At 40.0% G+C, this 104,061-nt stretch overlaps 4 protein-coding genes across 18 annotated transcripts; 1 reads left to right on the top strand and 3 right to left on the bottom strand.

Moving 5' to 3' along the window:
* Window positions 1-2,192: 2,192 nt before the first annotated feature.
* LOC133406796 (sentrin-specific protease 5-like) lies at window positions 2,193-11,156 on the bottom strand. 2 transcript variants are annotated; one of them, XM_061684731.1, is made up of 10 exons: window positions 11,077-11,156; window positions 8,492-10,121; window positions 6,414-6,522; window positions 6,178-6,325; window positions 4,794-4,841; window positions 4,528-4,605; window positions 4,288-4,425; window positions 3,884-3,967; window positions 3,656-3,706; window positions 2,193-3,443 (listed from the first exon to the last, which is right to left on the bottom strand). In XM_061684731.1, exons 2-10 carry the CDS (start codon window positions 9,519-9,521, stop codon window positions 3,333-3,335), a joined length of 1,797 nt encoding a protein of 598 aa, XP_061540715.1. In that variant the 5' UTR covers window positions 9,522-10,121; window positions 11,077-11,156; the 3' UTR covers window positions 2,193-3,332. The 2 variants fall into 2 exon arrangements, with proteins under 2 accessions (XP_061540715.1, XP_061540716.1); XM_061684732.1 differs by lacking the exon at window positions 2,193-3,443 and having other exon boundaries at window positions 3,884-3,995.
* A 350-nt stretch (window positions 11,157-11,506) lies between these two features.
* On the bottom strand, window positions 11,507-51,116 carry anos1b (anosmin 1b). 13 transcript variants are annotated; one of them, XM_061684575.1, is made up of 17 exons: window positions 36,833-36,864; window positions 36,624-36,671; window positions 35,731-35,777; window positions 34,801-34,843; window positions 25,900-25,959; window positions 25,533-25,743; window positions 24,751-24,935; window positions 22,141-22,270; window positions 19,986-20,079; window positions 18,940-19,177; window positions 16,753-16,891; window positions 15,232-15,474; window positions 14,229-14,323; window positions 13,088-13,250; window positions 12,690-12,922; window positions 12,442-12,571; window positions 11,507-12,353 (listed from the first exon to the last, which is right to left on the bottom strand). In XM_061684575.1, exons 4-16 carry the CDS (start codon window positions 34,816-34,818, stop codon window positions 12,443-12,445), a joined length of 1,938 nt encoding a protein of 645 aa, XP_061540559.1. In that variant the 5' UTR covers window positions 34,819-34,843; window positions 35,731-35,777; window positions 36,624-36,671; window positions 36,833-36,864; the 3' UTR covers window positions 11,507-12,353; window position 12,442. The 13 variants fall into 13 exon arrangements, with proteins under 13 accessions (XP_061540559.1, XP_061540561.1, XP_061540557.1 ...); XM_061684577.1 differs by having other exon boundaries at window positions 25,533-25,740; XM_061684573.1 differs by lacking the exons at window positions 34,801-34,843; window positions 36,833-36,864 and adding an exon at window positions 50,810-50,830.
* A 6,927-nt stretch (window positions 51,117-58,043) lies between these two features.
* On the top strand, window positions 58,044-80,016 carry swt1 (SWT1 RNA endoribonuclease homolog). Its single transcript, XM_061683521.1, is given in 18 exon segments — window positions 58,044-58,380; window positions 58,525-58,582; window positions 58,818-58,882; window positions 59,036-60,026; window positions 60,107-60,236; window positions 60,582-60,683; window positions 60,880-61,071; window positions 61,942-62,035; window positions 62,639-62,874; window positions 63,642-63,688; window positions 63,690-63,776; window positions 63,968-64,106; window positions 67,161-67,300; window positions 67,390-67,520; window positions 69,016-69,162; window positions 71,478-71,544; window positions 71,648-71,715; window positions 79,356-80,016. Coding segments are annotated over 17 exon segments (2,790 nt in total). The 5' UTR covers window positions 58,044-58,380; window positions 58,525-58,528; the 3' UTR covers window positions 79,456-80,016.
* Window positions 80,017-80,779: 763 nt separating this feature from the next.
* ivns1abpa (influenza virus NS1A binding protein a) lies at window positions 80,780-92,792 on the bottom strand. Of its 2 annotated transcripts, XM_061683749.1 has the most exons (15): window positions 92,570-92,792; window positions 89,276-89,573; window positions 88,956-89,090; window positions 88,368-88,537; window positions 88,161-88,236; window positions 87,808-87,981; window positions 87,003-87,128; window positions 85,424-85,534; window positions 84,800-84,941; window positions 84,506-84,730; window positions 83,480-83,601; window positions 82,510-82,636; window positions 82,308-82,439; window positions 82,051-82,224; window positions 80,780-81,807 (listed from the first exon to the last, which is right to left on the bottom strand). In XM_061683749.1, exons 3-15 carry the CDS (start codon window positions 89,064-89,066, stop codon window positions 81,545-81,547), a joined length of 1,953 nt encoding a protein of 650 aa, XP_061539733.1. In that variant the 5' UTR covers window positions 89,067-89,090; window positions 89,276-89,573; window positions 92,570-92,792; the 3' UTR covers window positions 80,780-81,544. The 2 variants fall into 2 exon arrangements, with proteins under 2 accessions (XP_061539733.1, XP_061539734.1); XM_061683750.1 differs by lacking the exons at window positions 88,368-88,537; window positions 89,276-89,573; window positions 92,570-92,792 and having other exon boundaries at window positions 88,956-89,066.
* Window positions 92,793-104,061: the final 11,269 nt, after the last annotated feature.

Genomic DNA, 104,061 nt, shown 5'->3' with positions numbered 1-104,061 from the left:
CATCAAAAACTGGTCATAAAAAGAAAGTATAATTCCAGTACAGATGCACTTGGTACCAATTTATAAATTATATGCAGTTTTTCAGGCAATCTCTACAGACAGGAGTTCATTGGCATGCTATTTTTCTGGGTAGCCTACTACCACTTGTCCAAAAATGTCTTAATCCTTTTCTCCGCTGCTGTCTGTACCAAACTCAAATTATTTTTTTCTTTTCTCACTCTGGGTCTTTGAACATTCAGTTTCAATAAGATCTCGTGCTTTCATTGGGGTGCGTTGTAATAGACTAACAAGGAGCAGTGGACCTGGATGACTCATGTGACAGTATTATATAAGGTGGTAGTCAGTCTTTCAAACACACCTGGAGAAAATAATCATCCAGCGACAAGATGCAACAATTCTACTTTTGTGTGATTTCCACTTGGATGATGTCTTTCAGCACTAAAAAAAAAATAAATCAAAAAAATCTAGGTCACAGAACAAAGTTTTACCAGAGCCGCTGTCACAAAAAAAATGGACTTGGTAATTAAAAGTGCTGACTGCTGCTCACTTTTGTAAATACTGAAGGCAACCAATGTTCAGACACTGAAAAATAGCTGCAGTTTAGGCTCCACGCATTCTTGAGAATTACTGTTGCAGAGTCAAGATGAAAACCACACGCCTTCCTAAATCCCAGTACACACAAAACTAATCCCACAGATTTGAAACTGACTCCCCCACAGCAAAGGCCAGACTATCATATAGCTAGTCTAAAGATGAACCTATGGTACGAACTACTGCTACTACTACTCTTTGATACTCAGACCAAGAACACAACATCTTGGGGCAATTGAGCTAAAACCGATGCTTGGCATCAACCAGAAGAGACTTAATGGGCTAAAAGAGACAAAAGGGATGAAAAGAAATGACAGTAGCAATTTCAAGTGCAACATTTACCATTATTCCCATTCCCCCATGTGTTTATCTTATTATACCCCCACCCACCCACACTTTAAAGAAATAAAATACAAGAGCTTAGCAGCCCTTAAACCTGCCTGTGCAGAGCTGAATTTGATTTGGTGGGTAAGATAAAGTCCTTTAGCTATCGCTCTTATGTGTGCTTCTTCACCCGCGCATAATGGAGGAGCTTCGATTATATTCTTAAACCAATTAAATATGCTAGTTTCTTAGTCATAGCTAAGTAACTGTGTACAATATAAATATGTGTACCATAAAGAATAATACAAAGATTTTGGTTCTCTGACTTTTTTCGTGCACTACTCATTTTTGTTCAGATCCAAGACTACTGTGTAGAAGCAGTGGACTTGGACGAACCCTAACCCAGGGAATGCCATCAACGTCTGCACTGTTTAAGCCCACTTCTGTGATGGTGAAACATTCTGGGAATATATGATTATCATAACCCCTGTACACCTATACTTTTAAAGGTCATCTACTTCATAGGTTGATGTGATGTAAAATAGTGATGTCAATATTTTTAAATTTCTTTGCGTACTAGTTTGTTCAGCAGCCACAGGTCGAGAACAAACATCATGAGGTGTCTCTGGTCTGGATGAGTTCTTTTAGGGAAAACAACAAGTCTTCTCAAAGAGCTAATGCTCCTGATATAGAGCTACCTCTCCTGGTCGCAGTTTGTAGTGCAGTAAAATAAAAGGCTTGAGAAGAATGCTCAGAATTACTGCCCTCATAAAAATTACAATTGGAAACATGAATTGAGGATTGGAAACAATGTGGCCGACCGGAGTAGGTGCCAGGATATCGAAGAATGCCTGCGTGTGCAACATCTGAAAGCTATTACAATCCAGTTAATATGATACAATCATTTCAATACTGTGAATGTACTACAGTCTCTGGGCCGCAGACCAGTACCAGGCCAGGGGCCATTTAGTAAAAGCTTGACTCAGCATTAACACAATGCAGAAACCGAAATGATAATAGACACAAATAATTGCCTTTAAGCTCAGATGACTGATAAAATATTGGTTAAAAAAAAAAAAAAAAAAGAATTCACAAACTATGGTTGAGTATTTACCTGGAGGGTTTCACCTGGGGATTATAGGTTGTTATGAGTTCAAGTACAAGTAAAACAATCAATCCAGTCACTGCATGTTGTTGTCTCAATGTTACCTTATCAAAGACATATAAGAGCAATACAAAGAGAAAAACATCATGTTGGCAGCAGTCTTGGATTAAAAAAAAAAAACAGTAACGATTCCCTTGTGGCATTTAACCAAAGCAAGCATTTACAGTAGTTAAAGTACTATAAAGTCTAAATCCACGAGGGGATACAACAGCAAACGCAAGATGGAAAGGACGCTTGGGAACGAATAGACGGTCCACTTGTTTTTTCCAACAACAGGTAACTAAGAAAGTCTTTCTGTACCTGCATCAAAATGTCTTCTAATACAATGTCTGCTTGGCTAACACCTACAACTGTGGCCTTCACATCAGCAGCTTTATTTGCACATCTAACAATAATGAGAAAGTATATATTAGTTCAAATGGATGGACACACTTAAATGTTTTTCAAATCACGGTTTAACTAGTATAGCGAAACAATCTGGTAAATAATAGCATAATATGGTGGGAAAAAAATGGAATTTCAAGAAGAAATGATTTGGTGTCACGGGACAAAGACCTGATACTCAAAACAAAGTCAACTCTGTACCCTTGTTTTGCGCCATAACTAACATGAGCCATTAGCTTGTATGATACTAAATCACAGAGCAGAAAGCAAGAGTACACAGGTAGTACATTCGCTTGTTATTCTAAATTCTTCAAAGTATAAATTTTCAATATCCGTGCAAATATTAGCAGTCCAAAAAAGAGAAGCCAACTCACATCTTCAAGTTTTAGGTGAACAGTTGGTCCACTGAATCACACTTTTTCTCTTGATATACATCGTCAGATAACACGAACATATGATAACACAAACATATGAGGTGCTGCTGTCAAAGTCCTGCATAAAACACGCTCTTTAAGAATCATTATGTTTAAAATGGCCACTCTATTTGGTCGAAGCAGTTTGAGTGCCTGCATGTGTCCAAGGAAGACATCCCGCCTGTCCTCAAGAGTGGCCAGTTCAAATCAACTGGCCATGCTAAAAGCAAAAAGGCAACGTGAAGCATAGGAGTCCAGCATCAGTAGGAGGCCATGTCAGTAGTTCTTTCCTAGTCAACAAAGAAATCTGCTGCTCATTGGAAAGCAGATAGCCCAGTTGTTTGTGAACCTTATGGAACAGATGTTCAGTAAAATAAGATCTGTCTGACAAGCTTGCAGACCTGCATGTAAACAGGCAAGCAGTCTGTGATCTGAGGTGGCCATTGTTCAAACATTTAAGAGTTGAGTTGTCGGTCACACAGCTCCTTATAGATTCGTTTGCGAATGCGAGGCATGTCGTCCTGACTGAAGAGCAGAGGTTTCTTCACCGAGAGACATCGGCAATACTAGCAGATGCAGAAAGACAAGGAGACATAGTCAAATGACCTGTGTTCTCGAGTTAGGATGCCATATGGAAGCATTTAAGACATTGGACTCACATGCCTATTTTACATGTCAGTTCATCAGGACAGAAGACAGATGAAGGCAATGAAATTAACATGAAACACATACGGGAGAAGGCACAAGTTAAAATGGACCGATAAAAATAATGTCTCACCTCAAGGACAAAAACACCACAGTCACTGTCATTTTTCTGCTGAGGAATACCCTGAGGAATCAAGGAGTCCCAGTTACCACAAAAGAATATTAATGTGTATTTATTTTGATGCCCTACCCAATGTGGCACCCTATGATTAGATAAAATTGCATATGCCCCCATTGACAATTTACATATACTGTACTTATATATATATATATATATATATTATACAAATTAACTGGTTACCTTGTTGATCGCAATCTTCCAACCTTTCAGGAAATTAGTTTGTTTCTTCTCTTGAGCTTCTGACTGAAGGTACTTCATTATGTTCTAACAAAGGACCACACACACATTTTCTCTTAAACATAAACCATCCACAGCAGTCACAACAAGCACATTGTGAGGAATAACAACAGCAATGGATTGACAAAGTCATCCACCAACTTCATATTGTTGAATAAACACCAGCTCATGAGCAAAGGCTAGCTTGCCAGTGATGCCTAACTCCTAATGAACTGGCCAAAATATTCATGATCACAATCGCAAGAGTTGTATTTGAATGGGTTATGTTACAGAAACAACATCCATCTGCCTGTATGAAAGGTGAGAAATTATTTTGTTAATGGTGCAAAAGATATCACGTCACTCACATCTGCAGTGTGTCGGAAGACGATGCCTTGGCTGTCAAAGTAATTGATGGTCTTAGTTGCCATGTTCACAGTGACGAGAGACCAATGGATTTCCAAGTGGATGGGAATTAGCAGGAGCCACTTGGAGAACAAATCCACCTGAAATTATTTCACAAAATTAAAAACACATAAACATGGGAATATTAAATACCAAAAAATATTGACAGTGTTAGGATTAAACTAAATCATCAGTCTCCTTACTTTTTTGGTCCATCTCTTTACACCTTCGTAGCCCTTGGCATCCAACTGCTTGTGGAAGAAACTATTGAAAAAATGAACCTAGAAGGGGAAACAAAACCATTAAACTGAAATCAATAAGTATTGGTAACAGTATAGTATAATGTTGCGGCAATATCCTATTTGTTAATGATATTCTAATTATAATTTATTCATAATTAATACATTTTTAAAGTACAATTTGGACTCTTCTAAGCTTTGACTTCACATTTAAAGATATCACTACTTACATTATGCTGAGCTGCTTCCATAATCAAGTCTCCATACGTGTTGATAATCTAAACAAGATGAAACAAAAAGAAGTAGTGTAAAATATTATACAACTGTCTCTACGTAGTACAGTGAACTTCCGCACATTTGTGGTTCGGCATTTGCAAATTGCCATATTCGCTGAATTGTTTTTGGAACCTATTCTCCGGTATTCGCTGTGGCATCTTGGTGCCAAGAATGTATGTTGAAGTGAGTTGAGGATTTTAATTTGAACCTACTGTAAGTAGTGCATTGCCACCACCGCGTGGCCCCTACAGCCAAATACAACAATTTAAGGAGAGCATCAATTATTCGCTGATTTTCTCTATTTATGGCAGGGCTCGGTGACAATCCCTCGCAAATAGTGGGGGTACACTATGCATTATCACAGTGGCAGGACGGTACAATAAAATATTAATAATGACATCCCTCTGATGCTTTGGAATCTCTCTGCAGACTACGGCTCAGCCTAATTTTATTTTGGGTTAATCAGTCACTTTAAATGATTGTAAGTGTGTAGTGACTATTTAACATGGGTTTAAATGTGATTTGTCAGGTCTGTACACTGCCACATCCACAATTAAGAGGTTGTGCACCACATTACAGTATCATAGTTTCAATTTTAACTCTGCGTCTAAACAATTTAAGTTTGTTGTTTCTATTAAATTACACCGGTTATATCCACTATATGTATTTTAACAATATGATAACTTGGGGTAATGCAAACCAACCTACATGTGATCAGCACTTAATTCACAAGTCAGATGGGCTATACTGACAAAATGTCTGAAGTGTGCCATGTAGTCAAGGGAAAATGTGAACTAAGGACAGTGACATCATGCGATGGAACCATGATGGTGTATTGACAACATTGACACTGCATAACCACGTTGAGCCAGAATGTCATCCATTAACTTCAAGTTATATTTACTTGAGCTATAGTTGTACTGTACATCTGCTCTTTTCTGAGAGAATCAGAAAGCCTAGTTCCACCTCATATTATTTATTTCAAGACAGCGTTCCCAAGACATTAGCTGTTTTCCTATTATTTTGATGTCACCTGTTTTCCAGAAAACATGGTGTTAGCAGAGAGCTGCATAAAACGTTGTTGCCCCAGAGTAAGTCTCTCCACACAGGCTTACTACCTCTATGACTGAAAACCACACAGCAAAAGCATAGATTTGTGTGTGGCCTTCTGACCTGTGCATGGATGGATAATAAGTAGTGTTTACGGTAGCATTCCAGTCACAGATTATTGGTTAACAATACCAAAATATATAAGACAGAATAAATCTCTACTAAAATTCCCAACCCATTGCTTTTACAATATTAGCCATCTCAACGTACAGTTCCACTTTCCCTTACCTGGTCATTTATCCAGTTCTGTTCCTCCAGCGTGGCAAGATCCTCCAGGCTCAACGTATGCTTGTTATACATGACCATAAAGCCAGCAACAGGTGCAGAGGCTAGTGCTGCCTTATAGCGCGCCATCTCCTTTTGGATATTTAATCCCCTAAAACAAAATATTCATATATAAGCATTGCACATGATTGCATTAAACATATCAAACAAAACTGTATGCTGTTTGCACATGCACTAACGTGTTGCTGAAGTCGTTGCAGTTGCCGTTCGTCTTCAGGTATTCAAGGACATCTGTCTCACTGAGGGGAATGAAACTGCCATATTTTATGTAGAAGATCTCCAAAAACTCTAAAATTTTAAAGACAGCATTGTCACAACATTAGCGGTTTCCATTTATTGATCCGATTTGAGAGCGTGATGACTGATTCAATTCAATGCTTACAATTCAAATGCATGTGCACTTTTATAGTGAAGCAATCTACACAGATCTACCAATACCTGACTCACACTGACCATTGTTAGTGTTATATTTCTGTGAGGCTTTTTGTGAAAACACCACCACCACTTTAAAAAACTGACAACCTAATTTTATCAGTCAGCACAAAAAACGCCTAAACAGATTTGGGCATTGACAGCCAACTTTTTTTTTTTTTTTTTTTTTAACTTTGGGTTGGGAATGATGTCACCAAGGAGAAATATCAGACTGTTTTTAGTTTCATTTTTCTATAGATCACTTTTTTTTCAGCTAAAACTCCAATATTCAAAAACCACATCAAAACTACATTATTAAGGTAAATTACACTTCAGTTTTTCAGGTGGTTCACAGTACATACAGTGGTGAAAAGGTGTTTGCCCCCTTCATGAGTTCTTTTTTTTTTTTTTTTTTGCATGTTTGTCACGTAAATGTTCCAATCATCAAACAAATTTAAATATTAGTTAAAGACAACAAGTAAGCACAAAATGCAGTATTTAAATAAAGGATTTTATTATTAACGGAGAAAAAAAAATCCAAACCTACACACTGCTGTGTGAAAAAGTGATTGCCCCCCCCCTGTTAAAACATAATTTAACTGAGGTTTATCATACCTCAGTTCAATTTCTCTGGCCACACCCAGGCCTGATACTGCCACACTTGTTCTCGATCAAGAAATCACTTTAATAGGACCTGGCTGACAAAGTGAAGTAGACCAAACGATCCTGAAGAAAATAGACATCATGCCGACATCTAAAGAAATCCAAGAACAAAAGAGAAAGCAAGTAATTGAGATCTGTCAGTGTGGAAAAGGTTATAAAGCCATTTCTAAAGCTTTGGAACTCCAGTGAACCACAGTGAGAGCCATTATCCACAAACGGCGAAAACATAGAACAGTGCTGAACCTTCCCAGGAGCGGGCGGCCGACCAAAATTACCCCAAGAGCGCAGTGACGACTCATCCAAGAGGTCACAAAAGACCCCACAACAACATCCAAAGAACTGCAGGCCTCACTCGCCTCAGTTAAAGTCAGTGTTCATGACTCCACCATGAGACGCGGCAAAAATGGCCGCACGGCAGAGTTCCAAGATGAAAACCACTGCTGAGCAAAAATAACACTAAGGCTCACCCCAATTTTGCCACAAGACATCTTGATGATCCCCAAGACATTTGGGGAAAATACTATGTGGTCCTATTACATCTGGGGTAAAAGTAACACCGGATTTTGGAAAAAGAACAGGCCAACAGTAAAATATGGTGGTGGTAGTGAGATGGTCGAGGGATGTTTTGCTGCTTCAGAAACTGGAAGACTTAATGTGATACATGGAACCATGAATTCTGCTGTCTACCAAAAAAATCCTGAAGGAGAATGTCCAGCCACCTGTTCGTGACCTCGAGCTGAAACAAATGTGGGTTCTGCAGCACAACAATGATCCAAAACACACCGGCAAGTCTACCTCTGAATGGCTGAAGAAACACAAAAATGAAGACTTTGGAGTGCCCTAGTCAAAGTCCTGACCTGAATCCTATTGAGATGCTATGGCATGCTCAAAAACCCTCCAATGTGGTTGAATTACAACAATTCTGCAAAGATGAGTGGGCCAAAATTCCTATATAAATAAATGTGTTTGATTATGGGAAACATTTAAGTGTGAAAAACATGCAAAAAAACAAAAAATAAATAAATAAAAATCAGGACGGGGCAAACACTTTTTTCACATCACTGCATTCATATATTTGGTTTATTACTGTGGTTATCATTATGGACTTTAGAAGATTATAATTGTTTTAATTAAATATTGTATACCTAAACGAGAGGACTACTGCGTATGAACAAAATCTTACCATGGACCAGATTAATAAGTCTCTCCAGGCTATCATCACTTTGTGTGTCTCCTTCCATCTCTTGTACTTTTGTTTCTTCTGACATATTCTTAATAGGCTTTTCCTCTTTCTCCCAAGTTCCGGGGTGACAGTACAACATGTGGTCTCTTAGTGCGCAGCAGTACTGTGTACTGCATACTGAAATAGGAAAATGAGAAGAAACAATAGCTGGATTTGCGCTATCCGTTTCCATGGGTGTGGACCTGGGATTGTGGTCTGCGGGTGATATGGCATTCCCATTGGACAGAGTAGGTGACAGACCTATAGACAATGGGTCCGTTCTGTCACAATCGAGTACTACATCCATCTCTGAGTCGTGGTTCTGAGGACTTCCTGGCTTTGAAGGGGAGGCTGACTCTCCTGATGAGCCAAGTGTTCCATTTCTTGGTTCACTCATGCTACTTTTGTCCTCAAGTGTCTCGTTTTCAGGTTCTGTTTCAGACAAAATAACTGAATCTCCATTTTCCATCTGTGATGCATCCAATGTACAGTTCATATGCTCCTCATGCGACACCAACACTGACAGGGTTTGGGCATTTTTAGAATTGACAAGAACGGCATTTTCAACACCTTGTTTAAATCCAATTACCGTTTGCTGTTTCGAAGCAAACGTAGCTGGCGTTGTCATTTCTGGGAAACATATCTGACCGCTTTCCAAGACATCCCCATCCAGTAAAGAAACACAGACACGTGAAGGAGCTATTGACTCCGACGGTGGATTTGATACTTTCATACCCTTATGCATGTCATTTCCATCCTCCACTTCCGCCAACTCATCCTCTGTCAAGTCAAAGTCAATTATTCTCATGAGCTTGTCCCCGCTTTTCCGTTGTGGGGTGTCATGGATGTTTCTTCCAGTGCCTCTTCCTCTGCCTCGTCCCTTTCCCCTCCCTCTCCCTCTGCCTGGAGTTCTGACATCATGTCCCCTTCTCTTGGGGCCAGCAACAGTCACACGTCTTGGGAGTCCTCTTTCGGCCTGATGTGCGGCCATTAATTGTACCTTGAGTGGGGGTTGTTGACTGTGTAGAAGACCAGTCTGACGCTGGGCTTGAGTTAACTTGAGATGCTATTTTAGGGGTTATAACTGGTGACCCAGCTTTGTCATGCGATTGAGTAATGGGCTGGGAGACATCTGAAATGGAGGTAACATCTGAGGCCAGGAGTTTAGCTGGGATATGAGATGAGTCCTCATCAGAAGTGTCTCTTAGAGGCAGCACTGGAGGAGTTGCTGCTTTCTCAGGAGGTGCAGCCTCTGTTACATTAGGCGGAAGGGATGTTTTCATTGGGGAAGCAGAGTTGCTGTGAACCATGACGTCCTCCTCTGATAATTTAACCCCATCCCCAAGAGACCACTTCAAACACTGATCCCCTCTTCCTTTCTGCTCTTTTTATCCATGTGGTGGGGAACGTTCTTAGGTCTGTTACTTTTTTTTTTTTTTTTAAACTGGCCTCAAATCAAGAATAGTAGTTGTCCTCTGGCTTTCCCCACCTAATGTTACAGGTTATAGCAGTAGAAACTCGATGGTATTGAGTGTGGCTCAGTTGCAGTTATATATTATGACTGGGATCAGGATCAGTCCACCATCGAGTCCTAATAAGATAAAGATTAAAAAAAAAAAAAAAAAAAAGTTAAAAATGTGAACTAGACAAACAACAACTGTGCAATTGGCCCAGAGAGCCTAGAAACCTCAAATATAGACAACAAATGTCTAACGATAGAAGTACAGTTCTCAGTGCAATATAATGTAATGACACAATTACAATTACTAGTGAAATTTGTACCTTTGTGTGGTTATGCAGGAACTTGAAAATGACAATTAATTGATTCATTCATTCATTTGCCGTTCTACGTATCCTCACTAGGGTCGCGGGCGTGCTGGAGCCTATCCCAGCTATCTTCGGGCGAAAGGCGGGGTACACCCTAAACTGTTTGCCAGCCGACTGTTTGCCAGCCAATTGCAGGGCACATATAAACAAACAACCATTCGCACTCAAATTCACACCATGACAACTGATAATGAACTAAATTATATAATGTTCGTTGCATTCATCGATGCGAAGTATTGTACTTTGTTGAGTATGACAGATTTGTCATTTGGGGAATGTGAGAGCTGGATACTAAAGTGGGATTTACGAAAATACATCTACTTTACCACAAGACAACTGTATTGTAAGTCTAAAAAAACATTGTCATCATTTAATAATTTACCAACAGTGCCATACCCCGTCATAGCTCCTGCTAATCTAAAATCACTGGACAAACCATGAAGGACGTCAACCAAATTAAAAGTACCACGTAAAGGCGATTGTCCAATCTCTATATATTTGTCAGGATTCAGATTTCTGTACGCTTGCGCTAGTAAGTCGTTTTGTGGACTTTTAAAGTTAGTCGCTATCCTGAAGCTAACGGCGTTAGCTAGCTTCAGCCAAAACAGAGACGAGGCGTCGGAGGACAAAGAGGAAGTTTTGAGTTGGAAGTTCAAAATATTACTGTGCAAAGGTTAACGATTGATAACCCGCATAAAAGAAACATTCGTATACATTACCTTCTCGTTGGAATGGTGAGAGTTTTGCGTCATATTAATGTGAAGCTAAAAGCATCAAACTGGCGGCGCTCGTTGATCACGTCATTGTGTTAGTTAACTTCGGCTCTTTCCGGAGAGCCTCACGAACAAGCTTCGTCTGCCCCGGCAAGTATTCATCCACTCTCTGCGTTTGATTTGTTTCGGGTACTGCGGTACCAACATCCCCAAAACATGCGTGGTAGGTTAATTGAAGACTCTTAAATTTATTATTATTATTTTTCTTTCTCTTTCTTTCTTTCTCTTTCTTTCTTTCTTTCTCTCTCTCTCTCTCTCTCTCTCTCTCTCTCTCTCTCTCTCTCTCACACACACAGACATTACAATATTCTGTTGAAAAAAGTAGGATTTAAAAATTGTCACCACAGAAAAAGACCACAGACACAACACGTGGTAACTTAACATTTAATTACAAGAATAAAAACATGGAAACAATAAATACAACTATCAGATAAAGAGTAGATGGACCTATGCACAAAATTAACATCAATAAAATAGAATTTTAGAAATAAACATTAAAAAAAAAGGCAACATAAAGTGTATTTCAACATAATTCTCTTTCTTCCACAAGTACAGCAAAAACAGTGTGGAAAAGTCATGATGCATATAATTGCTGGAACACACCAACTATATATCAAACACAAATATTCATACACATTTCAGTACAAATGTTTAAAAATAAAAATTTCTGAAACAGAATATTTGAGTTTACTCCAGCAAAAAGAACCACATGAAAGATAGCATTGCAGTCCAACTGCAATAAACACAATCGATAGACATACATTTCTATTCGTACATAAGGTCAGTGCTAGAACATTTTCTAATTGGGATTCTTCATATCTAAATAATACATGACAAAACAGGTGTCCAACACCACTTTGCAGATGTCATTTGGCTCCAGTGACGTAGAGTATCCTATTAAATTGAATATTTAGCATATATATTCAGCTCAACAATGTGCTATATACCATACTGTGTACTCTATGTAGACTTGTTCACATTTCTTGTGAAAAGTATTGTAGCATGATCCATTTATGATTAAAAAAAAAAAAAAATCAACATTTATATTGGCTTACTCATGTCTGATGTTAAAATAAAGAGAGGGGCAAACAATCAGGACAAGAGGGAAAATGTTCATTTGCTACTTAATTTTACTACTTAAAATGAGTTGCATTTTGAAAGAAGGTTTGGAAGTATGTGTTGGTAAAGAGCCCAATAGTGGTGCAGTCTCGTAGCATTTGGACCTAAAAGAAAACATTGGGAGGGTTAAGAATTGTAGAAAAATAATATTTTGTTTTTAAACATATCATCATAAGGGGGGGGAGAAGATACCTCACAGTCCAGGGGTGTGAAAAGTCTTGAAGACTGCAGCGCCGTTGTTGCCTCCGGTAGTTAAAACCTTAAGCTGCACCTGGTAAACACTGTCACTCTGGAGACCATGAACTATCACTGCTCGCTGAGACTGAGAGGTAAGAAACATTGTAAACAATACAGCAATCAAAACTGGAAATGATGACACATGAGTAGTTGCATAAATAAATACTTCAGGCTGGATAAACAGTACATTGTTTCTGTCTCACCGGTGCGATTGTCTGTGTCTGAGAGATAAGCGTGTCCTCGTGGCCTTTTGCTCCCAAGGTTACACCTGACTGCAGTGTCCAAGTGAACTGGAACCCATGGACCTCTGCCAGGTCCAGTGCTTGTTGGGATAGCCTCCAGCGAAACACAGCCAGCAGTGTACCATTGGCTTGCTGAAAACCTGCTGTCAGACGCTCTGGGCGCAGTATCACCTTTCTGCCGGCTAGGGGGCGCTCTGACCAAAGGATATGAAACATTTCATTTCAAAACGATATACAGTGTTTGTTCTGATGCGCTAATAATGTGTGTCATACAACGTTTATAACATCTTGCAATATGATTTCACTCATCACAATGTTGATTATATATTTTAAAAAAAACATTCAGAATAAGATGGTACCTTTTATGCTGCAGGGCAATGCTTTGCCTCCTTTGATCCTGATGGAAGAGCAAGTTGGGGTAGTAACCCAGGCAACAGCTTCTGACTCAGGATCAGTCTTCATTGCCACAGCGACCCAGTACTTACATGCAAACAGTAGGCCTGTGATGGTGTAATGGGTACTCTGAAGGGAAAAGATATGGCCAGGTTTGTGAGAGAACCTGTGATTTAAAGTGACATATTACGTGTTTTTTCCCCTTTGGATACCTTGATGACGCAGGTGTCAAACTGGTGGCCTGGGGGCCAGATCCGGCCCACCACATCATTATATGTGGCCCACAAAAGCAAATCAAAATCTCTCATTGTGTTCTGGTGTAATACCATTGAGATGTTTACGGCGGCACGGTGGACTACCGATTAGTACATCTGCCTCACAGTTCTGCTCTTCTTGCCTGTGTGGAGTTTGCATGTTCTCCCCGTGTTTGCGCAGGTTTTCTCCGGGCACTCCGGTTTCCTCCCACATCCCAAAAACATGCATGGTAGGTTGATTGAAGACTCTCAATTGCCCATAGGTGTGAATGTGTGCGCGAATGGTTGTTTGTTTCTATGTGCCCTGCGATTGGCTGGTGAGCAGTTCAGGGTGTACCCCGCCTCTCGCCCGAAGATAGCTGGGATAGGCTATGTAAGTATTTTCATATTTTAAAAAAAAATATCTATTTTTAGCACTGATCTGTTTATCACCATCTTTACTAAACATTAAACCAAAGATGATCATTGCTGCATATTTCACCTATGCTCCCCTTTGTATCATTTTGCAGCTACTTTGTTTTGTGAATAAACATTATGTTTTATCTTGGTACTGAATGCATTCACACCACTTCGGGGTGCTAATTTCTCACCCCCCAATTGTTTGGTATCTACACTAATGACACATTTCAATAGAAGCAAAGAAATCATCTGAGGGAGAGATGATGACAAAGGTGAGGCTGGACAAAGTGATGATTTGGAGAGAGACATGGTTACACAAACACAGAAGATGGGGACATTACATTGGGAAAAATGAGTTATGGTGTTGAAACCCAATCTGTCACAGATTCACATTCACATATGTAACACCAAAACACCCACTCTGACACATCATTAATCAGCCAAAGGTATGTACCTGCACACTTGCCGAGCCCTCAGTGCCTGTAACATTAGCGCTGCAAGTATGTGGACGCCACCGCAACATGTATGGACCAGGTTGACGATTTCTGGCTGCAATAAAACAAGACAAAAGAAACATTGGGCGCTCGTACTGTGAGTGAGTAGACGCAAGACCAACATGTCAAAATCCTGTTTTTGTACATTCATTTTTATGTTGGCCAAAACTGACATGTTATCCTTTTTGTATCTCCTCTTACTGTCCAGCTGCCAAAATCTACAGGACAGACAGGAGACACTCTCCTGGGTTGTATTTCTCAAAGCTACATTTTGTCCTACGCTGATTACTTTAGATTATATCACAAGAGGAAGCCTGGAGGAACAACTCAGGGTTAAAATTCCTGCATTCCTACCATGCTTTCATTACAATAAAGAGCCATGTTTCATTTTCAGTCAATGTTCTTTTACAAACATGAGGAAGTTACTCATAGAGATGAGTAAAGCAGAATATTTTTGTCATAGAAAAGGATGTGAACCGTTTTACCTTCCATGTGCCTTACAACCTGCAAACTGAACTTGTTCACATAAACATAAAAAATACAAGAGTAGGTTTTTAGTTTTTAAGTTTAGGGAAATATTACATTTCAAATCTTAATTCTGAAGCTAAATATAACTTAATTAAATGAAACTTTTTTATTTTGTAAAATAACCTTGGGATTCTTCCAAAGAATATTAGGGAAACAATATCGTGGAAATGTTGGTAATATTACAGCTACTCTCATAAGGAGTTCTTTCTCGTACAATTACGACTTTAAGTCAGTTAAACAAGTTGTCAGGATCAAATGAAAATTTAGCAATTAATAAAGTTCTACAGACTTATTATTCTACAGACTAAATTGCTACAAACATCTGTTGGGGATTGTTTGTTAAATCAATCACTTTTATTTGCAACACAGTGGAGGAAAAGGATGATTATGCCATTACAATGTTCTCAGTTGTGGTGTGTTTCTAGATCAACCCACCGTGGTTAGACCTCTTCCAGAACACCTTGACCTGCAGCTGACCACTATGGTAATGGGGGGCGGCAACCTCCAGGCGAAGGTCACCAGGGATGACAGGGTCAAGAGGGGATTCAGGGTGAGGAAAAGAAGACGAAAGGGGGAGGTCGGGAGAGGATGAGAGGGAAGGAAACAAGGACAGCGATGGGGATGACGAGGAAACCGCAGAGGGGAGCTCATTGGAGAAGTCTTCTCCTTTGGTAAAATCTAATTGAGAGGGAATGGAAAAAAAAATATGTTTTTAAAAAGTTTAACTGACTCATTTAAACTACTTTTAATAAAAGGGGAAAACATTTGAGTATCCAATTGATTCAGATAATAGAGAGATGCTCCTTTTGAATGTGTTTCATCAGCCACAGTACAGTTGATTCGTTCTCAAGCAAGTATTGTTCTTTTAGTGGAGTTCTGATAAAACAACAATACAACACATATAGTTGTATCATACACGGGATTTATGATTATATTGTGCTGTGACCCTTGCAAAGTAGTGCTGAAAGTACAAAGCTAGACTTCATTATTTTTCATTCAAAGACACGAATTGGCTTCACCGGACCTTTCAGCCTCATCAACAAATGCCATATACAATATGGTTACGTTTTGTAAGATACATTCTGACACGTTCCATATGAAATTGGTGCTCTGTGGCTGGATAATTGCGCTGCAGCTGGCATATAACCCTGTGCTGCGTTGACCAATACGTTGCCTATAAATGCCTTTGTTGCCTGGGCGACTATTAACTTGCCATTTTCCACACTCTGCATGTGCCAGTGAGTTAAGAAACATGGAGGGAACCCGAATGTGCCGACAAATTCATCTGATATACCATAAACTCAATTATGTATGACTCAGTTTAGAAATGTGTAAAGTCCTGTGAACCTCATCGACGCCAATAATTAATAGCATGTAACAAGTTATTAAATGTTAAATCTCAGCTCAGTCTTGTCGTGTTTTCTTGCAAAATATGGCATATTACTTCTTTTACTGTACTGTATTCGTACAATCCAGTACTGTATGTTAGGATTAGTCTTGCTTTTTGAATTCTTTAGTCTCGCTGCGGGTCAACTTGTTTCACTCTGTCATGTTTTCGACAGTTAGACATGATCTTCTCAATTTCCTTCCTTCCTTCCTTCTTTCCTTCCTTCCTTCCTTCCTTCTTTCCTTCCTTCCTTCCTTCCTTCCTATGTTATTATTTGTTCTTGTGGCAAATAATATCATTCCTCTTTGTGTTCTAGGCACCATTCGTACGCTCATAACATATTTTGTTTTTATGAACCAGGAAGCAGCATGCTAACACCCATAAATAAGTAGCCCACATTTTGGGCCACTTTTGTATACAGATTGGCGTTGGTGAGTATCATTCTACTTATATTTGTAAAGGCAGTATTTTTGAGACAGCACTGATAAGGGATTTTATTGTACCATGCTATAATGCATCTTTCAGGGCAAATCAGACATGTAAGTAAGAGGATGTTTTATGTAATTTACCTTTATAGGAGACTGTAGAAAAGACAATGTGGGCTCTTGGGCTCTTCAGTCTCTTCTGATCCCAGTGGGCTACTGACTGTACAGACAGGAAGTAGGAAGTATCAGGGAGAAGACCCTGTAGCCACAGCTCACACTGCACCTATAACAACATAAAAATGGAAAAGTGATTTTTTTTTTTTTTTTAAACTGAATTTCACAGTTAGGTCTGTTCCAATGTTTTTTCAGGTTCCTGACTGGTGTCCTGCGGAGGTCTGTGGCTACAAAAACCACCACAGACAATGCCATTGTTATATTCATTATCCTTACTGCCTTCATATTCTTGAATATTCTCTTCCTCCTCACACGGTGAAAGATGCGTGTAACGCTCCCTTTTGACTGACAGGCAAGACCTGTTCTGTATTAGACTGCTGTTTGACTGACAGCTCATTACTGACTCTTAGTCAATCAAATCTGTCTGCCTGTGTGGATTTGAACCAGCCACAGTAAAGAGATGCTTAGACGATAACATATTTGCATTTCTGTGTGTGCGTGTGTGTGTGTGTGTGTGTGTGTGTGTGCAAGACAAAATGATACAGACCTGAGTTAAAAGCAGTTCCCTGGTGACTAGCAGAGAAAACGAGGTTGAAGTATTTCGAGGGCGACCAAGATAGACAAAACATATGGCCTGTACAGCTATGTGTGTTAGGGTGTGTGTGTGTGTGTGTGTGTGTGTGTGTGTGTGTGTGTGTGTGTGCGTGCGTGTATATGTGACACTCAGAAAGAAAAGCCTCGATTTCTATTTTAGTGTTTAATGTCAGAGGATATTATATGAAAGAAACCAATGTATATTCATAAACACTAATTCTGCAGAGGTTTTCATGTTTGAGGAAGCTTCCTTCAGTTTCCTTTCATATATCGTTTTTATTGTCGTAGCTCCCACATCTTGCATGAAATTCTAGTTGACATAAAAATTAGTTTCATTATCTTTCGTGCTTGGCACTATAATTACCAGTAGGCCTATATTACATATTGTTCGTTGCTGCTGTTCTTGGTGCTACCTGCTGTGATGCTGATGTCTCTTTGTGTGTCTAGTAAATGTAGCTACAAATAATAATAAACAAAAACACTTGTTAAGAGGTCTCATTTAAATTCCGGGCCTCTCAGTCAAGCAGAACAGAGGACCTGATCCAAGATAAATGGCTTCAATGGGCTCAGTCTGGGATCGCCATCACTACTTAGGATAGCTAACTCCAAATGAGTAAACTTGCATTAAAAGCTGGAAACCCTGATGTTTATGTTCTTTATTTTTCTTTTTTTTCTTTTTCTCTTGAAGTGAATGTCCACATAGTGGGTCACCTCTGCATATTTCACAAGACCTCAGCAAATCTCAAAAGCACAGTCAGCATCTACATGATTAACTAAGAAAGGTGTTTCGCTTTTTCTCTGGCTTTGATTTGCTATGTTCCCAAGCATAAGAAGTAATTTTCCTCTTCATGTTCACTACTACATCTGTCACTTGTCATCAAAATCAAGGGTTAGTCAACAATTTATTGTTTTTATGTTTTAATATTAGGGGTGGTTAACTTCTATTTTTTTTAACTGTTAAACCGATTAATTATGCTCAACACATTTGAGGTCTACCAGTATCACAGAATGACGATGGTGTTAAGTTTTGACTTGAGGGATGTTTTTCGACCAGATTTTTGTCTTTTTTGCTTTAAATTGTACAACCTTTGGAGCCTTCGACTTGGAGGTCACGCTGTACTGTGATTCTTATCATCTTAATAGTTCAGTGGAGATGCCCTCATTCTTTTCTTAACAATTGCAATTAATATTATTTACAGTATGTATCTGTAACATCTGTAACTATGTTGCATGTTGTTAATTGTTTATCTTGGTGCTGTACTTTACACTAAACATATCAGCATAAACATTTTCAGGTTATACAACAAAATAAAGATAAAAGATTGAGAAGTACATTGTACATGAAGAAACTCTATTCTAGGCCTCCAATTCTTTTAAATGTCTGACCTTGTCCTAAAGCCACGGTCCTTTTCAAGTAGTTTTTCACGAGCAAACAAATTCGTCATTAAAAAAAAAGAAGAAAAACGAATGTATGTAATCAGATTAACACTGCTTCCTCTGCCCCTCCCGTCTAGCACTGCATAATCTAATAATTGTGAATAAAGGTAGGACACGTTTCCTTACCCCCTGAGTCACTCTGCTGTTGCTTCCTTTTTTACTCTGCTGCTGTGCATGTGGCTCTGTAAGCTGGGCCTGCATGTTGTTATGCAATTCATGTGTGTTTGCATGCTCTGAGTGTGTGTGCTTTCGTGTCCTATGTTGAGGCATCCAGGTGACCCTGTAATTGTGGACTGGGAGGTCTCCCTCCTGAGGGGGGTCCCAGCGTATTAGGACAGTTACAGTGATCCCACTTCCTCCTGACCTACGGAGAGAGGTCAATATGTCAAAACACATCATAGCATAAAAGTATTCAACAAGAAAATGCAGTATTTGACTAAAAAAGAACGCAATCCTTTTATTAGTCCTGAAGATTTTTAGGACGCATTGACATCTCTCCAGCAACCAGTTTCCATACTGGTCTTGAACCCATCACCTTCCTGAAGCCAAATCCTTAAACAAAAGGTTACTATCACCCTCACTGTATGGTTTAGGAAAAGAAAAGTTTCAGTTTCAGCATTTCAGTGAACACGTCACAAAGGGAAATAAATGTGATGCCCAGTTTTGAAGAATGCGACTGATTATCATAATTGACTTATTTTCCTTTTTCCTTGGGGTTGTGTTTTGTGTCTCTGTTGCTTTTTTTCTGTTGTGGTTCTGAATAGTGTCCTAGTCTCTGCATTTTCATTCTATGGTGTTTGTTTTATGGTATGCTCGCGGTTTGGAATGTGGTGGTTGTGTGGTTATGGCCTGTTTTTGTTGATCAAAAATAAAATAGAACAACATTTTGACGTAACTGATGTTGCAATAAATTCACTCTATTGGTTTTTCAACTGATTTCATTGTGGCTTTTGTAACCTTCTTTTGACCCTCAATCACGGTCTGTGCAGTGGCAGCTCAAAATGTTTGCAAGTTTATTTTGAAGGGAAACTACTTTATGGAATGGGTCTGTTATTAAACTGTTACTGAAGATTAGATTTGAATATAATTGATGATCTAATGCACAGAAATGATACTTATCAACAATTCCAGCAAGGAAAATAACAATTCATGCAATTTTGTTTACGCAATACCTTTCTATGAACTGAGATCCTGCTTGTGAAGTCATCCCCATCAGAGTCTGGTTGCTCACTCGAATATTTAGTGGCGGTTCTGGAGGTGACGGGTCTGCAGCGAGATAGAAAGAGAAAGGCACTGCTATTCAAACTTTCTTTACATTTCACTTAATGCTTTATCTGGCCATGCACAGTGCCAACAAGACATAAAACATGTTTAGCATTAATCAACAATACGAAACAATCTGTAGTATTAAAAGCTTCAACATCTCTAGACTCCAGCCCCTGCCATGACCCTGAGCAGGATAAACGGAGGGGAAAAGGCTAATTTCTTCTTGGTCTCATTGCAGTCAATGAGCCAATTAGATTAATAGCATCAAAGGTGAGCAATACTGGAGAAGCATGACAATAACGTTTTCAGTAGCTACCAAAACCAAGTCCACGTTTGCCTCTAAGAAGAAATCCTTAGGTCGCTGCTCTTTCAAAACAGAGTCTGTCTCTCGTTAGTACCTCATAGGGTGTCCTGTGTTTGATTACAACTACAAAAAGTATCTGATTAGAATTACATCCCCCGTGGCAGGCCTCCCACTGGCCAGAGACTTAGCCTGGTTGGCACTGGTCTTTATGCACAGACCAAAGTTTAATATTAGAATTGATGGACTTGGTCTGTTTCTGTGTGCATGCATAGAATATGTTTAGCTGTTTCTCAAAGCCCTGTGTTTCATATTTCTGCCTCAGTCAGATGGGTTTTAATTCAGTATTTTATTAGATGAAAACATCAGGATGAGTTCTGCAACCAACATTCTATGAAGATTACCAAAATGATGACCAAAAAGGCAACTGGTGAGGTCCCATTAGAAGACCCAAAACACAAGAGGAACCGGTCTGACATCTGCTAGCTTCCTGATTTGTAACCCCTGACCTTTAGCCCCTGACTAATCAGTCTAATGAACTAGAACCACAAGACTCTGACTGCTATCAGATGGCATTTGGAATGTCTGTGTCTTTCACCTTTAACCCAGAACCCCAATATAACACACATACATATGCATGCACAAAATTAGTATGAAGCTGACAGATCAACAGTCAAGGGATATTTTCTTAAGCCAAGGGAAACAACTGAAGCACTATTCTTGCTCTGAGTAAATGTAAAAAAAACATAGAGGTTATGTAACAATGTATATTTGTCATGCACAAATATAAGCAAAATGGTAGATTTTCTCAACTCAGGTTTTCAGTAACGAAATAAATGTGATAAGAAAAGATTTAAAAAATAAACATCTTAGGGGTAGTCCCATTGTTTTCATTAAAACAGGTAGATTCTTACCACTGTCTCCAGTTATTATGCTAAGGAGCCTCTCGGGTATGAAAGACAGATGTGAGAACAGTGTCAATATTGTCATTTGAGTTGCTGCAAAAAAGCAAATAAAACATTTTTCCGAACATGTTGACAAAGGGGAAAATGATCCGCAAGGAGAATTTCATGCAAGAATTCCAATTTTGTGTTTATGCTGCGACTGAAAATTATCCCCCAGAATCAGTGTGAACAGATAAAGAGTTAGAGGTCCAACTAACCTGAAGTCCTCCATCCATCCATCCATCCATCCATCCATCCATCCATTTTCTTTCACCGCTTATCTTCACTAGGGTCGCGAGCTGCTGGAGCCTATCCCAGCTATCTTCGGGCGGGAGGCGGGGTACATCCTGAACCGGTCGCCAGCCAATCGCAGGGCACACAACAAACAACCATTCACGCTCACATTCACACCTGCGGGCAATTTAGAGTCTTCAATCAAGCTAGCCTGAAGTTAAATGCAGCTAATTATGGTACAAACCCAATTAGACCAAAGAAAAACTGAGTCTGATGAATATTATGCATACCGGATATGTGTGTGTTGTGTCCTTAATAAAGTCCCAGATTGTTTTAACCTCCTACATTTTAATTCAAGGAGTGAGAGAGAAGAGGCAATGAGAGGGAACAAAAATGTTCATAAGTTCCTGACTTGTCCTCAGATAGGAATAATATCCTTCATACATTTGCAAAAATGGTGAAGGGCTAGCTGTGTTCCTCAGTATTTAAGACACAACATAAAGATTCACTGTCAGGTCAGTACGGCACAGCTCAACGCTCTCTGTGTTAAATACTTGAGCGTCTCCAGTGTGCAAGTCTGACCTTTACTGGAGATGTGGTGCTTGCTTGGTGTGGTGAAGCCCCTGCTGCCTTGACTGTTTACTGCCGCCACTCTGAACTGATACCAACGCTGAGGTCTCAGATCTGACAGTAGTGCATCCTCAGAAAGGGTCTAAAAATACAAACACATCAAATATATGAACAATGACATGCAAGGTTCCTTGTCTGTGTAATAATGGCTCCCTATGACAAGCGTAATGGAGGACTTAATGTTACCCTCTCAGTAAGAATGTGTAGCAAGGTAAAACAATGTTCCCACATAGCATGCATTTACAGTTTACATTGAAATCAGCATAATTTATTGTTTAATAACATTATAAACTTATTTAGTAACCCTAATTTGATCTGAATGCATTAATTAGACTCAGTTCAGTGAAAATGTACATTCATTGTTAGTCGTCTGCTCAAAACCATTCATAATCTTGGGTTTTAGCAACATCACGTTTGGGCTAATCACCAACCCCCCCCCCCAGTTACTGTGCCCCTCCCCCCCAAATTAGTTGAATCCCCCCTCCCACCGCCCACTGCAATGTAACCATACAAAGTGTTGAGTGAGCTGACTGCTTTCAAATTTAGCTTAGCATCTGGAACCTCCACGGCAATATGCGAGAAACGTATTTTCAGACCACAAGCGCACAATGCTCCATAAAATAAAAGGCCCAGTTGGTCTACCTGGCGTTTGAATGGCGTGACCTGAAAATGCACAAGCAAGTGGAAGCGCTGTGGATGCCGACACTGAATGCGTAATCCTTCTAAGGCTAAGACACGCGCCGTGGAAGACTTGTTTTATAACGCTAAAAGGAAGTAATTTATGGTGAGAACATTGGCACATATTCCATAATTCTGGACTTAAAAATGATGTCTGCAGAAAACAATGTATGGGCTGAAATATGTGCCAGCAGGAACTGCATTTGAATCATTTATATTTGAATTGAAATTACGACACTGGAATAATTGTGTTTAAAAAATTAATTTGAAAAACATAATAAGCGCCTTTTGATCTCTTTCTGACCATATGATGCATTCCACAAACGTTAAGGAAAGGAAGGTTAAGGAAAGGTCAAAATACTGTAGCTGGTTAGAAGATTTGGCTTTCATAGAAATTCCCCCCAAAATAGACTCAGTAGTAATTTAAGGCTTGTTTTCTGATTAAATACTCTATTTAATTTTCAGCCAGATTTTGGCCCGCCCACATTTTGGAGACGTCAGCCAGTCACAGCCTGACACGTAGATGGCAGGAGGGGAGAACATTTCCTCTTTGAACTTCTGTGTATTCTGCATACAGGCAATTTTTGCCTGGATTAAAAGTCTAGATGTTTTCTGTTGAATTAACAATAATGAGTGAAAACAGTAATTGTGAAAGATGTTGGAAGGTTTGTTGAAAAAAATAGAGGAAAGAAGATAGCCACGCCATGCCACATAAAATAATTCTTGCAAATTAATTTCATCAGACAGTATGTCACCCTAATTTTGTATTGATTGCAACACAAATGCCTCCCTATTTAAGCCCACATACGCCTCTGAAAATATCAGAAAAATTCGCCTGGTATTTATGATTTTATGGACACGTTTCCATATCAGCCACGTCGATCATCCCACACAAGGAAGTGCTTTGCAGATCATTTCCGCATACAGTATATACACGGCTTTCTTCATCTTAATTTTGTATTAACAGAACGTTGTGACATAGCAAGTTTTTCAAAATGACTAGCATACAACAAATATACGTGCTTAATAGATTAGTTTTGGCTTGTTTAATGAAAAAGAGTCAAAGAATGTCCAAGTGGACCTTGCATCCGTCTATTTTTATGCATGCAGCAATCGGAGGAAAACGTCTGGACACCCCAATCATACACAAAATATTAGCATTCACAATCATACTTGAAGGCAATTCAGAGTCTTGAAATCAGTTCACCGAGCAAGTATGTTTTGAAATGTGGGAGGAAGCTCGAGTACCCCAAGAAAACTCACACAATTCAAACCCAGAACATCTCTACTGTGACGTCCTAACTACTCCATCACTATGTAGCCCTTGCTAATGAACTGCTGTATATGAAAGTAAAGTGGAATGAAGACAAGCAATATTAATAAAAACACAGATTTGTCAAATTAATGGTTCAAATTGTCAAAGATTCAGATGCGGTGTGCAATAGCTGGCTTAGTGACACAAAGGCAAACACACAGACACGAGCCGTCATCTATTTAAGTCCATAATGAATGTTCAGTCATTCAGAGTCCATCGGTGGAACGATTGTGGCTACCAGTGGTTCCTTTTTAAGCTCTGCTTATTTACCTAACCTCACACAGGCACACACATGTGGATGGATACACAGTACACACTCACTCACCCATACATTCACACGAACAGTTTACCCTGGCAAAGTGTCAGGCAGGCTGGGGAAAAGGTTTAGACAGCGAGGCAGTAGACTGATGAGGTGGAAACTGTCTATCATCTCCAGAGTGAATTATGACGTTAAGATATGTTGCACAACCTTTCGAGGTTGTTAAACTGTTAAAAGGCAAAATCTTCGCCAATATCAAATCCTCAAAGGCAGGCCCGGGCTGAGAAATGAGAGTCTGGTCGTTATTTACCATGGCAACAGTGATCCATGGGGACGCATTATCTTCACTGGGGTGAATGCCCGTGTTCCAGCGTGACTGGAGCACGTAAACGACCGGCTCTATGCTGACATTGAACTTCGACACCCACATCACTTTTACCTGACCCACCGGGTCCTCCACAAAGCTCATATCTCTGCGGGGTTTCAGAGGAACACCTGCAAAAGAAAGAGAACACTTTTGATTTGTAATCATTCGCACAACTCCAATTTGTAATTCAGACAGTAAGTAATGTTTTAATGATCCATTTCTTCAGGCAGTGCTAATACTGTTTGCATTCATCACTAGAAAAGTGTCATTGCTATCGCGCCGAAACGTCTTAAACATTTGTCGGCATACAAGCACAATTTTCACAATTACACTACAGTACATTAAATTCCAAAGAAATTTGGATATAAAAATAAAGTACCTGCCAGATAATGCATGTTTACAACACCAGCAGATCTGAGAGTAATTAAAGCATTTGACCGTATTAAATGGGATTTTCAATCAAATTTAAATTGCAGCCAATTGGACAATGTGGATAAAATTTTAATTGAACCTGATTTGCTATTACAGCTTCTGAACTTGTGTACTAATATTAAAATCATGATTGATAAATTAATTATCAAATCAAGAGTATGATACGATATTCATAGTTTAATTAATTTCATTGTTTTATTTTACCCATTGGGGGGAAAAAAACATAAAAACGTGATTTTTAATTAACAAACGTGACTGGACAAGAGCAAGAAAATCAATTAAGCGGGGGTTACCTTTGTAAAGATTGGCTGGTGTTTGACATGTGTGTCCACATCCATTGAAGCAACACTTCCTGGGGGAAGGACAATGTTGGTCTAGTGAGCAGCTTTCCACACAGGCGGCTGCAAATCCAGTCGCACGTTGCGGTGGAGGGCAGTCACCCTGTCTGGATGACCTCAGAGATGTCAGAAAGTCGCTGCTGGTCACACACTCTGTCTGCTTCTGCTGAGAGCAAGAGGCACATAGTTTTTTTACCCACAAATAAATACAAAAACACTAACTCTCAGACATGTAGACATACACACACACACACACACACACACAGGTGCGCACGCACACATTCAAGGACACAACCAGACACATGAGCACACACTATTTTACCTCACAGGACTTCAGAGAAAGCATCTTGGTTTCCCAAAGCCCTTTGCATGGTTGAAGACACTTAATGTGAAAAAAGAAAACGAATTAGAATTTGTATTTTTTTATCTTTTTTTTTTTAACAAATGATCAAAAATGTAATTTCTATTAACCTTTAAAGTTGCTATAGTACTGTGTGAGAAAGGAAATTCAAAACTACAAATGGAGTATAAAATGAAATAAAATGTTGATTCTCGTCCCACTATGGACAAGAAGCAAAAGAAGATAAAGGAGATCGTATTTTTCTACGGCTCACACAACACACAAGAGGTTGACAGAACTGATGAATGATGGCTCTTTGCAAATCACAACCAGACACCATATAAAAATGAAGGTTTCGGCCCCAACCTCCATCCCCTCCTTCTCTATTTCTCTGTCTGTCTGTCTGTCCGTCTCCCTCGGCTACCCAGCGTTTCTGGCTTTAATTATTTCTGGCTTTCCTTCCATCACACTGATTTAAGGAGAACAAACAGAGCAAAAGGCCATAAGAGTCAACTTTAAACAAATAAATGGCCACTTCTTGATAGAGATGGCTTTACCAACAACTTCAGCTGTTTTAAATAAGCTGGTCATTTTTCCAATGACAACTGCACGCCATTGGGGTTTATCATTATTACAGTTGAGCAGTGGATTAGAGACATGAGTACGATGCCAAAATTGGGCTTCAAGAAGCATCAACAAAGCCAGTTCAAACCACATGTGCTTGAGTTCTTAACTAGTGGGATATAAGCGTTGGTGACAGCATGAAGCCTGATAGCTGCTTAGCATTTGGTTCATTTGATTTAACTCATGGGAGAAAATGTTTGGTTTCACTTAAAGCATATATGTCTACCTGAGGCCCGGGGGCCAAATTTGGCCCAGGATGTAATTATATTTGGCCTGCAAGACCATATCAAATGTGTATTAGAGCTGGCCCGCCAGTATATAGCACATGCGCCACTAATCTTAAAAAAAAACAGAATGCTTTGCTAGTGTGTTGGCCCATCAGTCGAGACCGGCGAGTGCCCCTTCCCTTTCTGTTGCAGTCGTTAGCAACTATGCTACCAGACTCCTCGAGCAAATTTACACTTCTCCTTCCCAAAAATGGCCAAATGAAAGATGGAAAACAGTTAACTTCCAAGACAGGTGGGAGGCAGATTGTCTGTTCACTAAAGTAAGAGACAGACCCATTTGTCGTGTGCAGAGCAACGTGGCTGTAGCAAAGAATGTAACATACAACACCAATTCCAATTAAGTTAGGACGTTGTGTTAAACATAAATAAAAACAGAATACAATGATTTGCAAATCATGTTCAACCTATATTTAATTGAATACACTCCAAAGACAAGATACTTAATGTTCAAACTGATCAACTTTATTGTTTTTAGCAAATCATTAACTTAGAATTTTATGGCTGCAACACATTCCACAAAAGCTGGAACAGGTGGCAAAAAAGACTAAGAAAGTTGAGGAATGCTCATCAAACACCTGTTTGGAACATCCCACAGGTGAATGGGCTAATTGGGAACAGGTGGGTGCCACGATTGGGTATAAAAGGAGCTTCCCTGAATTGCTCAGTCATTCACAAGCAAAGATGGGGCGAGGTTCACCTCTTTGTGAACAAGTGCGTGAGAAAATAGTCGAACAGTTTAAGGACAATGTTCCTCAACATACAATTGCAAAGAATCTACGATCCATAATATCATCAAAAGGTGCAGAGAATCTGGAGAAATCTCTGTATGTAAGCGGCAAGGCCGAAAGCCAACATTGAATGCCCGTGACCTTCGATCCCTCAGGCGGCACTGCATCAAAAAACGACAACAATGTGTAAAGGATATCACCACATGGGCTCAGGAACACTTCAGAAAACCAAGGTCAGCAAATACAGTTCGGCGCTACATCTGTAAGTGCAACTTGAAACCCGACTATGCAAAGCAAAAGCCTTTTATCAACAACACCCAGAAACGCCGCTGGCTTCTCTGGGCCCGAGCTCATCTAAGATGGACTGATGTAAAGTGGAAAAGTGTTCTGTGGTCCGACAAGTCCACATTTCAAATTGTTTTTGGAAATTGTGGACGTCGTGTCCTCCGGGCCAAAGAGGAAAAGAACTATCTGGACTATTATGGACGTAAAGTTCAAAAGCCAGAATCTGTGATGGTATGGGGCTGTGTTAGTGCCAATGGCATGGGTAACTTACACATCTGTGAAGGCAACATTAAAGCTGAAAGGTACATACAGGTTTTGGAGAAACATGCTGCCATCCAAGCAACGTCTTTTTCATGGACGCCCCTGCTTTTTTCAGCAAGACAATGCCAAACTACATTCTGCACGTGTTACAACAGCGTGGCTTCGTAGTAAAAGAGTGCGGGTACTAGACTGGCCTGCCTGCAGTCCAGACCTGTCTCCCATTGAAAAGGTGTGGCGCATTATGAAGCATAAAATACGACAACGGAGACCCCAGACTGTAGAACAGCTGAAGCTGTACATCCAGCAAGAATGTGAAGGAATTCCACCAACAAAGCTTCAACAAATAGTGTCCTCCGTTCCCAAACGTTTATTGAATGTTGTTAAAAGAAAAGCTGATGTAACACAGTGGTAAACATGACCCTGTCCCAGCATTTTTGGAACGTGTTGCAGCCATAAAATTTGAAGGGAATGATTATTTGCTAAAAACAAAAAAGTTTATCAGTTTGAACATTACATATCTAATCTTTATAGTGTATTCTATTAAATATAGGTTGAACATGATTTGCAAATCATTGTATTCTGTTTTTATTTATGTTTAACACAACGTCCCAACTTCATTGGAATTGGAGTTGTAATTGAATTAATGTTTTTTTAATGCACTTTATCAACTCCTAAGCAAGGACTGTTAATAGTTTAAAGTTTGGATTTTTATTGAAGGACATTCTTATTTTTTGGGGTTGTTTTGTTGTTGGCCTTTGAAAAAAGATTTACATCAGATTTACAGATGGCTGGCAACCAGTTCAGGGTGTACCCTGCCTCATGCCCGATGATAGCTGGGATAGGCTCCAGCACTCCCTTGTGAGGATAAGCGGATCAGAAAACGGATGGATGGATAATATTAAAGTTTTGTTGTTGTTTTGTTGTAGTTTGTTGTGATATGATCAACTTTAACACTACATTTCTGGAGAGAAGGGAAACATGCACACCGCAGTGATTTTTCATTAGATATTGAGTTTGGCCCGTGATGTTGTCCCAATTTTTAATTTTGGCCCACCGTGAATTTGAGTTTGACACCCCTGACTTAAAGCATCAAATTTTTTTTCCAGTTTGAAAAGAATAGCTTGGTGTTTAATGTTTAAAATACATGTTTAAAAACAAACAGTGCTGAAAGGTTAAATGCAAATGTATCGAACTTAGAAAAGTTAAATACAACTGAACTTTACTTGATTTTTCACATACCACTAGAGGGAGCCTATGTATCCCTATTCACGGCCAGGCCCGATTTCTTTCCCCTGTGAATAGCGGGGTCCACTGTACTTCTCTTGCTGTGTGTGTAACAAATACACACTACACACAGACACATGCATCCAAACCCGGACTTTGCATCCAAACCCGGACTCTCACTCTTTCTTTTGCCGCCACTTGGATTAGATACAGACATGTTTTGATTTGTCATTTACTCCCTTTTATCCGTCGCTCCCTCACCATTATTTCATTCTCCTCAATCCCTATGCCTTTTTTGTTTTTTGTGTTTCCTGTCTTCACCCCATCTCTCCATTTTCTTCCTCCTCCTTCTCCTCTTCCTTCTCCTCCTCCTCTCTCTCTTTCATCATCTCGTCCGCATAATCTCTCTGCTTCTCCAGTCTCAAATGTTTAACCTCCTTCTGTCTCATTTGAGACCAAAACCTCAAAACACAGAGGTTTTTGATTGGACCCAAACTAGTTTAGGAGTTGTATTTGGATTAAATGGTTTACAATGTTAAAACAGTTGTTTTTTTTTTTTTATGCTTTAGAGTGGATTGGAATGGATCGTGACCGGAGGTGGGTAGTAACGCAATACATTTACTCCGTTGCATTTACTCAAGTAACATTTTCCATAAACTGTACTTGTCAGAGTACTTTAAATGCACCATACTTTTTACTTTTACTTGAGTATTTACAGTGAGGCAAAAAAGTATTTAGTCACCCACCAATTGTGCAAATTCTCCCACTTAAAAAGTTGAGAAAGGCCTGTAATTTTCATCATAGGTATACCTCACCTATGACACACAAAATGAGAAGAATAAAAAATCCAGAAAATTACATTGATTTTTAATGAATTAATTGGTAAATTCCTTGGTAACATAAGTATTTGGTCACCTACAAACAAGTAAGATTTCTGGCTCTCACAGACCAGTAACTTCTTCTTTAAGAGGCTCCTCTGTCCTCCACTCGTTATCTGTATTAATGGCACCTGTTTGAACTCGTTATCAGTATAAAAGACACCTGTCCACAACTTCAAACAGTTACACTCCAAACTCCACTATGGCCGAGACCAAAGAGCTGTCAAAGGACACCAGAAACAAAATTATAGACCTGCACCTGATTTGGAAGGCTGAATCGGCAATATGTAAGTAGCTTGGTGTGAAGAAATTAACTGTGGAAGCAATTATTAGAACACGGAAGACATACAAGACCACTGTTAATCTCCCTTGATCTGGGGATCCACGCAAGATCTCACCCCGTGGGGTCAAAATGATCACAAGAACGGTGAGCAAAAATCCCAGAACCACACGGGAGGACCTAATGAATGACCTGCAGAGAGCTGGGACCAAAGTAACAAAGGCTACCATCAGTAACACACTACACCGCCAGGGACTCAAATCCTGCAGTGGCAGACGTGTCCCCCTGCTTAAGCCAGTACATGTCCATCTGAAGTTTGCTAGGGAGCATTTGAATGATCCAGAAGAGGATTTGGAGAATGCCATATGGTCAGATTAAACCAAAATAGAACTTTTTGGTAAAAACTCAACTTGTCGTGTTTGGAGGAGAAAGAATGCTGAGTTGCATCCAAAGAACACCATGCCTACTGTGAAGCATGGAGGTGAAAACATCATGCTTTGGGGCTGTTTTTCTGCAAAGGGACCGGCACGACTGATCCGTGTAAAGGAAAGAATAAATGGGCCCATGTATCGTGAGATTTTGAGTGAAAACCTCCTTCTTTCATTGAAGAGGGCATTGAAGATGAAACGTGGCTGGGTCTTTCAGCATGACAATGATCCCAAAGACACAGCTGAAGGAGTGGGTCTATAAGACGCATTTCAAGTTCCTGGAGTGGCCTAGCCAGTCTCCAGATCTCAACCCCATAGAAAATCTTTGGAGGGAGTCGAAAGCCTGTGTTGCCCAGCGACAGCCCCAAAACATCACTGCTCTAGTGACCAGTCCAGTGTGTAGTACCGCCTTTTGACCGAGAGAAGTCAGGATATGCTCCAGCTTGCTGCAAAGCTGAACATGATGAGTTGTATAGCTGATGGATAGATGAATGTTGGTCATTGAAATGTGTCATATATAGTAATGTGTAATAATTTGATAATAATGGATAGTAAATTCTGTTCACACTTGCAATTTGTTATTCTGGTCCATACTAAAGTGAAGAACATATTGTTCACACTGGTATCAGTAACATTGGACCAAATGTTGCTCAGTAAAAAGCAAATGGATAAAGTCAAAGCTCATTTAGACAGTGTTTGTGGTGTATTGTGTGATAAAAGTGAAACTTCCAAAACTATAATGCTGTTTGTTGAAATATGCTACGAGATGGTGCTTCTGAAAAGTATACTGAAAGTCATTTAATAAAAAAATACATATATAAGAATGGTTGATTTATTGCCAGAGGGGAAATTAAAGTTTCCCTCAGATGTACAGTATATATTGCATTCTGTGTATTAAAGCACACAAAGAACCAGACCACACACATGCAAGGAAAGACAGAAGAGTGATTGGGCACGCAAGTACTATGGCCCTCCTGAACTGGGTGTGGGGGTTTTGTGCCTTGCTCAAGGGCTCTTTTTTCAGTCAGAATTCATGCTTGTTTATTTTTTTATTTTGTGTCCATTTTAGGTGTTAAAACTGTATCATTTGCTGGTGTGTTCAGTGAGCTGTTCAAGGACCTGCACTATTTAGTTTTTATAGTGATATCATTTTATATCATCCTCTGTAGCACCTGTGCTTTGTTTTAATGAAAAAAAAAGTTGAGATACAGCTCTGCGAAAAAAACACTAGAGAATGAGATAAACCATCATAGAACTCTGAATGAAGTGCTTTAACTTGAAACACAATACTTTCATTTACATCCCAGTATCACAATCTTCAAAGTGCGGCACAGTCTTCTTCTACAATGTTTGGAAAGAGGAGACACCTAACGTTAATGCATTAAGGTTAAGCCACTTTTGGCATGTTCACAGAATAGACCTCACACTCTCAAATGTCACTAGCGAACTGTAAATCACTAGTACATTCACTTGTATTTATTTGAGCGAGTCTGAGAGACTCTTTTGGCCTTGAACGCAACATGAAGACTTGAGGTCAGAGGTTAGAGATGTTGCAGTTGAACAAAGCAACACACTGTAGCAGCCGAGATTAATGACTGCGTATACAATACTTCTGAATGCTGGTATAGTTTGCATATGGGTATCAGTAAAATAATTAATCACAGGAGCTGATACAGACACACGCACACAACACCTTGTCTCACTGCCCTCCACTGACTACTCCTGCTGTTTTATAGCCTCACCTGCCACGATAGGGGGATGACAGCCACACTCAGCAAAAGGGAATGGAGGAAATGGGAGAGGGTGGAGTGGAGTGGAGGGAGATGTGGTTTCAGCTTGGAAGAAAGCAGAAAGGACTGTCAGTTGAAAAGGAGAGAGGAGATGAAAGACAAACAGTGCAACAGGTCCACAGGAAAGCTGGCAGAGAGGTAGAGTGAGACAAAGATGGCCACTGACCACGTGTTCCCTTTCCATCAACTGTGTGGGGGCCATGTAAGAAAATGGTTCAGAGCTTTTGAAACCGTACTGAGACCATCTCTTGCAGAACGTTTCGGACTGGTTGATTTGGTCCACAGCAGAGGTTGAGTAGAGTAGCCAAAAGTTGCACTCAAGTTTGAGCACTATTACTTTAGAAAAATATGACTCAAGTCAAAGTCAAAAATGGCCCTCCAAATAATTACTTTAAATACTACTGAATGGAGAAAAAAACTACTCAAGTGCTCAGTAACTGCATGGCGTGTAATTTCTTATTTATATATATTTTTTAATCAGCATGAACATAAAATGGAAAAAAATACATAAACAGGATTGTGCAACTTCAGATATTGTCCAGCAATATGTTGTCACCCATCAGAGGTCGCCACACCAATGATTTATTTTTATACAGTTCTTATGCCGGATGTCTTGAAGCAACCCACCAATTTTTTAAGGCTTTGGACCAGCAGTGGCCGGGTATTGGTATTGGAGCACTGACCTGAATTTAAACCTGAACGGTCTTCAATAAAGGCAGCAGCATGTACCATTACACTATGACTGTGGTGGCCTTTAAATACGCACTGTTTACTTTGAACAGACTCACTTATCTTTTAAGAACTTCTTAAACGGTAAGGACAGAATATGGGAAATTGCCTTGTGCTTTGTGTATAAAAGAAATATAGTAGGTGAAATAATAACTTACGGTTGCAGGCTTGATACCCGCTGACCAAAATATGGACTTGAGACTGATAGTGAGTCCACGTCCTGAGCACTACACTCTTGATTTATGAAGTGTCATGGGGTTCATGGCACTGAGATGAGGAGAAACCAGGGCTCCACATATGGCCGGCTCCATTCTTTAATGCGGCCCGCTGAGCATTTACATGATCAAGAATTCTCTTTTATTTGTTGCATTAATTTAACTGTTTAAGGCCTAATCGACGCCTTTATTATTTGGTTGTATTTATATCTGACTGGTTAGGTTTTTTTAATTGCTTTTAATAGTCAATTAAAAGGCTATTTCCTTCCACCCCATAATATATCAGATTTTTAAACCATATTGTTAGTTGTGTTAGAATTCAAACAGTCTAAAGCATGCTAAATGCTTTGAACTTCACATCAGTGTTATAGTACACATTATTATTATTATTATTCTTATTATTATTATTGGTATTATTATTGGTATTATTATTATTATTATTATTATATATACTCCAGCATGCCCACGTTATATTCAACTCCAGTTTAGTGCTCCTTTTCATCGCCTAATCAACATTTCACTGTAATGACAATAAAGTTCTATCGTAATATGCATATGACAACAACAAAAAATGCCTGATATATTATACACGCATAGTAGACATGTATCTATTAGGCTTTTCCTTTTTACACTTTAAATTATAATAGTTACATCATTTAAAATGGTCATATTTTAAATTGGTTGATATGTTATCTTATAAATTAGAGACTATGTTAAAAACAACGCCATATGATTTGTTTTGTAAGTGTACATAAATTGCCAATGGAGGGAGGTGGTGCCATATAAAATCTTGCTTAGGGCGCAACATTAGCTAGGGCCAGGTTTGATCCAACTTCTTTATTCGTGGACATCCCACTACCTCACAGCTGGTACACATTATTATTTTGTAATTGTATGTGTGAGAGCTGTATGTGTGTGAGAGGACAGTGATAAAGTGTGTGTGTGTGGGGGCAGAAAAGATTAATCTGAGTGAGGGCTGGAGTTTATGCTTGGTGAGTGAGTGAGTGAGTTTTCCATGGATTTGCTGGTGATGCGACACAAAGCATATGTGTTCATGTAACACTTGTCCGGCGTGTGTCTTTGATATAGAAAGTCTGTGAATTGATGTAACTGAAGGACAGATAAAACATGACAGCACATGAGACCCATCTTACCAATATCAGCTGTGTCATTATTGCTCCCCCTTGTTCCCTTATTCTGTAAAATGGAAAACAACCTTTGTAATATGAGCTATTTATGTTCCTGAGTTATAACTAATGCCCTTGTATTTGACATTTTGTAGATAAGGATCTGATACAAATGTTTCATAATGTGGTAAAAATATATGGTCAACTTCCGGGACAGCCATCTCCAAGATCCTGGAGTGTGTGGAATGTTTTGTAAGTTCATCCAAAAGAACATATGTGAAGTCAAAGGTCCCTGATTTCTGTTGTACTTCATCCCAAAAGTGCTTTGACGAAGGTCATTTTTTTCCCCACACCAAACCATGTTTGCATAATCATTAGTTTTAGTTTAGGGACAGACAAAGTTTTATTGATTGTTAAGAATCCATTCAATTGTGATTGTTGATGACTATCTAGCTACTGTATGGTAACTCTCCCATGCAGCATTGATCTACTTATTACTGGCATTGAACCAGAGTACAGAACAATATGAGACAGATGACCCTATTCTTTAAAAAATACTATTAAAAAACAAAAAAATTTCTAAGAAGTGACTGTCCATTTTCCCCATGGTCAATGGAAATGTAGTCAAATGCCTATCCATAGGTTTCACAGTAGAAAACAAATTGTGCGTGTTTGTGTTTTTGCAAATACAGTATGAGCATTTGACTTTAGCCGGTACAACTTCCTTGGAACAATGCATGTTATGTTCAGTGTGTATTAAAAAGCATCTGGTTGAGTATAGTTCTAACATATCTGCCAAAAGTCTTTATGAGATCTTCAAAAAGAATTAAAATGATTGACACTAAGGCATAACGTGGTTTGAATACTACAGTAACAGCCCTGAAATGGATTTTATTTATATTTGTGAAAAGGTACAAAAATCACATTGTGTTGTAGAGTGTTTTTCTGCTGACATACCTGCATCTTCATCAAATGGAAAGTCATCATCAAGCAAATCATCATACCTGATGATAAAGACTCATTAAAAGTGGTCCTAAATGAAATGGCATCCGTTGGTGGTATAATAGCTACAGTATAATAAATTCCCATGGAGACCTACTTTAGTGCTGTCTATTGTTGGACCATCCAGGGTGTGTTGTGTGCAGTGTTTGTACAGACTTGGTAACTAATGCAACCACTGAGTTGTCATGTGGCCCAGTAGATCATATCTGAGAGCAGATACTGCACCCGACATTGGTTTCTGTTGGTTTTTGGTCATAAAACTGTCCACAAAAATGTTTTATGGCTGCATTCTACCTGATATAAATACTGTGTGTGAGATTTAACCCAATGCGATGTTTTGTACAGTCCGGTATCCCCCACGAGGAGTTGACCTGTTTACCTCCATATTTATTTTGAGATTTACATCACACTGCATTGGAAGGGGAGGGGGGGGCGGGTTGTCCAATGATGCAGATTTGTAGCAAAGAATGGAAAATGACAAAAATGAAATATGACTTTCAGCTGGGAAAAAGTGATATAAAACCTGATGAACCTGAATAGAAGCGCATCTGCTGGAATACTTTTCAAAGGATCGTACGCTGGTTAAGCAACATTAAACGTAGAGAGAGTTCACAAACACTAAAAGAAGCATTATTTCATCTATTCAAGTATTCTAACGTTATGATGAAAGTATGCATTATTTACACATCTTAGTAAAGTGCCCCAACAACACAAGTGTTGCTCAGACACCAAATAACAGAGCAACCTTGGAAGATTATCAGATATAAACCCAACCAACATGTTGCGTGACTACAATTAAGTTCACTGAGGTTAGTTCAATGTTGTAGTTAAACAGTGTGTGTACTTACCTGGGCACAACGTCTGTGGTTCTCACACCAAACGAGAACTCGGTCAGTCTAAGGGAAGAAGACAAAAGCAATTTAAAGAGATAAAAAGCGATGAAAAAGACCCTTCATGTAATCTTCTGTAGTTGGCAAAGAAAAGGTCAGTGCTAAAAGTTGCTTTTCACTAAGCTAAAATGACAATTGATCATGTGTCATTTATGCTTGTCTCTCACCATTTACACAATCACGGGTCACACATTCTGTCTATGTAATTTACAGGTAGAAAGAAAGCAAAATAGTGCTGCTAAAAGAGAACATTACATAACCTGACCCATTACGCAGACAGACACACTAAACTGTTATGCTCTGAGTACAAAATAAACAAACGGCTGAAGACACTGTATGTGGTCAAACACTGTCACTAGGTAGGAGTTATCCTTATGTATGTGTGTGTACAGTTGTTGCATGGTGAGTGAAGTCAGCCATAAATGTGGCTGCCACACCATTATTACAACTACTGTGACAGATGGTGGCACAAATACTTAACCTATAACAAAATAAAAACTAGTCGACTTGGACCACAATAATAAGAACAGTGCTATGAAAACATATTTATGCTGTGATACTGCATACACAAATAATTTGAAACTAGTGGATCATGCCCACATTCTAACATTAAATCTGTTGCTAAATTTGAATGTTTTTAAAAGGTTGGGGATTTATTCACGTCTTCTTAATTAAACATATTTTTTTATAATGACCAGCAGGCGGAGACACCACTTGATACAAAAAGGATGACAGCTTGCAAAAAAATAATTAGTTTATTATTTGTTTAATTAACTTTTACACTGATGCTTTCCTTTTAGGTTAAAATAAAATGCTTCGTCACCATAATTGTGTGAAGCCTCCATCCAGGATCAAAATAACTACGCCATCATAGCACCATGTGCACATATTGTATTGTGAACCTGTCTGTTGCCATGTGCTTGACAAAGAGAAAGAGAGAGAGAGAGAGAGAGAGAGAGAGAGAGAGAGAAAGAGAGAGAGAGAGACAGAGAGACCTTTTAATGCCGACAAAGCCTTCTCCTGAATGAGCTGTATTTAGCCACAAACTGGCACATCACTTAGAACACACGCGCACACACGCACGCACTTCTGTTTTTCTCCTTCAATAAGCAGTCATTGTGACTCTGGTGTAAAGGGTTAAAGTTGGGTGTCAAAGGTCGGGGGTTAGGGTTTAAGTGGCTTTAATGGCAACAAAGAGAATGTTAACACTCAAATGAGATGCAACTTTGAGTTTGGAGTTAGGGTTGACTTGAATGTGCACAGATGGAGACGCCTTTAAGTCCTCTGGTGTTACGAGAAGAGAGATGGCCACTACTTGTGGCAGGTGCAAACAAATTAAGAGATTTTTTTAGAAACTGCTTGTTGGACAGTGATAAAGACTTCTTAAATATGTGCTTCAAACGGACCGCTTCACTCATTCTATTTACGTTTCAAAACTCAAAACTCACATTTGGGAAATACTATTTAAATAACATTGTGGGGACATATCTGTGTCTCACCTTCAGGACTGAATAATATTGGTGGTGTGAATATGACTGACAATAATCTGTATTAGTTCACAGAGATAATGGAGATGGATAAAGCTGCTTCCTATGAGGGTGCAGCGAGAAACAGCAACGTAAAGATGAACACTCAAAAGATTGAATTAATAACATCTGTTTGGAAGGGTGATGGAGAAATTAAAAGATGGTATCACTCGGGAAACAGGTCAAAATGTTTTGCTTTCCATACATTTTCTGCTTTGTCCGTTCACTGTCAAACTGGACTAAGTTCACTGTTGACAGCCCACACTGATCTGATGTGACTACCATGCAAAATTGGTGAAAATTTCAGAAGTAGCAGTATGTACAGGACCATTTTGCTTTTGTAAATTGTCGGTGGCCGACTGGTTAGAGCGTCAGCCTCACAGTTCTGAGGACCCGGGTTCAAACCCCGGCCCCGCCTGTGTGGAGTTTGCATGTTCTCCCCGTGCCTGCGTGGGTTTTCTCCGGGCACTCCGGTTTCCTCCCACATCCCAAAAACATGCATTAATTGGAGACTCTAAATTGCCCATAGGCATGACTGTGAGTGTGAAAGTTTGTTTGTTTCTATGTGCCCTGCGATTGGCTGGCAACCAGTTCAGGGTGTACCCCGCCTCCTGCCCGATGACAGCTGGGATAGGCTCCAGCACGCCCGCGACCTGAGTGAGGAGAAGCGGCTCAGAAAATGGATGGATGGAAATTGAGCCCCTGCTTTGAAGTGATATACTTTGCCAAATGGATTTGAGTCTGAAGAAGAAGAAAAGAGTTTACAATGTATTTAACAAACCATTAACCATTTTCAGGTGCAGATAAAAGCCTGGTCATCTGGCAGATATTAAATTTGACGTTTTTTTTTTTTTTATCTGAAATGTTATCTTTACACCAATGAACATAAACCAGCAGACACTACAATAACTAGATTGATTTCATGGCTTTTTGATACACATTCCCCAATGGTGTATGTGAATGTGTCACCTGCATTCATGATAACATTCCTCCATAATGTAGCTACATTATCATCCCATTGTAATCCTTCAACTGATGGTGTAGTGGTACACTCGCCTGACTTTGGTGCAGGCAGCGTGGGTTCAGTTCCCAGTCAGTGACGGTGTGAGTGTGAGTGCGACTGGTTGTCCGTGTCTATATGTGCCCTGCGACTAACTGGCGACCAGTTCAGGGTGTAGTCCGCCTTTCGCCCGAAGTCAGCTGGGATAGGCCCCAGCGTCCCGCGACCCTAACCAGGATAAGCGGTGTGGAAAATGGATGGATGGATGGATGGATGAATGGATGGATGTAATCCTTCAAAAGTGAGTTTGTGATGGAACAATACAACTCACTGCTTTTAGTGCTTTTGGCTTCAATTTCAAATTCCTTTCATTTCAAAGAATGCCATTGTAGTGGTGCCAGAAGAATGTACTCAGCCTTGTATTAAGGAAACTTTTAAACTATGCTTAGATCTGCACAATGGTATTCTATCACTCAAATGCTCTGTGATGCTCAATCAGGATGGCATGAACACTTTGGTTTAATCTGCCACTGTCTCCTTATTTTTGGAGTGATCTAAGACAAACATCATACTGAAGTCCATTTCTTCCTGACTGTTCCTGATCCAAATACAAAACTGTGACCCAATTTATCTGCCACTCTCTCTGCCTTTAGTGTACTTTATACCCCCATGATGTCTCATTCCAGCCTCACATTAACATCATCTCCTCAAAAAAATAAAATAAAATCGAAACAAAAAAAAAAGGCCATCGTGCTTGAGAGCTGTCATGATCAAATACTGTTGATGTTCCAGTGAAAGAGCTGAAGACAATGAAGAGGAGGGATAGACAGCTCCAGATTTTAAGGAGGCAATATAAAACATCCATTCGGTTAATCTTTTTAGCAAACTTTTTTCTCTCTCTTACTCATGATTGATATACCCTGCTTTGTGGCTGCCTTTTTTCTTTCCCTATCCAACACACACAGTAATAAATACACAAATCAAATCTCTTTTTGATCTTGATGTCTTAGCCAACTTAACCCCAACAACTCGAGAAAACAGTTGCCAAACAACTGTTTTCAGCAAAACAACTTTCAGCAAAACAACTATTTGTTGGAGGACTTTTAGTCTGGATTTAGTGTTCATCATAGTACTGAGTAGGGCTATGCACGAATTGGTGGTGACTCGAATCGGCATTTGAGTCTGCTGTAAAACACGAAAGCTGAATCAGAATTTTTGGATTCGAATCACAACGAATCAAAGAATAACATACTATTTACTTTATTCTCTCGAGAGCTGCAATGCTGTCACACTGCATTTACTTAAAAAAATACATAACATTTTCCGATTTTGGCCTTTTTTATGGCCGACACCATTTCTTCGTTTCTGCGCATGTACACATTGTAAATCCACAGAGATCGCCTCATAAAATTTGTTTAGAAAAAAAAAATAATAATAAAAAACTGGATCTCTGCAGAAGGAAACGTCCATTAACCCGGCCCCAAGGTGTTGCATTGATATTCATGGCACCGCCACAAATAAAGCCGAAAAGGAGCCATCGCCGGTTGACGGCCACCGCGTCAGAATGAATGGGAGAAGGTTTATCCAAAACAGCGTGGGAGATAGGCAGTCAGCTAGGTAGCTCTGGCTAGCTAGCCCTAGGAAGAAGCTGGTCCAAGGCAGGCGCGATTTGTGCCACCGACCGGCGCAAAACCCAGTGAGGGACCCCGGTTAAACAAGCCATTTTAAAGTAAGAAAATAATAAATAATAAGTAACTAAATAAAAACATTTTTCCAGAGGGAGACGTAACAAAATTGGATTTTTAATTTGTTGGACTATTATTTCAGAATAGTGCAAGGAGTAACAATTCGGTACTTATTTGGAAGTCTTTCATTTCTGTCAATAAGAATAATGAATGGGGATTTAGAGGGTGGGGGGGGGGGGGGGGGGGGGGGCTGAAACAACAGTTTTACTTCACTTCTATCTCAACCAAACCGGTCGAGGCAGACGGCAACCCCACACTGAGTCTTAGGTCTGTTTGAGGTTTCTTCCTAAGTGTGAGTTTTCTTTGTCTTCATCACTTAGTGCTTGCCCATTTCGGGGTTCAATTAGTCTCTTGATGTGTGAGGAGTGTGGTTCTAGACATGATCCATACTTAAAGTAGCTTCAGACAACTTCGGTTGTGAATTGGTGCTATACAAATAATATTCAATTTAATTGAAAATTGCATGAAAGCCGATAAACAGTGGTGTATTTTCTTTTGGAACCTGTGAGAGCTAATCCATGCAGTGTGTGTCCGATAAAGTGTTCAAAGTGGGGCTTTACATGGTCTCATCGTGTGTGTTTTTTGACAACAGTGTTTTTATGTCTTAATGATCAACATTATAGATAATCTAGATTAAGTAATGTGTATTTGTCTAAAATGGATACATATATATTCACATAGAGAGGTATGCATAGAATGTTGTGTGTAATGTGCGATTTTAATCATAAAGCTACAGATTGATTTACACTGCTCCGACTGTTAACACAGTGCATTAGGGTGCATCACACCATGAGTCCGTGGTCTGACGTGCCGCAGCAGCAAAGCGGCAATACCGAAAGCACAGACGGGGAAAGGCTCCACCACCGCCCACTTCTTCATCCTTCCCATAACCACACTGCAACAAAATATGTGGATCAAGGATCGGCCAGCTCCACAGCCACCTTAGGAACCACAAATGAGATGACCACCATGAGAGGACAGTCCTACTCAAACCCGAGTGACCGCCGAAGAAGTAGGTCAATATTATAGATAATCTACATCAAGAAATGTATATTCATCTAAATTGATGCATACATATTCACATAGAGAGGTATGCATAGAATGTTGTATGTGATGTGTTATTTTAATCATAAAGCTAAAGACTCATGTACACTACTCCTACTTCTACGCAGAATGGTAGTCCACAGCAGAGTTAATCATAGATGTGCCATAACATAACGACATGGCCACCCATAACTACTGGAAAAACTGAGAATTGCTCACGTCATAGTGTCACATTTCCTTAACCAAAATGAAAAACTCAACAAAGAAATCCCACAATGACACCACGACACCAAAATTTAAGTACAAACAAACACTCATCAGGGCTCTGGGTGTCTGGAGATGTGGTAATATAGAACTGTCGTAATATTGTGCTATGGTAAAGAGAGTGCCCTTCCTCAAGGTGTCGACTTTGTCAAGTTATTGGGGGCTTTATGCCCCTAGTAGGGTCCCCCAGGGCAAAAAGGTTCTAGGTGTGGGACAAGAGAAACAGAATATCAGAGTACCCACACTTATTGGAGTCCTTGAACGGTGTGCTGGAGAGCACTCCTGCAGAGCTGGGGATTCCGTCTTTGTCTCAGGGGACTTCACTGGTATCGTGGCCAATGACGGAAAGACCTGGAAGGGCGGGATTGGGAGAAACGCCACCCCCGATCTGAACCCAAGCAGAGGCTACTGTTTGAATCAATTCGACAGGGAGCAAAATCAAACAGAATTCAGACTGCTCAAGCATGACCAGACAATTAACAGTTTTAGAACTAGAGCAGTACTTACTGTCAAACATGTAAGCCAACAACATGTCAGCATTCACTTTTTAAGAGTAAGCGAGCATGCCAAAATGTTTCGGTAAGTTCTGTCTAGGTAGAGAAGGCTGCAATCGTCATTTGATCAAGTATGTACAATCTGAATGGCAAAGAGACAAGGCTAAATGATGATACTAAAGAGCCTAAAGTCATCTGACAAGCCAGGAGTCAGGCGAGGTACAGTGCTGATTTTTTTGGTCCAGATTTATAAAACAATCCGTTTTACAACTAAGCGCATTTCCATTTAACGTTATGCTCATAAAATAAAATGAGTGAATGTTAAACAATGCTTAATAATGAAACAATGCTTAATGTATAAGCCTTCACTCCAAAATATACCTGGACTGTAAATCATTTTGTGTAATAAAATGGGAAATGGGAATAAAATATAATGCCAGGACTCTAACCAGTGATGATCCCACAGCAGGGGTTACCAACATGGTGCACCCTGGCACCAGGTTGCCCCCAAAGACCACGTGAGGATCCCGTGGGGCTGTTCTAAATATAGCACACCAGTGATAGGGCATTGTGATTTCTTAGGAATGTTGTAAAAGTGATCATTTGAAAATGTAAACAGAATTATCGAAATAAACTGTTTCCAACCTTTACTAAACATTGTTGAGAAATCATACAATCATCAGTGTCTTCACATATAAATGAAATACAATTAATTATTCATCCATCCATTTTCTGAGCCGCTTCTCCTCACTAGGGTCGCGGGCGTGCTGGAGCCTATCCCAGCTGTCATTGGGCAGGAGGCGGGGTACACCCTGAACTGGTTGCCAGCCAATCGCAGGGCACATACAAACAAACAACCATTCGCACTCACAGTCATGCCTACGGGCAATTTAGAGTCTCCAATTAATGCATGTTTTTGGGATGTGGGAGGAAACCGAAGTGCCCGCAGAAAACCCACGCAGGCACGGGGAGAACATGCAGTTCTGAGGACCCGGGCTCAATCCCGGGTCCTCAGAACTGTGAGGCTGATGCTCTAACCAGTCGCCCACCGTGCCGCCATAATTAATTATTAATAATATTTAAATAAAGGTAATTTAGAGAATGTGTTATTTCAGAAGTGTGTATCAAATATCAAATTGGTAGTCATTTGAATTAATTAGTACCCAAGAAGTAGTTCTTAATTTCGAATCCGTGGGTGACGCCTGAAAGATCTCATAGAGGCATTTCTCTATGGGCCAGTGACCCAACGGTCCACAAGAACCGACTCCATGAACAGAAACACTTACAATAAAGGACTTCCTTACTTATCTGATGGTTATGTGTGCCCACATTAAAGTTGTTTAAGTGTAACAACCTCATAGAAACAGCAGGAAATCATTGACACATAAAAAAACACAGAGGGTGCACACTTAAATATGTGCACGTTCATCATGCACATGTACAACTGTGGACATGCGTCAGTGTTTGAAACAAGACTGAGGAATAAATCACTTGGACCAGATGTGTCAATAAAATGCGTGTCAAGGAAAGTAAGGGTGCATGGCGGTGTTGCGGTTACTGTTTGTGGTGAGGTGCAGTAAAAAGTCTATTTAACTCTGCTAATCAGTCCCAGATGACCAGAGACAAACACCACCAAGCCGTGTGTGAGTGTACAAATAGTTGTGACTGTATCATGACTAACTTCCCCTCACCAGAACTCACGTTCTTCCCAAAAAGCTCAAGTTGAGGTCCAACCTTTCCCGACAGAATCCCCTAATTACTCTATATGCGTGTGTACTTTGGTGCTTGGGTTTTTGTTTTCATGACAAGCTTTAAGTACCTGACTTGAGGATCACAAAGTTGCAAGTTTTAGACTTGCTATTGACTCAAAAAGCAGAGCCACTACAAGCAATGAAAAAACAAAACTGGGTATGTACAGGATGCCAGCTAGCTTCCAGAGCATTGCTTCCAAAGAACAGAAGAAAATGGAGGCAGTTAAACAATAATTGGTGGGCAGCATTCCCATCTAGGCAATGATGCATATTTAAGTATTAATGATGCATGGGTAAGTGTGTATATACAGTATTTCTATTAAATATGAATGTCACAGATATTGTAAACAGAATTTTCCCTTTGGGGGGTTATTTTTGACGAGCCCCGCGAAGATACAATTTGTTCCAGGTCGACCTCCAATTTGTTCCTTCCAATTTCTCAACTGCTTGTTCGTTGTTTATTTTTTATTATTTCATTTTAACTTTTGTTATTATTCTTTGTTGTACACCAAAGAACCAGACCACATATACAGGTATGCAATGGTGATGTGCCCCTGAGGTTCGTGCCTACCTCAACTGTAGTCAGGATGCAAACTAGCATCTCTGTTTATTTTTGTTCGGGCTCGATCTGGTTCAAAATATAATAATAATAATAATATATATATGTTTTAAATTATTATTATTATCACCCCAGTGAGGATAACTGGTACGGTAAATGGATGGATAATAACAATAATAATAATAATAATAATAATAATAATAACAGCACCATGCTTTTGTTATTAGCACATCTGCCTCACAGTTCTCCTTGTGCATGCGTGGGTTTTCTCCAAGTACTCCGACTTCCCCCCACATTCCAAAAATCATGTTAGGTTAATGTAAGACTCTGAATTGTCCATTGGTGTGAAATGTCCATCCATCCATCCATCCATCCATCCATTTTCTGAGCCGCTTCTCCTCACAAGGGTCGCGAGCGTGCTGGAGCCTATTCCAGCTGTCATCGGGCAGGAGGCGGGGTACGCCCTGAAATGGTTGCCAGCCAAACGCAGGTGTGAAATGTCAATAGTCTATATGTGCCTTGTGATTAGCTGGAGAGCAGTCCTTAAGAGGACAAGCTGTATAGAAAATAGACGGATATTAATATTCAAATTAAACTCAAACTAAAAATAATATTAAAATTAAACTAAAACTAAAATTTGCTCATTAAGATATAAATATTCATGTTTTACGTGGGTCCTCAGCCAATCGTAGCACTGTACTATGTATTCTTCTTCTCTTTTCACATTCTTTTTCCTGAACACATGACTTGAGGAGTCTGTTCTTTCTCTTGGAATACATATGTCACAAAAAAGCCACAAAAAGCCAGTGAAAAAGAAAAACACGGCCAGTTAATCCTTAATGCTTGCTCAACTAAGATCTTGCTCGATATGCTGATGTCTCACACGACAATTAAGACTCTGGAATTGACTGGAAGCCACATTAATAGTTAGGGCTGGCCGATATGGCCTTTAAATATAATCCCAGATTTTTTTCCCCAAATCCGATTTCCAATTTCAATTGATTTTTCCAATGACATTATTCGAAACTTGGAGAAAGCGACCCTTTAAACACAACCCTTAATACATTTTAACAAAACATTTTAAATGTTTGACAATTTGACATCAACACATTAACAAAAAGATTCCCTTTGGGAATAATATATAACCACAAAACTGTCACTGAATAAAACATGACTAAAAGGTGCTGCTTCCGAACAAAATTAACCTTTGACACTGAAAATGTAAACCAAATCCTTTATGCAGTATACTGCACTCCAGGTAAATACCAGGTAGGTTGCCTCGTTTTACTAAACATTTTTTGACAAGGAAAATAAGGAGGTTTTGGTCATGCCCTGTTCTTATCTGTCATGTTACTATATCACCCCTACACTGAGACCCCCTCTCTAATGGGGCACATAGGGATAGAGAGGTATTTCTAGGCTATATTATCCATCTGTAGAAAGTTTATTCCATGTTTCTGTAATGTTTGGTGAACTTCCGGAGGCTCTTATTGGGTAATCACACCAGCGGAAGTCGTTGGGTAAAATGTGATAGACTCTGATTTGATTGAAATAAACCTTGGTGAAATGTGCAATGCATTTAGATAAGTCATAGTACAGATTGTATGTAACAGATGCTTCCATCATTCAAATGGATCAGTCTGTGGATAAATGACTTGACGCCTATTTGTTTTGACACTGTTCAGTGTCGATGGACTCCAGTATTGCCTTCCTTCATTTATCAAATGTGAAAAAATTCATCCCATGTTGTCTTTTTCTGAGCGGGTGTTGTCCCTTACGTGCTACACGCTTTACATACTTTGCAGCAGACTGCTTGCATTGTCTGTCAAATGACTGACAAAAAGGTGCCTCTCAAGTAAACTAGCTCCTCTTTGTTCGCCGCAATGTCATCAGTGCAAACAGTGTGCGTCAGCAGGCTATGGAAGAGGGGGGAAATCAATTTATTTGGTTTTATGAAAATATCAATGTGACCCCCCCCCCCCCCCCCAAAAAAAAATATATCTATTTATCTATTAAATCAATAAACCACCCAGCCCCATTTATCGTTATTGAATTCCAAATTGTACAACCTTAGGGACAGTCAACATCAGAAGTTCCACTGTACTGTCTTGGAATGTCTTATCCAGGTTTCAGGTGACAGTCACCCCCACATCAGCAAAAGATTTCTCTGTTCTTCCCTCATTCAACCGATCAAATGACAAAGAGGCCTCTGCTGCAGAAGAAGGCAGCTGCTTCTTCATTTACAGTAGGTGAACGGAGCAAAAATCAACTTGCCGTTGTGTGATAGTTTCACTTCGTTACGTCTTGAAACGATAAAACTGGCGTGGCAGTTGACTGACTTAATGGCTCCTAGTTGAGAAAGCAGTGTGCCATCATTGCAGTGTTGTACATAGTCCATCAATGAATTCAACTAAGAAGCATGAGACCAATACTGGAGGACTTTTAGCATTGTGTGTCCGTGTCCTCTTCTTCTGACTCTCATTTACAAGAAGAAGAGCAGTTTAAAGCACCACGATCATATTGATCATATTTCATATTTATCATCTATTACTGTGAGGTCATAATGACAATTTTAACACATATGATAAAAAGCTTTTTTTTTTTTTTTTTTTTTTTTTTTTTTAATACTGCAAACTCATGCCAGGCTATCTCCACCTCTTCCAACCACTACGGGGCCAGGGAAGCGCACCAAGTTTGAGCAAAGCACGGCGCGCTCACACTAATCAAACAACCCAGACAGGAGTCAAACGTGTCCAAGTGTTGTATGATTTGCCATGTGTTAGTGTTTTTTCCATTACCTGCCTGTTCTACTGATCAATCAATTGACTGCAGTATGTCTAGTCTTTACGGACTGTAGGCCTACCATTGCAGTTGGTAACCCAATGGAGAGGTTCCAAAAAGAGATATGGTTCTGATCAGTTAGTGTGGTACTGGAACTAACTGAAACGGAAGTATAGACTTTCTCTTGACATTTCAATGGATAGCAAGCTAGCGCTAAATAGACTGACAGATAAACAGAAGCTGTCTGTTGATGTCTACCTGTCTGTGGCTCCATCTCTATCGCTAGCCTGTCTTCGTGCCTGACTGAGATTGAATCAGTGCAACCTGACCTTACGGTTGTCTCTGGTCTTTTTCAGACTGACTGGTTGGTGGAATGACCTCTGGTCCGATTACCTACTCCAGACAAACTTGCACAGACGGACACACATCTTGGTATACACGAATGCACTCTGTTAAAACAGGCGGTGCATTCACTCATACTGGCTCTCGGCCTTGACTCGACCCATCCAGCCATCAGCACCACAGGCCTGTGAGTGTTTCACACAGTCTAATCCACAGTACTGCATCTGCAAAAAGATCCAACTATGCAGACAAGGTTGATGTTTTTTTGTAAGAGTTATAGTTTACATCAAGGCAGAATTTGGAATTATGACAACATGCCAACATACACTGTATATGTGTGCAGACAAAAGGGCTAAAATTAAGTTATGACAACATACTAGAAAAAGTATTGGAAAACCCAGAGACGCGGCCGAAAGAGAGGTGCCGGGATTTAGATTCTATTGGCTAGACTCTAGCCGCATACACTTAAGGGAGCCACAAACACAGGGTTCACCGACATGAAGCCAGAGGAAGAATGTGTGTTTGAGTCAGTGTGTGGTGACGGAGGAGGATGAGAAAAACTCAATTTTCTCCTGCTATTGTTAGAGTTTCTGGTGATGCTATCAAAATTCTTCTTCTTTCAAATGTTATATTCATTCAATTAATTAATTCTTTCAGTCAGAATTTCCCACTAATCAATCACTCTATCATTTGGTGTTCTATTAAAGCTTCAGGGAGTGATGCTGCTCACCAGGTTGTTGCTTCCTCATTTGATAAAAGTTTGAGCTTCTTTCTACTTTTGTCCAAACTAAACATCTGGAAGTCACACATTCAAGTACCTCATTGCTCTTCATTGCTTACCTGCCTGCCAACCGGTATACAAACATAGATGGAAATTATGATGTCGCTAAGGCAGAAATGAAAATTAGATTTTGCAAAGGGCCGTGCCTGAAACCACACCCTAATTCCCTCAATCACTACTTGCTGTATAACACACACTAAGTCATTTACTCAGTAGTGAGGATTATGTTGGGACTGCACACATCGATGGATCATAATTTACACGTTATCTAGTCATCACCCTCAGATGTGGAGTGCTGAATTTAATATATAATTAACGTGTTACTCAAACGTCATATATCTTTGTGATTACAGTTAATAAAGCAGCACTGTATCGCCCTTGCTAACATGTGAAATATGGCTCAGCACTGGGGGATTTTGTGTATGACATGAGCATCACGTTATTTCCATGGTGGAATATTTGAGGGCAGTGGATGGATAAATGCACACACTCAGAACTCAGACACCCAAGTAAAATGGCAGAGGATAAATACAGAGTATAGAAAACGTGGCATGATTTCACACAGCAGTGGACAGTTTGCTGCACAACGCACCGCAGGGTTTAGTTGACAAACTGTAAACAAAGTCCTGGAAGCCTTGGTGCATTGTGTTAGCTGCAGAATCTTGCAGACAAAGTGAAGAAATCCTGGTGGTGAAAAAAACATTATGGCCATTAGCTAAATAAGGCAAACAAACTCAGAGACTCTTCATGACCAGTCTGTTTCATTTTGGACATCTGACTACTGCCCTCCACTTCATAAACTTCACCAAATGTTCCTGTTGTCACACCTCCATTCCAGAGACCCCAGCACACACACACACACACACACACACTCACATCTTACTGGAAGAAAGTCATCTAGGGGCCACTCTCATTACCCACGGCACAGGTGGCGAGAGTTTATTCTGAATGGAGGAGGACCAGACCGAACCGTGGTTTTCTACGTCAACATGTGCCCCCATCCCACCATTAGAGCCATTGGGGCTGAACTTTGTGGTTAATGACTTTCCCACCCAGTACACACCATGCACATGTTGAAGCTGTTAACGATAAGTGGCTTTTCAAACTTTGGTAACGTCCTAATGTCCCTGGTAATCTTAACATTCCACACAACAGAGGTTGCAGTATGGGACAGCAATTTGAGAGAGATGACTCATTTTGTCAACTACAAACTAAAATAAAAATAACAATTCAAATACACCTGTAAGTATTGGTAATGGTCAACAACTATGTGAGATGAAAATTAAAACAAGCCAGTCGAAACCACTTTAGAAACAAATAACTGAATTAAGATGCCAGAATTACTCAGGTTATTCAGCTGTAAAGGCAATACGGTATTCATATAAAAAAAAATATATATATATTATTAAGCAATATTCCAACCAGCAATTGTGAATTTTACAATTGACCATGTCCGTGCGTCACCACGGCTTCCATCAGTGTCAACAGTTTGTGTATATTGTGCTCAACTTGAGTTCTCAGAATTGGGTTACTGCGTCGACAAAAAATGTTAGGTAAATTATTCACAATATTATAGAAATGCTCAGTTTTGATGATATATCACAGAAGTATGCATTTCAGAATATAATTGTTTTTGTTTTTGTAGTTTTCATGGATGCACAATTGTATTGCATGACACCGATGGGGAGTTTGGATTACCTTGTATAGCAACAGGACGGGGATAAAATATTAGCAACAACAACTCTCAGTCATGCTGCTCTTTACCATATATATATATATTATACATAATGTGACATCCACAATGTCAATCAAACAGACGACATACTCTAGATAGATAGATATTGCTCATCGACTGACCTGGATGTGTCTGAATGCAGCAGTAATCTGAGTCATGTGCAAGGTGAGACACCTGGAGGTGCATCTGGCGCTGTTCATCTGCTCCTCAACATCCTCCTGCTCCGCTGAACTCCGGCGAGCACGCGTCACCGCGAGGACCACGCACAGGACCGCCAAAACGGCCCCGCGAGCTGACATGACACCGGTCCGGGGGAAATACGACTTGGACTGATTATCCTATTACGTCTGTAGTCCGCTTGTCCAGCTCGTCTAAGTCCCGTTATGTCTCGGGGTCCTCGGTGGTAACGTGAACGTTCGTGCCTGCCAGTAGTGCCAGCAAGCAGCGAGGGAGTGAAGCGGCTCTTCGCGGAGTGGTCACGCCTACCACAGAGGCAAGTGCAGCCTCGGGGGTTTGACGTTTACTGTGACTTTAAGGCACACCTGTACTGGAAAAACCCAGAAAAACGAAGTTTCTGTGGAAACATCTCTTACATATGAGAACTTTGGGAAAGAGTCCATTGTCAGCCTTATGTCAAGATGGGTTCCAATATGGTGCCCTCGCATGTCACTGTCAAGACTTTCTTTCCAGGGCTTTGGGTATACTCCAGTAACTGCTGCATTTACGTTGCACCTACTGTGGGCTGACCCATTAATGGACTATGCCAGGGGGGTCCAAGTAATGGCCCGGCGGCCATTTGGGGCCGCTTTTTATGCCGCCTGCTTGACAAAAAAAAAAAAAAACTCAATATACAATTTGATATGCTCCACAGTCAATAATTGCATTCTGACAGGAAGGCTCAGATTCAAACCACAAACCTCAAAACTGTGAGGCAGACGTCTTAACCATTAGGCCACCGTGCTACTCATTTTCTAAATTAGAGATTAAAAAGTAGGATTTCAAATGAGCAAAGTCAATTGAACACACTGTTTGTTTTTGTTTTTGCTTACATGATGCACTGTACAGTATAACTAAATTATAATCCATCCATCAATACAACAATTTTTATGCCGCTTGTCCTAGTCGGGTTCACAGGTGAGTTGGAGTTTATCCCACTGGGCTTTCGTCAACAGGACTAATTGCCAGCCAATCACAGATGAGTTATAATGATGCACAGATAAAATAATGTGTAAGATGTAACCGATGATATGTGACAATGTAGACGTGCGGTACAAGAGCAAAAAGAGATTCCTTGTAGGTTGTACATCAAATAAATGCAGTTTTTTACTTGCAAACAATGACAACAACTGCAGAGAAGTGAGACTTGAACTTGAAAGAGAATGATCACATGCTCACATTTGCATTTAGGCACCTACATTACACATGCTGTGGCTCCCTTGTGCAATGCAGATCTCCAGGCTTCAAGTTAGCATCTCATTTTTTTATACAGTCAGCGACTCTTTTTTATAATACATTTTATTTTCACTTACCATAATAAATACCCAATTTTATACTGGAAAACAATTTCATTCCTAATATATATGGGTCCAAGTAGTAACTTGTGAAAATAAGCAGCAGGCTGTTGAGGGAGCACAAAATCAGTGTTGCTGGCATGGGATAAAACATCACAAGAGACCATTCAAGATAGAAACAGCCAATTCTTTCACATTGGCAGGCTGTTGTTCCAGGCTTATTAACACTTTTCCTGTGGTGGACGAAATATTCTGGTCATTGACTTTAACAACGCTCATAATAATTCTGTCTTGGTCCCTTGGACTGTTAGGTTAATGTTATATGAGGTACTATTAGTCTGAAGCATCAGTGAGTCGCTGCCCGGTAAGCTACTTTGAAGTACTTTTTTTTTTTTTTTTTTTTTTAGGGATGAGCCGGGGGGGTTATATCCAGGGCCAGTATATAAATCCGAGGGATTTCAAAATGATTGATAAACTATCGAAAAAAACTCTTTTCATTTTTCCCCCTTACCATTCAATATTTATGAAAATGAAACCGTGTAAATCATTTTGTTGGATGAAGCATGATTTGCTGGACACAGCGGGACACTATACACTGCTTTTTCTATGACACAGAAAAAAATAAAAATAAACATATTTTGCATACCACCACCATTATTCATGATTTAGTATATTATCCTTTGTGTTTTCAAATGCTGCTAATGATCACGTTAATGTGTCTAAGAATGTACCATCTTAAATTTACAAGTAAGAGACTTAACCATCTCGCATGAATCTTTTGAAATGTAATAAAGTTCAAGTAAATATACTGTACCTCAAAATCACTTTACTATAATTAGATAAACATGAACATTGTCAGATTTTTTTTTTTTTGAAAGTGTGTTTGTCTCCTTTCAAATACAAGTGGCGTTAGCACTCACAAGGAAAGTGTTTATCATAAGTTGCCCCTGAAATGTATGTAAAATATGTGAATACCTCTCTGACCTTGTCATAATGGGGCATTATTGTCATTATATGGTAAGCATTTTGACACCTTTAGATGATAGATGGATTGTGCAGATGGATGTAGCACTCTGGCCCATGGATTGATGTGTCATGCATGTCATTGATTTATGTCTTCTCCCTATCCCTACTGGGACCCAGGCAGTCCAAATCTTAAAATGATATGCAGCTACACATACAGTAGTTGATCATTATCCAAATACTCAAAGGATTATTGTCATATTTTGCTTTAATGGTACTTAGATTTCTGACTAAACCATTAGTGGCACAAAGACCCTTCCCCACACATACTTACAACATTACATACACACACATGGGCTTGTGATCATTCGCATACACGCAACTGAAGCATTTGCTGTCTGTCCAAGTTTGCTCGTTGATTGAAGCCAAATGTTGTTGAATTAACTTGAAAGACGGCAATGTTTCAACAAAAGTGCAAGACAACAAGGACGGACAGACACCAGGACAGGACCATACAGATGGTTGGCAGATTAGCAGCTTTAAAGCATACATTTTTTTACATTTTTAATATCTACTATTACTATTCAATTTAAAACAGTAAGGATGTGAAGAAAGACTTAACTGTGCATCATTTGTATTTTAACTCACTCAGAAAATAAAATAATACAGACGATATTAATGCAAAATGACAGCCTTCCAAACTGAGATGTGTAACCCAAGTCTTATTTTCCCAACGGGCATGTTCAGAGGCCAAATCCTCCTCAATCTAATCTTCTCACTATGAAGGCACAGTGGCTTTAAATAAAAATGTTTGGGTCAAAACAGGAGGTCATGGAAGGATCACGACATAGACTCTATCTGCACATATGTCTTCGAAGCTTTGAAGACAGATAAATCTCCAACCATAACAAATTTCACTTGATTGCCAGGTTCAATGCTGTCAAGCGCACACAGAAAAAAGTGTTGCTATCGTCCCCAACTATAGTATAAGACCAATCAGAAGGTCAAATTGAATCCAATGGCAAATTGAGGCGCAAACATGAAGTTAACAAAACAGTGGATAAATAAAGCTTTGATAACATAACACAAGTAGATATTGATGCACACTGTGATGTCATCCAAAATATATATATTTAATTTTCTGACTCATTTAAACATGGGCTTAAACTGAAAAAGTGATTTCAGAACCTCGTTCATTCCACTTTATTCCAAAATACCTGTGCAATCAATCCACTTGTCTGGGGGACTAGGGACTACCACAAAGAGGATTCGTTGGTTGGACTCTGCCACATGGAGTTGTACGGCGCTGGCTCATAGTGAGACCCTGACTTGGGGACTGAAAGGTCAGCGTCTTCAATAAACCTACCTTGCATGTTTTTGGAATGTGCGAGGAAACCGGAGTACCCATGCAGGCACGGGGAGAACATGCAAACTCCACAGAGTAAGGCCAGAGCCCGGATTACTCATGACCTTGAACTATGAGGCAGAAGTGCTAACCACTCAAACTTGCAGTGGCTATGTAAAACCTAAAAACCTGTAGAAAGAGTCCATGAAGTTTGTAAAGTCTTGAGAGTTCCGTATTGTATTCTGTTAAATACGGAACATCATGTGACCAAACCCGGAAACAGGTTATCTGACTTATTGGGTCTGCTGTGCTAACAAGCATGACTATGGTTTGATTACATAATTGTTTGAAGTCGAACTTGCTAAAATGTATTTTTCATGCTTGGATGGTGTCTTTGGTCAAAAGGTAAATAGATTTGTCATTTGTTTACAGTGCAATGAAAAAGTATTGGCCCCTTATCAAGCTTTTATATTTTTACATAGTTTCCCCACTTTAATGTTTAAGATCAAGCAAAAGCAAATATAAGACAAAGATATTCCAAGTAAATAATGGTGTGGTAATGCTATGGCATGACCTTAAAAAGGCCGTTCATGGTTGCAAACCCTCCATCGTTACTAAATTAAAACAATTCTGCAAGAAAGAGTGGGCTAAAATATTTACACAAAGAGGTGAAAAACTCATTTCCAGTTATGAGAAAATGCTTGCTCTCAGTTGTTGCTGCGGAAGGTGGCCCAACCAGTTATCAGGTTTAGGGGGCCATTACTTTTTCACACAGGGCCAAGTATCTTTGAATAGCTTTTTTTTTTCGCTTGATAAATAAAATCGCCATTTAAAAACTGCAATTTATGATTACTTGGGTGATCTTCGACAATTTGTTTTTATCTTAAACATTAAAGCGGGAAAATTGGAAAAAAAAATAAGAATTTGAAAAGGGGGCCAATACTTTTTCATGGCACTGTATACAAATATGATATGATATATGTGAACACGAATGAAGGCTAAACATCAAATATTGAAATCTGTGGTGTCTCTGTGGTATATTGTGTTTAAAAAAGACATAGTAGCATTATAGCATCTACGGTTGCGTTGTAATGGCCCCCTTTGCCATTCACCCAAACTGGGAGGAAGTGCTTCGACCCGTTTTGCCGAACGCGGAAGTAGGTTGCGCAAATACCGGATTAGAGAGTGGCCAAGCAATTCAGTCACATGATTGTGTCTACGGACACGTGCAAGTGAATGGACACCGTTACGAATGCACAATAAAGGTCAGGAGTGTCCTAAAGTTGCTGTGCAGGCACAATGAGGATGAAGGACTCAGCCCCCTGAAGGGCAAGCCAAGGGGCCCATTCGGGGACAACCACTTACGGCAGGGGACTCAGGATGGTCTGACATCCCCACCGGGGCGCCTCAACCAGCCACCAAGAGGAGAAGGCATCAACCCACCGGCTTCGAAAATAGAACCACGTGGAAGTCGACCAGCATGGCCTGTTTCAACATTGGAGGTTTCACTGTACTATACTGTGAGCAATATTTTACCTCCAATGCACAGGAAGAAGTAGAAGACAGACATGACCTCTGTCTTCAAGGTCTTCAGGGTCTTAGTGTCTACTGGAGGACAACAAAACTGCTTCATCTGCAAAGAGTAGAGATGATCCTGAGGTCCTTAAACTGGACACTCTAGTCGTAGTGGCTTTGCCATGAAATTCTGTCAGACAGTATCAAGTTCACAACACTCACTTGGAATATGTTCAAAAGAATACACAACTCTTGCTACGGCTGTATGGGAGTCGTAAAATTGTGAAGCAGCAGCTGGATTCGCTAAAGTACAGGTATACAATCTCACAAATCAATCTTGCCAAACTTCAAAACTGAAACAAGTGTGGAGAGGAAAGAGCAGGTCAACTGTTTCGTGGCCAGGAGGCAGCATTGTTCCTCCCAGGGCAGAGGTTCAACAATGGACCAGGCATCCTTTCAAGCAAGCACCCTGTCATAATCTTTCACCAGGTGTGGAGCTGTGTAATCCTCCTGTACTTGGATGGGATTATGTAACACTAACATGAGTCATTGATCTCTTGCCTGAAAGTGTTCATGTACCATATATCTTGATGTCCAAACCTGGTGGTTAAAATGGCAGGTCCACGCGTAGCCGAGGTTTCCAAAGGCAAAGTTTGAATTGGGTTCAGATCAGGCACGCCAGATGTTTCAATGAGCCTCTTCTAGGTATTGACATCCTTGAGGACATTCAAGTCCCCCAACAGGATTGTGCAGTGAACTATGAATTTCAAAACAAAAGTTATCCAAGAACATGAAATGAGACATTTCAAAAATTTTTGTTGTAATTGTTTGTGTACAAACAATTCAATTTTGTATTTATCTGAATATGATGATTGCCTCTATTGCTGCCAACAACTATGCTGCGGTTGTGTAATGACTGTTTTGATTTATCTCTATAAAAAGATGGAGTTTCATCACAGATGTCGCTTCTTGACTATAGTCACTGCAAACCACATTATCACTCCTTATGAACTACAAAACAGTTAGAGTGTTTCCTATTTGAAACATGCCACTGATCTAATTCAGAATGTGTTGTCTATAGCCCTGTTACATGTAATTGTTTATGTCACAAGCTCTTTTATGTATTTGCATTCCAAGAGCAAAGCTATTGAAGTGGTCTTAGTTAATCCCCAACAGCTGGAACAATGCAGTCCCATATGTTAACCATCAAACATCCCTATGTCACTTCCAAAGTCCTCAATCAAGCTGCTTTTCGGGTTTTGTTTCATCAACCTGTGGTCCGTCACGTTATTACACTGTGGTTGGGTCCAAGATGCAACTTGGGGCGCAAGAACACTGTAACTCAGTGGAGTTACAGTGTCACTATGTGGCACGGAAGGGTCATTGCAAGATAGCCATTGTTTTTCCACATCAGTTATTTTACTACTGTGGAAACTCCAACATTTGAAACGTACATATATGGTGTACATGTAACGTTGACATTCATACTGCAGTCCAAAACATGCAGGATAATGAATCGGAAAATGGATTGATAGATATTACTGATGGTTGTCGTTGTAATGGTTAGTGTCAATAAAAACAATTTGGTCATATTTTGGATATTAGGAAAATAATGAAGACGGGTGGCAAGAAAACGTACATGAGACTATGATTGAGAATGTCCAGAAATGTCGATGTTTAGAGAAAAAGGTGAGAATGACTTGAGAAAACAATGCAAAAGTGAAAACATTTTGTGATTTCTTTTCCCCCGGGCCTGGTGTCCCAAATGTCTCAAATCTCCCACTAACCTTCAGCTGTTTACTCCCCTCTGGTCGCCTCCCCAGCCATATGTGCCTGTGTGCTCACCAAGCAAGGGACGCTTAGGTTTTCTTGAATTGCAGGTTTAAATTGGAAACAGTGGATCAATAACTCGGTGCAATTTGGTCGTTTACCTGTGCTTCTCCCCTATAGCCGATAGAGGCAGTAGTGTGTGGCATCAGCCCGAGCGAGATCAACAACACAAAAAGTCGCAATAGAAGAAGACGAGGCATCAGCTGATTTGGTATGTCAGTTGTGCAGTTCTGACAAATTTTGGACACATTCATTCTACCAAGTAAAACGTGTTTTATCCTCAGTGTTTAATCTACACTGACAGTTTACATCTACAAAGAAGGCAATAACGCTCGTTCGTCTGCGATGTTTCACTGACAAAGGCTAGCATAAGAAAAGCGACCAACTTTTAAACGCTTACTATGGCCAGCCACCTACGGACAAAGCAACAATAGGTACACGCTACAATCCGAAGAAAACCAGCCAGTCCAATTGTTACTAATATGTTAACTCGCTGTGGAAAGGAATATCAACCAAGGTGGTAGTTATGGTAAGCATTTAACGTGAAAGACAACGCTGTAGCTAAAACCCATTACTGTTACCATACAGCTGTAGTACAGTCTGACCCAAGTGTGTACAGTACTTTCATTTTGGACTGACTTGATAGTGTCTGATCTTGAAATTATATCTGCAGAAATATGTCTGAAAGCTCAAGAAAAAGGAAGCACAAGAGGTCCTCCAAAGAAGAGGAAGTAAGACAGAATTAACACTTTATTATATGTATAAGTTGTATCCTCTTGTTAGAATGCATTTTACAGTAATAACTTGACTGTAACGTGATGAACAGTTGATGGATTAAATAATGAACAACTAAGGCATGCACAAGCAAACTAGGTATAGATTTTGACAGCAAGATCGTGGTTTTGGCAAAAGAAATTTCCACCTTGTGTTGTTGAGATGTGATACTATGCTTTTCTCTTATTTCAGACATCCAAAGATCAACAAAAGGGTGAGCGATCCAAGAGGAGGCCCAATGAAAACCAACACTCTAGGTTAGATACAAGTATTGTAGTGTATTGCACTTTTAATGACAAATGAGTAGCAATATTGATATGAACGAAACTAGTTGATTCATTTTTATTTATTTTTTTCAAATAATGACTAACCTTCTCATTAAATTTCTTCTTCCACTTAAAAAAAAACAGAGAGCATGCTTCTCCTCCTGTCGAAAAGGAGAAGCGCCAAATCAAAAAGGCTGTATACAAACTCCGTAGGCCTACTGGAGAAGAAACAGACAGGAGACAGGTCTCTCAGACAAATGTGGCCTATTCAAAGACAAAAAGAACCTCTGCTTCGACCCACAATGATTACCCTCATAAAGTGGAGCCTAATATTGCAAGGAAAGATAAGGTTGACAGTGGGAGTAAAATAAAGGAAAGGAGACCGTCAAGATCCCAGGACATTAGGAATTCAGACACAGCTCATCGTAGAGAAGAAAGAGGTTCTAAATGTAGTTCAGATAAAAAGTCTTGTCACATGAGCGCACTTAGATTAAAGAAGAAGCGAACAAGTCCCGGTAGTATTTCAGAAGAGCAAAGGAAACGATGCCGGGATTTGCTGGAGAGTAAATGCAAAGATATAGAAATACAGAAGACTCGAAACGAGAGCAAAACAATAGAGACCAAAGAAAAAAGCCAGACCTCTCCTCACTCCAAGGACTCTATAAGGGACAAGCAAACAGAGTTAGTCAAAGAGACAAGTCAGGAGTTGTTGGTAAAAGAAAAAGAAAGCTTAGATACAAAAACATCCACAGATTTCACCAGACAACAGTTTTCTATTTCAACCGAGCCCAAAGTCTCCTTTAAAATTGCTAAGTCGTCATATGCTCGGCCCAAAATAGCCTCTCCTCCGCGACCTGTACATTCCAACTTCAAGATACCAAAGAGGGTTAAGCCAAGGCTCGCGGAGACAAACACAGGTGAGAGGAGTGACGTTACTTCTACAAGCGGGACAGGCACATGTTCGACTGAGCACACTGTCTCTGAGGCCGCAACAAGCAGCTTTAAACAGCCTCATAGCTGTGTGGACGTTTCTCGGAGTTTTTTAAAATCATTTGAAAAAAATGATGAGACTCCATCTTTGTCAAGTATCCCCCCCACTACAAGTGATGCCATCGCAGCGCCGACAAGTGACCAGGTGAGATATGACATGAAAATTGTGTATTAAATAGCATTGAAAGTTGACTGTTTTTGCTGCCAAAATATGCTTGACTCGAGATGCAAGTGGCAGAAGAGCTTCACCTTGCCCGGTCTGAGAGGAGACTAGAGGTGGATGTAATGCAGAGCTATGGAGAGCTCACCTGTATGGACATAGACACCCCAGAAGAGAGCGCTACATATTCTCTATGTAAGTTCAATCATTTTGTGCGGAATGCCGACACGGATTAAAGGTCATGCCTTGGCACTGTCGAATGAAATGTGAGGTTTACACTCACAGATCTTTCCAATGGTTATCCATAAGCCATCCATGAACAATAAAGGATGTAATGCTCAGTTTTACATGACATGTTGCATTTAAACAGTATTTTGTTATTATGGTTGCAGTTTGCAGCGGTTTAGCACTTACTTGTGTCTTGTGAATGTAGTTATGATGGCGTTTGCTGAAAAAAATTATGACTTTTAATACAATTTAATAGGGATGGGAAACATTTTAATCTGTCATTTCACCTCAGGAACTTTTTACATTTTTCAGGCAAACAGCCTGCTCAGCAAAATGTAATCCTTGTTCTGGACACCAACATTCTTCTCAGTCACTTGGATTATGTGAAAAAGATGCAATATCATGGCCTTGGAGGTGATTTTCATACTTAAAAAATATATTTACAGGGAAAAAGTACATTATGTCACATGTATTTGGTTATAAAAAGACCCTGTGACTGAGGTTGGAAACGTAATCAAAACAATTTTGATCGTATTGAGTTAACTTCTGAGTTAACTTGCATAATATGTTGCTATCTCACACACTTTATCCATGTTTTATGCATTTGTAGCTTTGGGTTTGCCAATTGTCCTGATCCCTTGGGTGGTCCTCCAGGAGCTGGATTCTCTAAAAAAGGGGAAAGGCCTCACAGATTCTGTGGCTCATCTGGCCTGTCCCGCCATTTCCTACATTTACAACTCTCTGAAAAAGCGAGAACGACAACTTTGGGGGCAGTCAATGCAGCAGGCCGCTGAAAGTAACAGTGAGTGTGCAGTTAAATCCCTCGCATTTCTTATTTCATATGCAATTGTGCTGGTGTGTGTCAATTACATATTTAGTATGTATGAGTTCACATTCCAATATTGAAGGGCAGCTTGGTGGGTATGTGGTTAGCATGTCTTTCTCACAATTGTGAAGTTTGGGGTTTGAATCTAGGCTCCGACCTTCCACGTGGAATTTGGATTTTCTCCTCGTGCTTGAGTAGGTTTTCTGCGGGTAATGTTTGGCTACCTTTTCACTTTCGCAAAACATGTGTTTTAGATTAATTGAAGACTGTAAATTAAGTGTGAGTGTGAATGTTTCTTTGTCTATATGTGCCCTGTGGTTGGCTGGTGACCAGTGCAGGATGTACGCCACCTCTCTCCCGAAATCACCTAGGATAGGCTTCAACTCCCACGCGACTCTAATGAAAATGGATGGATGGAATGTTGAAGTGATTTTCTGCTAATCTAGAATATTATTTCAAGATAGATATTCGTTTTTAAGAAGAGGTCTTTGACATTATAAAATGTGGTTATTACAATGTCATTTATTACATTACTCTACACTCACAATGTATACAATAATCCTGTACTTTGCTTGACTGTATTCCCCTTTATGTCCAGCAGGTGGTAATAGTACTCTTTTGATTTTCTGTAATTGATTAGCATAGCTTTTACCAACAATAATAACTCAAAAACAAAACATTCATGTTGTGCTTCCCTCTCCCACCCTCACCCTCATTTGTCCATTGACCCACTCTTGAGCTGTGTTGCAAATGGCTTTATCATTTGTCTTTTATGTGCTCGATTTGATTTCCTAAGGTGCTAGGTTTCTCGTTCTCTCCCCTTTCATTCTGTGTCTGTGCCTTCAGTTAGTCTGATGGCTGAGAATAATGATGACAAAGTGCTGCAATGCTGCCTACAGTATCAGAGTTTGTACCCAGGCTGTGTTCTCATCCTGTGCACGTGAGTCCCCCCCCGCCCCCCAGATATATCACTTCTGCATTAGCCCATGTCTACTGCAAATAATACACATGCATGTGACTTTGAGTAGCTTCATGTGGATTGTGCCAGTTAGGGTGAATGAAAGGCCAGACAGGATCACTGAGAAAGAATAGAGTGAGAAATAACATGTCTAAGCATGTTTTTGGTTGTGATAGGCTCAGCCTTTGACTTATTGTTTGCCCTTTACTGCTACTGTTTCCCTCTTTTGATACTGACAGTGTAGTTCTAACCAAGGATAATTCAATTGGACTGACAAGTCCAAATTGTCAATGTCAAAACTCTAAGTAAAATATACTATAGTTCAACATTAAAACATGCTTTTTGCTTTCTTGTATAATTGGTGACACGGTCACGCTATGACACTAAATATAAATTTAGTCGGTGCCCTGATAGCTTGATTTAGCACATAACAAGGACCGAGGAATCTGGAAGGCCAAACCCAAAGTTCCGGGACACTGGTCTTGTGAGATTGTTAACGTTTTGCAAAAAAGTAGTCAATCATGATGCCAATTTGAACACTTTTACACTTTAACATTCTCTTACCACTTTATTTTTTCACTGTAGGAATGATAAAAATCTATGCAGTAAGTCTGTCCTTAGTGGGGTTAAGGCTTTGAGCAAGATTGACTTGGAAGCAGAGGTTGAGAGCTCAAGACACAACCTTAACCCCCTACAAAGCACTGTCCTCCAGAGACTTCCCCAAATGGACTCACCAATGTCCTCTCCGAGGCCAGGAAGGAGCTGTACACCAGTGGCACCTCGTACTCAAGAACGTCTGTCTTTATCTCTCCCAGAGGAAGGTGAGACAGCATCCCTCATCAAAAACAAGAAGTTACTTGGAGTTCTCTGTCACGGGACGGTGGCAACAGCACATACCAGTGATGCACATTCCATGTCCACAGCCTGTTCTTGGGCTTGACTGGTTTGATTGCATAACCAATTATCTCTATCTCCATCCATGAAATGCTCTGGCGAAAAATATAGCACAAATAATGGCCACATTTTCTAGTAGAGTGCTAATTCAACGTGCTGTGTTTGAATTTATACAACTAATCATTCATGCTGGAATTAAAATTTTGATTTCATCCAACAATTCTTCTAAATCTGTAGGAATACTTTGGGGAAGGTCCCTTGTCAGTTCCAGGATAAAGTAAGGGCCATCATGGCAAATTCGAATTAGTTTGGTGTGTAAAAACATAAAACCTTAACACCCATCAAACACATTTGGGATAAACTCAAACAGAGCTCTCGTACAACATATATGACCTCATAAATGTTCTTCTGGATAAATAAACAATAATTCCCAGAGACACACTTCAAAGTGTTCCCAGAGGAGTGGTGGCTGTTTTTGTTTGCTTATAGGTAGGTTTTACTGTATAGTGAAAAACAGAAGGACAACTTAATGTATTCCTATATTCTAAGGTTCTTAATGGCCAATTTAGTGTAAGTTCAGTCATTTCTGTCATGTTAGCATGTAAGTACATGCATGTAGAGATTAGCTTCTGTTCTCGCGACTGTTTGCAAGTCTTGTGCTTTCACGCATGTTGACATGTGCATCCAATTCCAGATCACAGAAGTCCCACAGTGGAAGAGGAGAAAATAAATAGATGTGTCTTCTGAGCTTGAAGACTGCCTGCAGGAGGTACTGTCCAATGTGCTTGAGATGGAGATGAAAGCTTCTTATGATGACTTGTGGCAAGAGGTATGATTGATTTATATATATGAAACGTATAGAGCGTTTTACTTTCCAGGGGAACACGTTGGGTTACATGAGACATTTGAATGAGTGGTTAAGTGTCTTCTCAACGTTAAATTACAGATGTGGTTTTGTTTCACACAAATGTGCAAGAATGTGTTCGAACGGGATTTTGTGAACATTTTGTCTTTCAATAGATCGTCTACTTAAAGCCACCCTGGAATCTTCTTGACATTCTCCATTGTTTGAAAAAGCACTGGAGAGCAGTATTTGGCTTCATTGTCCCACGATCTTTGCTGCAAACAGTTTTAAATCTTATTGACTTCTTTAAACGAGGTAAGTACACAGTAAGTGGATAGGGTGGAAGAACTATTTTATTCAGGCTCCTACTTGTAAATTTCAAGGATTCGACGAGTTTAATTGTCATACCAACCCACATTTACACATAATATGGCACAAAATTACGGTAGATACCCAAGGCCCCAGATTAGACCAATGAGTCGTATGACTTGTGAAATATAAATAGAATAGAAAATAAGATGAATAAATAAATAATGTATAGTAAATAGTTTAAGAGATACAGTATTTCCTCTTTTTTATATTGTAGTCCTTTACAGAGATATTCGGGATGAATATTATTATTATTATTTTATTTTTTTTTGCATGCTCTCCCTGTGCTTGGGTATGTTTCATTCGGGTGCTCTGGCTTCCTCCCATTTTCTAACAACATGCATGTTAGGTTTGTTGAAGATTCTACTAGCTGGGCATGTCAGTGTATATCGTTGTTTGTCTTTACAGTATGTGTGATTGACTGGTGACCAGTCCAGATGTACCCACCTTTCGCCCAAAGTAAGCTTGGATAGGTTCAGGCCCATAGTCAGTAGCCCCGTAGCCCTAATGAGGACACGCATAGAAAATGGATAGCTGGATGGATATGGATCTATTATCTAAATAATCAAGCGCTGTTCAGGAAAAACAGTAATATGAGAAGCAGTGGATCATTTGATCAGGTAATGAATCTGGTTAGACATTTTGCTCTTTTGTCATGTCACTCAGAATTGTGGACGTATGGGTGATGCAGTCATTTTTTAATTCATTCATTTTAATTGTGAATACTGTAATATATCCATCCATTTTCTGAGCTGCTTCTCCTCACTAGGGTCGTGGGCGTGCTGGAGCCTATCCCAGCTGTCATCGGGCAGGAGGCGGGGTACACCCTGAATTGGTTTTCCAGCCAATCGCAGGGCACATACAAACAAACACCCATTCCCACTCACAGTCACACCTACGGGCAATTTTAGAGTCTCCAATTAATGCAGGTCTTTGGGATGTGGGAGGAAACCGGAGTGCCCGGAGAAAACCCACGCAGGCACGGGGAGATCATGCAAACTCCACACAGGCGGGGCTGGGGATTGAACCCGGGTCCTCAGAACTGTGAGGCTGACGCTCTAACCAGTCGCCCACCGTGCCGCCTACTGTAATATAATTTGTGAAAATGAATTATTATTCATTTAACTAACAATCGACTATATGTGTTTGGAAAATAATGGCGAACAGTGGACAAAAATAATGCAGTGTTCCTCTTTTTTTTTTTTTTTTTTTTTTTAAAAGCACATCCTAACCTCTGGGATCAGAGGTTGATCAGCTGCGAAAGTTGACAAAATAATCTTTTGGGGTTTTGGAAGAGTATATTTTCAGAGTCCTGAATAAGCTGAGTCGTTTATTATTGATCTTGCAAAATTCTTAAAATTGTCGCAATGACTCTACCTGTTTAAATGCAAACGCTCACGAGTTCCAAATAGCTGACTGGGTTCTGACAGAACAAAAGATAAGACTGAGTCATCCCCTGCTGAAAAGCCTCAATCCGCTGAGGAATGACGTTTGCAGCACTGCACTGCACCAGAACTCCCCGGAACAACAGACAGAATTAGGTCACCTTCTAAAACAGGACAAGCTAATATGTGTCAGTACTATACTGCTGAGTCACCTTTTGCACTGCCTCTTCATCTAGCTCTCAATCCCTTTACTGTATCTAATTAAATTACCCTTAGTCACGAGGCGTGGACAGAGAGCATCAGCCACTAATTCTCTGTGGCTGTGCATCTGGGTGTAGTTGTGTACCTCACCACAAGCCACAATAGTTTTTCATTCCCCACCAAGAATGTTAATATGTTGTTTGGCGTGTCCTTGATCCACAAGCACTATTGTGGACTTAAATGCAGCCTGGCTGTGTGCCACTAAGGTCTAAAAGAGAGAGGTATGATGGAGAAGGTATAGAAAAGCAACTGCTTTAATGGCAAAATGCAGCATATAATTCTCTGTCTTACCTGTGAAGGCTGAATGGTGTAAGAGGATGACAAAGGAACATTATAGGGCTCTTGTTTGATTCAAATAGGGTGAAGTTGCGCTCATATTAAGCACAGCATTTAGAAGCAGTCATTTGAGAGACACTGTCAGAGGGGTATTAATTTAACAAATAATCCTTTTGACTGCTGTAGAATGTCTCATGTAGCTACATAATGTAATGTTGGGAACATGTCAGTATATTTTGAATTGTATTTCGGTAGGTCTCACTACTATAGTCACAGTTTTGAAAGTATGACACATTTGTGCTGACAGTGTAAGGGGTATGTCGGAAAGTTCCAGGACCCGTGTCACAAAAGATGTATTTCAAAACCCAAACTGCAATTTTTAATGATGATCAACCAGCACGTCTACAAAGAGATCATGTGGCGTTTGCTTCATTCATTGCGTGAGAAGAGGTGAGAGTTGTGGCAGGACAACCCATGGCTGCTTCACCATGCATGACAAGGCGCCTGCAGCCCTCAATAAGCTGAGCCTCCGACAATTCCTGGTCGAGAAGAACATTGCCATGCAGGAGCAACTTCCCTACTCTCCCAACCAGTTGTGTATTGTTTTCCTCTTTCCAAGCTCAATGGGATCATCAAGGGGACCCACTTTAAAGACGGGGACAAGCTCAAAATGGCTGTGATGATGGCACTGTGGAGGATCCTGGAAGCATTAAGGCATGGCTGAGAAGGCTGGGAAAGTGTTTGAAACTCCAGGGGGATTCCTGGAACCTTTCTGACGCACCTCATAGTTATTAGGCCTTTAAAACTGATTTGCTATGGGAAAATGTACTGCAACAAGCTACATAATGACGTTTACCCAGGAGAGCGCACTAAGTGCACAGTATCTGGTTGCTCATCTTCCACAATTGTAGTAATAAGCAAATCCTCCATTTGTTGTTCCTGCTCCATTATTATTTGACATAACTGCAGGCCAAATTGTGTATTTTATGACACATACACCACGCAGAATGACATGATGGTTGCCTAAATGTGGATGACAACACCTTAAAGGCATTAATGTGTTGCTATGTTCTCCCAGATCAATCAAGGGACCGTAGTTCTACACTGATGACTATCCAAGAAGCAAAGGAGTTTGTTAGGGAATTTGCCAAAAGGTCAATCCACGTTCCTCAGGCACTGACCACAATGGACAACATCGTCCACAAGCTACAACCTCAGGTCTGCTTAATGCACAAAGTGTTGTGGATTGTTCTATCCTCTTTGCTAACCAGTAAACAAGCTCTCCCAATTGAAATTTTCTCACCTAGCCTCAATCAGATGTCTGTGATGTTGTAATGAACGAGGATGATGAAGCCAAACAACTTCCTTCCTCTCATGTCCCTCACCATGAAGTCTGGGCCATGTTTGAGAACATCTGGTGTAAAGTCTGTGAGATAAGGTGAACATAGTAGCAGATGTATAGATTTTAATGCACAGGCTTCACAATTCCGATGAATAGTTATACAAAATAATATAAGAGTAACTATAAATGTAAGTATTTAATATGCATTGTTTTATCTGTTCATTTGTTGGCATTTTTCAATGTACAGTTTATACTTAACAGTTCTGGGAAGAAAACAAAATCTAATCTGTTACATGTATGTCGGGTCTGAGGGTCAAATGTTTAAAATGCCACATATGGCCTGCTCTGTTCGTTAATCCGATCCACCGATTATATATACATATTATCAAGAGACCTTTTAATGTTTTTTTGCATAAACTTTTTTTTTCCTACAATTGATTCAATAAATCTATTTATTCACGTTTTCTATATTCTTTATTGCTTTATCTTAAAAATGGTAGTTGGTTTATTGTACGGTAAATATATTTTAAAAATTAATGCCAATTTAGTCAATTTGATGTGGCTGGCGACCAGTTCAGGGTGTACCCCGCCTCCTGGTCGAAGTCAGCTGAGATAGGCGCCAACAAACCCGCAACCCTAGTGAGGATAAGCGGCTCAGAAAATCCATCCTTCCATTTTCTGAGCCGCTTATCCTCACAAGGGTCGCGGGAGTGCTGGAGCCAATCCTAGCGGTCATCGGGCAGGAGGCGGGGTACACCCTGAACTGGTTGCCAGTCAATCGCAGTGGATGAATAATACCAATTTATAAAAGAAAGTATTTTACATATCGCTGCCATCGGGCAGAATCCTTGCATCTGCGAAACCATCTCTTTTCAGGAAAACAAACAAAAAAAGGCATGTTTTTTTGAACCATTAACATTGCATCGTCAAAGAGAGCAAGCCATTTTTAACACTTCCGATTGGCCAAAAATGTGTAAACATAAAAGACTCGCATGCAGACTGACCAGTAGTATAGATTTAAGGAAAAAAATGAAACTGATCAAATTTGGATATAGGATGTTTTGTACATGTAACATTTGTGTTATTGTATTATACAATTAATTAAATTATGTTTGAATTTAATTAAATTATGAAGAAAATTAAAAATAAGAATGAATTATTAATAAAGTTATTATTTTTATTTTTAAAAAAACAATGTTGCACAGCAGTTGACAGTGTGGATGAGGATATGGATGAATGCAACAAAACCTGACAGTCCTCTTTTGCCACATTTTGTCATGGTTCGAATGGCAAGCTACGGTGTATGGTAGCCTTTTCGTCGCATTGTACTGGCATCCGTTGTGCACCGGGGGCCAAACCGTAGTGTGCCTTGAGCCCATTCACCCCACGTCCCATAAAGGACACAGTAAGCAAACCTGGCAAGACTTGAATACGGAGAAAAAAAAATAGCCAAAATCCAATGCCTTGTCTCGATCAAACAGTGCTGCAGTGGCCACTGGGAACAAAGTGTAATCGCTGTTTTAAAACCGCAATGAATGATTGGATGAAATTTGTCCGATACTGCATGTCTCCTTTTCTGTCGTTATTCCAGCTTGGAAGTGTTCAAAGCTCTGGCCTTTGATCCTCACACCAGACTGAGTGCCTTGCCTGTAGGAGGTCCTGCTCCACCACGGGATGCCGTGGTCTGTCTGAGCCAAATGTCCTCCATGGTCTCACAGCTGCTCCAAGCCTTCATCAGGTATTTCCGCCTACTTGCCTCGCTGTCCCAGTCCACATTCTGCCTCTCTATACATTATATTCAGTGTATATGAAAATATACACACCCGTTCAAATGCCAGCTTTTTGTGATGGAAAAAAATTAGACCAGGATAAATTATTTCAAAATGTTTTCCACCATTAATGTGAACTACAGCCTGTACAATTTCATTAAAAAATGAATCATTTCAACAATAAACAACTGCGATAATGTGGTTGCAGAAGTGTGCACATACTCTAAAAACTGGGGGTGTGGTTGTTCCGAATTAACCAATGACATTCAAACTCATGTTAAATGGGAGTTAGCACACAATTGACACCATTTAAAGTGTCTCCGAGTAACCCAAAATAAAGTTCAGATGTTCTAGTAGGCTTGTCAATATTTTTTTTTTTTTTTTGCTTTTTACCAGAAGCCTAAAGGTTTTGTGCTAACACAAAGTGGTATTTGTCACGGTTTGTAATTCCCTCCACCTTGACTAAGGCCCCAGTTCCAGCTGAAGAAAAACAGCCGCTTATGACCAAAAGTGTAACCTTAGTTTCATCAGACCATCACACATTTCCATATATACATTTGGGGGATTTTAGGTGTGTTCAATGGTATATTTAATGCCCTGGAAACTATTTTTGTACCGTTTTCCGGACTGTTACGGGCCACCATGAGCCAAGTTGTGGTGGCCCGGTCGGAACTTGGACTGGCCCTCTATACTCATGATATAATATGTTAAGTGATTGTTTTAGTGATTGTTTCGTATTTCATTATTTCTGTCATGAAAATAAATGGCATTTGAAAAGCAGTGTGTATATTTTTCTATTCACTGCAAGTCGTTGTGAGACTTTCTCAAACCTCAGTCTTGGAAAAAACTAAAGACAAATATTTGCATGGAAGAGACAAAAGCCATTCTCATATCTTCACAGGTGTTATTTTCTTCAGCTGTGGGCCTGTCCTCATTTGTTTTTGCTTGTTTCTGTCTTATACACTCTTCCACAGCATACAGACCTTTCATTTTGAATACATTATAATCAGCTCGACCTTCGAGCTCAGCTTATCACCTTTCCCATGATCCAGCAATACTCTTCAACATTGTTGAGCTACTTGTTCAGCTTTACTGCGGTTATCTGCATCTCTTCTATCAGGCCTTGACAACATGGGCTTGTGACTTTGTTTAGAGCCTGTTTTTAAACTGTCTGCTTCACAGAATCCAAATGCACCATCAAAGTTATCAGAACGTCATAAACCACTTAAAAAAAACACTTAATACAAAGGTAAAGATCATAATAATACTAGCGGTATACATACAAACGATCAGAGTTCATCGACACACTGGAAGATTGAATACATCCTGAATAAATAGTATGAGGAGAGCATTTGTTTGCAGTCAATCTCAGCCCGTTGAACTGTCATTTCCTGTTGGCATTCTGCAGATTTGAACATTAGCAGACTTTTTATGATTTGTTCTTCATACACCACCTCAATGGATTTGAGTAAAAAAATTCAAACGACTTTTTTTTTCTTCCCAGAGATATGTCATTTTGTGGAGATGCCGTAAATAATGAGACGAGAACTTGTCATGTCCGTTTACTCTCCACATAGACTGAGTGTTTTCACATCAAAGATACACGAGACTGGGCCCCCTGGTGAATAATGTCTTCCTCGTGTGTGTCACCACAATTTACCTTTCAGGAATTAGCCATTTTATGCAGAGTGCCCCCTATTTCAGGGGCTTAAAAGTGTTTGGGCATTTCACTCATAAACCCAGTGTGGAACCTTTCCTTGGTAATTCAAGACATCTAGAAATGCCTCCCCCCAAAAAAAGCAATAATAATAATGGAATCAGAATATTTGGATAGAAGAAACCAGTGTCCAAGAGAAGAGTTTGGTAAAGGAAAGTAATAGCTCAGTTCCAAAGTGGAGGTACTGTATCTGTGGTGGAGGCAGTGTTAGGATACTTTTTTAAAAATGCTAATACTTCAAATTCAACTAATGACTATTTTCAGCACTTTAAAGCCTATAAAATGTCCTCAAACTCTTCTGTGTAAGAATTTTTAACAGTGCATTAGAAATGTTTATTTTTCAAAAAAATACACTTATCATTGATAGGTTTGTTAAAAAAAAACAAAAAAAAAAACTTGCCAAATATGCTCTAACAATTGATAACTGGAAAAGTATGTACAGTTTATACTTTACAGTTGACTATTTAGGAAAATCTGAGAAAAATATAATTTGCATAATAATTTGGAACACAGTTTGTGTCTTCCATATATGACTTTCATATTTTTATTTCATTTTATTCTTTTTAGTGTTCTGTCCTCTTCTCCTGGTTTGCAAGAAGTGCAGGTGCTTCTCAGCACGATCAAATCCAATAAGGTCAGTGCTTATTTGTGCTATCTTCTATTCAGACATTAGTTGTCTTAATTTAGTCAAGCTTAAGTTTTCAATTGAGTGTTAATACTTATGCACTGTGCTTCAGATGGTTGATGTTAATTCCAGACTGGCGGATACGGACCTACTCAGTTGTTTCTCACAGGAAGACTATAGGTAGGACACAAGCACCTAAAGTCCTCAACATAATTGAAAAAAAAAAAAAGTAAGCTTTTAATTTCTCAGTGAAACAATAAAAATTTTCATAATGTAAAGCGTTCAGGGTGTACCCTGCCTCTCGCCCAGAGTCAGCTGGCATAGGCTCCAGCACGCCCGCGACCCTAGTGAGGATAAGCGGTATGGAAAAATAAATGAATGTTTTCTTGAATGTGTTGGGTGAGTGAGTTGTTTATAGGATGGAAGTGCCAGTGCCACCTTTCACATAATCCCAGAATTATATATTGACCCTTTTTTGTATTTCTGCCTACATTCTTCAACCTTCTTTTAATGAAGGGGACCAACTGTGCCACTAAAATAAGAATCTTTAGAAAATGTAAGCGCCAACAATCATGCAGGTCTTACCACTTGTACACCAAAAGTACATTTTAACACATTAAATTTGCCTTCGCCTTAATTAGAAGCGTCAATCACTTCTGCTTTTATCAGAAGCCCACTGTCATGTTTCTGTTGCTCCAAGTCCTGACAGGTTCAGTATGTGTGCCGTTTGTGTTCGACCTGTTGCTCATCTTAAAAATCACTTATGGATACTTACTGACAGTTCTGACTCTTAAAACGGTTTAACTATCAGAGCTTTTGTCATCATAAATCCACATGTTCAGAAAGCATTTGATGCATAGATTAAATAGGGTCCTAAAATTTATTAACTGTATAGTCGCAAAAACTTCTTCGACCTTTGCTCTCTCTTTTTTGTAGCACATATTTAGAAAGTGCGAGATCTCCTCGGATATCCTCGTCTGACAAACATTATCCTCCTTAATCTAAATATTGTAGTTTTTTGTTTGTATTTAGTTTTCTTCTGCTTATCATCTTAAATAACCTTCCGTTCACCTACAGTGCAGTGAAAAACTATTGGCCCTTTCTTATATTCTTGCAGTTTCCCCACTAAAGTTTAAGATCATCCAACAAATGTAAATATCAGACAAATATAACCCAAGTGAACCTAAAATGCTGTTTTTAATTTTCATTTACTAAGGGGGGAAAAAAACAATTCAGTTACATGGCCATGTCAAAAAGTATTTACCCCTTTTGTTAAATCATGAATTAATTATGGCTAATCAATATTTTTTATTAATTTTCACTGATCACACCCAAGCCTGATTACTTCCAGACCTGTTCAATCAAGAAAACACTTTAACAGAATCTGTCCTGTCAGACAAAAGATCTAAAAAAGCTGCAACAAAATGATATAACCCAAAGAAATTCCAGAACATTCAAGAAACAAAGTAATTGACATCAGTTTGGAAAGAGCTAGAAAAGCCATTTCTAAAGCTTTAGGGTTCCAGTGAACCATAGGGACAGGTATTATCTTCACATGGACAAAACATGGAACAGTGGTGGACCGTCCCAGGAGTGGCCGGCCGACCAAAGATTACACCAAGAGAATAGCAATGACTCATCCAGGAGGCAACAAAAGACTACAGGACAACTAAAGAACTGCAGGTCACCATTGCCTCAGTTAAGGTCAGTGTTCGTGACACAGCAATAAGGAAGAGACTGGGCAAAAATGGCATCCATGGCACAGTTCCAAGGCGCAAACCACTGCTGACCAAAAAGAACGTAAAGGCGCGTCTTACTTTTGCAAAAAAAAAAAAAAAAACATCTGAATGATTCCTAAGACTTTTGGGAGAATATTATATGGACTGACAAGATGAAAGTTGAGCTTTTTGGAAGGTGTGTGTCTCGTTACATCTGGCGTAAATGTGGCACAGCACAACCAACAGTCAAACATGGTGGTGGTAGTCTAATGGTCTTGGGCTGCTTTGCTCCTTAAGGACCTGGTTAACTTGCTGTGATCGATAGAACCATAAATTCTGCTCTTTAACAGAAAATCCTGAAGGAGAATGTTCAGCCCTCAGTTTGAGACTTCAAGCTGAAGGTCACTTGGGCTCTGCAGCAGGATAACAATCCAAAACACAACTCCGGTTTCCTCCCACATTCCAAAAACATGTATGGTAGGTTAATTGACGACTAAGAAATTGCCCGTAGGTCTGAATGTGAGTGTAAAGGGTTGTTTGTTTATATGTGCCCTGCGATTGGCTGGCGACCAGAAGATAGCTGGGATAGGCTCGAGCACGCCCGCGGTACAGAAAATGGATGGATGGACAGTGCCCAACGGCCCGTCCTCTACACAAAAACAAATCATCTGTCCTGCTCATCATCACATGGTTGAGCAGCTGAATTGCAGCTTTTTGTGTGACTGCAGGTTGAACCTAGCAGCTGCCATGGAAGCAAGCCAGAGTTCTATTTGTTTCCCCACCTTTCCTGTCCTCCCTTCGTGTCCTCCCTTAAAGTCTGGTTCTGATTATTTCATAAGAGCACAAGATTTAAACTTTTCACTTTCATTCATGCTATCTCCATTGTTAATATTTTATTTTAAAATCACACATACCAATATTTTTACACAATTAATTAAGTGTGCACTGAGGTTTTTAAGCAGTCAAATGTCTGTAGAGCCAAAATGTATCTAAAGGTTCATTCAGTTTTACACATTTACCCAACACGTCATTGCTTCTGTCAGCTCAAATTCACACAGTAGTTAACGCATTTCTGATTGAAGCTTTTACTTTGTGAGCACATCAACACAGATGTTAAATATTTGACTTCTGCTGTGATGCCATCAGTAGAGTGAGAATCCTCGCAGCTGTATTCACTTTGCTCACCTTATTTGACTGCATAATATGTGACATTATAATTACCATTTCAGGACTCTTATTTTAATAATAAGCTGGCGCAAATGATACAGTAAATACAAATATAAAAACAATCAGAAAAGAAAAGAAAATTATATTCAAATATTCAAAGGGTCTCTCACACTGATGCAGCACAACAACAACAATAACCCTGCTATTAAATGAATTCCACGTTATCATTGTAAAAGCACAATTCTTTTTGATCGAGCACTTTGCGTGTATCCGATTCAATTGTCAATGGGTACCTAATGAAATGTAAAGTCTGCATTAGATGTGTGCTGAGCAAGCCTCATATCACTGCTACCTGTTCATGTGCAGTGCAGTGTTAGCATCATTATTTTACTTTCGTAACATTCCCTACACAGTCTTAGGTATTAGTCCAACAACCTTAAAGAGCTGTTTGAGTATGAACATTATAAGAACAGTTTTTGGTAAAATGTATGCTGTATGAAGAAAATCACAGTGCCTTTTGTAAATTGGCTTTGTTAGAACCAGGACAAATGGAGAAAGCTGGACGTCATTAGTTTTTCATCTCAAAACAAATGATGGTAAACTAAATATTTTGTGACAACATTTTCAACGCAAAACCCTCCAGTGAACTCCAAACCCTTTGTGTGTGTGTGTGTGTGTGTGTGTCTGTATCTCTATCTGTGTGTTTGTCCCCGTGTGTTTGAATGACTGTGACACTTACTTGTGTTGAGAATGATGTAACATTTATTTCATGATCCCTCTCGCATTTGGAGAACCGGATTCTAAAAATTGGGCCAGTTCCCTAAACCAACTGTAGCGAATAATTAACCTCACATGATGAAACAATCGAGTCATGTTGAGTTGACAAGTGGAAGAAGGCTAAATAAATTCACGATGAAAACGGTGTGAACAGCCAACACGTGGTGTGTCCTCCTCCTCTCCCTGAACACACCATCGTGTTCCCTCATTGCATCTGCTGGTTGGCAGCCTTTGCCAAGGATGTCCTGCAGTCAGTGTGATCTTTTATTCCAGCTCTTTTGTCTTATGGCAGAAGGGCGCTAATGTCTACCGTCACATAGAATTCTTTCACGAATGACTTCCCATTCAGTGTTACCGTACAGGGGTTTTCCCCCTTTCAACCCAAACACAATTAGAGCACTAGCAGCGGACGTGGGTGATTTCATCAACTTTTGTGAACAGGAAAACAGCTCTGTCTAGCGGAGCTGTTTGTTTTATTCCATGTATTCCTTTGTAGAGTATGCTTATGTTTAACTCAAACAGTAGTTATGTTGAAATTTAAATATATAATTTTTTGTTTTTGTTGGTTTTATTGACATTATTTGTCAGGATTTTCTAATTATTTCATTTATTTTATTCAGTTGTAGTATATTCTGATTTTAAGGTTAAACTTTATGTAACCCATTGGTTAATAATAAATGGGTCATTTTTGCTCATACCTACTGTTGCTGACCATCGTTTTCTGTTTGAGTAATATCACGTGATTGAATCCGGCCAATACGCAAGGCTGTAATATCGGTATGGTATAAGAACTGAAAACGTTGTATCGGGACATCGGGAAATAGACAGCTTTTCCTATACATTTATCATTCTTTTGTATGCTGCTCTATATCATAGACTATAATAGCAGGGTTGTCGAAGGGGGCGAACTACTAAAATCAGATCACACTTAACATAATAATACAGAATATAGTTTTCCTTTGTTTAAAAGCAAAACAAGCATATTAATAAAATCTTTAGCATTAATGAAATTTTTTTTTTTTCATCATTTTACAAAACAACCTCAGATTTCTTCATCAATTACCATTCTATTTTCTACATGAGCATAATAATTCTCAAAATCATCCTTAGTCCCCACCACCACAATGTCTTATGTATTTTTTCACTTTCAATTTCAACCTGGAGGCCAAATTGTACTCCCGAGTAGCATGTTTGGCATCCCTGATATAGAGCAATTTAATATTCTCACCTGGGCAACTCCAGAGTGGAAGAGAGTCCAACCCCTCTCAAGAGGACCGGTACCAGAGCCCAAGCTGTGTGTGGATGCGAGTCCGACTACATCTAGTCGGAACTTCTCGACCTCACACACCAGCTCGGGCTCCTTCCCTGCCAGAGAGGTGACATTCCACGTCCCTGTAGCCGGGGATCGGATCGCCAAGGTCCCTGCCTTTGGCCACCGCCCAGCTCGCATTGCACCCGACCCCTGTGGCCCCTCCCACAGGTGGTGAGCCCATGGGAAGGGGGACCCACGTTATCCTGTCGGGCTCTGCCCCAGACAACTTAGCTCCTAGGATCATTGGGACACACAAACCCCTCCACCGCGATAAGGTGACGGCTTCCAGGAGGGGACTGTATTGATGAATAAATAAAAATGGGTTCTGGGAAAAAGGGCACTTATCTCACCCAGGGCAAAAAAGCTTATGTTGGAGCACCGCTATGGGTCTTCATAAACCAGGAACCCCTATACCTTAGTTGTCAAACTCAAGGACAGGGGCCCACAATTGGCCCACCACTTCATTTTATGTGGCCAAGCCCGTGAAAGTAAATCATTTGTGTCAACTTCCATGACTCTTGCTAAAATATGTACCAAATTTCAATTCATCCATGCATCCATCCATTTTCCGTACCGCTTATCCTCACTAGGGTCACGGACGTGCTGGAGCCTATCACAGCTACATTCGCGTGAAAGGCGAGGTACACCCTGAACTGGTCGCCAGCCAATCGCAGGCCACATAAACAAACAACCATTCGCACTCGCATTCACACCTATGGCCAATTTGTTAGTTTGTTACTGGTTTTATCTTCATTTAGTGAAAAGCATACGCTATTGAGTTGAAGTCATGGAAGTGTCAATATATTGGTCTTGAAAAAGTCAAAAATTTGTTTTATAGTATATTTATGGTTGCTATTCCTCCACACTGCGACACGTGAAAACGCATGGCTTAGCGTCATCTGAGGAAATTGGTGGCAATGTAAAATCCCACTTGACCTAACCTATGAACGTCTATATAAAGCGGCTGAAATACGTATTTAACATGTCACCATTTTTCTCATATATATTTCCAATGGTGCTATTGGCATGAAAATGTCACCAGATGTTGGGAACAACCCAAGAAATCCATGCATACAAAGAAAGTAGAACAAACTGTTTTCCTTGTGGCAACAGTACCTGCTAATTCCAGGTCTTTTTGAAGCTCTCCACAGGTGGTCCTTGGCTCTTGGACAGCTGTTCTGATTATTCTTCACACTCTTATGTCAAAAATCTTCAGAGGAACACCTAATCAAGGCAAATTTATGGTGGTATGATTGGCTTTCCACTTACGTATTGTGGCCCCAACCGTGTTCCCTGGAATGTTCAGAAGCTTAAATATGCGCCTGTCATCAATGCCATCGTTATGTTTTGCAACAATTACTTTGCGATGGTCTTGTGACAGCCCTTTGCTCTTACCAATCATTAGATGTGTCTTGACTCACACCTTGGCAATGAGACCTTTTTGTAGGCCATCAATTAGGACTGAACCAGCTGATATTCGTTTGCACTCACAAGAGGCTGGATTGCTGTTTGATTATTGATAGAGTTTACGTGATTTACATGGCTTTTTGCACCTCCCTTTCTTCATGTGTTCAGTACTTTTTCCCTGTGTCATTTCACATTTCACAACTCTAAATTGGCCATAGGTGTGAATGTCAGTGCAAATGGTTGTTTGTTTATACGTGCTCTGCGATTGGCTGGTGACCAGTTCAGGGTGTACCCCGTCTCTCGCATGAAGATAGCTGGGATAGGCTCCAGCACGCCCGTGACCTGTGTGATGATGACCGGTATGGAAGATGAATGAATGAATGAATCTAAAAGAGGAAACCAATAGGTCGTTCATTATTAAGTGAAATGTCTCATTTTCTCTTGTGTATTCACGATTGCTCTTTAACCAAAAACAAATGTGTATCTTAGCCGATTACGTGATTATTCTATAGAATTGTCCGTAGGACACTCGATTACTAATTGCAGCACTTCTGGAGCCACATTCTCATTTGCACAGGTCTGTTTAATATAATTTCAGAAATAAAGTGAAAAAAAGTAAGTCATAGGATGTTGTGTAATTTTTTTCATTGAATACCTGAAAGCGTACTATCAATCTGTTTTAAAGGAGAAAAACTAAGCGCACCCCCCTTGACAATCGGCTTTGCAGGTGTAAAAACTTTGATCAGCCCACTAGTGTTCTTATAAAGGTTCAATACACTTAATTAAATTTGTTTTGAGAAATGAATATGGATTTTAAATATATTTAATATTATATATATAAAATATATAAGTATATTCATCCATCCATTTTCTGAACTGCTCATCCTCATTAGGGTCACGGGTGTGCTGGCACCTATCTCAGCTGACTCCCGGTACACCCTGAACAACCATTTGTACTCACATTCAAACGTACGGACAATTTAGAGTTTTAAATTAACTTACCATGCATGTTTTTGGAATGTTGGAGGAAACCAGACTAAGTATATAGTATGTTATAATTACTTAAAACTCAAAGTGTAGGACTTGCGACTTGACTCGGGACTTGCTTGTCTTGACTTGGGACTTGACTCGGGACGACTTGCCTGTCTCAACTTGGGACTTGACTCGGGACTTGCTTGTCTTGACTTAGGACTTGACTCGGACTTGAGTGTAAAGACTTGAGACTTGCAAAGCAATGACTTGGTCCACCTCTGGGTATAAGTGTTCTTTTGATTCTGTTGATATTGTGAAATCTATTATCTATTTGAGTTCTTATTGCCAGTTACTATGAAAATGAGTTAAGGAAAATACACGGTATGTAGGCCCATTTAGCTCATAGAAATTGCATTCCCAAGTGGATGTCTCTCTTTCTTCTGTTTTTAATTATTTTGTGTCCTTAGAGAGAAGCTAGGACTTGGTGTCAAACAGCTGACAGAGCTAAAGGAGGCACTGGACCACTGTGTTCAGACCACGGATCAACATGTCACTCTAAACCTGTAGTGGTCCCCAGAGCAGTGAGACCAGGTTTGGGTCACAGCTCAGGTTTGACTGACATCACTAGTGCTCATATCACAGTCTATCTCTGAAAGTTAACACCATGCTAAATCCTGTCAGTGCTTCGTGTGTTTACATTGGGCTGAAAAAGTGATACAAAAGTGAGTTCGTTTCATAGCCATCATTGTTTTGTCCAGCAGATATTGAGTACAGAACACTCCAGCTTATAGCAACTAATCTGCAACAGGTTTGGTTGTCCATGCTCCCCATCCACGACTTAAAGGCCTGTTTTATTGTTCATATTAGTTGTTTCATAAAATGCAATTATAGTCTTATTTGTTTCTTCAATTGTGGTCCAAAATGTAGTTTGGTTTATTTATTATTTTGTATTTTCCTGGACCGTACGGATTTTTTAACATATCCAAAAGATTTTGTTTATAAATAATTCTCAAACTACATATTTCTTTGTAAAAGGTAAACCTTTTGATAATGCTGCTGTTGCACATCAACTGTTGCTTAACGCAACAGTATTTAGCTGTATGATAAAAAAAATAAAATGGTTTGTCAAGTGTTTTTATTTTTATTCCCTACCCCAGCATATTCTGAATGTACAGTGTGTTGTTCATATATGGAAGGGATGATAGTCTCTAGCAATGTATTACACTTGTCATTGGCCACTTGGTGAGGGCTGTGCCATGTTAGATTGCTATATAAAATGACTAAATGCTGTCAACCGTAGTCTTAGCTTTCATGAAATCTTTCATCTGTCACTCACTTTGTAGAGCACACATGATCCATGCTAAGGGTGCATGTGTCTTGAGTGGTGTCTACAGTATAAAGGATTAGTGTGCAATGGGGTAATTTGTGGTGGGGGAAAACTCAACTGGCTGCATGGTTGCAAGGTCAATATTGAGTCAACAGCGTTAGCACAGTTCAACACCACTGCCAAGTATAATGTATAGTATTGTGAATTGTGGAATAGTGACGTCAAGTTACACAAGGTCAGGCAGCTGGAATCTGGTATGTCCAGTTATTCTGTTGAAGTCCCATTAGTTTAATCCCTTCACTCGAGCAGGACACGCATGGTTTAGCATGGTCTGAGGAAATTGGTGGTAATGTCAGACCCTTACCTGACCTATGAACGAGAAGACCATAGTACAGACAGCCAATTCATGTCACCATGCTGGTTGAGGCTAGCAGCTCCTGGTTAAATTGGGGATTAATATTAATGGGACACTGGTAGGTCAGACCCACATTGACCCTTTGTTCGCTGCCGCTTCTATTTCATGAGTCCCCATTTGTGCTCAAGTAAATGTAACGATCACAAAAATTCAATTGAAATGATTTATTAAGAAATATTACAAATGTGACAGTCTTGATTCTTAACTCTCCTTCCAGAAAAATCTGTCATTGCTTGACACAAACACCAAAGCAAACATGTTTTCAGTAACTGCAGCCACTTACATTATAAAACAAAAACTAATGTTTAGTGAGAAGCCTGGCTGTGCATGTGACCCGAGCACAGAAAAGGTTAACTCAAACTGGCACTGGTTGATGACTAGCTGTCTGCTACTATTTTTGAGAAATCTAGTGTATAAAAAATATAAAAAGGCCATTCAAGATTCCAAACACAAACCAGATTGTTTAAAATGAGAAACTAGGTTTTAAATCATAAGGCTCCATATCATCCACTTTAGTATGTGAGGAAAATGACAAACAAAACTTCCAATTCTCATCACACTTGCACTTTTTGAGTGACCAGTAGTCACGCAAAAAGAAAAAAAAAAAAGTTTCAAGTCTTAAAGAGAAAAAGAAAAGCACTAGGTGTGTAATAAATGTTGGCATATGACAAACAATATGTACAGCACGTAGAACAATGTACGCATTATGAAAAGGCTTCATTCGTGTTGCTTTGGGCAACAAGCCCCACCCCGCATAATAAGACAGTCTTCACTGAAGACCCCTCGACCAGGATCCACCTTCCCCTCCCACCCAAACATCCACTCAACACACACACACACACACACACACAGGATATCACGAAACACGATTATGTCACTTTAAGCCTGTTAGTTTGAAAAAGGGTATAGCGCTGTCACTCCGAAAATGGGAAGAGGACCTTGATGCAGTCGCTCCACTTGTCCGCCTCAGGGTTGTACACCTCCATTGTGTTCAGGAAGTCATTCCCGTCGAAGCCACCCACGGCGTAGATCGTGTCGCCCAGCATGACCACGCCCGCATTGCTGCGGGATGTGGTCATGCTGCCTAGCATTCGCCACTCATTTCGAGCCGGGTCGTAGACCTCCACACAGCGGAGCGCGTGGGAGCCGTCGAAGCCGCCGACGACAAAAAGTTTGCCTGGACAGCACAATGTGGATTACTGAGCATAATTTTTACTTTTTTTTTTTTTTTTAACAGTATACAGGCAGGTCAATTTAGAGTACCGCGCCTTCAGGGTGGCTCTGACGTCTACAAGGAGAGACCCAGCAAAAGTAAGAGCAAGAACAAAGGGCAGAAAGGGTCCACCCCACTGAGCGTTCACAACAATACCATGAACATTTGGGAAAAGGTTGAGGAGCCCCACTTGAGCTGTGAACTTACCGGCATAGACGGCCACACCGGCCCCCCTGCGGGCCACATTCATGGGTGCTATTAGGCTCCAGGTGTTGTTCTCAGGGTTGTAGCGTTCCACGGTGTTCAGGCAGTTCCAGGACTCGGCCCCTCCAATCACGTACATAAAGCCATCCAACTCGCACAACGCAGCCTGGTGCCGCCCTGAAAACCAAGCACCAAGTTATTAAGCCTGGACTACCACCAAAGACCGTCGCAATTGGAGCACAAGCTGCGATAACACGTACTGATGTTGAGGGGGGCACAGCTTGACCAGGTTTTGGTGACTGGGTCAAAGGCATCACAGTTCTTCAGTCCTTTTTGCCCACAGGGGTCTGACCCTCCCACAACGTAGAGTTTGTTGTTCAAGGAGCAGACGCCTTCAGAGAGCACAGGTGAGCCAGCAGTCGAGGTGATTCCTAAGAATGAATTCATGCGAGCCACGCCCACCTGCATTGCAGCGGTTTGTCCTGAGCTCGGGCACCTGAGCCCACTCGTCGGCGAGTGGATCGTACATCTCCCCACAGCTCAGCTCATCGGAATGTCCGTTTGAACCGCCGATCACATAGAGCTGTCCCTGTGGGGTACATATAACTGTTACGAGGTTCCCTACTAATAGTTGTCAACAGTATTAAGTTTCAAATTTACAATAATTAATACTGGATTAAGTGTAATGTGCTTGGCTTTGTGCGCAGTTGCTTTAAGGTTGAGCGAGAGTAAGGGGGGCTTGCGGTGCTCGGTTACCTAGGAGAGTGATGCGTTGCATGGAAGCAAAAAAAGAGGTGGCTCAACAGAGAAAATCACAACCAGAGTCTGTCTCAACTCATTCCTGTACTGGAGGCAAAATGGGAGAATTAGCCCTGAATCAGGAGCAGAAAGAGCTCCCAGACATTGGAGCCTCAAGGAAGACTTACCTTTGAAAATCTACTTTTATTGTTGGGTTTGGAATTTCCCCAAAAATTTATATCGTATTGCAGACATTCAAAATAAAATATGTTGATGTTTTCAGAGCGTGTATTATTAATTCAAAATAATTACCACCAACTTGCATACAAATTCTGGTCGCATCACTGTCATAAACCACTGTACTGGTTTTATTTTGATGGGTTTCTACTTCCTGTTGGCACTCTCAGCTGGCATTGGGTAACTTTTTGTTTTGTCAACTAAAGGACTTCATATATTCTGTCACATGGTGTGATGTTTGGCAAGGAGCAGTGAGTAAAGATGACCGCTATATTAGCTTCTTACGCAAGCCATTAACCGGCTAGCTACCTATAAAGGAAGTGTTAACATGACCGTTTGCCTATATTTCATTTTAGTGTGTCCATGATAGTTTTGGTCATGGTGGCTTTATATACGTGTTATTTCATCTCCATTGACAACTGGATAATATGTTATTAGGAGATAAAAAGCAGCATACCATCAGCACAGCCATTTGGAAACGAGCCCTTGGAGTTCGCATGGGCGCTATGAAGGTCCAGCGGTCCTCTTTGGGGTCGTAACACTCTACAGTCCTCAGACATTCCTCTCGGTTGTAGCCGCCTGTACGAGGTCAAAAAAAACAGTCAACCCTTTTGTACAGTGGAACTTCTATCATTCATTTACTTTAAGGCTTGGAAAAACTGGAGTAAGACCAACATTTTCTGGGAAAATGACAACGTGGTCATGTGGTGAGCTGTCGACTGCATGTGTTTTTACATTTACAAGATTTTTTGCAACATTTTGACAGCGGTAAGAAGAATGTGAAAAGAATCATCCACGGGAATGTACCGTGAGAACATTCTAAGCAGAAGACTGTCAGACTATTTGTAGTCACGTGGCTGCCTGAGCACAAGTGTTTCTTCGGTTCAATGAAGTAAAAGCTGTTGTTATAGGGAGTTCTGTTTACGAGGTTCCCTACTAAGTTTTTGAGGTTACGAACCTGGTTTATTTTGATGGGTTTCGACTTCCTGTTTGTGTCGTCTGTGTGCATTGTTGCTGGTCTGATTGGACTCTCAGCTGGTGTTGGGCAACTTTTTGTTTTGTCACCTAACGGACTTTGGCTATTCTGTCACACATTGTGATGCTTGGCAAGGAGCAGTGAGTAAAGATTAACACTATGTCTGCTTCTTACGCAAGCTACTAATTGAAAGGAAAGTGTTAACATGACTGTGTTGCTTTCATTTTAATTCACACTGTACCCCTCCTGACTTGTCATTCAAGTTATGACTGTTGAGAGTAGTTTGTTTCCAACATGTTAACTATTTATACTGAAGGTATTTAATGTGAACATGTTACACATTGCATCATTAATAAAGGTTTTTTATGGTGGAGACAGCTTTGACCGTTTTACTAGAAATGGAATTTATTCTCAAAAGGAAAATTATTTGAAATCAAAAGAAGAACAGATTTTGGTCAAACTTCAAGGTTCCACTGCCAACAGGATCGAGTTAATTTTTGTACCAACCTGCTGCGATGAGCCTGGAGTTGAGGGCTGCGGTGCCCAGGCCAGAGCGAGCGTAACGCATGGGTGACAGCAGGTGCTCCTCCAGCTCCTCGGGGTGGGCCTCAAAGCTGAGACTCTTCAGCAGGCAAGGAGTCGCAGAGGGAGAGGTCTGGGGGCTGCTGCGGCCGTGCAAGAAGATCACACACAACACACCGTCCAGCACAGCCAGACACAGGTAGGTGTTGTCTGAGGGAAACATGTTGTTAGCGACAACAAGAGTAAAGAGGAGTGCACAGTACTGTTAACTATGCTTACTTGTAGTCTTCTCAGAGGCAATATACTTCCACTCTCTCCTCGTGGTTTGTTTGGGGGCATTTGCTGCTTGGTTGGAGGGTGAAAGGCTTCCTGAGGAACTGCAGCTCATCGGTCTCTGGGTGCTCTCTCGTACCGGCTTCTTCTGCAAGAGCATAGCGCAGCTACAGAAGCCAAGCCCGCTCCACACACACGCACGCACCACAGGCCAACTGATGGCCAGCTCCAGCTAATCACACTTTAGCCTTCTCTTCATCAAGTTGGGTCTATTGTGGACACAAATAACCTCACAGCCGATCTAACATCTACAACGCTACGTAGCAGTCAAATCAAAGAGTCCAGTCTTCAGATGAACCACAACTGAAACTACACAAAAAGGTGAGAGACCCTCACGGCCAACAACGAGCAAAATTGTTTAATGTAAACTCAGACAGGCATTTATCAGCCACACTAAGTTGTTACATGGTGACCCAAAAAAAAGTTAAATGAACTAGACCTTCCACCCAGGCACAGGCCGTGTGGTATTTGCATGGCCAGGCATAAGATAAAATAAACACTGCAGAGTGTCTATTTTTTTTTTGTGCAAGAGAGCTCATCGCAGTGAAGTTGGGCACACTTGTTGAGTACCTGCACAAACTGAAGGTGGTCCTCCTCGCCACCAAACACCTCAGTGTGCCCCTCAATCATCAGCCCTCCATCCACCAACTTGTGATCAGGTGAGTAGTACAGCATTTGCACCTGGAAGACAAACAGGAACAACACACCCATGTGGCTGTCTCCATTGTAACACAGTAGACCCCGGCATAAAGGGGATTATAAGAGGAAAGCGGAGAGGGACAAAGTCCTTGAAATAGAGTTTCTTGGCTGAGGAGTTTCCTTAAAAGACACACACGACATCCACTGAATAATGGCTTCAAGAAGATGCAGTCCGGCAAGGGTTCTTCTCCTTAATTGCATCTAAAAACAAAGAGGGATCGAGTGAAGAGCGATGCGCTCTAGTCAGCAAAATCTTCTGTGAAGAATGAAGAATAGGAGGGGTTGGATATGTACCCTCACGTTCCAGTCTGCTGCTTGGAAACTGCTCCTCTTGAAGAAGCTGCTCATTGTGATAGCAGCCACAATAGGCAGTCAAACGCGTGGCAAAACATTGGTGGCCTAATGGTTTGCTGTCATTATCAATGGCATCTCAAAGGAAGTGTGTGTGTGTGTGTGTGTGTGTGTGTGTGTGTGTATATATATATATATATATATATATATATATATATATATATATATATATATATATATATGAAATACTGGAAATCTGCATGCTTTTTTTTGTTTGTTTTGCAGTTGCAACACTCAAAAGCCAATGTCAGATACTCTAGCAAAAAAAAAAAATGTAATGGAAAAATTGGTGAGGGATTGAAAAATGTTTTATCTGTGAGGGCTAATGTTCTGTAGCCAAATGGAGTTCTCTTCAACAGGATGCCTATTTGTGGTGTACAATTTGAATCGTTGGCCAATATCATCTTATATTTTTTCTTATATTACAGTAACAAATCTATTGGTTCGTCTATAGTGAGAATGCATGTGTGCAATAGGCATGGGCAGATGGGAGCACAGTGTTGCTTGGCTGCAAAGAGAGGCGGCTAAGGCAGTAGTGTTCCCCTCTCCTGTCTCTGACTCATTACCCTGGTGGATCAGTCGCAGCTCCTCAGTCTGGTCCCTTGCTGCTGCAAATAAACCTACAGGAGAGATAAATCAACGGGGAGGAGTGCCTATTAGTTCTGGAGCAAAAAAACATGCACCTCTTCAGATAGTCAAGTGGCAGTAAAACAGATGAATCAAGGGTCAAACCTTCAAGAATCTTTTCTCTGCGTTTCACAGCAGAAGAGCACTGTAATACTTAAATGGGGTCATAAGAAAATCAACCACAACCCAAAGGAGAAGAGCGAAAACAAACAAAACAAAAAAAACAAGAGCAAATAGGGGCTCTTTTGGTCTCACCTCTAATTTGTGGCATGGTTCAGGAATAGTTTCTTACTGCAAAAACCTCAACAAATCAGAGGGAAAGAACAATCCTGACATAGCAGCATGACAACAGCATGCTAACTCTATTTGAGCCCCCTTAATGACTTCTTAATGTCAAAAACAGGAGGAGTCAGAAGGGGGAGGGACAGGATGACAATCGCTCAGAGTTCAAAGGGCACACCGTGGTACTGACCTCCTCCATGAGTTGTTCCAGTTGCTCTCCATTCTCCCAGAGGCTACGCTGCACCCAGTTTAGCACCTTTGCGTAAAGCTTGCCATTGCTGGGCAGAGTCAGGTTGTCTTCTAGCATTACTTCCAACTTTGAACAAACAGTGAAAGTGGAGTTTAGTTCTCACAGTGGAGGGAAAAGGCAATTCCAACTCAGTCATCATAATGTGCTCATGGCCAAGTTACATTTTTCTAATAGGCCTTAAAACAAATAGTAGCCCTCTGAATTGTGAGGTTAACTAAAAACATAGAAAGGCAAGCTTGTGTTTAAAAGTACATTTTAAAGTCAGGTCACTGTTTTAAGTGTACTATCACAAGAAGGTATCACACAGTAACCTGCCAATGCAAATCCCTTTGTTGCAACATGTTCTGTCACCTGCCACAAATCTATTCACAGGAGGGCTTTACCTGTAGAAGGTGCAACATCATACATTATAATCTAGTTAAAAGTCAAACCAGTATACAGTAAATACAGAGCTTATCCATTGTTAGTCCAAGTAACACACTGCTGCTACCAAATAGTGTAAGAATGCAGCAGCGACAGTTGACAAGAATAAAACCATCAGAAATAGAGATCAGTCACTGAGCATGTATATTTGACCAGCTCGGTTGTAGCTGCTTAAGACGGCCATAAAAGTCCCTCTTGTGGTGCGGCCTCACTCCATGATTACATACGCCCTAAATATCTACAACTCCCTGTCAACACTTACAACTAATAAAGAACAATTGTCACAAAGACAACATGCATGTTTAGACAAATTATATTTCACCTTGAGGCGGGGAAGTTTGAGGAAGTCATCCTGTTCAGAAACCTCAACTAGATGGTCTTGGATGTAGGCATCCACTTTGGTCAAAACTCTGGCATCCGCCATTGAGCTGGCAAAGTTGCGAAAAGAAATGGCATTCTGCGAATCCATCTTAGACAACAGGTAGTCACCGCAAATCTGAGAAGTTGCAGAGGTGGAAATACAATGACAAATTCAATACTAAAATAGTTTCATATGATATGGCATTCCTATCATACAATGGCAAATTCAATACTATAATAGTTTCATATGGAATTCCTTAATTAGCTTTAGCTAAAGTTACACAAGCATCTAACAGTATTTCATAGCAAACAAACCTGCTTGACTCGCTCCATCTTGAACCTTTTGGCAGCAGTGTAAACATCCTTGACCAACTCCTTATCTGCCTTAAGCCTGGGATACAGAAAAAAAGTTTTATAGAGTACCTGTAAGTAAACAATATTTTATTACTGTACTCTAATTCGCATGTGAGGAAATCTTATCTCAATTTAAAGTCAAACAAAAAGTCAGTAACAGCTATTTACTGGGCAGTGTAGGCATAGTTGAGCAAGATCTCCACAGCCTCTGGGTCCAAGTCCTCAAAGGTGACATGAGACACTCCATGAGGTTCAATGTCACTGTTGAAGATCTCAAACAAGTATGGACTGCAGCAAGCCAGCACAGCACGATGGGCCATCAACTCATGGCCACATACCTGTCAAAAAAATTGTTTGGAAACATTTCTAAGTATTTTCTTACAAGGTGCACTAAATGTTAAAAGAGACTGAGACGCATGTAAACTCTCACATTCTGTTCAATATGCAAATTAATCACATGATATGAAGGCTACTTTCAACATACTGGAATTTTGGACCGTACCACTACCAGGGCACATTTTATTTTGTTTTTGGAGAAGGTGGATTACTATTTTTCTGGGTCCATCAAAGATTTATTGTGTAGTTATGTTACATCTGGATTTGAACACAGATGAAAAGCTAATTCTTAAAAGGAAAGGAGGAGGATACAAGGTCATTTGTAAGCCCTTCACTACTCATTTCTTATGATTCACAGAGTGACTCAGTGGCGCATTTGCCCGTGTGAGAGGGTGGTGTGGGTTTGCATTGAGGTCATACCTGCAGTCTAACATCGCAGAATTGACCACTCTTTCTCAAGGCGTTCATTTTGGCCACAGTGGAATCCAGGAAACTCTCGTCCTCAAAGATCAGATAACCATTCGGAATCATTTTGGCTGAATTTGGTTGGTCTGCCTGATGAAAAGTACAAATAAGTAAGTAAATGCTGCTCTTCTAGTGTAGATATCAATATTATTGGTCGTTTAAAATTAAACAAATACACACCATGAGTGTCATCCTTAATCAGACAATGTTAAAGCCTTTTAATATTGCTGACCAGAGACGACTAGGTGTCTGTAATTGTGCAGTCATAGTCTTACCTAATAGAGAATAAATCAAATTCAGGGAAGCGGCACTACAAGAGTAGAACAGGAACTGAAGGTAGGCAACAGGCAAAGAAGACAAGAGATTCCAGGGAGACTCCGGTCTTCTTCACTCAAGGAGCGGGATGGGAAAGTTGTCAGAAGAAATGCCAGTTGACAACACAGGTGGCAGCACAAGGGAGAGGGAGGGCTTCCACCCCAGCAAACTATCAGGCTTGAAGCGACTGTAATCAAGTCCTCGTGAACCCGTTGGCTATAGAGTTGTACTTATTCTGTGTTGGTCATGCATTATAACCTGGAGGAGAAAAAGAGAAAAAAAAAAAGGATTATAAACATTTTACAGTTCATGCCCTGTCATCAAGCAAATCTCCAAAATCCCTTAAGAAAAACATTAAGGAACGATGCTTCTCTCGCTGCATCTCACAGATCAGAAACAAAAGCTTGACTCAGACATCTTTACCTGCTGACTGATCCAACCAAGGCATTGCACTTATAAACTCTCTCTAAGTCACAATATTAGCAGTCGTCTCGCGACAGGCAAGTAAGTAATTCCACCTCAACACAAGTTCCTTGGCTGTTCCACTTTATAGGAACTAGACTTTACACCGGTCTGATCGGTATCGGCCAACAACAAACAAATGTAACAAAAACGTGGAAACATTAATTACTGTACTTGTACTTCCAGCCATCTAATAGAAGACCATTCATTTGTTTTGTCTGTCATTATGCCTCACTGGCATAAATAGATGAACAAGGATACATTTATTGTAGATATAATTTGAGCAATACACAGTAAATGAACAAGTCATTTAAATAGACACATTGCTCCATCTTGTGATCAGATCAGTTTTTTTAAACTCGCTGATCGACCCCAAAAATCCTGATCATGTAAACCCTAATTGTAAAATGATTAAATGTTTTTAGATTCATCAGTTGTCTGATAAAATATACAAATGCAGAACTCCTGATAGCCATGGTTAGTACATTAAGAAACCAATTCAGTAAAAGCATCTAAAAATATAGTTCAACACAGAAAATGTACTGAAATCCAACAACCAGCTTTATCCAAAATCAGACTACGCAGTGTGCAGGACTACAAACAGGAGAAAACAGCCCAGAAAAAAATGCATTAAGTGGAAAAAAGTGTACTGGGACATGATTATTAGAACATCAGATACCAAGCAAAGAGGAAATGCAGCGAAAATAAAATCCCATGAAATTGCTTGGATTTGGCACACCTGCTAAATAGAGGGGAAGAAAAATAAGTCAACATTTTCACAGGGGAAACCCATCCATCACGGCGTATACTTCGGCACACCATCGTCTTTTTGCAATCCAGTACATCGAATGTAGAGCAAAATTGGCACTGAAAGCTATGACTCTCCCAGTTTGCTTGTAGACGGTGGGAACACTGACCCACTTCTGACTGATTATGCAACTGCTCTTAGTGAATGGTGTTAGGTGCACTCCATCTGCTGCCTTGCTACCCTCCATCTGCTGCCTTGCTACCCTCGTCCCTCCAACCATCAAGTAGCCCCCCCATGCTTTGCCAGCAAAGCCCCACCCACAGCTACTTGGTTAAGTTAGCATTGTACCGCATTGCCACTGAAAAAAGGGTTATTTAAATTGTTAAACCTTGTGCAATGTTTGAATGAAGTAAGATTGGTTGGGGGGGGGGTTAAATAAAAAATAAAAAAATTGCTGCCCAGGAAGTTTTTACTTTTTGTCTTCATGGGAAGTAGTCAAGATTGCGCTGACTGTGACAAGAAAAATATTGACATTGGTGAACCTAACGACCAAAATATGTTAGTAACTGGAATGATAATGAGAATTTACTTCTGAGGTGTGTGTCAGACATTCTTTCACAGGAGTAGCTTCATGAGGTGTGTGACTGACTACCGGGGGAGGGGGAAGCGTAGGGAAGATGGGGGGAGTGGAGCCCTGAGAGCAAGTCAATGTTTCCATGCAACTAGTTGAGTACTTAAGTGCACATCTGACATTAAACTCGTTAGAGCCCCCTCCAGTGGAGGGGGAAAATCTACTGCAAGACATGTAGCACAGTTCTCAGTTTTGTACGCACTGCATCAATTTAACTCGAGTAAGAAATGTGAAGGAGGGCATTCATCTCGGATGCGTAAAATAATAATACACATTTTAAGAACACACCAATACTCGTCTAACTGGCCAGTAGGGACCCCTTCCAACAGCAAAATTGGATTATTTGATTTCTTATTTTAATAGGTTGATTGGAATAATACTTGGTTAAGATTATTTATAGCATTTCCATTTTTTGATGCCCTGGAATAATACTTGGTTAAGATTATTTATAGCATTTCCATTTTTTGATGCCATCCTGCAGCTGTCCAACCATATGATAGAAACATTATTTATTTAAATGCGAAATCATCTAGGTTATTTGAGAATTAGAGCAATTAGAATGATCTAAGTAGCCACCAGTTTCCGTTACGGATTACAAGCACAGCAGGACGGAATTAACGAAGGGAAGCCTCCACTAGAGGCTGGCTGACGGTAGGTTAATATTTAACCAACAACTCATCACATACAGTATTGTATAACTTTGTTGTTGTTTGTTTTTTCAAATAATGAGACTATGTTGATATCGCTAAACCGTGGCTAGCCTCGCTACACGTTTTAGCCACAATGGCCTTGGTCTGCCTTCCCCTCTACTCGACGGGAACGTGCGGGGCCGAGAACGCTTGGCGCTGTGCCACACATACATCCCGCCACTGCAAAAGCGGTTAGAGCAAGAGCAGTCTTGAAAACAAAACGGTGAAACATCCATCTTTAATAGCGCGCAAAGAATGCGATGGATGCTCTTGCTAGCAGTCCTTGCTAGCTACAACGGCAACCACGCGCGCGAGCCAACAAGAGTTCCATTTTGAGGCAGACAACGACGCATTATTAGACCCTTTGTCCGTTCTCGGCGCCATAAAATTCTCGACCGGCGAGGTAGGACAAATAAACGTTTATTTAGTGTGCGACATTGTCGGCGGCGGCAGGAAAAAATTAAAAATTTCCATTTCCAGCAGTCTTCGCCTTGTCGAGCTGAAGACATTTCCATCCATTACCGGGTGGTAGCCATTGCCAGTGGAGAAACCACACACCATTTTAAAAATTTCTCCACACATTTAACAGCAAACCCCCACACTGGCGCCTCAGTAGTAAAGGTGTGTGCGTGTGTGTATATATATATATATGTGTATATATATATATATATATATATATATGTATATGTATATATATATATATATATATTTGTTTTAATCTTACCTGAGGCGTTTGACAGCAGACGATATTAGACATATTTAATAAGAATTGAAGAGTTGGTCGGTTGTGTCTGAAGACAAGTGCAGGGCGGCTTCAGGTGCTGCTTGTCCGGCTGGGTGTTGCTTCGTCCTTTAGCAGCAGTACGTCCGCTCACTTTCTCTCCATTCACTCTGCTTGTGACGCGCAACCAGGCGCGCTCCCGACTAAACTACGCACGAGTCCCACCGTCTGTGACGTCAAAAAGAGGCGTGTTTCTTCAGCACATCCCTGGCGCTGAAGTGATGCAATATACGACGGATGACAAAGCCTGCAATTACGGGCAGCCTTGCAACGTATGATGGGGAACAAACACGTATTTTCTGTGCTACAGTCCGAGGCACGTACCATACGTGGGGGAAAAGTAGCTATTCATCAACAATATACAAATACGCAATCATGAAAATACAAATATTTCTATTTTAAATTACAAACAACAAACTTGTACTTATCTATTGAGGTGCAATACAAGAGCTGTAGGCCTATAAGTAATTCTTCCTGAAAAGATATTTCTCACTTTTCATTGGCATTATCATGAAGGGGCATCATTATGGGAGCGTTCGCGAAACGCCATCGCGATGTAATTCTGGCGCATGCGCATTAACATTGGTTGGTAGGAGTCCCATTCACTTTCATATAATGTTGGCTAAGAAACCTTTCGTGGCGTTTTTATCGCAGTATGCAAGTTTGGTCCGTTGATGTCAAGCAAAGATAAGCAGCAAAGCTTCTGTACAATAGCAGCAACCAGAATTTGCCTTAAATACGAAGTTAAACACAAATGTGTGCCAAATTCGTCCACCTGGCCTGACTGAGGGGATATATTTGATCGACAAGTTTTCATTTCGGCCTACGCAAAAGATTTAATAAAAGTCTACAAGTCTCTTGACGCATAGAAGTGTAAGTGTCAATCATTCAGTTGTTGATTGGAAAATGTTCAGACGGCAAAACATCTCCATACGTGCGGGGTATTTGCATATTTTAAGGCTCAAATCCATTTGTAATATGTATACGATAGTATGCCTACTTAAGAGGTAAAAAAAATCACCAAAAGTAACGGTGGCATTGAGTATTTAAGAGTGAGATGTAAGTTATAATCTAATGTGAGATTTATCTTTTGTTTGTTTGTGCCAAATATCATTAAATATGGACAATATATCTAATATCATAATCCTTTATTGCAAAACAAGTTATTACAAAGTTAAGTGTCTATATAAAGTGCCGAAAGCAAAAATGGTCGGTCAGTATGTTTCCAGTTGTGTCAGGTAATGTGGCTGCAGGTAAGCTTTAAATGAGCTTCATGTGTCTTTGGGATGCCGTAAAAGCTCTAAGAATCCTTTGTTTACAATCTGTATGTGCAGCCCATAATGCAACACGACACTATTTAATTAAAGGAAATAAGTGTGAATAACCTGATAACTCGTGCACTGCTATTAACTTCCATCGGCTTTCTGCCAACCGAGACACCGCCTGAACATTTGGTGACGACACGGCGAACGCTCCCATAGCATTACTTTTTATTTTATGGTTACACCGGTATAACATTGCGCTGCATATACTAAGAGGGGTTTCAGATAGATAGCTAGAACTTTGCATATTATGGACACACCTCTAAGCGTGGTCTAGTTACGAACATTCATTTGTGTGTACTGTATGTGGAAAATAGCACAAAGTGTAACGCGTGATACAATAAGATTGGCCTTATGACAGCCTTACATGCAAAAATGCACAGATTAGGTTTATAGAGTCAAATGTGTTGTTTTGTTTAATCACCAAGGGTATATTTTCCATTCATCTATGTGGGGGGTACGTTCCTAACAAGGTGATAGAGGGTTTTGCTGGTGAATAGTTGGTTGCCAAGAGAGATCTGCATCACATTTCAACTTTTTGTTTTGCTGGGCTGTTGTTTGCCTTGGTTGTATGACCACCCCCACCCCCTGAAATTGTGCAGGTGTATCTTGTGGCTGGGTAGTGGAAGTCCTGCACTTCTTTTAACATCTCAAAACATTTTAAGCCTGTTAGATATTTGTGTGGCTGCTGCACCAGGTGGCAGAGTACAAATAGTGGAATGGACCTGTACTTCTGAATGTGTAAAGTTAAACAGTCATAAATCAAAATGGCACGTCACATGCTCTTCTGTGTACATCTATGTAAGACTATAGGCTTGTCTACCCTCCACTTTGACTAGGATGGGTCAAAAAACATTTTATTTTGATGAGTCGTGTTATGGTACCCCTTCCATCTGTAACTCCCCATCCTTTTCAGTCTCCAAAGATTTGTTCAGTGAAGCTGTAAAAATCTCCTCTGACAAGGAAGCTATGAATATTTCAGGTATCTAAGCCCTGTAGAAACATTTGCCGAGTACTGCTGTATGCATGCAGTTTGAGGCAAACAGCAGGTTGTATTAAACATTTAAAGAAAGAATCCTTGTTAAAATTCTGAAAAGGTTCCACTAGTTAATGCAAAAAGATACTTTGGCCTGAGTTTAATCTGTTGATTCTCTCAATCGTCATAACCAAATGAAGTTTCCTTACTGTTGTCTATTCTACAAAGAGTTTAGCTCAAAACCTTGCAAAACCCTGAATGTGGAGTTACAGTTCTCTGATACTGAGAAACTGATTAAGTTGACCTCATGGCAGACAGACCTACACTCCCTTCCAAATGTATCGGAACAGTGAGGCCAAGTCTTATTTTTGCTGTAGAATACACATTTAGGTTTAACAGATGAGGCAGTTCAACATTTCCTCTTTTTTCCTTTAATGTATTTGACACATGGATCTGATAAACAACTTACAAGGCTTGGCTAATCGGGCCAATATTTTTCTTCTCCGAGGCCAGGTTAAAGATATTGTAAATATTTGAAATAGGTATAGAAGAGTGATGTATACTTTAAAGCAACAAATACAAACATTTGCTTCGGTTTTGTGAATTAGACTTGGGATGAGTGTTATCAGAGATCTTTTTAAGACGATTACAGTGATGTCAGTGTCATTTTCCTGTGATAACTATTAACAACATTTTCAATCTTGAAAAATTGTGAAATATACATAAATCTCTGGCCAATCATCACTAAATCAATAGGGGTATAAATAAATAAATCGGTTTTAAACTTTCTTTATCTTCATCCTATTTTCAAAAGTTATTATTAGAAAGCTTGCTAAACAGAAAGTGACAACAAATGTGATTAATTATTTGTTGTCAGTTTCCAATGAGCTGTCCATCCATCCATTTTCTGAGCCGCTTCTCCTCACTAGGGTCGCAGGCGTGCTGGAGCCTATCCCAGCTGTCATTGGGCAGGAGGCGGGGTACACCCTGAACTGGTTTCCAGCCAATCGCAGGGCACAAAGGAACAAACAACCATTTGCACTCACAATCATGCCTACGGACAATTTAGAGTCTCCAATTCATGCATGTTTTTGGGATGTGGGAGGAAACCGGAGTGGCCGGAGAAAACCCACGCAGGCACGGGGAGAACATGCAAACTCCACACAGGCGGGGCCGGGGATTGAACCCCGCTCCTCAGAACTGTGAGTCTGACGCTCTAACCATTCGGCTGTTTCAGATTAATTCCAAATTTATATGACAAAATTTGGCACTCAAAACATGCATGGCAAAAACAAATTAAGAATGATGAGAATGAAGACATTCCATACATTGTTAAAATACCGTACATAGTAAGGAATAAATATAGCACAGTAAGGGGTTATATGTAGTTCTACATCATCGCTATTGGTGTATAGTGATAATGAAACGCGAATTCAGTGAAACACGGAATATAGTGGCTATCGCTATTTATGAACAAAAACTATTGGAATTTAGGTTGGAAACTGTTGGTCAGTGCTTCTGGCAGAGAAACTCCTTGCTGGCCCTACCCTCCTGCCACTGCAACTTGTATTAGCAATATTGATGGAGATGGTGTATAGAAAGGCGAATCATTCAGAAATATTGCAAAAGGGGAGCACAGTAGTATTTTTCGATAAAAGCACAGTACTGTCGTCGCATCATTCACTGTCAACCAGCCAAAAATGAGAGGGTAGCAGTAATACTAATTAGCCTGTAAAGATGAAAATTGTTATAGCTACTTACAATTTAGAATCAAATCATGTCAAAACAAATCCTTTGATGAGGGCCTTTCCTGATCTGTAATCATTTTGTAAACATGGCCTGTTTGGTTATGAGAGAAAACACTAAAGCAAAAACCAGTGTACCGCTTACACCTCTAGCACCGACATATTGTATCAAGTGACATGGAGGTGCCATCCCTAGTTTGCATGTCAGTCACTGTCTGATTTGAAATCCACCATCAAAATCATATTAATTTTCATGCACTATTACTGTACATCACTTGCTCATGTACAGTATTCCAAGCAGTCAAATATCTAGCTATTCTCAGATTCTTTGACTCTGCTATTTTTAACTTGATGCAACATTTTTCATCTTACTTGGTTTATTTTGATAATTCTTCTTTTCATAATTTTGTATATGATCGTTTGCTCCTTGACCAGTGAATTTCCCCACTGTGGCTTCAATTAAGTATTCTGTTTGGTGAAAAGATTACAGTGACATCATTGTCAAGTCTTGTGTAGGTGGTAAGCTATTTTCCAGATTGGAAAAGCATCAAGCCCACCAGAACAACAAAAATGTACAGCTGGAAATAACCCCTCCGAAGATGGCTTCTTTGTGAGGGAGGAAAGTTCATGCATGAGTAGTTTAACGGTAATAACTTGTTACAATCCCCCCAAAAATGCTGTAGCTCCTTTTAAACAACCTGCAAACCCCAGAATTTTCACATCTATGTTCTCTGTCACTGTTCTGTTTAAACAGTACTCATATCGACTATACTATAAAACAGTTGCAGTATATTACAATATTACTGTCTCTGAATAGTAAAAAAATAGAAAAAATAGTAAAAAAGTAGTAGAAAAACAAAACAATAGCAGTTCACTTTCAGCCCTCCCGAAATACTTTGCCATGACCTTTGGACAAATTCAACATTTTACACTCAATGCTCTCTTTTCCCGCTGTCGTGTCTAAAGCAAGGTCTGGTGCATCTAGTCTGACTGCGGGATACTGTGTCACTGTGTGAAAGTGCACACACTTGAATCAATATCCTGTGTTGCTTGTTTCCAACTAAAAGACAAATGCGGATAAATGCCAGATCTTTTGTTGCCACTATTATGTCAAAAAGCTTATGAGGCACTGCTTTCTAAAGCTAAAGTCAGCTGTTCAAAGTGAGCATGAATGACTTAAGAAGGTACAACTGTCGTGACAACCGACATACAAATGAGTGGTAAATTCCGGTCGACTTGTCAAGTCACCCTGGCGTCAAAGAGTCACAAGAGTTATAAGAGTCAGGCTGTGTCCAATGTAAAAATAGAAAAGCTACTGACTACTTGCTGGAGTACATTCTTCCAAGTCTCTTGTTTTTAAAACTGTCCTCCCTGAATCCTGCTGTACTGCTGCAGAGGAAATGAATCACTATAATAAAAATAAATACAACACACACACAAACCATATTTGGTGGATGGAAATAAATGGTCATCACCACAGTGAGCAGCTTTAGGCAATGTGTTACTTAATGATCCCTGAAGCCACTGCATTATAAGAGCTGTAACACACTCCTTATTAAAATAAGCTAGGTTTTAATTTTGTGTGCCAGTCTTTCTTATGTTATTCTGTTATACATGGGCATTTGCCCAACCAGTCTTCATGTGCTTTGTTTACCTGGTACTGTTGTTCCAGGAGTACAGGGTCTGGGCCTGTTACTATGACCACCTTGACCAAGGTAACTGGCTGGAATTTAACCTACAACCCCAATTCCAATGAAGTTGGGACGAGTTAAACATAAATAAAAACAGAATACAATGATTTGCAAATCATGTTCGACTTATATTTAAAAGAATACACTACAAAGACAAGATATTTAATGTTCAAACTGATACACTTTATTGTTTTTAGTTTTAAGAAAATCTTGACATCCGACTGCTTTTAAACATGTGATGATGTTTGTTTGTCTCAGACAATAAATGATGACTCGTTCCAGTTCCTCTGTAATTTTAATTAGCTGTGCTCTCACTTGTCATGGTATATATTTCCTCGTCATGCAAGATGATCGGTAGGGAGAATAATATAATAATGTAATACCGTAGTGGAAAAAGGATAAGATATTACTATCTATACCACAGAGAAAGAATGCTCTTATGTAAATCATCACATGAAATACTCTGTGGGAGGAATAACTGCAATTTGTCACCAAAGATGTCTACAGCACACCGTCTGTGGAGATGAATTATTCATTAAAAAAAATTACAGGAAGAGCAATGCTCACCTATGGACAAGCAAAAAACAAATATGGCATTTCATGATTTTTTTTATCATTGAACTTCCAGTTAACAATTGCCCTGCCATTCTCATTACCTCCGTAAATGCAGCATTTTCAAATCAGCTCTCTAATCCCTAACAATCAAATAAAATGTGGCTGTTCTGGAGTGTTTTGGCATAAACATTAATAAACGCTATACTTACTGTATATGTACCACATACAGCCATGGTTGTAAAAATATAGATTTAGGTTTTAAACAGTTCTTCGTGGCGTATTAAAATATTTTGTCAATTAATATTTTTTTGAACCAATTTATATTGCTTTTGAAAAAAAAAATTCAATGTTACATGCACTTCACAGTTTTCATTAGACAGCAAAAAATATGGTACTACATTTGGAAATTGCTGAAACTAAGTTTTTAATCCCCTTGAAATCTTGCATCCCTGGTTATTAAATCAATTTAGGTATGTGTGCAGCCATTTTATAAAATGCTAAAGAAAAGGAGCTTTGTGACACTAAACGTGTGAAAGCTAGAGCCGAAGTCCAGCTTCCAAGGATACAGGCCACTAAATTGCCACGAAGAGGACAGTTAATAATTGTTTGACTCACACTCAATTGTTCAAAGAGAAATTTCCAGACAAACTTCAGAGAGAAAAAAACGCTGCTGCTGTTGCAAGAAACCTGCTTTGACCTCCCGAGTGGGTTATTCTTTAGCAAGTGTGACCCAGATAACGCTGCAGGTCAACCCTAAGGCACACAATTCTCATGCACTTGCAAGTCAACATGCGCACGCACACGCACGCACACACACATACACACACACTGCTGTGTTTAGACTATATGCTAGAATGCAAATGAATGTTGCCTGGACTTTAGTACCTCAAAAACACATTTGGTCCATCTGCATTTCTTTTTATCATTACTGAACAATTTAACATTCTCTGCCAGACCCATATGCATCTACAAGGAAACAAATAAAGGTAACATGACTGAAAATTCCACACCCAACATAACAATACTGTTCTTGCCTTGATCATTGTTGTCATTGTGTGCTCATCCAAGTACGAAATAACCAGACTAAAGGGGCATATTCTCCCATGTGGGTAAGTCAGAAAAGGGGCGCAATCAAATTTAGGATGAACAAAAGATAATTTACTGAGCTAGTGAGCTGATCAAAGAGGCGTTGTGAGTCGGCTATTAGCTGTAGCGTTTTACTCGTGATATTCATTGGCGAAAAATATCACGACAGACATGCTGCTTTTTTGTTTGTTTGTTTTGTTTTTTTAAGTGCAGTGCTACCACTATTACAATTACAGTCTAAGTAATGGCATACTGGTGACTTAGAATCACTTTTCATTTGCTTTAATGCCGGTCGTCAAAATATGGCTACGTTAAATGGAGTCACCCGGTCTGTGGCGCAAGTAAGGTTGGGCTCCACTGATCTCCAGAATGGCAGGCACACCTTTTTTATTTATGGACCTCCAAACATGATTTTAGTCATAAATACAGTAATCTGATTAACATTTTTTTGAATTTATTTCATACAGAAAAATAATGATACTTCAAAGTGTAGTGCGGTGGACACATCTCACTGGTGACGACACATCGGCTACCTAAGGTATTTTCATATTTGAAGCGTGCTATAATTTTTAAATGGATTTCAATGACATTCACAAGTCTCAGGAAAACTCCATCTTTCATGTGCAAAAGACTGATGCGGGAAGGGAGAATATAGCCCTAAGCGCTTATCTTGTGGAATATGAAAACATGATCCCCTTGTTTTTGTGCTTTTTTTTTTGGTGCTGTTTGACCTTTTCTTTCCAGTGAACTGTTTTGTTATGCCAGCAAGAGCAAAGATCAGGATGTATTTACCTTTATTATATTATTACCATAATATTTAGAGTGAGTAAATCTACATTGTGCAAAATTATAAAATTACTGGTTAGCACATCTGCCTCACAGTTCTGAGGACCCCGCCCGTGTAGAGTTTGCATGTTCTTCCCGTGCCTGCGTGGGTTTTCTCCGGGTACTCCGGTTTCGTCCCACATCCCAAAAACATGCATGGTAGGTTGACTGAAGATTCAAAATTTCCCGTCAGTGTGAATGTTGCATGTGTCTATACTAAGTGGTGCATTTCTATAATACCAGTTTTTTTTTCATTAGAACCTACCAGATGTATACAGAACTTTAGTGCTTTGACTAATACATGGCGTGATTTATAGTATGTTAGCTCCACTGGTCTGCTGGTGAATATGTGTTTTTTCATAAAAATGACCACTCCCTCTTAGATGTTTGTTAATATATTTAAATTTACAATAATTGTATAATTTTTGTATAAATAGCTGCGTATTTATAGAGAACAGCCCTCAGCTTCCTCAAGGCTAAGATATATACATACCAAATTAAATTAATGAATGAATGCTTAAACATATGAGCCTGGAGTGAATTTGAAGGATTCTTTTTATAATGTTGGCAAGGTTCGTGTATGTTCAGTGTGTTGAACAGGATTGTGCATCTGCTGGTGTGTGGGTTAACTTGAAAAGGAGACAAGCATAGCTTGGAGAAGCTGTGTTTGTTGTGTAATGCACTCATCTGTGCATGTCCACCCACTCTCCTTCTCCCTGTTCTCCATTACGTGGTTCTCTTCAACTCAAATCCCCTCTCAGTATCCATCATCCCAACATCTGTTCCACAATCCCTGAATAATCTCATTATTTATCACACATCCCTTTCTTGCTGCCATTACTGTTGAGTCTTTGCATGATACTTAACCCAATGATGTCTTCTCCTGTGATTTGTACAGAAAATCTAATAAATGCACCAAAAAGCACTAACACTAGCACGGCATGACCGAAGGAATGACATTAGCTAACATACTGTAAATACAATTCAAGCAAAGGACTGATCAAACCATTGAGTCTTGTATGTGGTGGAGAGAGAATGTAAATACATTAGTTTGGTATGTGTTGTAGCATGGAATCCAAAATGACACTAACACTCAGGTGACTGAGACAAATCTTCCTCAGTGTCAGTCAAAACCTACCATTATTATCTATTTTTATACTCCTCAAGGACTAGATTTCATTAGATTAGCAAGTGACTCCTGGATGGTAGTTTTTATTTCCATTTGTCAAGAAAGCATCTTCCAATATATATTTGAAAATGGAAATGGTCTAACATTCTTGAAAATGATTCATATGCACCTATTTCAGCAGACACCCTACTTTGTGGCTTTGGTAGACCTGTTGATTATTTATTTAATTTTTTAACAAATGTACTGTAAATTGTGTTTGTTAGGCTATATTTATACGATGAGTCAAGGTTAGTGCCGGGGTTCACATCCTATTCACATTTGACCTGCCATCTGGAATTGGCCTGATAAGGACACAAGATGTGTAAAATATTTAATAAATGGATGTGTAATATTTACACTCATCATTTCATCATTTCACTTGACCACTCTATTTCAGTTTTACTTCCATATGGCCAAGAGCAGTCATTTTGTTCTGTTGCAAGTTCCACCTGTAATCAGCAGATGCATATTTAAGTAATTATAAATAGCTTAATCATCCTGTTTCATCCGGTCGAGGTTGTGGATGTGCTCTGGTTCCGTCACCTCGAGATATTTCAGTCAACCTGACACACCCGCAGCACTCACACCGGTTCACTGTTCTGGCAACACACCATGTTCCTGGTAGGTAACAATGAAATCATGACCGCATCCCTTAACTGAGCAAACTGCACCAACACCAACTTTGAGGAAGGTGCAGAACATAAAAGCACCACATGTCAATGTAGATCACGTCAAATGTCATCATTTGAGGAATGGCTAAGAAGAGCATTGTGCTATTTGGCTCTTCTCCAATGGATCTACCAGATTCATGTAGATATTAATATTGAAGAATGTAAGAAGTTGGGTTCTGTATTAATAAAGAATAGTCACCATTTGACCTTTTTGCAAACCTTTTCTGAAAACAAAAAAATACTTCTGTTGTAATAGTCTTTTGCCGATTTATTTTGACTTTCAACGAAAAGACACCTATGAATTCAGTTGAATTTATCATTTGACCATCCATCTGTCCAATTTTCAATATCGCTTATCATGCTCAGGGTCGCGGTGTGCAGGAGCCTGTCACAGCTGACCAGGATTTTGCAAACTGTATACCTAAAATAGAAAGCAAGCCAACACACCAATCCGTTTTTTGTTCACATTATACCAGCTTCTATTTGTCCACAGATTTGAGCACATTTTGGGTCAAACTCTCAATCAAATTGGAAAGAAAGAAGCCTCTCACCACAAGTCATTAACCAGAAGCAATCTTTTAAGCCACATTGTGCGTAACTAAGTGCATAATGACAATATTCAACGTGTACACCTTCTACCTGCCTGCCACGTAAAACAACAAATAATTGTAAAATTGTTCTCTCAACCCAACCCATAAACTTCATGTCCGCTCTCTCTATATAACTGGTCAAAAACAGATGGCCACCTTATACTTTAAGCTATTTAATGTACTATGTAAGGAGCACAGTCCTTATCCTGCTCCACTTGAAAAGTAAATTGAGATAACTTTGTTGGGATTGAGAATTTTAATTCAATGTCTTTCTCAAACAATGCTTGTGAAATGACGGGACGTTCTTTTCATTTATCATTCGCTGATGGTAAAAATTTGCAGCTGAAACTTTTCAACCCTGTTTTTATGTTTCTGGTGTCTGGTGGAGTGTGCGAGACAGCCGCAGCACAACAGGACCAATTGTGTTTAATTGTGCTCTGGTATTCGGAATGGTCACCCTCGCTAACTATGTAAAGAGTTTGTTATTGACAGTAGTGAGAGAAGCAGAGTGGCAGGAGAGGGTCAAAAGGAAGAATGGCAAGGGCTCACAAAGGATCTGCTGGTGTGTATGTGCTAATGAGCTCGATTGGACATGAGTTGTGTTCAGAACAAAAGATGGACTTTACAGTGACGGGGGGAATTAAATCCAGGGATTAGTATTGTTGGACATCAGTGCGCGAGGCCCCAAGGCAGGCTTTCTGGTTGGCTGACTGGAAGGATAGAACTCATGTCATGTGGCACTTGTTTGGTAGACAGAGGGGCTGCTGTTTTTATGTCACATATGACCTATGAGCCTGCTTGTTACA

The sequence above is a fragment of the Phycodurus eques genome, chromosome 8 (genome assembly GCF_024500275.1).
Source record: "Phycodurus eques isolate BA_2022a chromosome 8, UOR_Pequ_1.1, whole genome shotgun sequence".
NCBI classification, from domain to species: Eukaryota; Metazoa; Chordata; class Actinopteri; order Syngnathiformes; family Syngnathidae; genus Phycodurus; species Phycodurus eques.
The sequence above is the reverse complement of the archived record's forward strand: the minus strand, read 5'-3'. Positions and strand labels throughout refer to the sequence as shown.

Bases quoted from the DNA above. Each gene is read 5' to 3' on its own strand.
- LOC133406796 (XM_061684731.1), bottom strand. From the start codon at position 9,521: ATGGCCGCACATCAGGCCGAAAGAGGACTCCCAAGACGTGTGACTGTT. The intron at 6,326-6,413 runs GTTAGTGCATGT...ATTTTGTTTTAG, and splicing joins TGCAACGACTTCAGCAACAC to GGGATTAAATATCCAAAAGG. The intron at 3,968-4,287 runs GTGAGTGACGTG...GTCCTTTGTTAG, and splicing joins TCTTCCGACACACTGCAGAT to AACATAATGAAGTACCTTCA.
- anos1b (XM_061684565.1), bottom strand. From the start codon at position 50,986: ATGTCAGCTCGCGGGGCCGTTTTGGCGGTCCTGTGCGTGGTCCTCGCG. The intron at 25,960-36,623 runs GTAAGTACACAC...TTTCACATTAAG, and splicing joins ACCACAGACGTTGTGCCCAG to TGTCTTCAACCATGCAAAGG. The intron at 15,475-16,752 runs GTAAATTACATA...CCTCTCAATTAG, and splicing joins TTCTACAGTCTCCTATAAAG to ATTTTACCAAAGGAGAAGAC.
- ivns1abpa (XM_061683749.1), bottom strand. From the start codon at position 89,066: ATGATTCCGAATGGTTATCTGATCTTTGAGGACGAGAGTTTCCTGGAT. The intron at 82,440-82,509 runs GTGGGCGTGGCT...TGCTCTCTGAAG, and splicing joins GACAAACCGCTGCAATGCAG to GCGTCTGCTCCTTGAACAAC. The intron at 82,225-82,307 runs GTACGTGTTATC...CTTGGTTTTCAG, and splicing joins CTGTGCCCCCCTCAACATCA to GGCGGCACCAGGCTGCGTTG.